The sequence below is a fragment of the Cervus elaphus genome, chromosome 9 (genome assembly GCF_910594005.1).
Source record: "Cervus elaphus chromosome 9, mCerEla1.1, whole genome shotgun sequence".
In the NCBI taxonomy this organism is placed as follows: Eukaryota; Metazoa; Chordata; class Mammalia; order Artiodactyla; family Cervidae; genus Cervus; species Cervus elaphus.
This window is the reverse complement of record NC_057823.1, coordinates 48,649,719-48,759,745: the sequence shown is the minus strand read 5'-3', so window position 1 is coordinate 48,759,745 and position 110,027 is coordinate 48,649,719. Positions and strand designations below refer to the sequence as shown.

At 46.7% G+C, this 110,027-nt stretch overlaps 2 protein-coding genes across 2 annotated transcripts; both read right to left on the bottom strand.

Moving 5' to 3' along the window:
• Positions 1-7,967: 7,967 nt before the first annotated feature.
• On the bottom strand, positions 7,968-72,466 carry LOC122700159. Its single transcript, XM_043912832.1, has 4 exons — positions 72,425-72,466; positions 14,159-14,346; positions 9,410-9,853; positions 7,968-8,685 (listed from the first exon to the last, which is right to left on the bottom strand). Exons 3-4 carry the CDS (start codon positions 9,851-9,853, stop codon positions 8,410-8,412), a joined length of 720 nt encoding a protein of 239 aa, XP_043768767.1. The 5' UTR covers positions 14,159-14,346; positions 72,425-72,466; the 3' UTR covers positions 7,968-8,409.
• On the bottom strand, positions 56,208-57,907 carry LOC122700158 (dnaJ homolog subfamily C member 7-like). The gene has a single exon (XM_043912830.1). It carries the CDS (start codon positions 57,859-57,861, stop codon positions 56,491-56,493), a length of 1,371 nt encoding a protein of 456 aa, XP_043768765.1. The 5' UTR covers positions 57,862-57,907; the 3' UTR covers positions 56,208-56,490.
• Positions 72,467-110,027: the final 37,561 nt, after the last annotated feature.

Below are 110,027 nucleotides of genomic sequence, written 5' to 3'. Positions count from 1 at the left end.
TCCACATCTTTCGCAAGCCCCCAGCTTTCAAAATCTGGTCTATTCCTGAATCACTGAAATAATGTGTGGAAAATACCTAGCCCAGGTGGGCTCCAAATCATCTCTAAATACTGTCCAAATACTGACTAAATAATGTCCAACATGTCCTGAGCACTGAAATCAGGCATCTTCACTGCACCTGGGCTTACTCCTACAGCAGCCCCATGAAATAGGTGTTACCACTATCCCCAGTCCTAGGAAGGTGATTGTATGTCATATAAATTTTACATAGATTTTAATCTTTTAGAAAACTGGTCAAATTAGGAGATGAAAGTTATCACATCTGAGTTACAGGTTTAGCGGTGCGTGGACAGATTTGAGCTTATTCCCAAAGACCTGGCTGCCACAGTGGACCACCCAGGGCAGACCCCACCAGATCTGAAGGTCCGGCAGCGCCCCTGGCTGAGGGCACAGAGTCCCCTGCCGAGAGCACCTGGGCCAGGTAGGAATCTCTAGGGCCCTGGAAACTCTTAGCCTGTCCCTGGCCAGGCCTTCAGGAGGGGTGAGGCTAGCCTGGAAGTTTCCTCTGATTGCTCCCTAGACATGAGGTCTGGGTGGCCAGGTAGCAAGCACACAGTGCCTCTGGAAGTGTGAACCTTGCAGGTCTCAGAAGCTACTGATGCCTCACCCCCAAGGCCGTCTGGACCAGCCCCCACCCCCAGCAGACAAGCAGGCCCAAACCTAGCTCAGCTACCTTGACTGAGACACTTCCCACCAGCCCTAAATGCATACCCCTTTATCTCTACCCACACGCTCCAGACAAGCCCACGGAGCCAGTGCTGCCTTGCCCTGAAGACATGTTCAAGTCAGGGTCTGGGCACAGCCTCACTTTCTCCTCACAGCAGCTGGGAGTAGGCACTGGTGTCACCCCCGGCAATAGGCACCCTTATGTGTGAGCCTGGCTGGTGACAGTACCCAGTGATTTAATCAAACACTAACCTAGGTGTGGCTGTGAAGCGAATTTGTGGATGTGGCAGCCAACTGATTTTAAGTCAGGGAGTTTATCCTTGATAAATGAGCAAACTTCATCCAATCAGCTGAAAGGCTTTAGAGCAACATGGAGGTTTCACTGAGGAAGAAATTCCACATGGGAGATGAGTGGTTCCAGCCTCGCAGACTGCCCTCCAGATTTCACATTGCCCAGCCAGACCCTACCATTAGGTCACAAAGAATCTCCTGCTGGTTCTACTGTGCACACCTGTAAAACAGAGACAGGGTGGCTCATAGAGGGCGTAGGGAGGTTTAAAGAGACCCTGTCTGGTCAGGGGGTCTCATGACCCCAGAGCTGTGAGCTGGGGAGGCATTCTAGGAACAACCCAACAGATTGCTCTTGACCTTTTCCCATACATTTCTCATCCCTCCCACCTTCCTGTCCAGCCCCTTGCCTTGAAATGGCAGCGGGGTGCTCATGTCTCCCTGGGCCTCTGCTAAGCCCCATCAGTCATGGGCCCTCTCTTCCCTGTCCATCCTCAGGCAGGGATGCTTACTGTCATCCCAGCCGTGTCCCACTAGGTGCCCTGGGCCCGGAGACAGCAGGACCCGGATGGCCAAGGTCATGTCAAACTCTGCAGGGACCCAGCTCCCTCCAGGCTCAGGCTCAGCCTGCACTGTCCAGTCTGAAAGGCTGGGGGTGGGGTGTCAGTCATCTCTCATCTCTCTCTCAGTCCCACTCTGGAGGCAGGTCCTGCACCCAGCCAGGCCCCAGCTGGAGGTACATGCTTACTAGAAACATGATCTGGCTATGTGGAGTGAGAGCTCCCTGGAGCCCCCAGTGTCCTGCTAGTTCCCAGCAGGGCATCTGGCCTTAGCACCTGAGGTTGCAGGAAATGGCAAGGGGTAAGGTCTCAGGGAGGGGCCTCTGCTGGGCCTGCCCTTCTCCCCCACACACAGCTATGTCACATCCCCCAGGCCATCATAGCACGACAGCTTCCCAGGGCTCCTTCCTCCAAAGCAAGACAGAGTCTGCTACTGAGGCTTGATCCTAAAAGAGCTGAAACAAGTGAGAGCTACCAGTAGCAACCAACCAAACTGTGCCCCGCCATGCCTGGGACACGTGCCAGGACAGTTATGAGAAATCAAAGGTCTCCAAAGAGTGATTGTTTTGTGAATTCACCTTGGAGCCTGTCCACAGGTGGCAAGCCTGCCAGTTCCCCCAAGCCCACTCTTTCGGAGGACCACCCAGCAGGTGCCGGGGGAGGGGGTGCTGTCATTCCCTCTGTCCCTCAGTTTGGCACCAAACGGGAAGGTCCTGAGTTGGCAGGCAGAGGCCCTGGAGCCCTGGGACAGCCTCCTGAGCCCAGAAAGCGGCTGCTTGAACTGCTAATGAGCTGCAGCAGTGCCAAGGGTGTGAGCTCCTTTCCAGACGGAAGCTCTGTGCTCCATCCCCAAATGTGGGCCACAGATCTGCCCAGGAGGCTCACCACCGAGGGAGGTGGGGAGGACCTGGTTCTCGTGGCAGCTGGGGGCCGGCCAGAGAACCCTAGACCCGGCAAGACCCTGAGCCTAGGGAGGGCTCTGGGCTGCTGCTTGGTCCTGGCATCCCTACAATCGAGCAGTGTTTGTGGTGCTGCCATGCACACTACATCCCACCCTTGGGAGAGAGCAGGTAAAGCAACAGAGGCAAAGAGATGTCAATTCCCTGGGGTGCTGGGGCCAGAAAGATCCCCCAGTTCCTTTCTTCCTCTACTCCTTCCCCAAAGGTAACCCCCAGAACGGCTTCCACGCAGCGGCAGTGAGGATATGCAGATGGGCAGTGCTCTGACAATCAGTGGTGCACATCCCGTTTCTCACTTGTCCTTTCTGGTCGGCATCAGTCTCTGCTCTCAGGAAGGGGATCATTTGCCTGAGATGCCACAGGGGGCGACTGTGAGAACACTGGGCGATCTGTGTGCCAGGTAGAAAGGCTGGGAGCCTCCCGGTTGCACCCTGAGTCTCTCCAGCCTCGGGTCTCTACATCCTCAACACTCCAGGCCAAGCTCAGATCCCCTGCCTGCGCCCACCTACCACCCCTGGGCCAGCTCCTGCTCCTGCCTGACGCCCCGTGGCAAAGACCCTGCTCTCTGTCTATCCCCAGAGCTCATCCCCTGCTCCTCTTTCCATCTGGGGACCCTCAGGGCCCTCATCTGTCTTGTCTCCCACCTGTCTTTCCTACATTCAGCACCTCTGCTCCCCTCTGCTGAGGGACCTTTAACAACTCCCCACAGCCATGGGCGTGGCTGTCTTTCTTCTTTGGGTGTTTGTACCTCCTGCATCGCTCTGTGCCAGCCTCAGATAATGGGAATTCTGGGGTCCCTTTCCTGAGTCTGGTTCTGGTGCCTGATTTTCAAGGTGCTACTGAAGTTCTTCACTTGGGGCAGGATTCCTTACTTTACTTACAGTTCTCTGAGAAAGTCTATTCAGAGCCATGTTACGACTGTATTTGGGTCTAGGGTTCATTCAATTTGATGCTCCAAGTCAAAAATTACAGGTGATTGACTGTGAAGTGAGGGATCAAAGATATTCCAGGAGGCTCGGCTTCCTGGGCTCTGCTTCTGGTGCTGCTGCTCACTGGGGGCACCTTGGGCAGGTCCAGGCCTGAATTTCCCCTCTGCCTTTTGTAGCAAAGTAGAAGTCTGAAATTCTGGACCACGAAGATGCCAGATGTGGATGTCTTAAGACAGGCCAGCAGAGGGCGCTGCTGCACAGCATTTGGGACTCTCGAGAGGCAAGGCTTACCTGTAGCAAGGGGAGGAGGTTCCTGGCCTACTTTCCCTGGTGCTAGGCTGGCAGTCAAAGCCAGTATACACTTGGGCACTGAAACAGCTGCTGACACGGAGGCTCAGGAGGAGTCTGAGGGTGCCAGAGTGGACCAGGGGCCTGATGAGGACTTGCCTGGTTGTCCAGGGGCTAAGACTCCACTCTCTCAATTCAGGGGGTCCAGGTTTGATCCCTGGTCAGGGAACTAGATCCCACACGCTGCAACTAAAGGTCTTGCATGCTGCAACCAAGATCAAAGATCCCGTGTGTCACAACTATGACCTGGTGCAGCTAAGTAATTAAATAAATATTTAAATGTAAAAAACGGAATTTGAGACCAGACTTAAGACCCCACACCTTGAAGAAAGAGTCTGGGTAACAAAATTCAGCTCTGAATCCACCCAAACCCACAACTCTCTGCTCCAGGGTGAGTGTGAACATGGCAAAGAGCTCTTCCTGTTTTTAAGAGAGGGGAGATGTGAAGGACTCCCAGGACATCTCATTTTTGATGTGACTACAAAGAAAAAGACTTCAAAGAACAAAATCTCAAAACCATGTGGATTCGATTTTCTCCAAAATAGAGACCTCCTAAGCGACAAAAGCTTTGCCAAGGGAGAAGGCTGAAGAGAACCAGCCTTAAATGAAGTTCAAGTTCATTTGCAGGGGAGTGGGCAGAAGGGAAGTTGCCCGCTGCCCCATGGTTACATGGTTCTGCTGAAGCCAGGTCTCCTGGCAAAGCAGGCAAGTTCCAGCCCTCTCTCCACTGCAGGAACACTGCCTAAGGGGACCCCCACCTTCTCCCTCCTGCCTACCATCCAGGTGCCTCATAATGACCACTCCTCCCCTAACTTTAGACACATAAAATCACATTGGGCCCCTTTTTTGCCTTGTTGATGCTTTATCCAATGATTAACCTCTGAGTACCTACCAGAAACCCTGATGCTGGGAAAGGCTGAAGGCAGGAGGAGAAGGGGATGACAGAGGATGAGATGGTTGGATGGCATCACGGACTCAATGGACATGAGTTTGAGCAAACTCTGGGAGTTGGTGAAGGACAGGGAAGCCTGGCATGCTGCAGTCTATGGAGTCACAAAGAGTTGGACATGACTGAGTGACTGAACTGAATTGAACCTACCAGAAATTAGGCATAATCTGGGGACTGGGGATACAACCGTTCTCTTAGCACATTCCTCCCAAGTGTAGAGTTAAGGCCACTTCCCTCTGACTCTCCTACCCTAACTCCAGAGCCTGCTCTGGTGAATGAGTCCTTTCTCCCCATGAACCCCCAGAATTTGGCACTATATCTTATGGTAGCCGGTCTCCAAGATGGCTCCCAACGTTTCTGACCACTCACACCCTTGTGAGTTCTCTTTGCACACTGACTTAGAGCTCACCTGTGTGGCCAGCAGAGTATGGCAGAGGTGACGCTATGTGACTTCTAAGGCTCAGCTGTCATAGGCAATCCAGCGTCTGTCTCTGGGATCGATCGCTCTGGGGAAGCCAGTCGCCATGTTGTGAGGCTGCTCCGGTAGCCTTGTGAAGAGGCCCACAAGGTGAGGAGCGGAGGCCTCCTGCCAACAGCCAGCACAGCCAGCACAGATCTGCCAACCATGTGAGGCAGGAAGCCGATCCTCCAGTCCACAGTCAAGCCTTCAAGTGACTGCAGCCCTGGTCAACATCTTACCTGCAGCTTCATGAGAGATCCCAAGCTCAATCACCCAGCCAAGCTGCTCCCAGATTCCTGAACCTTAATGGTGGGAGAAAATACGTGTTTATTGTTATGTTAAGCTACTGAAAATGTTAGTCGCTCAGTGGTGTCTGACTCTTTGCTACCCCATGGACTATAGCCAGCCAGCCGTGCTCCTCTGTTATGGAATTCTCCAGATAAGAATAATAGGGTGGGTAGCCATTTCCTTCTCCAGGAGATCTTCCCCACCCAGGGATCAAACCTAGGTCTCCAGCATTGCAGCAGATTCTTTACCATCTGAGCCACCAGGGAAGCCCACTGAGCAACTAACAAACATATAACATAAACATAACTAAGTTTTGAGATAATATGTTATGTGTACTGTGCTTAGTCGCTCAGTCATGTCTGACTCTTTGCAACCCCATGGACCATTCCCTGCCAGGCTCCTCTCTCCATGGGGATTCTCCAGGCAAGATTACTGGAGTGGGTTGCCATGCCCTCCTCCAGCAGATCTTCCTGACCCAGGGATTGAACCCAGGTCTCCCACATTGCAAGTGGATTCTTTACCATCTGAGCCACTAGGAAAGCCCAATATATCACATGGAAATAGATGTGGATTTTGAGTTCCGTAGAACTTCAGTTAGGTACTGTTAGCAGCCCCATTTGACAGAGGAGGATGTCCAGGTACAGGGGGATTAAATGGCCAGCCAAAGAATGCAGAGCTGGAAAGCATTAGAGCCAGGATCTAAACACTACCTAGCTCTGGAGTCCACGCTCATAACTATTGTGCTTGTATTAAATGTCTGTGCTCAGTCACCAGTCATGTCCAATTATTTTCGATCCTGTGGACTCGTAGCTTTCCAGCTCTGTATTCTTTGGTTGGCCATTTAATCCCCCTGTGTCTGGACCTCCTTCTCTGTAAAATGGGGCTGCTAACAGTACCTAGCTGAAGCAGTACCGAACTCAAAATCAACATGTTATGTGAGGTACAGTGCTCGGCACTGTGGTTGGCACACAGTAAACACTCATCGTAAGTTACCTCTCAGCCTTGTTCAAGCCTCTGTGTTCTCACGAGTGTTCATGCCTGTGTTGACCCAGAGCAGCTCCTGGCTGGTGCTAGCTGGATGGATGAGAAGCAACCTGCTCTTGAAGATAAGCCCTCCCACCCTCCCATCCAGGACCTCTCTGCCCAAGATCCTTCCTACAAACCAGTCCCTCAAGAGAGCTCCCAGTCTTGAAAAGCTCCAGGGTCTCTTCAGCCCCATGAGCAAGTGAGGTCCCGCCTGCTTGCTCAGGAGATAATGGTTTTTGGCGACAGGGCTCCCAGCCCGACATGAGCTCTACGAGCCCCATACACAGGACCAGGGAGTCATCCCCGGGGACCAGCTCAGAAAGCACAGAAGAGGGTGGCCCTGGTTTCTAACACATACCCAGACACACCTCCTAACTATTTGAGGGCAGTGAGGGCTCAAGGATGCCAGCCAGCACAGACCCACCCAGACCCGGCTCTGAGGAACACACAAGGAATCAGGCCAATCCCCTCACACCAAGCCAAGGAGTCTTCCAGCAAAGCCACTAGATTCATCCATCACACTCCCAACCCCAAGTCTCCCAGCCCAAAGGGAAATCGTAGGAAACAACAAAAATGAAACTTTTTTTTTTTTTACAAGAAATTCTTGCATGTACCTGAAGTATGACTGACTGCCTTCTTTCCCGTCCTCCTCAACTTCCCCATCATCAGGAAGAGTGGGGAGCAGGGGCAGGCATCCCCCTGGTCAGGAACAGAAATCAGCCACCGGGTTGCATGGGTCGGAAGAAGGGGGCAGGGAACCAGCACCGCGGGACAGAGTGGCTGTGAACGTGGGACATGACAGGTATGACTGGACGGTTTCAAACAGGGGCCAACGTCCACGTGCAGAGTCCCGGGAGTAGCACACTGCCCTTATCCACCTGCTTCAGCCTCAGGGCCCTCTGCTGTGGTACACGGGGTGAACCTGGAGCTGGGGTACCAGACAATATGTCCACGGGGTCCAAGTAGGCAGGGGCTCGGCAGACATATGCTGCTCCAAAGAGCAAGGAGCTGGAGAAGGAAAGGCAGAGGGACAGTGAGGAGGGCGGGGGGACAGGTCCAGGGCAGCCTGTTGGGCAGTAGCTGACTCTCTCCTGGCTGTGTCAAGGCTCCCCGAGGAGGGTCATGAGGGCAAGTGCTCAAGTGCTCAAGGCCCCAGGTCAGATGGACCTGGGTGTGAATCCCAGCTCTTCTTTCTATGAGCTGTGTGAGCTCAGGCACGTTACTTGACCTCCCTGAGCTTGTTTCTTTAGCTGTAGAACGCAGATGACACCAGTGTCTGCACCTCGGGATTATGGAGATGATCTCTGTGAAGCGCCTAGCATACAGTACATGCTCCATAAATGGAAGCCACAAGTATTACTCCAAAGCATCAAATTAGTGCACCAAGTCCAACCCTGGGAGTGGAATGATTTATTTACAAACCAGTCTCTGATCTCTGCACCTCTCAAGTGTTCAGGCAAACCCTGCTCCCTCCCCTTTGTGGAGGCACTCCTGGGACAGGTGCTCTCCACTGGGCAGGTTTTCCAGCTAGGAGAGAGGAGTGGGAGCAGCCAGCGTGGTGGGGTCACTTCCTGGGGATGTGGCTGCACATGGGATGCAGGCTGAGCTCTCTGCTGCTGACTCAGACCCCGGGGTCAAGCCACCCACTAGTAGGGTGCAGGGTATTCTTTAGAGACCAACAGGAGAGCCTGGGCTTGAGTGCCTCCCTCCAGAAGGGAAAATGAAGACCTGGGGGCTGCGGACCCAGGCCAGCTCCAGTCCCAGGACAAGCTGAGCCCTGGAGCCTTGCCCCCAGTCACTTCCCCTCTTGCGTGCTGATCATCAGGTACTGAGGGCTGTTTGCTGGTGGTTCCTGGCACCACCAGCTCCTGCTTCCTCACAGTGTGGCTGCCCTGGGCCTGAGCAGCTTTCCTGTGGACTCCTCGCCCCAGAGTGGAGAGGTGGGGGGCCCAGGGCTCATGTGCAGCCCCTCCTCGGGGCTTCTGTAGTAAGGCACGAATCCTGAAGCATGAAGCGCCTGGGCCCTGAAGGCAATGTCGCTGGAGAGAGGAGCGTCCAGGCCACTATCACGGGAAGGCCCAGCTGAAACCATCAGGATGGGGCAGTGGGTGGGTGAGTGAGAGTGCCCGGAGGTGAGGTCTGCTGGGCGAGCCTGGGTCAGGGAGAGATAAGACCGTCAGCCAGGCTCCCAGGTTCGGCCTGGCACCCAGGGCTGGCTTGGGCCTCCACTCCACAGTAGCACTAGGGAAAGAAGGGAAAGGCATGTCTGATCTACAGAAGGGAAGCTCTCAGCAGTACAGGTCACCCCCTCCACCCCCAGCCCAGGGCTCCCAACTGGGATTAGAACCCACTCATCCCACTGCCTCCATCTTGCAGGCACAGGATCGGTGCCAGCTTCATGGTGCTGGAAGTGGCTATTAGTGATTCTGTGGGGCATGGGCTTTGGGTCAAATCCCAGGACTGCTCTTGCTAGCAGTGTCTCTGGCCAAGTTGCTTAACTTCTCCAAGTCTCATTCCATAAAATGGGAATAATACCTACCTCATAGGAATCTTATTAGGAAAAATGAAATGAATCATTTGTCTGGGAGCCTAAGAACTAAACAAATAGTAGCTACTACTATTTTCTGTCTTTATAAGGAAACTGAGAATCATGAAGCTTAAAACAATTCCCAGGCTACTTTCCGAGTAAGTGGCCGAGCTAGGATTGAGTGAGGCAATCTGCCTCCAGCCTCTGTGCTCTTAACCAATGACACACTGCTCCAGCTGACCCTGGGGGGGCCTGGCCAAGCCTACTGGGGTCAGGGTTGGGAGGGGTCTGGAGGGCCCCAGGGCACCCAGTGCTGCTCCGCACACCCTCTGTAGTCTCCCTCACTCACAGAGCAGTCGCCGATGATTGTTATCGTGCAGCAGCAGCAGGCCAGCCCCTCTCTCCTGGCGGGAGGGTCACGGGAGCCTGCACATGACCTGCCAGGGAGGGCCAGGCTGGGGAAACTCTCCTCCTTGGAGCGATAGTAAGGGAAGAAGCCGACTGGCAGCTCTAAGTCTTCCTCTCTGACACTCTGGTCTCCTCCTTGGTCCCTGAAGACCTCAGGCTGTGGGGCCAACTCCTCCTCAGCCAGGAGCTGCCCATAGGTGCGGAAGAAGGGCAGGTACTCCAGGGCCACCAGGGGCCCAATGGAGAGGTCAAGGTTGCCGAGGGACTTGCTGCCCCCTGAACTGGTGGCCTGTAGTTGCTGGGATGGGGGCTCTGGGTTGTCCTCCTCCAGGAGCCTTGGAGAGGACAAGACTCTGGGCTCAGCCTTGCAGCTCTCCTGGGACATCTGGGAAGAGAAGGGTGTTCCGTCTGTCATGGCACCCAACTCCCTTAGCCTCTCCAGCTTTCCCTCCCCTGCTCCTGCCAACACCGGAGGCTAGAGGGGTTTTCCAAATGTGGCTCTGCTTGGTTAAAACCCAGGGTGGCTCCCAGCCAGGGTCAGGTTACCCACAAGCCTCAGGGCACCCGGCCTGCCGGCATCTGCAGTCTCACTGCAGAAGTGGCTCCTTCTCCCTCCTGGATACACTAGTCAGCCTTTTGTCCTTCCTCAGTCATAGCAAGTAGGTCCTGCTTCAGAGCCTGTGCCCAAATCTGCTCTTAGACTCTTGGCTCAGAGGAGCCTTCCCGACTCCCACCTCCCCCAGCTGACTCTGGATCACCTTGCCCTTCACTTCAGAACTGAAACACTTTTCTTGATCAGTGATCTGCCTACTCCATGTGTGAGCAGTCTTGTTTCACTCAACTGATACTTTTCCAACAAGTGATGGATCTAACCTGCTGACTTTCAGTGCATCTCATATGCCCCATGGGCTTCCTCAATGGCTCAGTGGTTAAAAATCTGCCTGCAATGCAGGAACCACAGGAGACACAGGTGGGGTTGATCCCTGAGTAGGGAAGATGCCCTGAAGGAGGGCATGGCAACCCACTCCAGTATTCTTGCCTGGAGAATCTCCATGGAGAGAGGAGCCTGGTAGGCTACTGTCCATGGGGTTGCAAAGAGTCCAACTTGACTGAAGAGACTTAGCACACACGCACATGTGCTAAGGAAAGGGGACCCAACAGGCTGCACAGTGGGCTGTGGGACCCCCGCCCCGGTCCTGTTGCCCAGAGTTCTGAGTCTCCCAGGTGCCCGACTCTCCTCTAGAGAAACCTCATCACGTGCACTCCTCCCAGATATCCTGATAACACTGGTTTGTGGTCTGAGTGCCTCCAGGATCACGGTCTGGTTACCCTGCAGGAGCCTGGTCCCCTGGGGGAAGCTCTCATGGCTTTGTTTCAGGCTCACCGCCTGCTGCCCAAGGCCAGTCCATGCTGCCCAGGGGCCGGCAGGGATTGGTGAGTGGCCAGCGGCGACAGGTATGGAGTGAGGGTTGAAGTCTAGTGAGAGGGACAGGGGGTGGGGCTGAGCCTCGGACAAAGCCCGTGCTCACCTATGACCCACCTGAGAGATCCACCTTGGGCTTCCCTCCCATCTTTTCACTGTGATAAAACACACTCAACATGAACTTCACACCATGTAGACCACCTCTAAGGCTGGTGGGACACACTTAACCACCATCATCTCCATCACTCACCTTGTAAAACTGACCCTCTGTCCCCAGTAAACACTGACTCCCCCCTCCTCCCCGCCAGCTCTTGGCCCTCGACTACTTTATATGAATTTGACGACCTTAGGGACCTCAGGGGCTTCCCCAGTGGCTGTGCGGTAAAAAAAAATCCACCTGCAATACAGGAGACTCGAGAGATGTGGGTTCGATCCCTGGCTTGGGAAGACCCCCTGGAGGAGGACATGGCACCCGGCTCCAGTATTCTTGCCTGGAGAATCCCCATGGACAGGGGAGCCTGGCGGGCTACAGTCCACAGGGTCACAAAGAGTAGGATACAATTGAAGCGACTGAGCACACACACAGGGACCTCAGGGAGGTGGAATCTTAATGGTGCTTATTCTCTGGGGACTGGCTCATCTGCTCAAGGTCCATCCCTGTTGGAGCAGGTGGCAGGCTGTCCTTCCTGTTTAAGGCTGAGTCACATGCCATTGCGTGGATGGATCCCATTTTGTTTATCCATTATCCATGAAGGGACACTGGGTTGCTCTACCTCTGGGCTAGTGTGAGTAATGCTAATGAACATGGTGTGCAAATGCCTCCTTGAGACCCACATGCCCTACACTCTGTCCACTCCAGCCATGCAGACCTTCTCTAGGTCCTTCTTACTTGCCAACTATCCTCTTGCCACAGGGCCTTTGCATGTGCTAACGCTCCTGCCTGGATTCTCCCCCTCTCCTTTCCCCTAGTTGACAACTAGCTCCAGCTCCTGGCCTAGGGTCTCTTCCCTAACTCCTGGCTTGGTTGTTTTGCTCTACCATTGACTCCCACCACCCTGGGACTTCTCATTTAGAGCACCCATTCCTCTGCTGTGCAACATTTGTCTGCATAATTACTGGATTAATGCCTTTTATCTCACTGTTTATAAATTCCACCTAGGCAAGGCCCATCTGTCTTCTATATTCTTGGAGTCTACAACAGTCCTGACATACAGTAGATACCAAATAATGAAAGAACAAAAGGAAGGTTGAAGTGAAAGAAAGAGGAAGAAAGAACGCTGAACTGGGCTTGGCCAGGAAAAAAGTCCTTGCCAGACTCAGTGTCACCAGGAGGGAGAAGCCATGTCTTAGGGTTGGGTGGGGTGGAGAATGAGGAATTACTGTCCAGGCCCTGAGGGGACAGAGGTACCCAGAGCACCTGTCAGTGAAAAGCCAGCCCATGTTCCACCTTTGTCAGGATCATGGGTATATAGTGGGGTCCCCATGTGGCTTCTGGGTCACACAGGAGGGACCTAGGTCACACAGGAGGGACCTACTGTGCTCTGGCCCTGGCCTTCTTGATCCTTGATGGGGCCTTGGGCTGGAGTGCCACCTTCTGCCACAGGCCACTTGGTCCATGCTTGCCCCAACTCCTGTGTACAGCTTGAGCACAAGGTCCCCGTCTCAAGCCTTAACCCTTGGTCATTGCCTGCTACCCTGCTGACCATGAGCTCCTGGAGACAGGGGACCAGGCCCTCCTCTGAGTCCCACATGTCCCACTCAAGCCACCTTTGCTGAGTTTCTGCCACTCCCCAGACACCCCACAGGCACTCCCAGAGAGTCCTCTCTCTCTGGGAGTCCTTAGAAGCACATGAGGACAGATTTGCCTTTCCAGCTTTGCTGGGTCAGGAAAACGGGACAGACTAGCAGTGGTGCCGGGGTTTGAACCTGAGTCTGCCCTCCTCTGAAGGCTTTTCACTGTGACTTACATGGTATCAAGAGTTGAACCATGTCCCCTGTAAGATAGGAGGTCCCAACCCCTGGTAGCTGTGAATGAGGCCTTATTTAGAAATTGGCTCTTTGCAAATGGAATCGTTATGATGAGGTCATCCTAGATTAGAGTGGACTCCAAATCCAATGACTGGTGTCCTTATAAGATGAACATTTGGACACAGACACAGGGAGAATGCCACGTGACCACAGAGGCAGAGATTGGAGCAATGCTGACACAAGCCAAGAAATGCCAAGGATCGCCAGCAGCCACCAGAAGCTGGGAGAGGGGCAGGGAACAGATTCTCCTTCTGAGCCCCGAAGGAGGACCCAGCCCACACCTTGATTTTGGCTCCTGACCTTCAAAACTGTGAGAGAATCAGTTTGCACTGTGTGAATCATCCTGTTTGCAGTGACTTATCTCAGCGGCCCTAGGACACTACCTCACACAGGTTGGTTGGATGGCTGGCTATGTGGATGAAGGGCTCTGACACAAGGATGAAGATTGGCAGGGCTCTTCTGGCGAGCAGCTTGTGGGGAGAGGCCCATTGCTGTGACCGCGGGCCCCTCTGTGGGCTGGGCTCACCTAGGCCTTACCCTTCCTGCCATGCGGTGGTGCTGGCCCAGTGTGGACCTCCCAGTGGTGGGCCAACAGCTCTCCCAGACCTCAGTCTTTCCCACCTGGGTCCTGGCTCCGCTCCACAAGCCAGGCTGGACCGAAGGAGGTCAGAGTTGCCTCCACCAGCTCTCCAGGGGGCTCAGCCAAAGGTGACCAGTGCACAATGCTGTTTACACTATCTCCCCCCGGATGCCACCTCCAGCGGCCATTGCAGAGTTAGCAGCAGCCCTGAGTCATGACAAGGTTAAGCTTCATCTTCAAACTCTGGGTGAAAAGACAAAGCCTCCTCGGCAGGTCCCTTCCTCCTGGCCTCCTCTTCCCCCTGGGAAACCTCGCTGCCTAGTAGAGAAGATTCCATCATGAAGTCATAAGGCCTGGTGCCAGGCAAGAAAGCCAGATGGCTCTGTTACCATGGAGACTCCTGCCCAAGCACCCAACACCTGTGATCATCACCTGCCTCTTAATTCAGCTAAATCCAGAGCCTTCCCAGAGACTCAGGGGGACAAAGGTCAGGCAGGCATTTTCCAGAAATCAGATCAGTTCTCCACAACGGGGCCAGTGAATTCACTGGGAGACTTGTGGCCAGAGACTCACAGAGTCCCCCAGGGCCTCCGGCAGAAGGTGAGGAGGGGTCTCAAGCATCTGTTCCGCTGCCTGGGGCCGTCTGCACCTCTCCTTACCTGGGTGCCTCAGGCTCCTCGGGAGTGTAGCCAAGGCCTGGATTTCTGGTCTCCATTTCTCCTCTGTTGTGCTTCCCTGGTCACTAGGGAGCACGAAGTGAGACGGCCGTGCGAGGACTGATTGTGCCGAACGTCTACCCTCTCCCACAGAGCCAGCAGCCCCAGCTTCTCTCCCAGGCCTGGAGCTCCTGCTCAGAGAGAAGAGACGGGCGTTTGTCATCACTCGCCTAGTGGCTTACCCCACTGAGTGATTCCCGCACAGTCCTCTCTACAGACGTGCAAGCTGCAAAGTGCTGCATGACTATTAGACCACTGTACAGATTGGAGACTTGAGCCTGAGCACTAGGACAGCCTGGAGAAGCGGACTTCAGAGTTAGTCTTTAGCCTCAAGGCTCAAGACAGGAGATCCCCAGCCCACCATGGGGTGGAGGTGAGGGGCACAAGGCCTGGGCGTCTCCAGGACACAGGTTTACCCAGTGGGAGATTCCAAGCAAAGTGTGACTCAGTGGACCCCTAGGCCCAGGCAGGGCTCCCCCATCTTTCTGTCAGCTTTTCTCTTTTAATAGACTTAATTCCTGAATCCATATGGAATTTATTTTTTGTAAGTGGTAACAGATAAGGCTCGAATTTTTATATTTTGAATGGCTAGTCAGTTGATTCAACATCATTTATGAATATATCATTTCTCTCTCAACCTGATTTAAAACACCAAAGCATTCTAAATTCTTAACTGTTTCAAACTCAAGTCAGTTTCTTGAAATTATTGTTCTGTCCCTCTCTTTGAATCCCTTGGTACCAATGCCATATTTTTTTATCTCTTCAGTTTGATAATAATTTTAATTCGTGTTATATAGTCATCTTTATGGAGAAGGCAATGGCACCCCACTCCAGTACTCTTGCCTGGAAAATCCCATGGACGGAGGAGCCTGGTAGGCTGCAGTCCATGGGGTCACTGAGAGTCAGACATGACTGAGCGACTTCCCTTTCACTTTTCACTTTAAGGCATTGGAGAAGGAAATGGCAACCAACTCCAGTGTTCTTGCCTGGAGAATCCCAGGGACAGGGGAGTCTGGTGGGCTGCCGTCTATGGGGTCGCACAGAGTCGGACACGACTGAAGTGACTTAGCAGCAGCAGCAACAGTCACCTTTAAAAAAAAATCAATGTTATCAAGGTCTAATTTATACACACTGTAAAGTACATGGTTCACCAAAAATCTAAGATCATGGCAGCTGATCCCATCACTTCATGGCAAATAGGTGGGGAAGCCATGGAAACGGTAACAGATTTTAATTTTTTGGGCTCCAAAATCACTGCAGATGGTGACTGCAGCCATGAAATTTAAAGACACTTTCTCTTTGGAAAAAAGGCTATGACGACCCCAAACTGCATATTAAAAAGCAGAGACATTACTTTGCTGAAAAAGGCCCACATAATCAGAGTTATGGTTTTTCCAGTAGTCATGTATGGATGTGAAAGTTGGACCATAAAGAAGGCTGAGCACTAAAGAATTGATGCTTTCAAATTGTGGTGCTGGAGACGACTCTTGAGAGTCCCTTGGACTGCAAGGAGATCAAACTTGTCAATCCTAAAGAAAATCAACCCTAAATACTCATTGGAAGGACTAATGCTGAAGCTGAAGCTCCAATACTTTGGCCACTGATGCAAAGAGCCGACTCATTGGAAAAGACCTTGATGCTGGGAAAGATTGAGGACAGGAGGAGAAGGGGGAGACAGAGGATGAGATGGTTGGATGGCATCACCGACTCGATGGACATGAGTTTTGAGCAAGCTCTGGGAGATGGAGAAGGACAGGGAAGCCTAGCGTGCTGCAGTCCATGGGGTTGCAAAGAGTCGGACACGACTGAACAATAATAACAAATCTATACACCCATGTGACAACCCCAAAATTAATATACAGAAATACCTCTTTTCAGGTAATCCTCTCTCTACTTCCCAACTCCAAGCAACCACTGATTTGCTTTTCAATGGTAAAGATGCAGTCTAGAATAAATGGAACCACACAGTATGTATTCTTTAATATGTGACCTTAGTTCCACATTTTAAGACTCATTCCGACTGTGGCACAGCTTGCTCCTTCTTATCAGTGAGCAGTAGAGCATTGTATGGCATGACAAGGTGTTTATCCACCAGGAAACACAGGTTCAGTCCCTGGTCTGGAAAGATTCCACATGCTGCAAAGCAACTAAGCTCAACAGTGACACAATTATTGAGCTTGTGCAGGCTCTAGAGCCCAGGAACCACAACCACCTGAAGCCCTCGTGCCCTAGATCTTGGGCTCTGCAACAAAAGAAGCCTGTGCACCACAACGAAAGAGTAGCCCCTGCTCGCCACAACTAGGAAAAAGCCTGCACAGCAATGAAGACCAAGACAGCCAAAAATAAATAAATAAAAACAAATGAATGAAAAAAAAAAAAATAACTTGAGCACATAGTAAGTGCATATTTAAATAAGAAACTGCCAAACTGTTTCCAAAGTGGTTATTCCATTTTTACATTCCCAACAGCAATGTATGAAGGTTCTAGTTGCTTCACACTCTTGTGTGTTGTGTGTGTGTTAGTCGCTCAGTTGTGTTCTACTCTTTGTGAACCCATGGACTATAACAGTAGCCTGCCAGGCTCCTCTGTCCATGGAATTCTCCGGGCAAGAGTACTGGAGTGGGTTGCCGTTCCCTTCTCAAGGGTATCTTCCCGATGCAGAAATCAAACCCAAGTCTCCTGAGTTGCAAGCAGACTCTTGACCGCCTGAGCCACCAGGGAAGCCCATCACACATTCTCACCATCATTTTAAAATGTCGCCATTCTAATCTTGAGAAAGAAGAGTGGAACTGGAGGAATTAACCTGCCTGACTTCAGGATCTACTACAAAGCCACAGTCATCAAGACAGTATAGTACTGGCACAAAGACAGAAATATAGATCAGTGGAACAAAATTGGAAGCCCAGAGATAAATCCACGTACCTATGGACACGTTATCTTGGACAAAGGAGGCAAGAATATACAACAGAAAAAAGACAACCTCTCTAACAAGTGGTGCTGGGAAAACTGGTCAACCACTTGTAAAAGAATGAAACTAGAACACTTTCTAACACCATACACAATAATAAACTCAAAATGGATTAAAGATCTCAATGTAAGACCAGAAACTATAAAACTCCTAGAAGAGAACATAGGCAAAACACTCTCCAACATAAATCACAGCAAGATCCTCTATGACCCACCTCCCAGAATATTGGAAATAAAAGCAAAAATAAACAAATGGGACCTAATGAAACTTAAAAGCTTTTGCACAACAAAGGAAACTATAAGTAAGGTGAAAAGACAGCCCTCAGAATGGGAGAAAATAATAGCAAACAAAGCAACAGACAAAGGATTAATCTCAAAAATATACAAGCAACTCCTGCAGCTCAATTCCAGAAAAATAAATGACCCAATCAAAAAATGGGCCAAAGATCTAAAAAGACATTTCTCCAAAAAAGACATACAGATGGCTAACAAACACATGAAAAGATGCTCAACATCACTCATTATTAGAGAAATGCAAATCAAAACCACAATGAGGTACCATTACACGCCAGTCAGGATGGCCGCTATCCAAAAGTCTACAAGCAATAAATGCTGGAGAGGGTGTGGAGAAAAGGGAACCCTCTTACACTGTTGGTGGGAATGCAAACTAGTACAGCCACTATGGAGAACAGTGTGGAGATTCCTTAAAAAACTGGAAATAGAACTGCCATATGACCCAGCAATCCCACTCCTGGGCATATACACTGAGGAAACCAGATCTGAAAGAGACACATGCACCTCAATGTTCATCACAGCACTGTTTATGATAGCCAAGACATGGAAGCAACCTAGATGCCCATCAATAGACAAATGGATAAGAAAGCTATGGTACATACACACAATGGAATATTAACTCAGCCATTAAAAAGAATACATTTGAATCAGTTCTAATGAGATGGATGAAACTGGAGCCCATTATACAGAGTGAAGTAAGCCAGAAAGATAAAGACCAATACAGTATACTAATGCATATATATGGAATTTAGAAAGATGGTAACGATAACGCTATATGCAAGACAGAAAAAGAGATACAGATGTATAGAACAGACTTTTGGACTCTGGGAGAAGGTGAGGGTGGGATGATCTGAGAGAATAGCATTGAAACATGTATATTATCAAGTGTGAAACAGATCATCAGCCCAGGTTGGATGCATGAGACAAGTATTCAGGGCTGGTGCACTGGGATGACCCGGAGGGATGGGATGGGGAGGGGTGTTCAGGATGGGGAACACATGTAAATCCATGGCTGATTCATGTCAATGTATGGCAAAAACCACTATAATATTGTAAAGTAATTAGCCTCCAACTAATAAAAATAAATGAAAAAAATAAAATAAAATATCCTTCAAATGGCTTGAAAAAAAAATGAAATGTTGCCATTCTAGTGGGTATGTAGTGGTATATCTTTATGGTTTTAATTTGCATAAATGACTAATGGTATTTAGCATCTTTTCATGTACATGGTCTTTTCCTGATGCTGGGAAAGATTGAAGGCAGGAGAAGAGGGTAAGAGAGGATGAAATGGTTGGATGGCATCACTGACTCAATGGACATGAACTTGGGCAAACTCCAGGTGATGGTGAGGGACAGGGAGGTCTGGTGTGCTGCAGTCGACAGGGTTGCAGAGTCAGACACGACCTGGTGACTGAACAACAAACATGTGCATGTTGTCAATTTATGTTATCTTCATTTCTGTCCAAATCATTTGCCAACTCTAACAACTTCTTTGTTATTGTTAAAGTCCTGGTGGGACCTCCCTGGCAGTCCAGTGGTTAGGACATGGGCTTTCAGTGCCAGGGACCCAGATTTGATCCCTGGTCAGGAAATAAAGATCCCACAAGTTCAGCATGGCAAAAAAAAAAAAAAAAAGAAAGAAAAAATTAATATAAACTGCATCTATTCAAAGTGCACAATTTGATAAGTTTTCACTTATATCCACACTTGAGAAACCATCACCACAGTCAGGCTAACAGATACTTTTATCATCCCCCCAAACTTCCCCCTGCACTTCTGTTCTGTCCCTCCCTCAAGTCCAACCCCAGGCAACTGACTTACTCTCTGTCACGATAGATTATTTTTCATATTTTATCCTTTTGGGAATTGGTAGAGCCTCTTGAATATGTCAATTTCTTTCTTTCACCAAATTTGGGAAGCTTTAGGCCAAATATTTGTCAAATATTTTCTTCCCAGCTTGCTTCTCCTCTCCTTCTGGGACTCCAATAACACACATGTTATTTTTTAAAAATACATTTTCCCACAGATCCCTGGAGCTCTGTTCATTTTTTCTAATTTTCTTTTTTCCTCTGTTCCTCAGATTGTGTAATTTCCCTTGATTTCTTCAAGTTTACAGGTTTTTCCTCTGGTCATCACCAATCTGCTATTGAAATCATCCAGTGAATTTTTCAATTTCAGATTTTGAATTTTTCAGTTCTAACATTTCCATCTGGTTCTTTTTTATAGTTTTATTTCTCTGTTGAAGAACTTCTATCCTTTTAATCATTTCCAATATATTTGTAACCTGATGGAACACGGTTATCACATCTCCTTTGAAGTCTTTGATAATTGCAACACATGGGTTACCTTGGTTCATGCCAAGTTGCTTCAGTCATGTCCAACTCTGCAACCCTATGGACTGTAGCCTGCCAGGCTCCTCTGTCCGTGGGCTTCTTCAGGCAAGAATACTGGAGTGGGTTGGCATGCCCTTCTCCAGGGGATCTTCCTGACCCAGGGATTGAACCCAAGTCTCTTATGTCTCCTGCAGTGGCAGGCGGTTTCTCTACCACTAGTGCCACCTGGGTTACCTTGGAACTGGCATCTATTTTCCCTTGAGAACTGGCCACATTTTTCTGGTTCTTTGTATGCTAGGTAATTTTGAAATATCCTGGACATTATGAATATTATGTTGTAGATTTGGGTCCTGTATAGAATCCTCTGGAGACAGTTGATGCTTTTGTTTTAGAAGGCAATTCAGGTTCAAGCTGCAAGTTCCGTCTTACCTTTTGTATGCAGTGATTCAAATCTAAGTTCAGTTTTCTAAGTCTTTGTTGCGTTGCAGTGGTGGTTTGGGTCTGTCCTGAGCTTACATTATTTAGTGAATAGGCTAAAAAGATGGGTCCCTGAAATCATAAAACTCATTTTAAAAAGTTTTTATGTACATGGTTTAAACCTGAGTTTGGTCCCAAAGCCTGGCTGTACTGATTTGGGTCTGTCCCATTCATGTGTAGCCCAGGGGTTAGGTCAAGACTTTTAACACTATATACACTCCTATATATAAAATAGACAACTAGTGAGAACCTGCCGTATAGCACAGGGCATTCTACTCAGTGCTCTCTGGTGACCTAAATGGGAAGGAAATCCAGAAAAGAGGGGCTCCATGTATACATATGACTGATCCACTTTGCTGTACGCAAGAAACTAACACAACATTGTAGAGCAGCTATACTCTAATTAAAATTTTTTTCTAAAAAAAGGACCTCTTTTCTGGTTCTCTCTCCTCCTGGATTTCCTCCACGTTCTCTGTCCTTCCAGGGTCCACCTCCGGCCACTGCTGCTTTTGCTATTGTACTCCTGTAGCTGGCCCTCTATGCAAAGCAGAGAGACAGACAGACACACAGAGAAAACAAAAGAACCTGGTAAAACCATCCCTGCATGGATCACTTGCCCAAGTTTTGACTCTCCTCACAATCTGTTTCTGCTTTTTAGAGTTCTTAGGTAGTTGGTTTTTGTATCTTGTTCAGAATCTTGAATTACAGTCAATGGGAGGAATGAAGTATAGTAAGCTTATGCTATTATGCAGGCACAGGAACCTCCTTTTCAAAATATATATTTTTTGTAAGGTTGTCTGTCTTACTGTTACGTTCTAAGAGCTTTTATACATGCTGGATGCAAGTCTTTTGTCAGAAATAGGAATTGTGAATACTTTCTACCAAGCTGTACCTCACCTTTTCAATTTCTTAACAATGTCTTTCTAGGGGACAGAATTTTTAAATTTGATAAAATACATTTTTCTTTCATTTGTGCTTTTGGTATCCTTAGAAATCTTTGCCCATCCCAAGTCTGTGAGGATATATTTCTGTGTTATCTTCTGGAAGCTCTATAGCTTTACCTTTTATATTAGGTCTATGATTCTTTTGAGTTAATGGATATGATTTGAGATAGGAATCAAGACTTATTTTTCCATTTGGATATTCATTATGCTAACACTGCTGGCTGAAAAGACTTTCCTTTCCCTTATTGAAATACTTTAGCATCTTTGTGAGAATTCAATCATAGATGTGTGGGTCCATACCTCCTGGACTTTCTCTTCTGTTTTGTTGATCCATGCATACCACACTGCCTCAACTACTGTGATCAGAGTTTCTAGCTCCTGGCACTACTCACATTCTGAGCCAGATGATTCTCTGTTGTGGGAATTCTCTTCTGTGCGCTGTAGGATGTTTAACAGCATCTACTCTCTAGATGCCTGCAGCGCCCACCCCCTGAGTTGTGACAACCAAAATGTCCACAGACATTGCCAAGTGTCCCCTGGGAGGGAAATAGTCTTCAGTTATGAACCACTGCTATAAATTTATTATATGCCTTGAAATTAGCTATGGGAGTATATCAGCTTTGGTCTTTTGAAAAAAATATTTTACAGTTTTAAAATATAAAAATAAAACATATTGTATGTTCTTTGCATTTTCATATAAATTTGTTAATTTATAAATATTTCAAGTTATATATCTCTTTTTTAGTTAATAAAATGTACCCTATTGAGTGAACAGATCTACAAATTTTGACAAACACACACCAATATGTAATCATGACCTTAATCAAAATATAGAACTGTTCACCTCCTACACTGTTGGTGGGAATGCAAATTGGTATCACCACTAGGAAGAACAGTATAGAGGTTCCTTAAAAAAACTAAAAATAGTTACCATATGATCCAGCAATCCCACTCCTAGACACATATACAGAGAAAACTATAATTCAAAAAGATACATGCACCCCAATGTTCATTGCAGCATTATTTATAATAACCAAGACATGGGAGCAACCTAAATGCCCATCAACAGATGAATAGATAAAGAAGATATACATACATACACAATTGAATACTACTCAGCCCTGAAAAAGAAGGAAATAATGCCATTTGCAGCAACAAAGATGAACCTAGAGATTATCATACAAGTGAAGTAAGTCAGGCAAAAACAAATATCATATAATATTGCTTATATATGGGATCTAAAAAAGAGAGAGATACAGATGAACTTATTTAGAAGACAGAAATAGACCCACAGACATAGGAAAATCAACTTATGCTTGCCAAAGGGGAAAGGAGGGTGGAGAGGGATAAATTAGGAGTTTGGGGTTAACATATACACTTTACTGTATATAAAATAGATAACCAGCAAGGACCTACTGTATAGCACAGGCAACTATACTCAATATTTTGTAATAATCAATAAGGAAAAAGAATTTAAAAATAGCTATACATGTATATGTATAACTGAGTCATTGTGCTATACACCTGAAACTAGCACAACATTGTAAATCACCTATATGTCAATAAAAAATATAGAGAGAACAGTTTAATCATCCCCCTAAAATCTCTTTTGCTCAGTGGTGTTCAAGTAAACCAACTCTCAAAAACAACACGACCAAGCTCTGATGGGTTCCCTGGTATAAATACTCTCAACCTGGCTGATCTCAAGATGCTAACACGGCACGGCCCAGTGTCAAATAGAAGACATACTTTTCTACACACCAGTCACAGCAGTGGACAGGTACCACTAAGGGTTTTATAGCTCTTAGGTACCACTAAGAGGAGGTACCCAAGTCCTCCTCCTTCTCCGACCCTCACCTCCCCTGCACCAAAGTGGTCATGCCTCTTACCTCTCAGACAGTGCCATGTGGATCCCTACTGTGTGGCTGCCATGTCACCTATGAACTGTTCCTTCTGGGGACCTACTTCTGACCTGTTCCCCAGTCATGCTCACTTAGTCCCTTAAAGCTCTCACCCAGACAACTGCAGCCTCTTTCAGCTGGTCCCAATCTTCAGATACTCCCCTGCCAACCCAACCTGCTCCAGACCTCTCTTTCTAAATTTCTGATTTTATCCTATCACTCCCTTGCTGAAATACCTTGGATGGCTCCCTCTTGCTTAGGACACCAAATCCAAATTCTTCGGGCATTCTAGGCCCTTTACCACCTAGCTCCTCCCTCCACTAACCAAGCGCCCCCTGGGCAACTGAACTTGCGATGCCAACAGACCTGGCATGCCGCCCCCTGTGTCACTCTCACATGGCAGCTCTACTCCCACCCGAGCAAGCCAGCAGCCTTCCTCCAAGAAACCCCCATGGAGACCCCAGAAGCTGTATTAATCTGCTAGGGCTGCCATAATACAATCCCACAGACTGGTGATGTAAATACTTAAATTTATTTTCTCACAGTCCTGGAGGCTAGAAGTCTGAGATCGAGGTACAGGCAGGGTTGATTTCTTTTGAGGCCTTGCTCCTTTGCTTATAGATGGGTCCCTTCTCACTGTGTCATCCCATGCGCATGCCCATGTCCTAGTCTCCTCTTCTTATAAGGACACCAGTCATATGCCTCTACAGGCTTCCCAATGGTAAAGAATCTGCCAATTCAGGAGACACAGGTTCGATCCCTGGGTTGGGAAGATCCCCTGGAGAAGGAATAGCTACCCACTCCAGTATTCTTGCCTGGAGAATTCCATGGACAGAGGAGCCTGGTGGGCTACAGTCCATGGGGTCACAAAGAGTCAGACATGACTGAGCACGCATACACATAAGGACATCAGCCATATTGGATTAGAGCCCCTCCTAATGACCTCGTTTTGCCTTCACTGTCTCTTTAAAGACTCTATGACAAATTCATGTTGGTATATGGCAGAAACCAACACAATATTGTAAAGCAATTATCTTTCAATTAAAAATAAATAAATTTAAATTAAAAAAAAAGACCTTATCTCCAAACTACACTTGAAGGTACTAGATGTTAGGCTGTAACATGTGAATTGGGGGGGATACAACTGGGCTTGTAACAGGTCCTCTTCCCTCTCCTGTTCCCCTTTCTCAGACTGTGCACAGATAGAACGGCCTCCTTCTGCCTCCCCGGATTCCCAGAGCCGCTTCTGTGCTCCCCGTCCCCTGCGGGGCTTTGCCACTGGCCCTCTCTGAGTCTCAGAGTCCTCAGCTGTGAAGTGGGGATAATAGCAGCCTAGGCTTGTGACAAGAATTAATGTAGAGAATAGTCATAAATGATAAGAGTGCCTGGAACACAGTAACCTCCCTACCAGATGACAGTGATAATTACTGTTACCTCTCCCATGGGTCCCCAGGCTCCATGTCCACAACTTCTCAGAGTACCCCAAACCTCTCAGCTCACAAGACCTAGACATGAAGAGTGACCTCTCCCAAAGGGCTGCCAGTGCTCTGAGGACACGAGTCAGGAATCTCTAAAGTGACAGATAGATAGGAAGGAATATTGTATAAAGTATACATATAATCTGACATTAACCTTTGTACTTATTTTGTGTGTGTATTTTAAAATACCACTCATAAAGCCAATCAGCTATTATGGAGATATTCTATTACTTCAACACAAACTTTACGTAAAATGTACTAACCATTACTTTTAAATGAGAAGGAAGAAAAATCGTTATGCCCTACCGTTCCCTCAGAACTCTTTCATGTAACTTTCAGTGGGGAAAATAGGTACTTCCCTTGTTATCCACAAGGGGGAAGACTGATTCCATTTCTTCTGGAAGACACACTTTGGGTCATCATTAAAGATCATTTTAAACTATTATTTCTGATTTTTTTTCTGTGTGACTATTTCTTTCAAAGAAATGAAACTTCTATTCATGCAAGACATCTTTTTTCTTTAAAGCTGACAACTTACAGATGGCCACTGGTTTGAAAACATATTTCAAAATCATTCACACACACTCCCTGCAGTCAATCATTAGTCTAACAAATGCCACATCTAGAATGTAAGAACGCTGCAGTCTTTCCACTAGAAAGTCAAGCAAATTATTTAAATTCACAGGAAAGGAAAAAAAAACCTTTTCTCAACATCAAAGAGAAAACATTCTCTCTTTGAAAATGTAAATCCTTTAAATATATTCAAGAATTTTAACAAGCATCCCAGAAAACTATCCTGTTACTCTTTGAAGCCCATAAAGAATTTTCTGAAAACAGTCACAGGCTACTCTGGGCTGGGGGGAGAGGCTTGTAAGTAACAGTGGAGGTGGAAAGTGGGCCCATGAGTCCCTGTGCACCTTTTTCCAGAAAGGCAGAACCACCTTTAGAGACTCACTGGGCAAATGCAGGGGTGTGGGGGAAATCTAAAAGGAAGGCACAGGATCTGTTTCTCATCTGGTTTACATCTGGGGTTAGAAATAGAACACAGAGCTCTGACCTACAGAGAGAGCCTCAGAGATGTTAAGAGCAGAGAGCTGTGGAGGACTTGGATCTCTCATCTGTCCCCTCTCCTATCCAAGTCTGAGTCGGGGCAGGGGTGGGGGGGTGGGGGGAGCATTCCAAGAGGATAAATGGGGATGGAAGGCAAGCCAGAGGTAAAAAGGGTTGATGCTCAACCCTGTTTCAAGCAAATAAACAAACATTATCTTCAGTTCTGGGAACTGAATCTCCATCTAAGTTCAGGAAAACATAACATTCTAGAGGATAACAGCTATTTACTCAAAAATGTTTTTCCTAAGAAAATAACTGGAAGATATTTTCAGAGATATGGCTTTAAAGTACTTATCACAGTGTAGTTTATAACAGAATAAGTTAAATGAAAAATAAATTTAAAAAAGAAAGTCCCTAAAAATTTGACTAAATATTTGACCTAAACAATGGGAGATCGGTCAGATAAAGGATACTATATACACACAGGTAAATATTATGAATTAGTTTAAAATTATAATATAGAAATGTGTTCATTGCTATGAAAAAAGAGTCATAATATATTAACTGAAAGACAGTTTGGTTATGAAATAGATTATGCAGGATGCATATGTTTTGGTGTACTTGTATATGTAATCATTTCTCTTTTTTGCTAATTTAAAAATTTTAGTCCTACTAAAAATAATACACAAAATATGTGCTAGCTAGAGAAAAGTTATTCATAAAAAAACAACTCAAAATTTCTATCAAAACTCCAACAAGATCATTTATAGATACAGGCAAGATTATCCTAAAATTTACATGGAAAGACAAAGGAACCAGAATAGCTAAAATAATTTTTGAAAAAGAATAAAATGAGAAGAATCACTCTACCTGATTTTAAGATTTACTATGCATTAATACTACAGCAACCAAGATAGTGTGGTATTGGTAGAGATACACACAGATCAACGAAACAGGAAAGAACCCAGAAATAGGCCCACAGGTACATGTCCATGGGGTCGCAAAGAGTCAGACATGACTGAGCGACTAAGCACAGCACATACATGCCCAGCTGATTTCTGACAAAAGTGCAAAAGCAAATCATTAGAGAGGGTAGCCTTTTCAACAAATGGTGATAGAACAATTGGACATCTGTGGGTTACAAAAATGAACCTCAACCTAAGTCTCACATTTTATTTTGAAAATTAACTCAAAGAATATCACAAACATAAATTTAAAACTATAAAACTTTTAGAACAAAATAAGTCTACAAGGCCAAGAAAGATTTCATAGATGTAATGACAAAAATTGTTCCATAAAAGGAACAATTGATAAATTGGACCTCATCAAAATTAAGAACACTTGCTCTGAAAAACACCTTTCTAAGAGAATGAAAAAACAAGCTATAGAGTGGGAGAAAATATTTGCAAGCCGCATATCTGACAAAGGACTATTATCCCCGCAGGTAAACAAATTACAAAATGGACCAGTAAAAAAACCCAAACAATCCAATCAGAAAATGGACAAAAGACAAGAAAAGATATTTCACCAAAAAGGATATGCAGATGGGCAAAACACACATGAAAAGATGTTTAACACCACTATCTGTTAGGAAAATGTACATTTAAATCCCAGAGGGCTTCCTTAGTGGTCCAGTGGTTAAGAATCCAGCCTGTCAGTGCACGGGACGCCAGTTGGATCTCTGGCCTGGGAGGATCCCACTTGCCACAAGGTGGCTAAACCTGTGTGCCACAACTACTAAGCCCGTGCTCTGAAACCCGGTAGCCACAACTACTGAGCCTGCACACCCTAGAACCCGTGTCCTGAAACAAGAGAAGCCACCACAATGAGAAGCCCATGCACCACAACCATAGAGTATCCTCCACTTGCTGCAACTAGAGGAAGTCCAAGCACAGCAAAGACCCAGTGCAGCCACAAATAAATAGATAAATTAAAAAAATTAAAAAACCCACAATGAGATATCACTATGCATCTATAAGAATGATTAAATTAAAAAAAAACAAAACAGTGACAACACCAAATGTTGGAGAAGATATACAGAAACTGAATCACTCATTGCTGGTAAGAAGGTAAAACAGTCACTCAAGAAAACAGTTTCTTAAAAAAAAAAAAAAAAACTGAACATGCACCTATCATAGAATGCAGCAATCTCAAAGATGGGCATTTATCCTAGAGAAATGAAGACTCATGTTAGTAGTTTTATTCAGAGTATCACAAAACAGGTAACAACCCATACATCCTTCAACAGGTGAAAGGTTAAGCAGACAGTGGCCCACCCATAGCATGGATGCTATGCTGAGTTGCTCCAGTCATGTCCGACACTTTGCAATCCCATGGACTGTAGCTCATCAGGCTCCTCTGTCCATGGGATTCTCCAGGCAAGAATACTGGAGTGGGTTGCCATGCCCTTCTCCAGGGATCGAACCCATGTCTCTCACGTCTCCTGCACTGGCAAGCAGGTTCTTTACCACTAACGCCATCTGGTGCTACTCGATGGTAAAAATAAAGCAGCTATTGATTCACACAACAAGGACTCTCCAGAAAATTACACTAAGTTGGTACAGGTACATTCCTAAAGGTACATTCTGGGTGAGCTCATTTACATAACGTTCTTGAAATGACAAATATTTACATAAATGGAGAAGAGTTTACTGGTTGCAAATGGTTAAGGAGGGGTGGAGGGATAGGGAGTGGGTGTGGCTGTAAACAGGCAACGTGAGGGATTCTTATGGGGATTCTTCTGTCTCTATCTTGACAGTCAAGCTCACTATTCTGGATGTGATATTGAACTAGAGTTTTGCAAGACATTACCATTGGAGGAAGCTGGATAAACAGTACGCAGGAGCTCTCTGTACTGTTGCTCACAATTGCATGCGCATCTACAATGATCCTGAAATAAAAGGTTTAATTAGAATAAGTAGATGAGGCTGTTCCCAGAAAATCAGCAGACAGGGGCCTGTGTACTGTGGTCTTCATGAAAGGCCTTGCATCCTGCAGGGGACACAGATCAAGTGTGTTGTCTATACCCAGGAGTGGCAGCCAGAGTCAGGGCCGTGGGAAGGGGGAGGATCCCCTATCAACCCCCTGCCCCATCTGCATCCTCAGGACGGGAGGAGATGGGCTGGCAGGGCCTCTCCTCAGTCAGTGCTGAGCCAGGCCCAGACCTCAGCAGCACAGCCTCAGGGCAGTGCACACCTGGATGGGCCCTGCCCGCAGGCACTGAGATCTGGGAGTCCGTTCACGCCCATCAGTTCAGCTCAGTTCAGTCGCTCAGTCATGGCCGACTCTTTGCAACCCCATGAATCACAGCACGCCAGGCGATGGCCTCCCTGTCCATCACCAACTCCCGGAGTCTACCCAAACCCATGCCCATCGAGTCGGTGATGCCATCCAGCCATCTCATCCTCTGTTGTCCCCTTCTCCTCCTGCCCCAAATCCCTCCCAGCATCAGGGTCTTTTCCAATGAGTCAACTCTTTGCATCAGGTGGCCAAAGTACTGGAGTTTCAGCTTCAGCATCAGTCCTTCCAATGAACATGCAGGACTGATCTCCTTTAGGATGGACTGGTTGGATCTCCTTGCAGTCCAAGGGACTCTCAAGAGTCTTCTCCAATACCACAGTTCAAAAGTATCAATTTTTTGGCCCTCAGCTTTCTTCACAGTCCAACTCTCACATCCATACATGACCACTGGAAAAACCATAGCCTTGACCAGATGGACCTTTGTTGGCAAAGTAATGTCTCTGTTTTTTAATATGCTATCTAGGTTGGTCATAACTTTCCTTCCAAGGAGTAAGTGTCTTTTAATTTCATGGCTGCCATCAGGAACCAGCAAATGAGTAGGCAGGGCCTGGTCAGGGCTATCTCAGAACTAACGGCTGTTGGGCTACAAGTCCTTAACAAGAGCAACTTTCGGCAATTAAATAACCACAAGTGGGCTTTCTGCAAACCTTAGCACTCCACCTAGGAACCAAAAGGTAAACATAACAAGGCTTATTACTCCACAAAATCCGGGAAAAGCTGTTTCGATCTGTTAACGGCCTCCAATGAGGAGTAGCTCTCTGAGATGTACACAAGCCATCAGATTGAGGGAACGGAGAATCTGAAGGGAGCACTGCACCTTGAAGGACTGCTGTCTGCATGCACTAGTGCCTGGCCACATGCTGCTCCCTGGAGTGTGCACACAGGTGACGATGGGAGAGATGTACAGAGACCAAGGAGGAACACAGCCCAGGTGGGTGAGTGAAGAAGGTGAGGCAGGCCAGGAACCCCAGCGGCTCTCTCTCTTTGCTCGAAACAGCACTAATGCTGAACCTAATAAAGCATCTCATCCTGTCATATTGCCCTTCTTTCTGTTTTGGCAATGCCCCCAGCTGTTTCCCACCTTAAGGCCTGAGTGCTCTGCCCCAAGTTCTGAGCTGCTTCTGTTGGGTCTCAGCTCATGTGCCTCTTCCCCAGAAGGGCCGTCCATCCCAGACCACTCGCTCCAAGTTGGTTTCCTGCCCCACCTCCACCCACTGTCCCCATCACTCCTCCCTTCTCCCTCAAATTACTGATCTTCAGAAAGTATCTTGTTTACTAGTTTGTTATCCCCACCAAAGAGGATGTTCCATATGGACAGGAAACTGGTCTTATTCCCCCATTATTCCATTACCTGGCACAGAAAGTCTCCATAAAGACTTGGTGAAAGAACTAGTGAATGAAGCTGTGTCTTCCTGTAGCAGCTTTAATTCTACCCAGGAAAGGCTGTGGTCGTAGTAAAGGTCCCTCTCAGGGGTTTGGCTGCCTATGGAAAACTCAAAAGAGCAAAGAGCCCCGTCTTTTCGGCAATCCCTTTGGTAGGAAGTTTTGTAATGAGTCTGACAAGTCAAGTCAGGGTTGCTTTTCTGAAGTCTCTGAGTCGATGCTGTCTGCCAGCAGGCCGAGTTCAGTGACTGCCTTCTCTCCTGTTCCTGCCCTGCGTGGTTTATGTGACAGTATCAGCATGCTCTAAGAAGAAAGAGGTTAGAGTTTTCTAAGGCTTCTCCTTCACTTTTAGATGGAGTGTGTTGAAATCACTTCCCAGTGAGGAGGACAGGGTCAGGCGACCCAGCTCCTGTGGGGTGGGTGTTGTGCCAATGACCCAACTTTGGGGCAGGCACTTCCCATCTCTTGGCATCTCTGGGCCTTGATTTCTGTAAAGGAAACATGGCCACTGGACTCCCATCTTCAATAGACTCTCCGTTCTGCCCAGGGTTCCTGTGGGGTGGGAAAAGTTCTGCTTTTCCCTCAAGAGAAAAGTTCATTGTAGTAAGTGCACTCTATGGATTGAATGTTTGTGGCCCAAAAATTCATATTTCAAAACCTAACGCCCAAAGAAATACTAGAAGGTGGGGGAGGAGATGAAGTCATGAGGGTGGAGCTCTCAGCGTGGAGTTAGTGCCCTTATAATGGGACCCAGACAGTTCCCTTGCCTTCCTGCTATATGAGGTTTACACAAAGCAGGCCCTCCCCAGACCCTGAATCTGCCAGTGCCATGATCATGGACCTCCCGGCCTCCATTACTGTGAGAAATAAGTTTCTGTTGTTTAGAAGCTACAAGTCTGTGGTATTCTGTTACAGCAGCCAGAAGGACTAAGACAGTAGGCTCCCTGGGCCCAGAAGCCCACCTTGGGAACCCTTAACCAACTGCCCTGGGCGAAAGGCCCTTGTGTGAGGAGCTAGATGGTACAAAGGTTCAGTCACCTTAGAGGCATGCCTCCCAGGGTGGGGTTCTGGGAGCTGGATGAGGCCTCTCACTCCTGAGAGCTACTAGACTTCAGACCAGCCACTCCAGCGTCCTGAGCTTCAGTGTGCTCATCTGTGGCGGAGGATAGACGCAGTAGTAAGTGATGGCGTTAAACAAAATAATGATGAAAAATACAGTGCCTGGCACAGGGTAAATGCTCAACAAATGGCAGCTCTTAGTAAGGTGGTGCTGCTGATGATGATGGAGGAGGAGATGGCGAAGAAGGTAAATTCATACTCAAAAAAGTCACAATCTCCGGTTGTGCTCTTGACAGACAAAGGGGTCTGGGCTGGAGCTTCCTTTGAAAATATAAAATGTATTTATTTACACAGGAGGCATAGAGAACAGCTCCATGCTTGGAACAGTGATGTGCCTTCCCAAAGAAGCATGTTAAGGCCAGATACTTCTAGAATTCAATAACATTGAGAAATTATAGAATAACCCAGATACTTGTTTCCCAGCTAATTTTAGCTGTTATAAGTAATGATGTGATGGCTATTTACAGGGATGGTAAGTGAATTCCAGAGGCCACAATGAAGTGCGCCATTAAAAATGATACCCAGGAAGATTGTAGCAATGTGAGGCCAGGCTTAGCAGAGAAGGGGGAACACAGAATGCAAAACCGTGTTCCAATTACAGCTATTTAGAAAAACATCTGCTTACAGACAAACTCTGGAAGCCAAAATTAAAAACAGTTGATTTGCTTGACTGATGGGATTAGGAGTGATTAAAGCAACATTTTTGTTATAGTTGTTATATTGTGGTTTGTGCCATTTTTTAAGTAAAAAAAAAAGCAGAGGGAAAGGATTGTAAGGGAGTGATTGTTGCTCAGGGGCCCCTGGCGCCCACTAGAGCTGACCCCCTCATTCATTCTCTTCTTTCTCTGATACTGTGTCTTTTCCATTTGCTACCAGTCAAAATGGCTCCAGACCCAACAGGACCTATTGAAGAGGGATTTTTGCAAATTTACAGTAGCTGAAAGCATAGCCAATTGACTGGCCAGTGAAAAAGCATTGCTGGGCTTTGTCATCAAACCTTTTGGCACAATGGGTAATTAAGGAAATATAGGGCAGAGGGAAAGTTTGTGGGGAGCCAGACCGTGACAACAGATGCCTTCAAGGCACCTGTGAATCAAGAAACCCTGAACCCTCAGGTTCAGAGCCCACAAGGGCTGGCCACTTCATCAGCCAGAAGATCATGCAGAAGTCATGCAGGCTTCTTGGAAGAAAAGCATATGTTGTGTAGTGAGCAAAGGGGGCACTTAAAACATCAAGCCCTGTCTGGGGTGACCCCTGTGGTGTGGGCAGCCAGGGTGGAGAGATGCAGGACCTGTAATAATCACTCGCACTTGAACAACAGCAGTGACCGCCCCCCCCCCCATCATTGTCCTGACAGTCGAGGATCTTGCAAGGTGCCCTGGAATGCCAGCTTTGCCCTCGGCTGAGCCACGATGGGGCTCAAGCTCTGGGCTCCTGTGGCCTCTCCCAGGCAGAGTCCATAAACTGCAATGTATCTCTCCAGGGGAGGGAACTGAATTTCTGAACAAACGATTAACTTGCCCAATGTCCAAGGCCACATGTCCTTGTAAATGACACGGTGATGCAAATCCACACCATGTTCCAGACTGCCTGCCCTAATGAATGATGTGGAAGAGCAACCCAGCGCCTGGAAAGAGAAAGGAAATAAAATTCCCTCGGGGCTCACACACCACTGAGGGATCCCTCAGACAGCCGGTTTACAAGGTCAAACTGCCCAGAAGGTACCAACTGCTATTACCAGTATGAGAAGCTTGGGGACAGGCAGCATGGAACTTCAGGTGGCTGGGCCAACAGACAGACCCAGATAGCCCAACACAGTGCTGGCTTCAAGTCGAGCAAACATGAATGAGAAATGTTAGAAATTTAAAAGAGAAACACAGACTCCTGACCCTTGCCCACTCAATTAACATGCTCACACAGAGATTCAGAAGAGAGGAGAATTGATTTTCAACTTTTGCTCTGCTTGGGTCTTCTGAAATTGTTCACAACCAAACCACTTCCCTCCAGCATGGTACCTGGAGCCTGCAGGATGAAGACTGAACTCTGCCCAGGCTAGGAGAAGCCCCACATACCTGGGCTGCAGGCCCTCCCTGCTGGTCCTTTCTGGTTTTCAGCAACATGCCATCACCAGAGCACATCTTATTATAATAATCGGAGAGGAATTCCAGGGCATCACAACTACATCTTCTTTGGGCTGAGTCCAGGTAATTGTCCCAGAGCTTTGGCATCAGTCCAGTCAGTGAGCAAAGCTGTCAGCAGCCTCTGTGGACACACGGTTCTTCTTTTCCACCTCCTCTCCCTTTCTCTGACCCACTCTCCCTTGATGAGTCTCCTCCTCCTGCAGGAATTGTCCCTACTTCTTATTTCTCCTGGCTCTTACACTTGGTTTTGGAGAGCAGAGGTCTGCTCCCATTGTGCAGTGCTCAGACCATCTAGCCGGGAGCTTTCAACTAGCTTTAGCTGTGGAATCCTCTGGACAGCAATCTTAGGTGGGCCCCCTTGTATAATCAGACAGAGGTGGATTGAATCAGACAGAGCTGGCTGAAATGAGAACCGGAGCTCAGAGCCCTCTGGCCAGGTCCCCCTCTGCTACCTGCTCCTAAGAGCACCCCTTCATCAGGGTGGCACCTGCACCCCAGTTATGCTCAAGAATGTGAAGAGGATGTCAGTCAGGGTCAGAGGTGGGGCCAGAACCCAGGCCTCCTGACTCCAGTTGGAGATGTCCACTTCTCCCACCTCCAGGAGAACAAAGCAGCCTTGTTCCATACCTATACCCCCTGCTCCACTCCCCATTTATAAAAAAAAAAACTTTATTTATTAATTAATTTGTTTTTGGTTGTGCTGTCTTTGTTGCTTTTTTGCAGGCTTTCTCTAGTTGCAGCAAATGGAGGCCACTCTTCATTGTTGTGTGCAGGCTCCTCATAGTGGTGGCTTCTCTTGCTACAGAGCACAGGCTCTGGGCGCACAGGCTTCAGAAGTTGCAGCTCACCAGCTGAATTGCTCTGAGGCATGTGGAATCTTCCCAGACCAGGGATCAAACCCAGGTCCTCTGCACTGGCATGCAGATTCCCAAGCACTGGACCACCAGGGAATTCCTTCCACTCCCCACTTCTGTTGGCATGAGTCTAGTGATTCCTAGTGCTGTTTCCCTCTTTTCCCTTCTTGCCCCACCCTGGCATCTCTGTGCAATGGATTGTGGGGCAATCAGGTGAGCAGGATCCACCAAGGTAGTGCCGGAGCTGGGCTGTGCAGGGGCAGATGAACACCTGTACCAAAGGTGTTACAAAATTTCTCTGGGCATCAAACCATCTGAGGAACCTACTGTCACTAAGTACCAGCAACTGGAAATACCGGAGTCACAAGAACATTGATTCCCATTAGAGCCACCTTCCTCCTCTGTAAATGTGTATAAGTGGCAGTCACACAAGTCTCTAGGGCCACAGGAGGAGCCTCGTGGTTCAGGTGGAAGGCCAGTGAAGTCGGCATCGAGGACAGTTCTGCAGTCAACTCTGCGGTTCTCAGCACATGCCGCCCCTCTGGGATCTGGGCTCCTCTCTACTAGGGGGATATAATCCCCACCTTCCTTGCCTCACTGGGGTACAGAGAGGGGCGTGAAGAGGCCGTGCAGAGTGTGACCTGTAGACAGAAAGGAGACGGCCAGGTTGTGTAGAGCTCGGCTCTGGAGTTGGGCACACCTGGGTTTCAGGGTGAGCACGGCCAGTGCTGGGACCCCAGGCAGGCTCCTTCATCTCTGTGAGCCTCATCTGAAGGGGAGCAGAGGACCCACATCTGAGTGGGGCAGTGGGTGCATGTGTGTCTGTGAGGCGCTCAGGACAGGGCCTGGCCCTCGTCACCGAATCCACATCCTCCTTTCACAAAGGGCCTGGGCAGTGATTCCACATCAACCAAGGCTTTCAGATACTTAAAAAGCAACTCGGCTGCGTCCTGGCAACAGAAGGGCACGTGGGCAATGCTAACCCCTTCCATGCATGGATCCAGGCAGCCGTCCACTTCAGTCCATTCTGGACCCAAGAAATGGGTCTGAGTCACCTGGATCCACCTGGAGTGGAGATACTGGGGAAAGACCCCATCTCATATCAAGGAGCTCAGCTGCTAAAATAAGCAGGGGCTGCAGTGACTTCGGGCTACTGCATTTTGCAAGCTCAGCCAGCTTTAAGAATGAAATGGATTACAAGCAGTTTTCAAAACAAATGATTTGCGGGGGAGGGGACTGTTGATCCAACAGATCTATGAGCCCCTTTAGAATCTGGTTCCTTTCTGAATGGGCCACAGCCCCCTCTGCTTTGGGCTAGACAGAGCCTCCTCACCCCTGACCTCCAAGTTGCTGCAGAAATGGTGCATGTCCTGGCCTTGTGAGGAGGGGAGGGGCAGGGTGGGTGCAAGCCACAGAAACAGCTCCAGGCTGCCCAACCCCCTCCCCATTCCTGAGCAGGTCCAGGCAGTTCCCTAACTGAAAGTTCTGAGGGCTCCCAACCTCTGCCTGGCTCCTTCTACGAGTAGCAGCTTGAGCGCCTTCCCCTCCTTCTCCTGTTGCTCCTTTGAAGGTCAATTCCCGGGGGGGACAAGGGAGCATCCCTTCCTGTCACCATCACCTGTCTGCATCTCTCCCCTTGGGGCTTCATGGGCAGGGAGGGAAGCCAGGTTTTCATTCTTCCTGCTTCTCCTACATGTCTGAACAGCTCCCCCCACCCACCAGCAGACACCCCCACCCCCAGAGCACTGGGATGCACACTCCTGCTGCCTCTGGTACATGAGTGGCTCATTTACATGTGGGCTCATTTACACATCTTTAAGTCCGTCAGACAGACTTTGACAGTTGACATGGGGGCTGAGAAAATTCCAAGGAGAAAAACAAATCCTAGATTTAGAAAATGAAAACATAGGCTCTTTAATTTGTTTCATTTCTATTTTCAAAGTTAACTATTTTTTAAATTAAACATTGTATTTTGAAATGATTATAAATTCACATGCAATTTTTAAGAAATACAGAGGGATTCTCTGTGCCTTTCATCCTATTTCCCTCAATGCTGCTGCTGCTGCTGCGAAGTCGCTTCAGTCATGTCTGACTCTGTGCGTGCGACCCCATAGACGGCAGTCAATTCTAACATCTCATAAACCTATAGCACAATATCAGAACCAGAAAAGAGGGGATATGTGTATATGTATGGCTGATTCACTTTGCTGAATAGTAGAAACTAACACAACATTGTAAATATACTCCAATAAAAATTTAAAAGAATCACAACCAGGATACCAACAATCATACAATCTACCGATTGTCATCAGATTTCCCTAGTTTAACTTGTACTTTTGTGTGTGTGTGTTCAGGTCAATACAGTTTTATTACATACATAGGTTCTATACAGTCCCAAAGCCATAGCATCCCTCTCTTTGCCCTTTTATAATCACACCTCACCCTTGGCAACTAATCTGGTTTCCATTTTTAACATTTTATCATCTCCAAAACATAATGTAAATGATATCATACAGTACGTAACCTTTTGAGACTGGCTTTTTTCACCTGGCATAATTCTCCAGAGAGTCATTCAAGTTGTGTGTATCAAGAGTTCTCTCTTGCCAAGTAGCATTCTAAGGCTACCCTGAGAAGGGGGCAGGTGGTGAGCTGCCTGATGCTTGTGACATCCAAGCACAAGCTGCATAGTGACTGCTCGGGGACAGGCTAGAGAATAAGCTTCCTTAGTGAGAGGGATACTCGCCAACAGGACAAAACAGGTTCTTGGAGAACGAGAAGTCTTAGCTACTGTCATGGCTGTGGCCCTCCAAAAGGCCACAGTACACAAACAGATTCATGATGTATCTGTGATACTCAAATTTCATAGGAGGCAGCAGTTATGGGGAGAATATCTAAATAGGCTGAGCAACACTGCACCTGAGGGGATGTCATGCTGGCAGAAGCTTGGGGTAAATGGACACAAGGGCCACTCCTCCTAGTCTGGAGTTTACCACAACCCAAATCCCATGTTTGTAATTTAAGGTTTCAGACCCATGAGTCTATCCCTTATTAACCTTTTACATAGATAAAATCAGGGACTGCCTTTTTATCACAATATCAGGAAAGACTCTTAGCTGGACAAGGTTCCTCTCACAGATGCCTGAAACCTCTTGAAGAGAAAACAAAGTCAACCATCTTCCAAGGTGGCAGTAATGATAAAGAACCTGCTGCCAATGCAGGAGATGCAAAAGACATGCGTTTGATCCCTGGGTTAGGAAGATCCCCTGGAGGAAGGCATGGCAACCCACCCTAGTATTCTTGCCTGGAGAATCCGATGGATAGAGGAGCCTGGAGGGCTACAGTCCATAGGGTCACAAAGAGTTGAACACGACTTGACATAGCACATACCATAAGAGAGGCTTACACTCTACTCCTCAGAAAGCAGCAGACTCATTCACACTAGGGTGTAAAGACACGATAACCAATGAGATCAGAGAGTGGTCCCTGTGGGAAATTTTTTCTTACCCTGGTGGCTCAGATGGTAAAGAATCTGTGTGCAATGCGAGTGACCTGGGTTGAATCCCTGGATTGGGAAGATCCACTGGAGAAGTTAATGGCTATCCACTCCAGTACTCTTGCCTGGAGAATCCCATGGACAGAGGAGCCTGGCAGGCTACAGTCCATGGGGTAGCAAAGGGTCAGACATGACTGAACAGTTTCCCTTTTCTGTGGCTGCTCGGGAGATTCTGGTGGGTGCTTAGGTCAGCAATAAGCTCACTTTCTTTGAAACCCAGACCACCATCTACTCGCAGGCCCTTATAAAGGTGTTCATCAAAACCTCAGCTGTCTATGTCAATGCACCAACCATGTGCATGGCGGGGGCTTGAGCAGCTCTCCCCGAGTTTTCTCAGTGAATGTGCTCAGTCCTGCTTCTCTCCCTGAGGAGGATCCTGAGGGATGCCCTGGAGTAGTGGGCTAGGGAAGACTGAAGGTGACTTTTCCCTGTAGGAAACAGCCTCTATCTTGAGGAAAGGAGGACGGTTTGGTCAAAATGTCTTCTCAGCACTGAACATTGTGTTTCAAAGTGGAAACACACCACCTGGTGACAAGCGGTCCAAGCTGTGTCCACCACAAAGCCTTGGAAAACAGACTCTGGGAAACTGGCACAGTTAACAGTGCTAGGAATTAAAGAATAAATCTTTTCAGGCATCTATGAGACCCAAGTAAATGCCAGGAGATACAAAGAAGGAGTCATGCAGCCCAGGGAAACGGGACTGCACAAGGGCAAGGGCACAAAGCTACGCCCTGGTCAAGTCAGCTCTATAACCCAGGGCCATGGCTTCAGTGGGGCACCGTTTCCTAATTACAGGTACGATTAATCCCAAGTAAGAAAAGGCAGTTTTATCCAAGTTGAAAGTTTTCTTTCAGGAGGCATTAGCACAGAACGGATGGATTAGTAATTTAAGAAATTTGCTTTTTCCTACAAGTGCATTTGTATGCCAACTCTCCCATATCCAAACCTTTCATCCTTCCCCTGGGGCTCTTGAGAGAGTCCTGAGAGGTGAAGTCACCTCCGCCAGCCACAGCCTCCCGACGCCCTCCTGGGCAGCAGCCCACTCAGCAGCTCCGGTGCAGTGTCTGTGCAGTCCGTGAAGGGACGGTGGCTCAGCCTGCATGGTGGAGGGGAGGGGAGAGCTGGGAGGAGTGGGAAGGTGGGAGTGAAAAGGTCACCAAAGCTGACGGGAGCCATCAGTCACTCACCACCGCGGTAGGCTTTTGGGAAGAGCTGTGCCACCCTGGCTGGGGTGGAGACCACTGGGCACACTCCAGGAATCTGAACACAAACTCGACCTGATTCATCCCTGTCATACCGACTCCCACATTCACAGAGAGACGAGACAGACAGAGAACTGCCCATTCTGGGCTAAAAGCCCAGCCCAGAAGAGGAAGCGTTTCAAACACTGGACCAGTAGCCATGTTCTAGTAACTGCACCTCTGCTGTTTCTTTCAGATGTGGTCTGTCTACTTAGCCCCACTCTCTCTGCCCCAGGCCAGCCCTCACCTCCTATTGTCTGCCCCGAGCCTCTGGCCGCCTATCCTCTGCTTCTTCAGTCGGGCCCCCACGATGCCACCCACTTACCTACCTGCAACATGGGTCAGATTCGCACACTCCTTGAAGGGTTCCCTTTGCCTGTGGGAAAGCTCAGACTCTCTGCCCTGCCCCTCAGCATCATTTCTCCAGTGTCATACCCTGGCCCTGACACACACACCCCAGGCCTGAGCCCAGAGCACTGGGCAGAGTGTAGTCTGCAGGTCATCTTGATAGTGTCCAGGGCTGCAGGGACCCCTCCTTCCCCAAGCCATGCTGTCTTCACCTAACTCACTAAACCAAGATGCGGTTACAGGGGTCTTCAACCCAGCAGTGTGTGACCTTGGGCAATCACATCACCTTTTTGTGCTTCTTTTGCTTCATCTTAAAAATGGGGATAATCAGAGGGCCTTCCTATCTCTTTGGCCTGGGGTGGGGATCTGATGACTTGATGCCAGGTGCTGGGAGTAGGAAGTGCTCACAGAGTGCCAAGTCATGGGCCTCCCTGTTGGTATACTGGTTAAGAATCTCCCTGTTAATGCAGGGGATATGGGTTTGATTCCTGGTCTGGGAACATTCCACACACTGTAGAGCAACTAAGCCTGAACACCACAACTACTGAAGCCCATGTGCCTAGAGCCTGTGCTTCGCAATAAGAGAAGACACTGCAGTGAGCAGCCTGTGCACCACGATGAAGAGTAGCCCCTGCTCACCGCAATTAGAAAAAGTCCATGCACAAAGCAATACCCAGCGCAGCCAAAAATAAATAAATAGAAAGAAAGAGGGGCTTCCCTGGTGGCTCAGTGGTAAAGAATCTGCCAGCCAATGCAGGAGACACAGGGTCAAACCCTGGGCCAGGAAGATCCCACATGCGAAAGAGCAACTAAGCCTGTGCACCATAACTGTTGAGCCTGTGCTCTAGAGCCCAAGGGCTGCAACTACTGAGCCCATGTGCTGTAACTACTGAAGTCAGCACGCCTGAGAGCTGTGCTCCGCAAGAGAAGCCACTACAATGAGTAGCCCACACACTGCATCTAGAAAGAAGCCCCCAGTCACCACAACTAGAGAAAAGCCCATGCAGCAACAAAGACCCAGCACAGCCAAAAATAAAAATAAATAAAATTATTTTTAAAAGAAAGAAAGAAATTGAGGGGGAAAAAAGAGTATTAGCTCTCACAAGTGTTTTTAACTTTCCTCGGTGCCTTGGGCAGTCAGGGCACCGAGGATGACGGTGCCCTGTGTGGGGGATGACGATACCCAGCCCCATAGGGGTTGGTCTGCATTTCAAGCCTGAGATCAAGGCAGGCTTCCAGCTGTGGATGAGCTGGAGTGATTACAGGAAGTACAAGGTGAGGGAAATTATGAAGGTTGATATCTACCCTCCTGGCTCGTTCCTTGCCCATGTGCCCCTTTCGTAAGGTCAAGGGCTGGGGCTGGAGGAATCAGTGAAAGGCAAAGCCCTCATCTGCTTCTACCCTTTGCAGTAATTCCCACGGGAAGCTCAGTGCATTCCTGTGGTGCTGGGTTTTCCAACTTCTGCCTGATTACTTACTCTGCTCTCTCTTCAAGGGCCCTGTAAGCAAGTGAATATGTGCCTCTCTGCACCAGGTCACATTTTACCTGCTCCACAAGGATGGCCAGAGCCCAGTACCCTTGAAGGGAAGGGGTGTTCCAGGGTAGATGATTCCAGTTTAACAGATTCACAACTGAGAAATCATTCTCAATAAGCCTTGTCTGTACTCCTCCCTGGAGGGGTGAGGGAGATAAGCAGCTGGAGTTCCTATTCCTAGAACTGCTTCCAGCATGGTTTCCCACAGCTGGCCACCTGGGTACCAAGGGGAGCATCCTGTGAGCACAGGTCTGCGGCAGCCCGCCAGGATGGGGGCCCAGGTAGGCTATGCAGAGTGCCGCAGTATTCTCTGCCCACCCAGCCCCAGAGTAGGAAGGTAGTTCCACAAAGTCTACACAGCTATGACAAGGAAAGAGGTGTGGGGGCAGGGGAGTGAGGACCACACAAACCTCTCTGAAACAGAGCATCAGAAAGTCTCCATCCTTTGGAGATGGGAAGTTAGAAGTCAGTGATAGAATTTCAGTTCTCATGAACTAAACTCGAGCAAGTCTCAACCTATTTGAGCCTTAGTTTCCTCATGTGCAAAATGGAAAAATGGAAAGAATGTCTGCTGTCCAATCCCTCAGGGGTCCATTAATTCATTCATTTGTTCACCTACTAATTAAACTGGGGTCACATGCCAGGCCTAAAGGCAGGCTGCCAGGAGAAACCTCCCAGGTCCCTGGAGCCTCCAGAAATGCATAGTCCAGCTGCTCTGATAACCACAGAAGCTCACATTAGTGAGAAGGCTTAGTAAAAGTGTGAAAATGCCAAACCACCGGCATCACTAACATGAAATGTCTCACATTGAATGTAATCTGCTGAAAAGGGGCAAAATGTCTGTGAAGTCTCACTGCTTCTCAGACTTCCATGTGTGTTAGGGTATCTGGTTAAACTGGAGAGCCTGATTCAGAAGGGCTGGGGTGAGCCTGAGCTTCTGCATTTCTAACAAGCTCTCAGGGCAGCTGCTGCTGGTCTGTGGCCACATTTTGAGTAACAAGGTGTGCGGTTAATACTGAGTGATTACTGTTCACTAAACCCAAAATGTAAATTAGTTTATCCAACCCACTAATCGTAGGATTTAGGGAGAGGAGAACACAGAATGGGTAAGTTTTGAGGGAGTTGCCTGACAATGGGCAAGTTCTAGAATATGCGGCTTCCCTGCATGGTGGCCGCTGAGGATGGTCCATCCATCTATAAGACACAGGGGTGAGGCACAGGGGCATTTGAAGGAAGTGAGGTCTGGGGGAGGGGACAGGTGCACATACTTCCTGGCCTGTGTCCAGGATGCTTTGTGGAAAGGCAGGCCACCTGAGAGGCTAGCATGGATTGATCACAGATCTTGGCTAGCTTCTCCTGGGTACCCTCTTCTCCCTGCAAGAGTGCATGGGGAGGAAGCTGGTCTTATGTGGGTCTCATTTGAAACTGTTTAGATTCAGGGAACAAACTGGCTTAGGCCAGATATTACCTTCAGGACAAAGTATCAACTCAGAGCCTGAGGCAGGAAGCTCTCAAATTTCAAGAGGAGTGGGCTAGGATGGGGAGGTGGCTATTCTCTTCTTCAGGCCCTCTCTAAGTCTTTGTTTCTGTCTGTGTGTTCTCCAAAGCATCTACTGTTAAGGCTGCAGAAGGCGCCCAACGAGGGGGTGGCTATGTACTGAAGTCATAAATTTGTCCTTGAAAGAAGTAGCCCACTCAAACACATGTGCTTTACAGTAAGAACAGAGCTGAGGCACCTGGAAAATTCTCTTCTTCACTTGATGAACTCTTTGCTCCAAAAATAAAGCCATAAACTTGTTCAACAGCTGGAATTTTCCCTCTGAAGAGAGTACCTCATCTGGCAGTTGACTTAAGCAGTTATTTGCAGCCTATAATTTTCACAAAAACAGTAGGGTGTGCCTGGCGGGAGATGTTTTCTACAATCCCATGGAATAAAAGAAACAATGAGAAAACTTTGGAACAAAGGATGCTCTGATTCCATCAGAAAATCGACAGTTCAGGGTCACAGCCAAGAAAGACGTGGAAAGTTTTCAAGCAGACTTGTGAGGAGCTGAGAGCACTGTGAAAAGTACAACCTGCAGGGTGCCTGGGTGGGAAGAGCGGGGAGGGGGTGCTGGGAGCAGGGGGCCAGTAAGGAGGTGGTTGCAACAGCACAGGTAAGAAAGCCCGGGGCCCACAGAGGGGGCAGGAGTGAAAGTTAGGAAGAAGGATCCAGGAGGAAAAGTCTGCAAAGGGAGAACCACCAGGACTTGGCCCTGGATAAACTGTAGAGAAGGAAGATCCAGAGACAACCGCAGTCCTGAGGTACCAGCTCCAGGTGACTGAAGAATACAGGCCAGACAATGAGGAAAGGTCACAAAAGGATGGACAGATTTTAACATGCTGGGAAGAGTTTTACAGGGGTGATAACAATTGGAAGTAGGCTTCATTTGTTGTCTATACGTCTCTGGGTCTATAGGGAGAGAGCCAGTTGAAGTGAATGAAGAGGATTGGTGAGAGGAAGGAGATGCTGGCAACTTTACTTCTCTGGGACACTCTTTCTAGTGTCCTTTAGCACTGAAGATTTCCTCCTTTGCTCCAAACTGCATGAAAACAGCAGTTCACAGGGCATTCCTGAGAATCCACCTGCACGATTAGTTTACACCCACACAGGAGGCCACAGGAACCTGGGAGGCTGACCTGAAGTGGATTGCACGTCTCTCATGGGCTGGGGACACATATAATCTACCAGAGCTGAATATCATCAGCTTTATGCAAGCCTCAGGTCTGCCACCCTTAATTCCCCTCAGGCTGAAGAGCAGGAGAGGACTCAGGATGATGAAAAGGCCTTTTGTGTTTTGTTCTAAACTAACTGACCTGCCTGGCGAGGGAGAAAACATTCATTGGATTCAACCCTGTGCCTTTCACGTTGGGGTTCCTATTTGAATACACCAGTTATTTCCTCTTCCAGATCCTCTTACTGCTGCTACATGTCTAAGATGATGGAGTAACATGGAAGCTCTTCTCAGACCTCAGTTTAGCTGCCTGGACCCTAACTGACCACCTCTTTGAGTGTTTCTCAGGTTTCTCAGAGTCTGCTTTGCCATTGCCATTAGTCAGAGTTGGCTAATGCTAGTTGCTGTAACAGAGTATATCAACTCTCAATGGCTTAACTCAGAAAAGGCCTATTTCTCACTCACAGAAAATCCACAGTGGATATTCCTAGTTGGTGTGCTCTCCTGCACACTGCTTCCTCAAGAGGAAACTCGGGCTCCTTCCACTGTGTGGCTCCACCATCTTTGAGTCTTTTTTACTTCATGGCCAAGCCTCTAAGTGGCATGTAACCATTTACCTTATATTTTATATAAGCATCCCAAAGACAGATCCTAATGTGGCAAATAAAAAAGTCCAGTCAGCTTTACTCACATGATAGGTTAACAGGAAAGAAATGAATACTTCTTCATGTAGAAAAGCTCATTCTGAGGAGAGAATGAAACATTTGAAACTTGCCATTATGGAAACTGTCTATCCTTCTCACCCATAGAAATGAGGATGAGTTGTCAGCTAGTGTCTAAACTCCTAGATAAAGAGCAGCTCCAGAAAGGCCATTTGAACTGCACCTTCCTCCCAGGAATAGCCGTAACTTACCTCTCACTCATTGAGCTGCTCTTCTCTGCAGGTCCTACCCTAGGCACATGACATATGTCACAGCTAACTCCCAGGACAGTCTGCAATGTATTCATGGATATGCCCACTGTACAGAGGAACAGACTGAGCACTTGTGAGGCTGGCTAGCTGGCCCAAGCTCACACATTTGTTACATGACAAAACTGGAATTTGATCCCAGACTGTCTGGCTCCAAGACCCACACTAGCTTCACAACATTAGCCTGCTTTTCTCAGTGATCAAAACAAAACAAAACCAGAACCAGCAAAGGAGACAGCAGCAGCTTTAGAGGCCTCACACCCTTTCATGCGGTCCACGGCAAATGGTAAATATTAGCATGCTGGAGCCATCTCTGCCCTTTGAACATCAGGTCTGCTCTGGGTTCCCAGTGACAATAATTTGAGGCTACAATTCCCACTTCCTGCATTAGCTATGAGTATACACAGATTGCGAAACTGCAAAAAAACCCAGCTGCCCCTTGCAGCAGAAGGTAGCAATTACAACAGACTCTGCTCAAAGCCCTTTGCACTTACCAGCTCCAGCTGAGTCCAGGACAATGTACTTGGGATCTCACAGTAAAGACAGACTTAGCGCCAGTGCCGGGAGCCAGTTCATCCCAGCACATACCAGCCAATTATGCCCTCTTTCTCCCAACTCTGTGGTCAATGTCTTCACACTACGAACTTAAGTTGGCCGTGGCACGAGTATTTACACCACAGAAATTGGTAAATGCCTCAAATCAGGGCTTTTTGTTTAACCCAGAAATCCAGCTGATGGTATTCTTGGAAAAGACGTGTGTTGGGGGAGTGAGCAGCTGTGCATTGAGAATTGGTGGGAAATAACAGTAAAAATAACAGCAGCCAACATGAACTAAGCACTTACAGTGTTCCTGGCACTGTGCTGAGCTCTCAAGTATTATCATACATAACCCATAGGAACCATAGGATGTAAGTATTATTTTTATCGCCATTGAAAAAGGAAAAAACTAAAGTTCAGAAAAGGCTAAGTATACAGTAAGCCAAGATTCAAGCTGAGGATTTACAACAAATAACCCTGCCTTTTAACCGCCACGCTTGACCTCTCAGCATAGCACTGTCTCTCAAATATGGTCTGAGGACCCCTGCTTCAAAAGCACTGAGGCTGGTTTACTAAAATGCAGATCCAGGGCCTTACCCCTTATATACTGACATGGAACCTCTGGGGCAGGTGGCCCAGAACTCTGGATTTTTATTGAGCTCTCTGGCAACTCTCCTGTTCACTAACATTTGCAAACAAGGACTGATGGATTAAGATTTGGCCTCCAGTTAGGATCTTCCCAGATTGCTAAATCATGTTCAACTCTTTGTGACCCCACAGATTACAGCACTCCAGGCTCCCCTGTCCTTCACTGTCTCCCGGAGTTTGCTCAGATTCGTGTCCATTGAGTTGGTGATGCTATCTAACCATAGCTTCCCACAACATTTAGTGCTGGCCAGAGAGCTGGTCTTGGCTTGGGCGGGGCTGGAGCCCCGAGCCCAGAGCTGGGGGATCCAGACTGATGCCAGATCCTTCCCTAGAAGCAGGTGAGTCCTTGTGCTGGGCAGCCTCCGTGGGCAGTAGGACAAGGACAATGCTGGCAGCTGGTGTGGAGTTGGGTGCTGGGGCACGCAAGGAGCTGACTGTCATTGCAAAGAACTATTGGTCGAGATCTCAATGTACAAGTTTTCAGTATCTGGAGCAAAGCTGCTATGTGTTATTTTCTTCTCAAAATGAAGTTTTGTACCTTTAGTAATAATAAAATCACTTTGGCAGGACAATCATGCAACCTAAATGAAAACACTATCCAGTGACATGGCATTTTACCAACTTTAGCTAGAGAAAGTGTCATCTTCACAGGTATTGATTATATCTTCCTCTCTACTTTTGCAGATGTTGCAAGTTTCTGTAATAAAAGATTAAAAAACAAAAAAGAAAATGCCTGGACATAATCTATATTCCTTCCCATAGTCCCTGCTGCCTGGGAGACAAGAAGGTCTGAGTCCCAGTGGTATGGAGCCAACAGGAAAAGGATGTCCCAGCCCAAGTCCTAGCTGCCCAGGACCCACCCTCCTTGCTAGAGTTCAGCCCCAGGTACCTAGGCCTCAAGCTCCTGCATCCATCCATCCATCACTCAACCCTTATTTATTATCCTCCACTATGAAGCCTGTTCTGTGCCAGGTGCTGCATCCAGCAACCAACAGGACAGGCCTGGTGCTCTGTCCCCGTGACCTCACAGGCAGGGAAACAGACAACACACAGGTGGACAAGCACTTGAGATCCTTTCAGACTGAGAAGGGTTATGAGACAATAAAATAGGACCACGGGAAAGACAGGAATGGAGAGGCTGCTCTAGCTAAGGGAACCATGGGAGGAATCTCTGAAGAGGTGACATGGGAGTATGGACCACGAGGGTACCTCACTATAGGGAAGCAGTGAACCATGAGGGTACCTCAGGGAAGTGCTCCAGGCAGAGGGAACAGCAAGTGCAAAGGCCCTGAGGCAGGCATGTGCTTGGGAGTAAATGAGAAATAACAAGGAAGCTGAAGTGGCTAAAGTGAAGCAAGCAGGAGAGCTGAGATCAGCAGGTGGGCCAGGCAGCAATCATGTGGGACCTCGCAAGCCTGGTGGGGGGCTTGGATTTTACTCCAAGTGGAACGCCATGAACACTCTGGTTTGCAGTGAGGAGAAGAGACCTTAGTGGGTAAGAGTGGTGGCTGGTGAATCAGCTTAGATATCACTGCAGTTTCTGAGGCAGCAGGTGAAAACCGCTTGGACTAGTGCGGCAGCCGAGGAGAGGGAGAGAGGAGGTCAGACTCCAGCTGCTTTTGGAGATAGAGGGCTTGCTGATGGGTTGAGGGGAGGGGAGGGGAAGAGCAGAATCAAGGATAACTCCTGGGGTGGGGGTCTGAGCAACTGGGTGAAGACAGAGGCTGAGCACTGAGAACAGAAAATGTGGGTGACAAGCCACCGAGCAAAAGCAGAAGCCTGGTGATGGGGGAGAAAAAGCAGCCAGCAAGTGAGCAGTAGGAATGCAACACGATGCCAGCGACAGGGGAGCAGAAGCCAAGCCTTGTAGGGGCTCTTCTTTGGGCAGCAGAGCTGACCAATCAGAGGCGATCAGCGCCGCCCCCTCCCCCCACCAGGACCCTTCCTAAGTAGCCCCTAGGCTGTGAGCACAGAGTGTCCGAACACTGGGGGCCTGCCCAACAGGACATGAATAAAGGGAGTCACCATGGCCAGTCTCACACTCCGCCGGAGGGGCCCCACCCCAAAGGGCACACACCATGCACTCACACCCATACCTCCCACACGCGCCATGTTCTCTTTCTGCGTCCCTCTGTCTACGTGTTCAAACAGCAGCTGTTGTTGAATCCATCACACATTTTCCTTCTCCCATGAAGCCTTTCCTGATCACTGAAGTCAAAAAAGAGCTGCTGTGTTTGCTCATCCCTGCCCCGCGGTGTCCCCTCAGCTCTTTCAGGACACTTGGCATGGCCTGCCTGATGTGCCTGGGGAAATGAGACAGCCACACATCAGCAGCTTGAGGGAGGGACTGAGCCCCTTCCGCCTTCATCCTCCTGGGAGCTCGTCCTCCTTCACGGCTTACCCTAAGTGGCCCCTTCTGGATGTCCATGCAGTTCTAGGGGCCCCTTCTCCAGTGCTCCCACTGCATCCAGCACTTGCTTCCCCGAGAGCACTGGACTAGCTGCCCTGGCATTGTCTGTGCTTGTCTATCTCCTCACAAACCAGGAGCCTCTCCATGCAGAAGAGCAATAATGGCTGATGGTTGGTAAATACTATGCATTGATTACGTGCTAGGCTGTGCACTAAGTGCCTTTTATGCTCCCATCCATCCTTTGAAATGGGTAATACTGTTAACTCAGATTCCACATGGGGAGGCTGAGGCTGGGAGAATCTAAGAGTCTCATCTTTCTTCATACATTGGGCAGCAGGACCTGGGATTTGAATGGAGGTTGTCTGAGAGATCCTGCTCTGGCTCCCTGGTACCTCCCACAACCAATCCCAGGGAAGAGGGTCTGAATCACCTTCAGAGCCTTAGCACTCGGCACAAATCACCAGAGGCCAGGAGCCCCAGAACATGTGTCTTCCGCCAGGCTGCTCTGACCTATCTTGAGGAAGTAGCCAGGAGACAGGCCATATTTACTCAGGTGCCAGGTGTAACAGGTGGTGGTGGCGGTGGCAGGAGAGGGGGATCTGGCCTCAGAGGTTGGACAACTTCTCACAGACAGGAAGCTCTCTTTGAAAAGAAAGGGCTGGGCTGATGGCCAGATGGGCAGCCAGAATGAGACAGCTGAGTTCAAAGAGAGTGTTTCAGGGTGACTGACTCCTGAGAACAAAGCAGGCGGTGGCCGCACAGATTCATCTGTGTTCCAGCCAGGCCAGTACACCCTCAAGAGCAGCCTCTGCCAGGCTGCCAGGGGTTAGGATGTGAGACTTTGCCCCGGGGATCAGTCACCCATCAGGGGTTATTGACATCCTGATGCCCTGGGAAGACCTAGCTTCATCTCCAGGGAGTGAAAGCCCAGGGATATTCCCTCTGTTTCCTTGTTTGTAAAATGGAAAGACTAATACCTGAAGGAGTTAATGGAAGAATTAAATGAGATAATTCTCAAAAGCTCTTTACATAGGTCCTGGAGCACAGTAAATACAAAACAAAATACTAGCTAATTTTGATCCAACTTGACCTTTACATGTGCCCCTTAAAGTAACTGGCCAAACAGTACTGACCCTAAAGTCAGAAGTCTTCAGTTCATGAATACAGCCAAATGACTAACCATACATCTCTGGGCCTCTGTTTTCTCTTCTTTAAAATGGGGATGTTGCCACCATCCTGCTCGATATTTGACAAGGATCTGCATTGCTCATGTACAAGGAAGATCTTTGGAAAGCCCAGAGCCTGGGGGAAGGCTAATTATAAATTGTCTTGTCCCTTAGCTAGCTAATCCAGAATCTGCTCCAGTAAGGGACGGGCCCGAGGTTGGGGATTGGATGTAACTGAGAAGCTGAGCTGGTTAAGAAGACAACCTTGTTTTTGCCGATTTGCCACTACAAGGCACATGCAGAGACTGTGCTCCACAGCACATCCTCACACCCTGGAGCAGTACACAGACCCACCACTAAAACCTTCACCTTCTTCATGACTTCAAGCCAGGTCCCAAACAGATGTGACAGCTGGAACGCTAACTGAACAGTGCCAATTGAAACAGTTATTCGCTGCATCTCAGGATGGAAATGTTTGCAACAGTGTGAGCCTGCTGTAGAAACCCAACACTGAGCTTATCATTGTGTACAGATTACTGGAAAGGTGCTCACTCATGGGTGCTGGTGATTCTGCCACCACTTCCTTTCAGATCTGGGGGGCGGGGGGACACTTACAGGGAGAGGATGTTCAAGGGCATGGCAGTGGGGATGAGGAGGCCTCCAAAGAACAGCAAAGACATCCCCTCAGTCAGATGCTGCGCTGGGTGCTTAGGACACAGAGGTGACCGTGACCATCCCCTCCTGATGGAGCCCACAGTCTGTCACAGAGCACGTCACAGTGTGGGGTCAGCAGCCATCAGGAGGATGCCCAGGGTGCTTGGGGACAGTAGAGCAGGTGGATGCAGTGGACCGAAGAGTCAGGGAAGTTAACTAGGCAGGCAGGGAAGAGTGTGGGCAGCGATGTCAGGCATATTACTTGATCTTGTTCTAAAAACACCCCCCTGTTACAGCACAGGGGGGGCTGGGGTAGACACAGCTCCATGTAGACCGAGCAAGTGTGTGGCTCATCCTTGGCCTTGGTATCTACAGCCAGAGAGGCTGAGAAACTGCTGTTCTCACCTTTGTCTGAACCAAAGGGAGTCCTGGCTGGGCTGCCTTGTGCTTTTGTCACTAAGACATTCTTGGCTCAGAGATCGAGGTGCTCAAAAGCATCCCTGAGTAGTGATTGGAAGTTTCCAGGTTTGCCTTGGGGAAATTCCTCCAGATCTCAGACTTCTTGTCTTTTTACACTCTGAACGAAACAATACAAGCCCGCACATCTGCCTCTGCTATTTTTGCCTGTGGGTCCCTGTCTGATATAAAATATTACCATCTTGTTCATTGCTCACTGTGAATGGCATTTTCATAGCCATTTCTATAGTAATTAAATTTCTTGAGGGTTTTTTTTTTCCAGTGCTGATGAGTGTGGTGAAGGGCTGTCAGGAGTGATGAAAAAGCACAGGCAGGTTTGATCAAGAAGGCATTTTTCCCTGCATGTAGCCAGAAAGGAGACCTGTTCGACATTTAATAGTATTTCTCAAAGTATGCTCCTTGGAGCCCCACCTTCACACCAGCTAAAAGGTGTTTTGTGAGAAAGGCATCCCAAGATCAAGTTTGTTTGGGAAATAATAGATTTAAATAATAGATTTAAAAATGCTGATGACAGGTTTCCTGGCTTTGAGGTTTCTTAGACTCTTTCATATGCAGATGGGCACTAAAATCTCCAGGAGAGAAGACAGCACCTGTAGGCATGACCCAGATTCTCCCCACTCTAAGAATAAGATCCTCTGTTGGTTTCCTAGAGCTGCAAACCAAAGTTACAAACTGGATGACTTAACACAACAAAAACTGATCTCTCACTAAGATCATGGCAACTGGTCCCATCACCTTATGGCAAATAGATAAGGAAACAATTGAAACAGTGACAGATTTTATTTTCTTGGGCTCCAAAATCACTGCAGACAGTGACTGCAGCCATCAAATTTAAAGATGCTTGCTCCTTGGAAGAAAAGCTATGACGAACCTAGACAGCATATTAAAAATCAGTTATATCACTTTGCTAACAAAAGTCTGTCTAGTCAAAGCTATGGTTTTTCCAGTAGTCATGTATGGATATGAGAGTTGGACCATAAAGAAGGCTGAGTGCTGAAGAATTGATGCTTTTGAACTGTGGTGCTGAAGAAGACTCTTGACAGTCCCTTGGACAGCAAGGAGATCAACAAGTAAATCCTAAAGGAAATCAACCCTGAAAGTTCACTGGAAGGATGAGGCTGAAGCTCCAATACTTTGGCCACAGGATGAGAAGAGCTGACTTATTGGAAAAGAGCCTGATGCTGTGAAAGACTGACAGGAGGAGAAGGGGGCAACAGAGGATGAGTGTTTGGATGGCATCATCAACTCAATGGACATGAATTTAAGCAAACTCTAGGAGATACTAAAGGACAGGGAAGCCTGCTGTGCTGCAGTCCATGGGGTCGCAAAGAGTTGGATGTGACTTAGCGACTGAACAACAGCACAGTGCTGGAGGCAAGTTAGTAAAGGTGGTATCTTCAGACTTATCTTTCTCACCTGCATGTCAAAGTCCTAACATCCATCTCATAGGACGGTTGTGACGGTTAAAGAGATAAATAAGCAGGAGAGTGACATGGTCAGATTAGTTTTTTGGAAGAAAACAGTCACCCTGGTTTCTGTGTGGAAGATGAGCTGGCAGGGTCCAGGTCTTGATCATGCCGGGCCCCGTTTTGGGTGCATCCCAGGAAACACCCCATACAGTATATCTGTTCATGATAACACATGTGTGTGAGGAATGCCCAGATCTCGACTCTGTGAGGTTCTGCTCAGAGAACAGGGAGTCAGCGCTGTCTTTCTGAACCACCATCAGTCAGCTCAGACACCACCATGGGACATGAACCAAGCTACTAAAAGTTTGGGGCACATTTTCTCCTCTAAATGTGGGAGTGATACACAAGTGTCCCTTACAACATGACATGAGGACTGAGTGACAAAATGCACAGCAAAGAGCTTTGATATGCATGTAGGGCTCAAGACACGATGGTGGTAGGGGTTATGCTCCTCAAATACTGCCTCCAGAAGGCTACCAAGTCGCCCCCTCAGGCTATTCGGCTTACTGTGGTCCCAGGGAGGATATCAGAGGCAATTATTAGAAAAAAATCTCATAAGATGAGAAAGTGCTAAACTCAGCCTGTGATCCCCAGTAAAGTCATCCTTAGCTGTGTGCTGAAGCTTCTGACTGCCAGTGATGGGTGCAGGGAGAACAAGATGGCACACAGCCTGGGCAGAGCGGACCGGGGGAGGCAGCAGGGGATAGGTCATTAGGGCATCTTGAGGGGCCGATGGTCCGAATTCTGAGGCAGGTGGGCATCACCGCCACTGCTGCAGGGCTGGCAGCCGGGAGCACACTGTGAATGGGGAGAGCTGCGGGTCTCCAGATGACTCCATGCAGATGGAAGGGAAGGGGGCTCATCGCCAGACCTGTAGGCATGACAGGACCCAGCAGTGCTGCCTGTCGATTGCAAGGCAGGAAAGCGAGCTCCCTAAGGCTCCAGCTCCCTTGTGATTTATGGGGGGCAGAATGTCTCAACCTGCACCCAACCTGGGTTTAGAAACCGAGAGCAAGGGGAGGCCTGGTCCCCATGTGCACAGTGGCATCCACTGCATTGCTGCTGGCAGAGAGTCCTGCAGAGCCCCCAAGACGGGGAGCCCAGGGTGTGCACACAGAGCCCAAAGGGACTTAAGAATTCCCTTCTCTCTCTCTCTGACAGGGTGCCTGTGCTTTGACCTACTTCTGCAGACAGTGCCTGTGAAGATAATAGGGCACCTGCACATCAAGGGAAGAATTTCCAACCAGAGTCCCCTCTGGAACCAGGGCAGAGCCTTGGGAGGCAACAGGAAAGAAACCCTAAGGCTGGACTCACAAGCCATCTGTGCAGAGGAGTTGGGCCAGCAAACACCCAGAAGGACCAGATGCTGGCCTGCAGGGACCCCTCCAGACTGTGACTTCTGAGCTGGCACCCCTCTGGTTCAGGGCTTCTCCTCAGCCCCAGCACAGTGCCTGATGTTTAGCACAAGTTCACTCAATAATTGACAAGGCCTGAAATTCACATTTTTAGTCCAATACCATTTTCTATAAGTCATGTGAAAAATGTTAATGGAGGTTCAGAGATAACAAAATAAGAGACAATCAGGGTGAATAAGTCCTCAGACCAGGGAATTTAGGTTCTGTTTCCCTAGTGGCTTGGATGTTAAAGAATCTGCATGCAGTGCAGATTCCTGGGTTCCATCCTTGGGTTGATGAGATCCCCTGGAAAAGGGAATGGCTACCCACTCCAGTATTCTTGCCTAGAGAATTCCATGGACAGAGTAGGAGCCTGGTGGGCTACAGTCCATGGGGTTGCAAAGAGTCGGACATGACTGAGTGACTAACACTTTCGCTTTTCACTTTTTTCTCCCACTTAATGAGCTCTGCAACCTTACAGATAAGAAGGTTGCCCGTGATGGGTCCTACCTCTCCAGGTAGTTGTGATCACTGATGAGTCCATGAAGAGGTGGTCTTTCACAATCCTGCACAGAGTATATGTTCAATAAATGTGGGTTCTTGATATTTTTTAATTGAGACATAAACCATATAAAATTTTGTATAAAATACATAGATCTTAAGTATTCCACTTGATTGAGTTTTGACAATATAAACCTATATAGATACTGTATAAATCTGCCTAGCTATCATCTGAGTCAAGGTCTAGACATGAAGCATTTCCAATCACCCCTGAAAGTTCCCTCATAACCCTTTCCAGTTGATCTCTGTCTCCCTGCTCACAGAGGCAACTGTTTTCTGATTTCCATCATTGTAGATGAGCTTTGTCTATTCTAGTACTTCATATAAAGGGAAGCATACAGTATGTTCCCTGGACTCATTTTTCTGTATCTGTTTTTTGTTGTTGTTGTTGTTGAGGATAATGTTTTTGAAGCTCATCCATATTGTTGTAGGTGTCAGCATTTTGCTGTTGTTTTTTTTTGGGGGGGGTGCATCCTGAATATTCATTGGAAGGACTGATGCTGAAGCTGAAGCTCCAATACTTTGGCCACCTGATGCAAAGAACTGACTCACTGGAAAAGACTTTAATGCTGAGAAAGATTGAGGACAGCAGGAGAAGGGGGAAAGAGAGGATGAGAAGGTTGGTGGTATCACTGACTCAATGGACATGAGTTTTAGCCTGCTCCAGGAGATAATGAAGGACAGGGAAGTCTGGCATGCTGCAGTCCACAGGGTCACAAAGAATCAGACACAACTTAGCAACTGAACAGCAACAATAACATTGGTGCATAGTATTCCATTGTATGCCCTGGAGGAGAAAATGGCTATTCACTCCAGTATTCTTGCTGGGATAATCCCATAGACAGAGAAGCCTGGCGCGCTACAGTCCATGGGGTTGTAAAGAGTTGGACAGGACTGCATCAACTGAGCAGGCATGCATACATTCCATTGTATGAATGTATCACTTGTGAAAAAAATCTATTCTTCTACTGATGAACATTTGGTTTGTTTCCAATTCAGGGCTATTATAAATAAGTCTGCTCAGTCATGTCCGACTCTTTGCAACCCCATGGACTGTAGCCCACCAGGCTCCTCCGTCCATGGGATTCTCCAGGCAAGAATACTGGAGTGGGTTGCCATTTCCTTCTCCCTTATAAATAAGTCTATCATAATTATCATATTATGATATAATATCATAAAATATATTTCTTGTACAAATATGTTTTCATTTCTCTTGAGTAAATAGGAGTGAAATCACTGGTCATAGAATAGATATATTGTTGGAGGGTGGAGGGAATGAAAATTGTCCACAGAACTAAGAACGTATCTTGAGACCAAAAAACAAGGCAGACAGTTCCATACAGTGTATAGATCAGGTTACTTACTATAGGGTAGCATGCCCACAGGGTGGGACCAGGCAGAAACAATCCGGAAGTATTCGCAGAGGTATTCCACACTGCCAAGGGGCCATTAGGACAACTTTATAGTTAACCTAGGGTATGGAGGTCTGTACCTGAAAACAGTAAGTACATTCTTATGTCAGGATTTATGAATGGGTAAGTAGCCTCGTGGGCACTGGGAATGTCAGGGAAGGTCTTCATCGTTGTTTGGTGACTAACAGAGCAGAGAGGCCACCTAGACCCAATGATTGCTAAACAATATCTATTAACCACAAAGTCTTCAATGACAGAGAAGAGATTTACTGCACAATACAGTCCTGGGTAGGATCAGTGGAAGGACAGGAGGAAGCAAACAGGCTCAAGATGGTGACAGTTATGCTAACAGACATACATTTATGTTTATAGGAAACTGCTAAATCATTTACCAAAGGGACTGTCTCATTTTAGATTCTCACCAGTATGGCATGAGCGGTCCATTTGCTCCATACCCTCACTAGCATTTGGAGTAATCAGCCCTTTTGAAATTTTAACCACTGTATTAGGTGAGATATAATATCTCAATGTGATTTTAATTTAGATTTTCCTGATGACTAATGATGTTGACTATCTTTTCATGTGTTTAGTGGCCATTTGCATGTCTTAATTTGTAAATTTCTGTTCTCATTTTTCTTTTTTTTTTTTTTTTTTTTTTTTTTTTTTTTTTTTTTTTTTTTTTTTTCTTTTTTAATAAAGTTAAACAGTAAAACAAAAATTCACAAGCTGCCCTGTCCGCCCCCCCGCCTCCCTCCCCTCCCCGCAGTCTTCGGCGCTGGCTCCCTTTCCTTCACCCCACTCACACAGACACAGGGTATCCAACTGAGAAAACGAAACTGCTCTAAGGACGTGGAGACGTGATGAAGGGAGGAGGTGAATTGTGTCCACATTCGAGGTTAAACTGAGCAAGTCTGCATTTTCTGGATTCCGGGTGGTGTCCTTTCATTAGCCAAACTGAAAAAAGAAATTCCCTGGACCAGAAGCTTCAAAGCTGAAGCCCCCAGGACCACCAAAGAATGCCTTGAAGATATTGTTTGCATCAAAATCACCCATATTCATGCCCTCTTCATCAAGGTCTTGTCCACTGTCATAGCGAGTCTTTTTCTTGGGATCAGAGAGAATGGTAAAAGCTTCTCCGACTTCCTTGAACTTTTTCTCCTCCTCCTTCTGAACTTCGGCACTGGCTCCACTGTGCCGATCTGGATGGTGCATCAAGGCCCGCTTCCGGTAGGCTTTCTTGATCTCGTCCTCAGAGGCATTCTTGTCTACACCAAGAATCTTGTAGTAATCTTTCCTCTTACTCTTCTTCAGTTCTAACTGTGCATTTTTAAGGAGCTGTTTGTGTTCTTTTGTTTTCTCCGTCTGATATACTTTTTCATAGTCCCGTACTGCTTCTTCATACTGTTCTGTGTCCAAGTAACACTGAGCTCTTCTCAAGTAGGCTTTTATATACGTGTCATCGAGCTTCACTGCATTTGTGCAGTCTTCTATTGCATCATCTAGTTTCCTAAGCTTGGAATTAACCGTACCCCGATTACAGTAGAGTTTAGCATTTGTTTTTATATTGTTGGGGTCTATCCCCAGGGCTTCTGTGTACAGTTCATATGCTAGCTTGTAATTTCCTTCTTTAAATGCTTTATTCCCATCTTCTTTCTTTGCTTTAAGTGCTTTGGCATTTCTGCAAGCAACGCAGGCCTTCTCATGGTCAGGAGCCATCCTGAGAGCCTGTACAAAAAACTGAACCGCCTTCTCAATACAATCTTCATAATAAAGGCAAAGACCTCGTACATACAGAGCATCAGCATTGGTGGAATCCATTCGTAAAATGTCACTGGCCACAGACTGTGCTTCTGGGTAACGACCCAGCATTGCTAGACATTCTGCTTTGAGGATTTTGAAGCGATGGCAGGCAGGGGCGTATTCTAGGGCACGGTCCATGCAAAAAACCACCTTCCGAAAATCCCGCTTCTCAAAATCCGTTTCTGCTATTTTCTCATATTCTATGACTGCATTCGCATTCTTGAACCGGACAAAACTGTCATCCAACCTCACTGACTGCTGTGCATCCACGAGAGCTTCCCGGAACTTTCCAAGCATCATCAAGGTGGCGGCTCGATTCCCATAATAGCTAGCATTTTTAGGACACATATCTATGGCTTTTGTATAATAGTTATAAGCTTCATTGTAATCTTTCTTGGCATAGTAGGCATTTCCTTGTTCCTTGAAAGACTCTGCTTCTCTCTTCGTCTCCTCATCGTCTAGCAGCTCTGGCTCGGTCGCCGCCATTACCACATCGCACTCCGCGGCAGCCGCCATCTTACCGCCGGGACCAGAGAGCCGGGTGGGAGGTCGGCGGTGAAGAGCACTTCCGGTCGGAGCCTGTTCTCATTTTTAAAATTGGCTTGTCTTTCTGTTTTGCTCTGTGGAAGTTCTTGACATTCTAAATATAATTCCTTTATCAGCTATGTGTATTTCATATATTTTCCCTTCTGTGGCTTACCTATCTCCATTTCCTTAATGGTGTCTTTTGAAGATGAAAACACAGAAACTTAGTCTTGACAACTAATTCATTATTCTTTCCCTGTATGGTTAGTACTTTTTGTATCTTGTCTAAAAAATCTTTGCTTACTCCAAGGCTGTGAAGATAATCTCCTCTTTTTCTTTTCTAGAAGATTTTTTATTCTAGGTTTTACAGTTAGGTTTATGATCCATCTCAAATTGTCATTTTTTAAAATTGTAGTATTGACTACAGCCATAAACACTAAGGAAATTCTCAGATTCTTTAGAAGATCAGATGTAAGCCACAGGTGGAAAAGATATTGATAATATCAGTTCTAAGAAAAAGCCTTTAATAAAGTCATGGCTGACTGACCACAGGCCACACATGGCTGGCTATGAACCACCAATCAGATAAACAGCTATGTTGACTTCCCCATGTTCACCCAGGGGGCACTGAGCTTCCAATTACTAACTCAAACAACCGCAGCATGACCTTACAGTGGCCCTGGGACCCGGGGCAGGCTGAAGCCTAGGTACCCAGTATGAGCACCAGGAGATGGCACTTAGGACACCAGGTGAGCCCCGCCTCATTAAGGTGGCTCTCAGAAGCCTCCCTGCACCGACAACTAGGAACACGGCATGCTTTAGAAAGTTCCTCACGGCTGGATACAGACACTCCCGAAGATGGCAAGACCCCCAAGCAGCAGAGCCCTCCATACCTCCCAGCACAGCCTAGACAGTTAGGGAAGCAGGTACAAGGGCAGAGTGATGTGGGAGCCTGGATCAGGGGCAATGGGAGGTCATGAAAGCATGGGTTCCTCATGTAGCAAGGAGGAAAGGACCTCAAAGGTTGTGCTCTTAGGAACAAACACCTACAGCCCTGCCTTTGAGAGCCTGCTCCTGGAAAGTCCCCTGGCAGCTAGGGCCTATGAGATGGGTCTGATCACTTCAAGGATACACCAGGGCTGGCCTTCTCTTGGGCCATGGGAGAAAGCTACTGGGGTATTCTTAGATAGCAGTGCTGCCATAACCTCAGTGCCCTGCTGTCTCTGCTGGCTCATACATCTGGTCTACCCTCCCATTATGTCAGACCGGACAGTCTTATCATGGTGCTGGCATATGGGATGAGGGGGTGCAGCTAGGACTCAAGGAAAGGCAGGGTCCAGGCTCTGGCAAAGGAGGTTTTCCAGCTGCCCATACTGTACTGATGAAACTTCTTCAAAGAAAGGAAGGGATGTGCCAAGGTCACACAGCTGGTGAGCGATGGTACAGGGATTTGAGTCTGATCAGTCTGACTCCAGAATCATGTTATATCCTGAGGAAACCAATAGATCGGGGCTTCTGATTGCTCCTTGGTCTCCTGAGCAGCCTGGGGCAGGGCAGGTACTTCAGCAAAATACGCAGCCGGTTGGGCTCTAGATGACCACTGTTTGTGGGCATTCACCTAAAATCACGACCCACCAAGCCCAAGAAGCCTGGCCCTTAGAGGCCAAGCTGAGTCAGCACTGCAGAGAGGGCAGCCTGTGTGTCGCCTCCTTCTCAAGGAGTGAAGCATTACCTGAGGCAACCTGTGACACTCAGGGTTAACCCAGAACTTCGAGTTTTAAAAAAAGCAAAGCTCTTTTCCTCTGGGTCTCCTTAAAAGAGACTCATTTCAGCATCATTTCTAACTCAAATAATTTTGAATGTCAATTGTGTGTCTTTAATGAGCCCAGAAATTTTCATAATTATCCTTTTTTTTTTCCAAAGCCATAATTATAGGTTTGAGTATATGCTACAGACAAGAAATTTAAATAGTGCTTTTTACATGCTTAGGAATTCTGCTTCTTTCTCCTTTCAAAAAAAAAAAAAATTAAAGATGGCTTCCAATCATCTTTCCATTATTTTTCTTTCTTCTTGAGGTCACCACTGGGAGATGAGACTCTAACTGTCTAGTCCCTCATCCCCACATGTCCCAGTGCCATCTGCTCTTGCAGGACACAGTGGCTTCTCCCATGCTGGCTCGGGGGCTGGGGGGAAGTCCACTACACACTGGGACCAGCCCCACACCCCTCAGCACAATGACTGCCTGGAGGCAGGAAGGGCTGTTTACAGCTGTTCTCCAGTATGGAAGGCCCAGGCCAGCTCTGAGTGAACCTGGAGATCTCCCACAGGTGTGCAGGGGACTGCCACTCCAAAGGTCAAAACAGGATGGTGTGGCAGACATTCCCCAGATGGGTTTCCTTCTGTGTGAAAACCTGCTGCTCCCAGAGGTACCCCAAGGCCTGCCCTTGTTCCACAGCTTGGGTTTGAATTGGCATGCAGGTGGAGGGGCTGAGAGGCAATAGCACAGGAGGCTGGGGAGAGTATTCATTCATTCATTCATTCATTCAGTATTCACTGAGCATCCCTGTCCTGGAATTCACTGCCAACCACATCTCTCTCTTTGCCTACTCTATACCTAGCACAAAATTTGGAACAGGAGATCCAAGAAAAGTAAGAATCAGATCCTCCTCACTCAGAGCTCCTGTACATCCTGACAGCATCACCAAATTTGGCGTGACTCAAGGCCCTACCTTGGGCTTCCCAGGTGGTGCTAGTGGTAAGGAACATGCCTGCCAAGGCAGAATTCTGACATAAGAGACATGGGTTCGATCCCTGGGTCGAGATGATCCCCTGGAGGAGGGTGTGGCAACCCACTCCAGTATTCTTGCCTGGAGAATCCCATGGACAGAGGAGCCTGGCGGGCTATAGTCCATGGGATCACAAAGAGTCGGACACGACTGAAGCGACTTAGCACACATGCACGCATGGCCATACCTTGTCCTCAGCAGGAGTGGAAAGGACACTCTGCCCCACTCATCTTTGACTAATCTCCTGTGAGCCAAATCAGTCTGCTCCCGACCTAGTGGCCTTGCTAGTCTGTATTCCCCTACTGCTCCATGGCATTCCCAGATATTTCCACACTGAGCTTATGCCAGGCACTTTCCAGGCATGCACTGGATTCTTTGCTCTTCAGAATTGCCCTTGGGCAGCGATACCACTGTTACACCCACCCATTTCATGGTGTTGTAACTGAGGCTCAGCAAGGTCACCCTTGCAGGGGACACAGGGCTCTCATCCATGCAGCTCTTCTCTAGATTTGCTTCAAGTCACAGCAGGTTAGAGAGCCAAGATTTGTTTCCTCCTGGGTTAGGATCAGCCATCTCCATTAAGAAGGGAGAGATTCTACTCTTGTTAAGTCTTCAGAATTTTCTCTCTTCCCCAAAGACTAAGGCCAACCTCCCTTGTGTCCCAGAGCTGCTGGGAATTTGTTTACTTCTAAACCCAAAAGCCCATGTTCTGGGAAGAAGGTTGGGGCGGGAGCAAAAACATGTGGCTGGATTCAGAGAGAGGCTCCCAGGGCGTCTGTCCTGCGGCCAGGCTCCAAGAGGAAACATAGCCGCCTCCCGGACAGGCATCGGGAGGAAGATGCCAGCACAGCTGCCCCGGGGTGTGGGGCCGGCCAGACAGAGGCCCCTGCGGTGGAAGGCAGCTGTCTGTGAGAATCCGGCAAGGCCTGAAGGGAAAGAAGTCACCCGGGCTCCTGCACGGGAAGTCTTCCCGGCTTCAGGAAGGCCAGGCTGCTTCACTCCAGCCCAGCACCCTGCAAAGCCAACTGGGAGAACCCAGGGAAAAAGTAACTGTTTGCTCCTAGGAGACTTAGCAAAGGTTCTTTGCCTGTTGAATTCTTATTGCGAACACAGTCTGTGCTGGGTGCCAGGTCTTGCTCTCAGAGATCTTTTATTCTCAGAGAGAAAATGACAATAAGCAAGAAAAAAGTTGTTAAACATGACAGGTTCAAAGAGTGATGAGTGCTGGGAAGAAGGAGAGCAGGAAGGAAGGTTTCCAACGTGGACTGGGGGCTCAGGGACGCCTCTCTGTGGAGGGGACCACTGAGCTAGCCCATGAGTGACAAAAAGCAGCCGGCCCTGAGAGTACCGGGGAGGAGAGGTCCAGGCAGAGGCACCAGCTAGCTCTTGAGAAGCAAGAAGCTGCAAGTGTGGAGGCTGAAGGGTGAGTGGTAGGTGGGGGGTCCACGGTCAGCCATTCTGGCTGCCAATGAAAGTGTTATCCACTCAGTCGTGTCCGACTCTTTGAGACGCTATGCACGTAGCCCGCCAGGTTCCTCTGTCCATGGGATTCTCCAGGCAAGAATACTGGAATAGATAGCAATTCCCTTCTCCATGGGATCTTGACCCAGAGATTGAACCCGGGTCTCCTATATTGCAGGCAGATTCTTTACCATCTGAGCCACCAGGGAAGCTTCCAGGTGGATAATGAATTTTTAGAGAGCAAAAGTCAAAGCAGGGAGTTGATAGAATGCTCATTTTAATATTATTGTCTGCAGCCATTTCTAGGAGCCGTGTCACATCCCTAAATATCTATGTAGTGTCCTAACTGGGGAGCTGGTTTCATCTTCATATACCTCAAGGTGAATTTTGTTTGACCCTCTGCAGCCCTCCCTCCATGGAGTCCAAGGCTAGGACTGGGTCTCTGAATGTCTGTGTGGGCGGACACATCTGTGTAGCTGGTGGTTCAATAAAAAGGAGTGAATGCAGCACACCGACTGCCCAGGGGACCGGTGCGTTTCATCCAGGAGCCAAGAGTCTCCTTCAAAGCCTCTTTCTGTCTCCGCTCTGGCCCCCCACGGTCCTGCCCGCTGTTGTGGCTGCCTGGCTTCCTGTGGGATGCTCTGCCCAAGAACAGACACCCTGCAGGGCTGCCAAGGTGAGCGGGTGGCCTGGAGCTCACCAGTCACACCCTCCTCATGGCCTTTCAAGCACATCTCCTAAAGCATTTGGAGAAGAAATGCTCTTTCTCCAGAATGTTCCATCCCACTGGCCCCAGAAGCCCCAGAAGCCTGTGGGACAAAGGATCCAGGGGGCTTATCTGGGTGCTGAGGAGGCTATCTCCTTATATGTACTCTACACCCCGAGTTGGAGCAAGGCACGGGGGAAGGGGACGCTGCTGGCCTCCCTCAGGCTATGAATGGAGTTGCACCCCAACAGCCCTGGCTTCCTGTTCTCCCAGCCCTCTCCTGTCTCACCCAGCAGGCGCTCCATGGGTGCCACACAGCCGGGGTGGTGGCAGTGTCTCACTGGAGTCTCCATTCCACTCAACCGACAGTGGCTGCTTTGAGAATGGTACAAACAGGGCTTCAGACCATGCTTTGGTTCAAGAGGAAACAGTGAAGCGCTAGATTATAGATGTCTGCCCCGAGCATAGCAGAAGGCTGTGGAGGTACATGTGCCTGTGCCCAGTCATGCCGGACTCTTTATGACCCCATGGACTGTAGCCCACCAGGCTCCTCTGTCCATAGGATTCTCCAGGAGAAAATATTGCAGTGGGTATTTCCTCTTCTAGGGGCTCTTCCTGACCCATGGACTGAACCCACTTCTCTTGCATCTCCTGCACTGGCAGGCAGACTTTTTACCACTGTGCCCCCTGGGAAGCCCCATGTGGGGGGTACACACGCCCTTTATATGCAGACACGGTCACAGGTCAGCAAGTTTAGAGATGTCAGAAAGAGACTGAGCATACAACTGCATGCTTTGTAGCTGAGCATTTTGAAGCTGCTGCGTCACCTGGCACAACTAGTCCCAATGTTCCAATCAGCTCCTGTCCATGTGGGGCTCACAGGAGAGTCCCTACCAAGGAGATGTCTGTAGCACCATCTGGGCCTCATCTGTTTCTTTCCTTGACTTGACTCAAAATTCCCTAGTTATATGGTAACTAAAATAGCCCAGAATCCTCATGGGCAGGCATTCTCCACAGTAGACTATACAGCCTTCTGATCCTTGCCAATATACCCAGCTAAATGGTATGGATTTTAATCAAATAGAAATTTAAAGAAACTTTAACATTAAACAAACTATGAACATTTCAAATTATTAAAGATCTACTCACAAATCAAATGAGGAAATAGTACATTAAAAGAAGGAACCAATGAAAACATGCCAAAGATGTACACTTCTAAAACTTAAGGTGACTTACTTGGTTTGAGCTTCTAATTTGATCTTAGCTCGCATTAAGGTTTATTTTCAAAAGAAGACAATGTAAAGGTATATAGAGGAACTCTCTGCTTTGGGTCTTCCATTCTAATCCAAATCTTGAAGACAGGCCAGATCAGATCTAGCTCCACTGGAAAACAAATATGCATCTCTGAGTTGAGTGGCAGGTTTAATTAGCAGTCACATTCCATTTTAATTGCCAGATTATTAGCAGAGATAGCATCTCCGTGAGTGACTGCATTGCATGCAAATTTGGACTAAGATACTCTGCTATGTCACTTTTTCCAAGGAAATTAAAACAGGCAGACAGGGCTGGCTCCTCTCTGCTCTCAGAGGTGGCTGGTGGCAGTGGCTCTTTCCCCATAGCTTCTCCTCTGGGGCACTTTTTCATGCAAATAACCCTCTGAAAGGACACAGTAGGATAGACACTAAAACACTAAAAAACCTCCTTTATAAACCCATCTGAGATTGCCTATTTCTCTACCTGCTTGACAGACTATCCAAAACAGGTTTAATCAGAAAACCACAAAACCATTCTCAGGCCAGTGCATGTCACTCTTCATGGAGCACTGGCTCTCCTTGTTGGCTGCTCTTAAGTGGGACTCACTTCTGGACAAATAACTAATATGAGTTACTGTCCGTCTCTTTTCAAAAGATACATTAGCTTGAATAACACCATGTGAGTAGGTCTTGGGTAGGACGCAGGGATCTTCTGAGCCCTCTGGGTTGCTAAAACAGTCACACTGAGGAGGATGGCAGGTAATACACAGACTCTACAGCTGGATGGAAATCTTGTCCAGCCCCCTGCCCTCTGCCCAGAGCTCACCTGCCTACTCTCAGCTAACCTTCACAGCACCTCTGGTGGTGGGAACTCAGTGATTCCCATTTGATTGCCCTTGAGGTAGAGGTATGAAATCTACATCCAATATCTTTGGTTTTATCATTTTGCAAAATAGTTGGGCAGAAAATGCCAAGCTAGATGAATTACAAGCTCAAATCAAGATTTCTGGGAGAAATATCAACCTCAGATATGCAGATGATACCACTCTAATGGCAGAAAATGAAAATGAACTAAAGAATCTATTGATGAGGGTGAATGAGGAGAGTGAAAAAAAAGCTGGCTTAAAACTTAATATTCAAAAAACAGATCATGGCATCTGGTCCCATCACTTCACAGCAAATAGAAGGGGAAAAAGTGGAAGCAGTGATGGATTTTATTTTCTTGGGCTCCAAAACCACATGGGACGGTGACTGCAGCCACAAAACTAAAAGACACTTGCTCCTTGCAAGAAAAGCTATGACAAACCTATACAGAATACTAAAAAGCAGAGACATCACTTTGCTGACAAAGGTCTGTATAGTCAAAGCTATGGATTTTCTAGCAGTCATTTATGGATGTGAGAATTGGACCATAAAGAAAACTGAGTGCTGAAGAATTGATGCTTTTGAACAGTGGTGTTGGAGAAGACTCTTGAGAGTCCCTTGAAGAGCAAGGAGATCAAACCAGTCAATCCTAAAGGAAATCAACCTTGAATATTCATTGCAAGGACTGCTGCTGAAGCTGAAGCTCTAATACTTTGGCCACCTGATGCGAAGAGCTGACTCATTTGTAAAGACCCTGATGCTGGGAAAGACTGAAAGCAAAAGAAGAGGGTGGCAGAGGATGAGATGGTTAGATAGCATCATTGACTCAATGGACATGAATTTGAGCAAACTCCAGGACATAGCAAAGGACACAGGAGCCTGGTGTGTTTCAGTCCATGAGGTCACAGAGAGTCGGACATGACTTATCCACGAAACAACAACATCAAGTACTCTTGAGAGAAGATCAGCATCATTTACAAGGTGAGCAATTTGGTCACCAAGTTTATCTGTTTTTTTCCAGTTTTAGCATTGACCAAAATTCTCTGTCCAGAGTGCCCCTCAGTCCTGGGTAAAGCAGGGTGGTTGGTCAGCCTGTTTCTAAATGCCCAAGTAGCACACACAAGGCACCTGAACAGTGTTCTGCACCTCCAGGGAAGCTACTGGAACACCGCTGAGCTTCCTAGAGACCCAACTTGCTCATACTCCCCCCTCCCGCTGCAGCCGGACAGAGAACCAGACCCAGCAGGCCGGCATCCCTGCCTTTTATCACCCTGCCCCCAGCAAGGATCCCTCCTCCTCAGGCACTGCTGTTTAAGAGCTGGAGCCTCTGAGTAACAGGAATATCTGTGAGTAAAATTTATGATTTGTGTTTCCACTGGAGTCAACCTTTTAACCCCGGGAGCGCTTAATTGCCTTTTCCAGGTTTGGCTTTAATAACCAGCCTGACTCTTGCCAATTCTGGCTGAATTGAGAAGCACTGAGTGTGTGACTGGAGATGGAAAGCTCATTATACTTGATACTTGATACAGCTTGTGCCAGATCCTTAATTCACTAGGTTCATGCATTGTGGCATCTTTTCCTAAATGACAGTCAGAAATTCCCTTCATAGGTAAAGATTTCCAAACTCAGGGAGTATCCTCAAAGCTGAATTTTTATGAGAATGCCTTCCCATAAGACACACTTAGAGGGAACTCCTGATCATAAATTACGGGCTGGCTTTGGAATTCTTGGTCTCTTGGTCTCTCCCAGAGGAGCTCAGTTTTTCTGTCGGGGCCTCCAAGGCCCCACACTCCACCTTCCAAAGTAAGCACAGAGCAAGGTGCCGACATCTGGTTCCTGTTTCCGAATTCAAAATTGATCTGCTGGGTGATTCTTGGCAAGTCACTTAACCTCTCTGAGCTTAAGTTTCCCTAATCCTGGCTCACCAGACACCTCTCATGGGGAGGGGGCTGGTGGCCAGTTAATGAGCAGGTGTTTGGGGTGAAGGGGGTGGTACGGATTCAGCCTATGGCACACCAGAAGCAAATCCCCAGGAAAAGAGCAGACAGGTAGGGGTCAGGAGACAGAAGGGGTGGAGAATCATAGCAGAGCAGTAGCTAAATCTCGAAACACACAAGTGGCTTAAAGCAAGGAAGAAGTTATTTCTAGAATCATCTGTATTTTATTTCAAGACAATCAAATCTGCTTGCACAATTTTAGACCAAGTCTCACTGACTCTTTAAGTCACCTCTGGAGCACACTTGTCTCCACAGTTTTCTCCAGTTCACGTTGGCTCATGCTGGCTTTGTCCTTTCCTGAAGGTTCCACAGCTCTGGGGGACTCCCGTTCCTCCTTGTCTCCAAGTATTCATATACTGATACCCCCATGTGTCACAAACTTGACAAACCTTATCACATTCAATTTTCTCTTATATCACCTGAAATCTGGTGTTATCATCTCCATTTTGCAGATAAGGAAACTGAGGCACAAGGAGGTTTAGCAACTTCTAGAGTAACCAGTTCATTCTGGCTTGTCCAGGTATTTTTCTGGTCTTTTCTGGAGAAGGCACTGAATGTCCCTTCTCCGGGGAAACCCCTCACTTCCAGGCAAACAGAGATAGCTGGTCACCCAGTTTCAATGCAAATGCCAGGCTGGCGCAAATGACTACTCCTTGCTCTTCTTCCTATCTACCCTCAGTCCAAGTCCCCAACAGACACAGACTCCCCAAGAACAGTAGCCAGATGTTAGATCTTTTCTGTTTAAGAGAATCCAGAATAGAGTGGGACTGGGTTAATATTTGCCAATGTGAATAAAATCATGCCTTCACTCTCATGCAAGAAGATCAGTTTTCCTCTAGTGACATAACTGGGCTCTACTTAGAAGCTATTTTGGGGAAATGCTTTTCACTATTCAGGATTACAGAGAGCAGATACTTTGGAGCTCATCTCTTCTCTCTTCTCACGTACAGGTAGATGAGTTAGCACTATGGAGTCTCAGGATCTTCAGATTTCTAAGTAAGAGCCACCTCCTGTCCTTAGTCTGTGTGGATTCAATGTGCTAATGCATACAACAGAACTGCAAAAAGGCACCTCTGTCAGCACAGGACTCTGTGATGTCAGGTTTAAGCTCTCACATTCACCTCTCAAGGCCCTTTCTTTTAGATACTTGTTCAATAATGTAGGAACATGGTCATCAGATGATAGCACTGCCCCACTTGGGAAAAACCACATGAGCATAAACCTCGGTTAACCAGTTCTCTAATTCCCTCCTATAACCAAGTACTTCAGAGGAAGGGTCTATCATATGTGGAGGCACAATAGTTACCTTAGGTTTCAGGGATTACGATTACAAAGGTGCCTGTAGATTCTGTCCTAAGACTAGAGTAGGGCGAGAAGGAACTGAGGACAGATCTAGGAGGCTCTGGGGCATCTGGTTCCATCACTTCATGGCAAATAGATGGAGAAACAGTGGAAACAGTGGCAGACTTTATTTTGGGGGGCTCCAAAATCACTGCAGATCACAGCCATCAAATTAAAAGACGCTTGCTCCTTGGAAGAAAAGCTATGATCAAGCTAACATGCATATTAAAAAGCAGGCATTACTTTGCCAACAAAGGTCCATCTAGTCAAGGCTGTGGTTTTTCCAGTAGTCATGTATGGATGTGAGAGTTGGACTATAAAGAAAGTTGAGCGCCAAAGAACAGATGCTTTGGAAATGTGGTGTTGGAGAAGACTCTTGAGAGTCCCTTGGACTGCAAGGAGATCCAACCAGTCCATCCTAAAGGAAATCAGTCCTGAATATTCATTGGAAGGACTGATGCTAAAGCTGAAACTCCAATACTTTGGCCACCTGATGCGAAGAGCTGACTCATTTGAAAAGACCCTGATGTTGGGAAAGATTGAAGGCAGGAAGAGAAGGGGACGACAGTGGATGAGATGGTTGGATGGTATCACCGACTCAGTGTGCATGAGTTTGAGTAGACTCCAGGAGTTGGTGATAGACAGGGAGGCCTGATGTGTTGCAGTCCATGGGGTCGCAAAGAGTCAGACATGACTGAGTGACTAAACTGAACTGGAATGCCCAACTCCTTGCTGTCAGGGGCCAGAGGATTAGCATTTGGCTCCTCTTCTTGACTTAATGCAGAGCACTTATCAGAGCCAGCAAAGCATCATGAGTTAGGGGAACAGACTCTGCAGTTGGACAAATTTACTAGCTATATGACTTTGATCTTATATATTAATTCCTCTGGGTCTCAGTTTCCTCATCTGTAAGTTAGAGTTAATAACAGATCTCATAAGATTGTTGTAAGGATCCACTGAGAAATGTGTACAAAGTGTTGAAACACAGTAAGCATTCAGAGAGTGATAGATGTTACTATAATCTGATCATATGGGTAGCCAAGGTCCCATCAACTCCGCTGACACTGACCTCTCATGAGGATTGAGCCCGGCTCAGGAAGGGGCAGCTAGTGGTGGAAACATCCACCCACAGTCCCACTTACCCCCACCTCCCTGCACCAGTGACAGACACAACTCTTGCTCAATAAACGCATGCTCGCCCGCTGACAAGGGCAGACTGCTTCCCCAACAAATCTTATTGCATGGATAAGTGTTTGCTTTTGCTGCAGAGTGCTGGCATTTTAGCCTTTGTTTTCAGCATGTTTACAATGAACCTGAATTTTAGAATCAATATTGACTGGCTAACAATCTCCATGTTCCCTCATGGAATCAGTTATTGAGCAATTTCTTTCCATTGTTATTATTTTCCAAAGCTGAAACAGACTGTTCCATGGCACGCTGCTTCAGTGTTGCTGAGCCTCTTTACAGACATCCCCATAGCCCTAACTAAACACCATGAACACCATGGTTGCTAAGTCATAATCTCCTGCAGGAATGTCTGTAACATCTAGAGATAGAGACCAGACCCCTAGTAAGGTCAACCTTTCAACTCAAAGAAGAAGTTATCAGGAATCCCACATATAGGACACACTCAGGACAAAGGAAGACACAAGAAGCACAGACCATGAAATGGGGGAGAAGTACCATTAATAAAAGCAGAACAGTTATAGGCCAAGCTGCCCTGCATACCATGATAGTCCCTAAAAACATTACTGAAGCCAAAAACCCAGGAAAACAATGTCTGTTTATTATGACTACCCCAAGTCTTCATGAAATTGGTAACTTGTGTCAAAGGTGATCTGTTTACTGAGAATGAAACATACCTTTATAAAAAGTGACATAAAAAATAACACTTGTCCTAAATTGACTTGAAGGAAATTACGAGAGAAGGATTTTTAAAACACTTGGAATAACAGTAGTGTTAGAAAATAAAATGCATACTTAAATACCAAACCTCAGTTATATAGAGACCTCACTCATATACAACACCATGTTCCTCAAGTTGGTAATAAATGAAATATTTTCCATGTATAAATTTTGCAATTCTAAGTGCTACCATAAAATCTTTGAAGATAATCTTTTGGTAGATTATGACTGGCTTTTATAGCAAAACATATTTAGCAATTTTTGAAGTGTCTAGGTGGTAAAGTGTTCATGTTCTCACTCAATCTGTAGGTAAACCTGGACGAGAAAACAAGGTTCTTTACTGTCAGTCACTCTTCCCAGTTCCCTGAGGGCTCTCTACTGACAGACATTCAGATTCACACACTTTGGGTTTGGAGAGCCTGGTAGGCAAAGCCGATCAGTTACGCTTTCTTAGTGGATTTTTTTTTTTTTCTTAAAGGTATCACAGCTTGGGTTCTGCTGGGAAGAGGTTGTTCTTGTCAGATTCCTACTGCTCTGTAGAAACCCTTTCTCTTCCTTTGAAAGTCAGTGGACAAACTAGTGGTGGGGCAGAAGAAGAAGGAAGAATGTCCATGGCTTTCCCTTTCAGTGTTTTTGGAATTTGTATTATGAACATGTGTTGTCTATTGACAAAATAAAACGTAGCCACGCCTTTAAGGAAGTGAAGGCAGAAGATGATTGGGAAAGCCTCACAGGTCTCTTCCAGATGTCAGATAATTGCGAGCAGTCAGCAAGAAATTGCAGCCAGACTGACATCCTAGGTCACCACACTGAAACCAGAGAGTTCAAGGTCCCCCTCCCCCCCACCCGCCGCTGGCCACGGCCAGCTGACACTACAGGGAGGATGTCACTTCTTTTCCATTTCAAAATCCTTGGAGACATCCTGGAACCAAACCAGGCTGTGCAGAAGAGATGACTCCCGCAGGGCATCCCTACTGTGTGCTCCACAGGGCTAGCTGCAAAGCACAGGCATCACCAAGGAGCCCTGGGCCTTTCTTTGGTGCTCTCCCGAATTCTCAGGATGGAGGACTGAAAAGTACAGGGTAGTATGTGTTCTCTGGTCAGAAGCAGTTTGATGATGACAGGGCTGACCTTCCTACCAGGCCCATTTCTGGGAAGACATGGAACTCCCGGCCTCGCCCTGTCTTGGCATTGCTGACCACCCAGCTCTCTGACACATACTTGGGTGGGGGGGGGACTGCTTTTCCAGATGCTCCTTCCAAATGGAACTTCTGCCTCCACAACTAGCCACACCCTTGCTTTTAGAAATTTCTTCCTCATCCCATTTTTGAATATAGAACTGAAACATTCCAAGGAAGATCAGAGGTGAAGTTCTCAAGAACTGCTAAGTCAGCTAGAATGCCAGTTGGCAGAAGGGGAGACTGGGAGTGGAAGTACCTCCCAGCCCATGCAGATCCTGGGGGACCAGTAAACATATGGTGCCAACAATTCTGGTTCTAAGCACATCATAAATGGCTTGACTTTCCTCCATGTACCAGCTCTCTCCTCATTTTCAAACGTTTCTGAACCCCTGCTCTCCCTCCACCCATTCCTTGGCCAACACTGATTAAACACAAAGTATTTTCTCCATTTTCATTCTGTTGGCAACAGTCTGCATTTGCAGGAGGCATGGTCTGGAAAACGGAGGGTTGAAATTAACACTGCAGGTAGATGCAGTGTTAACAGTAGAAAGCCATATGGTCAATCCTTCGAAGGCTTTTCCAATGGGATTGCAGATCTTTGAAATGGCCACAGCCCTCCAGTGATATGAATCCCTTCTACCTTCTCCCATTGAGCCATCGAACGACTTCTAAGGAGAAGACCTGGTAGATGATGATTAGTAGTAACCATAATAACAATCTAGATATGTTGTCTCTCCCCAGTGAAATTCTGGTAGTATAACACTTCAAAAATTATAAAAAGACTTGTTCAGTCACTAAGTCATGTCTGACTCTTTGCAACACCATGGACTGTAGCCTGCCAGGCTCCTCTGTCCATGGGATTTCCCAAGCAAGAATATTGAGTTGCCATTTCCTTCTCCAGGGGATCTTTCCAACCCAGGGATTGGATCCGTGTCTCCAGCATTGCAGGCTGCTTTACTGCTGAGCCACTCAGGAAGCCATAAAAGACTACACCAGTGTAAAGTATTGTTTTCACCTCCTAGACTGGATAAATACCTGTTCATTTTTTAGAGACACTTACCTGGCCATTTGGTGAACTTGGGTTATATTTGCAACTGGTCCCACCTCTGATCGCTCAAGGATTGATAGCTGGAAGTGTATCTCAGTAGCCCTTCCTCCTCTTGTTTGTCTTACCCCGAATGAATGTGATTGGTGTATATCCTGCAAGAATGCCCTGTACACAAAGCATTTTATGAATCCACTGATTCTCCCCAGTACTTCAAGTAAAGATACCTATGTATATCTATGTCTATGTGTGTGTCAGTCACTCAGCCGTGTCCAACTCTTTGCAACCACATGGACTATAACTCACCAAGCTCCTCTCTGTCCATGGAATTCTCCAGAATACTGGAGTGGGTTGCCATTTTCTCCTCCAGGGGATCTTTCCAACCCAGGGATAGAACCTGGGTCTCCTGCAGTACAGACAGTTTCTTTACCATCTGAGCCACCAGGTAATTCTTTACCATCTGAGCCACCACGTATGTCCATAACCATAAACATTTATATAGAAAGTGTGCAAGTTATACACTTTAAATATGTGTGATTTATTGTGTATCAGTTCTATCAATAAGGGAACAAATAATAATAACTTCTGTAAGAAATATGAAAAGAGAACTGATGAAGTCAGGTGTCCACTCCCAGAACACCTGGCCAGGCTCTGCCTGCCTAACCTCACAGCCCCGTGTACCTCCACACCCCCTGGGCCATCTGGGCTTGCGGGCCAGCAGCTGGAGTTGTGCCTTGACACCCAAGAACCCGACAGGTAAGCCGAGACTGCGGCTCGCACAGCAGTGGTCACACAGCCCCACTCTTCGGTGAGGAGACCCTCTTCCTGCCATTTAACCTGCTCGGTGATGGACTAACGGTAAGAAATAAGTACAAGAGCAGGCCCGTGGGGTGTCCCGGTGCTGATGACAGCTGCACAAAAACCTGCTGTGTTTATGAGAAATTCAACGTGGTCAGCTCCTCGCCTGCTCACTTCAGGCCCAAAGCCCACATTACCTCCTTTTGTAAGTTTTAATATCCCTCGGAAACGCTTTCCCTTTACATTCTCCATCTCTTCCCTGGAACATCTCCAGAGGGGTCTGTGATTGGGTTGCATACAAGTTTCCAAGCTTGCAACTTCCTTTCGGTCATAAATCACCTCTTACACACTCACTTTTTCCTCCTCATTGTTCCTCAGTATTAATAGCCCCAAATCCCAGGAGCATTTGAGAACTGTTCCAATTTTGGTTTGAAAATCAATTTGGAAGCTAGTGGTTGGCTTTACTCAGACTTCCAATCCTTCTGAGAAAGAAGGTTAGCTCCAACAAACTGGCCAAACCTAGGATGGGGGCCTAGCCTGATGAACGTCACCATTTTTAAAGTCTTGTTTGTTTTCTCTTGAAACGTTAGATACCTTGGCCTCAGTGTTTTTCATTCATCTCTGTCTATAAAATTAAAATGTTAATTCTAGAGAGTGAAAAAAAAAACCTAATACCTTCTCTGTGAGATCTGGTAGACAATTTAAAAAATGTATAGTTCATTTCAGGATAGGTCAATTTCCATTATGAAAGCAGAAGAATAAATATGAAATCCAGTTGTGTTTGTTAAAAGACTCTTATACTATTCTCAACTTGGGGGGAGTATCATTCTAAATAAGCTCCGCTTCCTTCATGGGCTACTGACTTTCTTCAGGGAAGGTAAGCACCTGTCAGATCTCATCAAAAGCTGAAGGGGTAGGGCACCCCACCAGAGGGGAGCAGGGATCTTCTGCCAGTTAAAGGGTCTGCCCCCCAACATCAGACAGCTGAAATTCACGTTCAGGAATAAAGGAAACAGAACACTGGTTGGATTTCCTTGGGAAGACAAAAGAGAAACACATTGATTTAAGCAGTCTGCACCCCGAATCAGAGTGGGAAACGAAACTGACAATGCTCAGTCCTCAACACTGACACCGAGCAAGGAGAGACTCAGTCAAAGGCAGAGCAGTCAGCAAGCAGGCCTTCTCAAGGGGGGCGGCAAGGGTGCAGTGACCGTCACTATCTCAACTTCAGAGCTGGGCCTGCTTCAACACATTGTTGATTTGCAAGCTTGACCCCTAGCTTGAAAGGCATTCCTTTCCCTTTCTTTAGCTCCTTTAGCCTTTTTCCTGCCCCCAATACTAGAGTCAGGTTTTTCATCTTTCCCCATGTGCTGGTTAGTGGCTAGCCTGTGGGCACCCACTTCACATGCCCCCTAACTGACCCCCAGGCCACAGGCTCCCACCTCTCAGCCAAGGGTGGGGCTCAGGTAAAGCAGGGATGAATGGTTTATTTAGGAGTGCCTCCCTAAAACTCCCTTTCAGAGACATCATCAACATTTCAAGAGGCTGATAAAGTCTCCCGCATCTGGGGAGGGAGGTTATTAATCTATTCATTAGTATGAGACAATGACTCTTTTGAACCTGATATGTCTAATTGTGGAAGAGAACAAAGCCTCACAATGACAGATGGAGACAAGCGAGGAGCATCTGTCCCCATGACGTCAGGACTGCTTCCAGGGTCACAAAGCACTGGAGTGCTCCCTCCTGCCTCCACCAAGTAGGATCCTGGTTGGGCAAAAGTGAGGATAATAAGAAGCGAACATTTACTAAATCCTTGCTAAGTCCCACAGACCATTCAAAGCCTTGTGCAGGCATTATCTGACCTAATTCTCACAACAACAGTAAAAATAATTCAGTATTTTTATCTCCATCTTATAAAGGAGGGAAACGAGGCTCAAAAGCACTAAGGGACTTGCCTAGAGTGATTCAGCCAGTAAACAGTGGAGCAGGACTCTATCCTGGCCCCTGGCTCCCAAGCCCGTGCTCCTTTCCGCTGCTCGTGTCCGCGTCTGGAAATGACTATTCAGGAACTGCAGAGGAGCTCACACAGTGTGTCCTTAGCGCCGTGTTCCCCAAAGAAGGTCCAGACATGTGGTGGGTGAGATGGAATCCAGCCAACTGGAACCCAAAAAGGCCAACCTGGTTGACATTACTGTGCATGCGTGATATGTTGCTTCAGTTGTGTCTTACTCTCTGTGACCCTATAGCCCGCCAGGCTCCTCTGTCCATGGGATTCTCCAGGCAAGAATACTGGAGTGAGTTGCCATGCCCTTCTACAGGGAATCTTCCTGACCCAGGGATCAAACCTGTGTCTCTTATGTCTCCTTCATTGGCAGGCAGGTTCTTCACCACTGAGCCACCTGGAAAGTCCCAACATTACCCAGGCTGACACTCAAATCCAGGCCCATTGCCCTGAAATCCAGCAGGGCTTGAAAACTTTGCCTACAAAGGTATAGATGAAAAATGCTGTCTTACATATCAGTAAACAAAGGACCAGCAGCCACTGCAGACACCCCTAACTGTGTACTCCGAGGGACTCAGAAAAGGAAAGAACAGGGTAGCAGCCCTAGACAGCTGATGTACATATCAGAGGAATGATGGCAATGATCTCAGACTCTTGCATCTCCTCATATGGATAAAAACACTAAATTCATTAACTTGAGATGTTTGGTTTTCTTTAACCATAATCTTTTGATGTTCCAACTACCTGGGTTTTGTGGCAGAACTCCTATACATCCAGGCTCTTTCCTTACCTCTTTGGTAAGAGTTGAGAGGCTGTCTTCTGGGCTAAAGTCCTCAGTTTTGTGCATCAAATAAAACATAATTCTCAACTTTTAGGTTGTGCTTGTTTTTCTTTTTTTTTCTTTTTCAGTCAACAAACACTTCTACACCGGTTTATTAACAAACTCCCAGAACTTTGAATTGCCAGGACATCATTCTGATCATTGAGAGAAAGTCTCCAAAGTACCCATGCCTGTTGACTGGTAAGAAGTTGCTGGGCTTACTACACTCACCCTTGTGGAGTCTGGAAACCACTAATCCTGAAGAAGAGTTAGTGGTATGGGTCAAGCACACCACGCAGCCTCCCCAGCACAGGTTGGGGAGGACTTGCATTGCCATCCTTCACCCCGGACCTCCAGGACCTACAGATTAAGACAGGCCTAGAGGAGATCACACATCTTGATGCCTGGGGCTATCTGCTGAGAAACCTGAGCCTGCTCTGCCAGCAGCCAGAGGACCTGAGAGGGAATGCCCTTAGAAGTGGCCCTCAACTAATAACAACTGGTAGCACAGTAACGAGTTCCAACTTCCCCACCAATGAAGTAGGACAGCTCTGAGGTGGGTGCGCACTGTCTCAGCAAGTGCCCTAGTGGGACTGACATCCAGTCGCCCACAGGAGGAACTTCTCGATTATGTACCGTGACTTGGTGGCCTTCCCTGCCCTGCCCTTCCCTCTGTCTCATATGATGACTCCCAACCAGTCCTCCTCCTCAGACAACCATCTTGCCTTTTTGCATTTCTTTTTCTTGGTGATGGTCTTGATCACTGCCTCCTGTACAATGTCATGAACCTCTGTCCGTAGTTCTTCAGGCACTCTATCAGATATAATCCCTTGAATCTATTTGTCACTTCCACTGTATAATCATAAGGGATTTGATTTAGGTCATACCTGAGTATTACAGTGGTTTTCCCTGCTTTCTTCAATTTAAGTCTGAATTTGGCAATAAGGAGTTCGTGATCTGAGCCACAGTCAGCTCCCGGTCTAGTTTTTGCTGACTCTACAGAGCTTCTCCATCTTTGGCTGCAAAGAATATAATCAATCTGATTTCGGTGCTGACCATCTGGTGATGTCCATGTGTAGAGTCTTCACTTGTGTTGTTGGAAGAGGGTGTTTGTTATGATCAGTGTGTTCTCTTGGCAGAACTCTGTTAGCCTTTGCCCTGCTTCATTTTGTACTCTAAGGCCAAATTTGCCTGTTACTCCAGGTATCTCTTGACTTCCTACTTTTGCATTCCAGTCCCCTCTAATGAAAAGGACCTCTTTTTGGGGTGTTAGTTCTAGAAGGTCTTGTAAGTCTTTATAGAACGGTTCAACTTCAACTTCTTCAGCATTACTGCTTGGGGCATAGATTTGGATTACTGTGATACTGAATGGTTTACCTTGGAAATGAACAGAGATCATTCTGTCATTTTTGAGATTGTAGACTCTTTTGTTGACTATGAGGGTTACTCCATTTCCTCTAAAGGATTCTTCCCCACAGTAGTAGATATAATGGTCATAAAGTATAAAGTAGCTGAGAAAAGAAGAGAAGTGAAAGGCAAAGGAGAAAAGGAAATATATACCCAACAGAATGCAGAGTTCCAAAGAATAGCAAGGAGAGATTAGAAAGCCTTCCTCAGTGATCAGTGCAAAGAAATAGAGGAAAATAGAATGGGAAAGACTAGAGATCTCTTCAAGAAAATTGGAGATACCAAGGGAACATTTCTTGCAAAGATGGGCACAATAAAGGACAGAAACAGTACGGACCTAACAGAAGCAGAAGATATTAAGAAGAGGTGGCAGGAATACACAGAAGAACTATACAAAAAATATCTTCATGACCCAGATAAACATGATGGTGTGACCACTCACCTAGAGCCAGACATCCTGGAATGAGAAGTCAAGTGGGCCTTAGGAAGCATCACTACAAACAAAGCTAGTGGAGGTGATGAAATTCCAGTTAAGCTATTTCAAATACTAAAAGATGATGCTGTGAAAGTACCACACTCAATATGCCAGCAAATTTGGAAAACTCAGCAGTGGCCACAGGACTGGAAAAGGTCAGTTTTCATTCCAATCCCAAAGAAAGGCAATGCCAAAGAATGTTCAAACTACTGCACAATTGCACTCATCACATAGGCTAGCAAAGCAATGCTCAAAATTCTCCAAGCCAGGCTTCAAAAGCATGTGAACCATGAACTTCCAGATGTTCAAGCTGGATTTAGAAAAGCCAGAGGAACTAGAGATCAACATCTGCTGGATCATCAAAAAGGCAAGAGAGTTCCAGAAAAACATCTACTTTCACTTTATTGACTATGCCAAAGCCTTTGACTGTGTGGATCACAATAAACTGGAAAATTCTGAAAGAGATGGGAATACCAAACCACCTTACCTGCCTCCTGAGAAATCTGTATGCAGGTCAGAAAGCAGCAGTTAAAACTGGACATGGAACGACAGACTAGTTCCAAATCAGGAAAGGAGTACGTCAAGGCTGTATATTGTCATCCTACTTATTTAACTTATAAGCAGAGTACATCATTCGAAATGCCAGGCTGAATGAAGCACAAGCTTTAATCAAGATTGCCGAGAGAAATATCAATAATCTCAGATACGCAGATGACACCACCCTTATGGCAGAAAGTGAAGAAGAACTAAAGAGCCTCTTGATGAATGTGAAAGAGGAGAGTGAAAACGTAGGCTTAAAACTCAACATTCAGAAAACTAAGATCATGGCATCCAGTCCCATCACTTCATGGCAATTAGATAGGGAAACAATGGAAACAGTGACAGACTATTTTTTGGGGGGCTCCAAAATCACTGTAGATGGTGACTGCAGCCATGAAATTAAAAGACACTGGCTCCTTGCAAGAAAAGCTATGATGAACCTAGACAGCATATTAAAAGCAGAGACATTACTTTACCAACAAAGGTCCATCTAGTCAAAGCTATGGTTTTTCCAGTAGTCATGTATGGATATGAGAGTTGGATGATAAAGAAAGCTAAGCACCAAAGACCTGATGCTTTTGAACTGTGGTGTTGGAGAAGACTCTTGAGAGTCCCTTAGACTGCAAGGAGATCAAACCAGTCAATCCTAAAGGAAATCAACCCTGAATATCCATTGGAAGGACTGATGCTGAAGCTGAAACTCTAATACTCTGGCCATCTGATGCAAAGAACTGACTCATTTGAAAAGACCCTGATGCTGAGAAAGACTGAAGGCAGGAGGAGAAGGGGATGACAGAGGATGAGATGGCTGGATGGAATCACCGACTCTATGGACATGAGTTTGAGCAAGCTCCAGGAGTTGGTGATGGAAAGGGAAGCCTGGCATGCTGCATTCCATGGGGTCACAGAGAGTCGGACACAACTGAGCGACTGAACTGAACTGAACTGAACTGAACCGGTCCTCCTGAGATCCTCTCCCAATAAGCTGGTTTTTAGTTTGTTTGTTTCTTAAATTGCTAAGTCATGTCCAATTATTTGCAACCCCATGGACTTGAAGCTCACCAGGCTCCTTTGTTCATGGGATTTCCCAGGCAAGAATACTGGAGTGGGTTGCCATTTCCTTCTCCAGGGGATCTTCCTGACCCTGGGATTGAACCCACATCTCCTAATTTAGCAGGTGGATTCTTTACCACTGAACCACTAGGGAAGCCCTTCCAATAAACTACTTGTGCCCAAGTCCTCGTTTCAGGGTCTACTTTTGGGAGAACCCAATCCAGCCCCTATCCACAAGTGTCCGCCCCCATCCAACCCCCAAAGAATCTCCTTTAGGCCTCTCTTTATAGGATGCACCACTGATGTTGAGTGCTTAGGCGATGGAGAAGTTGGGCCTGAATTTGGATCTTGGCAAGGTTCCTTGCAGGTTGCGTGATCCTGGGCACATTAGCCAACCTCTCACATCTTCAGTTTTCTCAGAGGTATATGATGGCAAGGACACCGACATGACAGAACAGGTAGGCTATGTGTACTGGATAGGAACCGAACACTGTGCTCAGCTCACGCGAAGCACTCACCAAAAAGGAGCTGCCGTTATCATCAGTATCATGACTACGACTATCACTGTTTCCTTTTATATTAGAATAAGCCAAGCACCTGTCTTTCCTTCATCAGCAGCTGTGACTTCCTTGAGGTCATAGACCATGAATGAAATCGTGATGAAATTACCTCTACTTCATCACAAAGTTGATGACCATTACATACCTGTTGCATGAAATTGCTTCATTTAATCTTTGCATTAACTATTCCTGGGTGAAAGCAAGGAAGGGTGATAATCACCCTGAGTTTCAGGCTCAGGGAACAAGGGCCCTAAAGTGCTTCCTATCCCACGGACTTTTTCAGTCCTTGTTTGCTGCCCTGCATGAGCCCATGGGCTGGAGGAGGCAGTTACAAGATACTTCTGGGTTATGATTTCATCTCCATACATTAAAAAAGTTGGAGTCAGTCTCAAAAGACAGAAAGAGCCACCAAGAATGTATCTGTGTTCATACAAGTCCATGTTCCTCTGTGCTAGGCCCATAGCAAGTGTGTGATTAATGCTTGCCAACTGAGTGAAATTATCTGAATGTGGCCAGTAGCACCACGTGGCTGCTAAGCAGACTCACATCACCAACAACCAGATGCAGTCAGAGTCTGACTTGACTGATTTTTTGAAAAAGATCTTTCAGAAATTAGAAGGTGACAGCTTGTCACTACTTTGGTAACTTTGTCTTCCTAGATATATTTTGTAGATGTCAGCTTACAGTTAAGTTTTCTGGGTGTATAAATAGCTCCTATTCAGTTTTCAAACCATAGATCTTGAAGCTTCTCAATTTACAGACTTGAGTCTTGATGATCTGGATATTATGAGAAAATCTCTGGCCCCTTGTTAGCACCATATTGATTAGCTGAGATTTAAAACACCTGATTAGGAATCCTCTCCACCACACTCATGACTGCTTGTGAGGTGTTAAGACATCCTGGAGCATGGATGAAGTCGTTTCTTGGCCTTGAACCACTCCATCCATTGACTCTTCCACTGGCTGTTACAACCTGCACGGAGGCCAGAACTGGGTCTTCTCACCCCAGTGATTTAAAAATAGATTCTGTCTTAGGAAAGAGCTGTCACAAAGCCCATACCCTTAATCTGCAAGAAAGTCTAGGGCCATCCCTAAGCCTCGTCAGAATCTACAGACTTAGAATTGCCCATAAAACAGTTCTAACCTCTGGCTGCACACCAGCATCAGCTAGGAGTCTGGGACCCACTCTGACTAATTAGATCAGAATCTCTGAGCCTAAGACACAGTATGGGGATTAATGAATTCCCAGGTGCCTGTCAAGTGCAGCCAGACAGAGTTGAAACCCACTGCTATGAAGAAAGGATACAAATTCAACCTATTTCCTAGAAATGAGTAGATTAGAAACAGCAGATTATAAGAGGAGAGAAGGGTTGGTAAGAGTAGGTATACCAGGTATATCAGGCTTCCCTAGTGGCTCAGCGATAAAGAATCTGCCTGCAATGCAGGAGACACAGGAGAAGTGGATTTGATTCCTGGGTTGAGAAGATCCCCTGGAAGAGGGCATGGAAGTCCACTACAGTATTCTTGCCTGGAGAATTCCATGGACAGAGGAGCCTGGAGGACTACAGTCCACAGGGTCGCTAAGAGTCGGACACGCCTGAAACGACTGAGCATGCATGCACGCACGCACCAGATATATCAAGAAGTGACAATGAGAAAAGAGAGGAGGATGAAAGAAACCAAAAAGAATTTTTAAAATATCTTTGTCTTGGGCCATTAGATTCAGGGGAGCCACACTCTTCTCTGTGCTCCGCAGCAGGTGGGACACAACTTGGCAGAGCACTTGCCATATTGAATAATGTCCATGTTCTTCATACAAATTTTAGATCATCAGCTTCTTGATGGAAGGAAGCAGGTGGCATTCATCTTTATGCCTCTGATGCCTGGCATCATGCCAGGACAAACGAGAAGATAATGAAATGTTTGCAGAGGGAGTGAAAGGATGAACGAACAGGAAGGGAAGGACTTCCTCCCTCATGGAAGTCCCTGAGGACATTACTGTTATGCAAAAGACAATGAAAGTGCTTTGTTAACTGGACAGGACTTCACAATAATAGGGGTCTTTATGACCCTAAGGTGTTCATTCGAAGATGTTTATTTGGTACTCACTGTGTGTGCTTTGGGGAGAACACAGAGTGGAAGATGCACAGGATGCGGATACATGGAGACAAAGGCCCGGGGGCTTAGAAGGAAAAGCATGGGACATGTTTCAAAACCCATGAGACTAGCTAAAGCTCAGGTATATATGATGGGCTTTAAGGCTGAATCAAGGAAGAAGTAAAATGCTATTCCACATGGTCCTTTTAAGGAGCCAGGCAAGACGCAGCACCCATCAGAAAGATTTCTCCCCCAACAATGATGCTTTTTCAAAATCTACTCACAGGGATAATATTCTATTTTCTGAGAAATCCACTCATGGTAAATCTTACTCCCATAATCCTGGATGAGCAAGGCACTTTAACAACTATTAATGCTTACCAAGCAAATGTCTTCCTCCCTTCACTGTGATCCCCATACTCTGCACCCTTGGTCCTCTAAAATCAGCAAGGTATGGAGAGGCGAACATTTTCTTTTCCTAATCAGCAGCACCTACAATTCCAGGTCCCTCACAAATCTCTGGTGCCTCTTGAAAAATGAAGCTCTTGACCCTAAACTACCCCTCTCTGATTTCCTGAATGGCAGCATTCTATTATAAATCAAAGTTTTTCTGAACCTTCCCAGAGACATGGTGCTCTGTATTAAGGGTCCTGGTTTTCAGCCATGGCTGTAAGTTGGTCCCTGCTTCCAGAAGTTCCCCAAGACTACAGGAAAACATCTGAGGAGCAGAGGGATCTAGGCCAGGAGTGACTGGAATTGTATTTCAATCCTCACTTCCAACCTGCTGAGTACTTCCTGAACATAAGCTCTTTATGTGAAAGATATCTAAAGACAGGTAATCACTGGGGTATTTTACTGAAAAATCACACCACTATTTCCTGGTCTAAAATGCACAGATTACTGAAAATACCCCTTGAATAAATGGAGAAGCTTTCCTCTCAGTGGGTCAGTGCACTTAAATGGAGTCTTGCCAGATCCCTGGGGTCTCTTTCTCCCACTATATGGATGGGACACTGAGATGGAAGAGGTATGAGAGCTAGCCAGAGTCCCAGTGAAATAGTGGCAGAGCAGATCAAAGATCTTTATGTTACCAACTAAAAAACTGCATTTGTCATCTACCTCTACAAGGATGAAGTCACTAGCCACTGCAGCAGCTGACCTTCAACACAACCTGAAAAGAGTTCAGGATGGAGATCAGGAATAAGGCACTCTGTACTCTGGCAAAAACTGGCAGAATAGACCTTCAGATAGTTACATATTTTAAAAGAAGACTTTATGAGCCCAAATTATTGCATCTTCTCATACCTAGAAAAGCATTAAGATCATTAATGGGGCATCTGCTCCTTGTGACTGGCTGCAACCCTCTGCCTAAATGACTACACATGCTCCCTTCACTAAAATCATTTGTAATACTGACCTTCCCCTGACCTCTTCAGAGCAGTTCCTCAGAGCTTTCTGAAATGCTGTCTCCCAGGCTATAGTCCTCATTTCGCCCTAAATAAAACTTAACTCGCAACTCTCATATGGTGCTTTTTTTTTCAGTCAACAGTGTCCTGGATATCCCACGGGAGGACCTCATGTCACCTACAGTCCACCACTGTCACCAGTTCATGGTACATGATGACTGTTATGTACCCAAGAAGCCCAGTCACATAGCTGGAGTTTCACCAGGCAGTGACTAGATCTAAAGGGGGTTTAAGGCATCCTGTACCTTCAAGGAGTATCCACATCAGAGATGGAGAGAAAAGTACCCAAATAACAACACTACACAGCAGGATTTGTCAAAGGCCCATAAGAGGGTCAAAGTGTAGACCGTGTAGGAGAGAGAGACCTCACATTCCATCATACTGGGAACATAGAGGTCTAGTGGAAGGAAGCTCAGAAATCTTGGAGGTGAGATTTGAGGATGGATCAGACTTTTTAAAAAGAATAATAAACAGTGTTTAAGAAAATTTGATATAAAAAAGTCATTCATAATCCCACAGCCCACTGAAGAGAGTATTCATTCTAGATGGGTCCACACTCACCACTGTAAAAAAAAGGAATGTCACTTGTTATATGATTCTATAAGGATTACATCATTAGCCATGCTATCACTGACCTAAAAAAGGAAGCAGGGCAAAAGCTAACAGAGTTTTGTCAAGAGAATGCACTGGTCATAGCAAACACCCTTTTCCAATAACACAAGAGAAGACTCTATACATGAACATCACCAGATGGTCAATACCGAAATCAGATCAACTGTATTATTTGCAGCCAAAGGTGGAGAAGCTCTATATAGTCAGCAAAAACAAGACTTGGAGCTGACTCTGGCTCAGATAATGAGCTCCTTATTGCAAAATTCAGTCTTAAATTGAAGAAAGTAAGGAAAACTGCTAGGCCATTCAGGTATGACCTAAAACAAATCCCTTATGATTATACAGTGGAAATGATGAACAGAATCAAGGAATTAGACCTGGTAGACAGAGCCTGAAGAACTATGGACAGAGGATCATAACATTGTACAGGAGGCTGTAACCAAAACCATCTCAAGGAAAAACAAATACAAGAAGCCAAAGTGGTTATTTGAGGAGGACTTACAAATAGCTGAGAAAAGAAAAGACACAAAATGCAAAGGAGAAAGGGAAAGACACACCCAACAGAAAGCAGAGTTCCAGAGAATAGCAAGGAGAGATAAGAAAGCCTTCCTCTGTTAACAATGCAACGAAATAGAGGAAAGCAATAGAATGGGAAAGACTAGAGGTCTCTTCAAGAAGACTGGAGATATCATAGGAAAATTTCATACAAAGATGGGCACAATAAAGGACAGAAACAGCAAAGACCTAACAGAAGCAGAGGAGATTAAGAAAGGTGGCAAGAATATATAGAAGAAGTACACAAAAAAGGTCTTAATGACTTGGATAACCACAGTGGTGTGGTCACTCACCTCGAGCGAGACATCCTGCAGTGTGAGGTCAAATGGGCCTTAGGAAGCACCACTGTGAACAAAGCTAGTGGAGGTGATAGAATTCAAGTTGAGCTAATTAAAATCCTAAAAGATGATGCTGTTAAAGTGCTGCACTTAATATGCCAGCAAATTTGGAAAACTCAGCAGTGGCCACAGGACTGAAAAAGGTCAGTTTTCATTCCAATCCCAAAGAAAAGCAATGCCAAAGACTGTTTAAACTACCATATAATTGCGTTCATTTCACATGCTAGCAAGGTAATAATCAAAAGCCTTAAAGCTAGGCTTCAACAGTACATGAACCAAGAACTTTCAGATGTACAAGCTGGATTTAGAAAAGACAGAGAAACCAGAGATCAAATTGATCCAATGGATCATAGAGAAAGCAAGGGAATTCCAGAAAAACACCTACTTCTGCTTCATTGACTACGATAAAGACTTTGATTGTGTGGATGATAACAAACTGTGGGAAACCCTTAAAGAGATGGGAATACCAGACTACTACCTGTCTCCTGAGAAACTTGTGTGCAGGTCAAGAAGCAACAGTTAGAATCAGACGTGGAACAATGAACTGGTTCCAAATTGGGAAAGGAGTACATCAAGGCTGTATATTGTCACTCTGCTTACTTAACTTATATGCAGAGTGAATCATGTGAAATGCCAGGCTGAATGAAGCACAAGCTGGAATCAAGATTGCCAGGAGAAATATCAACAACCTCAAATATGCAGATGATACCATTCTAATGGTAAAAAGTAAAAAGGAACTAAACAGTCTCTTGATGAGAGTGAAAGAAGACAGTGAAAAAGTTGGCTTGAAACAACATTCAAAAAACTAAGATCATGGCATCTGGTCCCATCACTTCATGGCAAATAGAAGAGGAAAAAGTGGAAACAGTGACAGATTTTACTTTTGGGGCTCCAAAATCATTGCAGATGGTGACTGCAACCACAAAATTAAAACATGCTTGCTTCTTGGAAGGAAAGCTATCACAAACCTAGACAGCATATTTAAAAAGCAGAGACATCACTCTGCCAACAAAGGTCTGCATATCAAAGCTATGGTTTTTCCAGTAGTCATGTACAAATGTGAGAGTTGGACCATAAAGAAGGCTGAGCGCTGAAGAATTGATACTTTCAAATCGTGGTGCTGGAGTCCCTTGGACTGCAAGGAGATCAAACCAGTCAATCCCCAGGGAAATTAACCCTGACTATTCATTGGACGGTCCGATGCTGAAGCTAAAGCTCCAATACTTTGGCTACCTGATGCTAATAGCCAACTTATTGGAAAAGACCCTGATGCTGGGAAAGATTGAGGGCAAGAGGAGAAGGGGGTAAGAGAGAATGAGATGTTTGGATGACATCACTGGCACAATCATGAGTTTGAGAAAACTCCAAGTGATAGTGAAGGACAGGGAAGCCTAGCACGCTGCAGTCCATGGGGTTGCAAAGAGTTGGACATGATTTAGTGACTAAACAGCAACATGGACATACAGTACAGTCTCAAAGGAATTTGGGACAAAGAATAGGATAAGACACTCTGTGCTTAGGGAAAACAGGGAAACAGACCCTTAGATATTTATGAACCCAGATTCTTCCATCTTCTCATACCTAGATAAGCAATGATATCATTAGCTGAGATATCTGCTCCTTGTGACGAGTAGATGTATGCCCAAATGCACATACCCGTTTAGCAAAAATTACGTTTATAACCTCAGAGCTCTCTGAGAGGCTGTCTTCCAAAATGTGGTTCTCAATAAGACACTAAATAAAACTCAACTCACAGCTCTTATGCTGTGCTTTTTTCCAGTCAACATGGCTGTGGAAGGAAAATAAAAATGAAGTTTCAATTGCTAAGATAGCTCCCTGAAATGGAGCCAGGAGGCCATTAAAGAGGTGTGATATAGTCATATCTCAACCTGGATAGAATCTGACCTTTTGACTACTTATTGTACTAACAAAGGCATCAAGAAGATAAAGAAACTTATCAGACCCTTATTCTAATTCATGACAATTACCCACTTATCAGACCCCTACCCTAAAACAAACTTGTAATTCCTTAAGAACAAATATCTCCTGATTTGTGTCAGGGTTCATCACAACTCTCCCTGGGCAACTAGAGCAACTGTGTGGCTCTTTGTCTTTATAAGGTCCTGACACTTTCCCTGTGTTGAATCACTCTTTCAGTTTCACTAGAATCTATGTCTCCTAAAATGCAATTCTGAAGACCCCAAATAAAGCTTTTTATTCTCTGCAGTCTTGAGATTATGATTTGATGCCACTGGGATTCAGATATATTTGGGCATAAATGGAGAGCCATGGGACAGGCCACCAGGACTGTGCCCTGGCCAGCATCTTGGGAGAGCATCATGCATGACACACTGCATAAGTGACGAAGCCAAGGTGGCAGAATAATGGGTCTGTCGTAGTATCTGTCCCTTGGGCTGAGTCCCAGCCCAGCCTCCAATGGGTTCCTCTCTAAGCAGTAAAGAGCAGTTTCATTAAGATCCCAGAGCTATAGTTCCACAGAGAATGCAGAGACAGGGTTGCTATGAGGGTTCCCACAGATGCAGGGCTCCTTCAAGGCTTCAAGGATGAGTGTGTCTGGTGAGGGATACGCGGTGCCTGGCAGGTACCTCATGTATGGGCATCAGCCAGCCTGACAGGTGTTTGAGACGAGGGGTAGATTTCATGGGAGAGGAAATTCATCTATCATGGGATTCTTTTGTGAAGCCACTGGAAATTAACTACTCCCAGGAATTTCTGGGGCCAGAAACCTACAGTAACAGGTGGAAGTGAGAGACAGCCAAATGCAGGTTGGTTATACACGAAGTCACTACATTTTTAATCCCTAACAAGAGGAGCCTGAGGAAACACAACTTAGATCACTATGTTCATCTTTGCATATTCTATGCCAATCTTCATTGACCTACACATACAACAATCACAGTGTATACTTTTCTAAAATTTGTTTTTTGGAATTTATCACTAAAGTACAAATTAGGGGTTGGGAGACATGGGCGAGGGCTTTCCATGCAGATTAAACAATATGAACTCTCGATTACTGGTTCTTGTGCATGCATGCATGCTAAATCGCTTCAGTCATGTCCAACTCTTTGTGAGTCCATGTACTGTAGTCCACTAGCCTATGCTGTCTATGGGATTCTCTAGGCAAGAATACTGGAGTGGGTTGCCATGCCCCTCTCCAGGGGATCTTCCCAACCCAGGGATTGAACTGGCATCTCCTGCAGCTCTTGCCTTGCAGGTGGACTCGTTACCACTGAGCCAGTGGGGAGGCCCCACTGGTTCTAGTAGAGGCAGTTTTGCCTCCCAGGGAACATTAGTCAGTGTCTGGAGACTTAAAAAAAAAAAAGCCTCACTATATTTAATTGCCACGTAATGACAGTGAGTATTATTCACAAATAGGCAGAAGCATATAATGGACTTTATTTCTGTTTTTTTCAATTTTCTTTTTGTTTTTTGTTTTATATATTTTCTTTTCCCTGTACTTTCATATTGTTGCATCACAGTTTCATATTTTTGCATCATTATTTTTAGATTTCAATGTGAAATCTATTATGAGGCATTTTTCTCTCTTTTCCTACACATACATACCTACCCATAACACCACACACATATACATATATGATACATATACATAGAAGTTGTGTCCAACTCTTTTGCTTTATCACTAAGCCACATGTATGGGGCTTCCCTGTTGGCTTAGTGGTAGAAAACTTGCCTGCCAATGCAGGAGATGCAGGTCTGATCCTTGGGTCAGGAAGATCACCTGGCGAAGGAAATGCCAACCCACTCCAGTATTGTTGCCTGGAGAATCCCAAGGACATAAGGGCTTGGCAGGCTATGGTTCATGGGGTCACAAAAGAGTTGGACAAAAATTATCAACTAAAAAACAACAATTTTATATATATGTGTGTGTATGCATCATATGCATATAATATATAATATGATACAAATATAGGAATGTAGGAATGGGATGTGGGGTGAGCAAAGATTCCCTCATTTGGTTTCTGATATACAGTGGCAGTTCTATTGTGAGAGTGGTCATAATGCACACATTCCATTTCACCCTTACAGAGGTCTGCCGAACTCTACTACACACTTGGGAGCATTAGAACAGCTTCAGGCAACTCTGATTTACTTATCTAATTCCTTGTTTACCATAAGAAGTAAAACGAAGACTTGATCCTGAAGAGCTTGTCATTCCAAAATATAGAGAATTAATATCTTTGAAACCATACATTTATCACCATGGTTGCTTTGATGTTTTTCTCCATGAATTTTTTTACTATGTCCTGGTTTTACATAGTTGAAATCATAGCATACAAATAATGTTTACGTATTTCTCATATAAGGCGGCTTTATGAATTTCACTCTAATTTGATCACTGGCTTCTACCTTTTTACTATTATATGGGTAGTGTTTATATGACTCTGACAATTACTTATGTATAAGTTGGAGGAAAGAAATGTACATTTCTATAAAATTATGTAAGTGTTTGAGCCTAAAATGGAATCTTTATTTCAAAATATTCAACCTTTAGACTTTTTCATTTTTATAAAAATAATTATAAGAAGGATCTAAAACATTCTCCTTGGTCCAATGTACCTCATGGAAAGTTTAATGTATTTTGAATGTAATGAAAGTTTTAGTATGATGAATACTGTAACCTTTGGAGACATTTTTAATCATCATGCCTGGGGAGGTGATGCTACTGGGTACCGGCCAGATATGCTGTTAAACATCCTGTAATACACAGGAGAGCCCCTCACCACAAAGAACAATCTATATGAAAATGTCAATAGTGCCAGGGTTGAAAAATCTTGCTCTGCAGAGACCAGGAAGTACATGATTACTTGAGCAATTGTAAGCTGTCCAATTTGACCTAAATGTAGAATACAAGCTAGAAAATCAGCAGAGAAAAATCAAGAAGTTAGGAGAAACTCCAGAGAGCCCAGATTTCATTAAGTGGGCAGTGGGGGAGTCATGGGAAAGAGATTGAAAAAAGATGGAGGACCCAAGGGTGGACTCTTGAGGTCTTTGGCTCAAGGGACTACTCAATGCCATTTATTTTTATTTATTTATTTTTTTACTCAATGCCATTTACTTAGACAGGACTCCCAGCAGAAGCTTTAGAGAGAAATGCATTCAGGGGTAGACACAGCGAGCATTTGTGGGAACAGAGTGCCAGGTGGCACTGCTGCCAGCAAGGGCCCAGGGAAGAGCGCCTGCCTGGGAGCCGGCTGGCTGGAAATGCTCTGAAGCTGCCCCAGTGGGTGCTGTCAGGAGGAACTGCATGAACAGAGAAGGACTTGGAGGACACCCAGACCAGGACACTTCAAGGGCAGAGGGGAAGAGTGGTCCTGGGGCTGGGAGAGGAACTGGCAAAAATAGTGCCACAGAGGCCAAGGGTGCAGTGAGGCCTAAGGACAGGCTGAGGCAGGTCAGAAGCTGCAGGGTGGCACAGAGTAGGAGAGCTGGGGAGTGTCACCGTGCCCTCTGCGGGGACAGTTGGGATTTGAACCTGGATCTGTTGGCCCCAGGCCAAGGGCTTCCCACTGGCCAAGCCACACTGCCTCACGACCACATGGATCTATGAACAGCCCTCTTGTTGGACACAGATAGGCTGGCTGGAGCTGCACAGTCACAGGCTCGGAATGACGATAAACAGTGACCAGAGCAGAGAGTCTGGTGTCACATGGAAGCTCTCTTCCAACATGAGCTGTTGGCCCTCTGGGGGCCATAGCACTGGCTTCTGCAGCCATCTTTATGTAAAACCAGTAAATACTGCTCACCTCCTCCCAAGCCACCTCATGTTGCCTTTGCCTCCTCATGGGTGCATCAAGCTGGTGGCCACCAAGCTTGGTGGTTGCTAGAAACCCAATTTCATGAGCTGCAGATGGCAAATAAGCATCCGACAGGAGGGAGGCTCAGCATTTCTAGTCACTAGAGAAAGGCAATTTTAGCACAAGACGCTATCTTTCTCCATCAGGCTGATAGGCATGAAGAAGCTAGGGACACCCTATAATAGCAGGGATGTGTCGAGTGAATATACACACACTGAGAGTGTACTTATGTGATATTTGTATTTCTACAACCATGTTGGGTCACTTGTGAGATGTAATGCCAGGAAGATGGCATTCCAACTTGCCTTGGAAAGAAAAGTCCCAACCTGCTCATCTTCCCTGAGGCTGCCAGCTCAGGACTGGTAACTGTGGCCACCTGAGGCACAGAGACTCCATAAAGACACTTGATAAGGCCGCTCCCAGGCACAGCTATCATTCCCACTATTATCCTTGATGTATGAAGGCCAAGTCAACCGTTGGTAGGGCTTCCCTGGTGGTTCAGTGGTAAAGAGACCACCTGTCAATGTAGGAGACACAGATTAGATCCCTGGTCAGGAAGATCCCCTGGAGAAAAAAATGGCAAACCACTCCAGTATTCTTGCTTGGAGAATTCCATGGGCAGAAGAGCCTGGTGGGCTACAGTCCATGGGGTCGCAAAGAGTTAGACACAACTGAGCAACCAAGACTTCAACGCTCAAGGAGCACTGTCTTCAATAATAGGATCTATTAACTTAGTTAATCCTCAGCAATCTCTGGGTCCTATTATTATGATCCTTAATTTGCATATGAAGTTTAAGTAACTTGTCTTAGACCACTAGCCTACTAATTCCTTTATGATTCCACCTGCAGAGCCCGTATTACCAGTCACTACAGTACAGCGCTGCCCATGTAAAGAGCGTGGAGAACAGCTGTTTTATATTTCTATCTAGCTAGTGGCAGACAGCTTAGGATCCTAGTGAAGAATAAAGCCAACTTCACCAAGATTAGCCTGATATTTTTTTTAAAAAATGTCTTTCAAAATTACAGAACTGGAGAAGACTAGTGGTTGCCAGGGATAAAAGATGGAGCTGGGTGGGCATGGAGGGTAAGAGTCATTGTGGTGAGGGAACTGTTCCATAGTTCGACTGTATGATCATCAGTATCTTGACTGTGATATTTTACTATGGTTTTACAAGATGTTATCATTGTGGTAAACTGTGTTAAGTGTGCAGAGGATCTCTCTGTATTATTTCTCACAACTGCATATGAATCTCAAAAAGTTTTTAATTTGAAAAAAAAAAAAGAAGGCTTATCTATCCCCTGGAGGAGGAAATAGCAACCTACTCCAGTATTCTTGCCTGAAAAAAATCCCATGAACAGAAGAGTCTGGTGGGCTACAGTCCAAACAGTCTCAAAGAGTCAAACACGACTGAGTGCCTTTACCATACCATCTCTATAGCTAAAATGTTCAAGCTTAGGACCCTGCTGAGTAAGCCAAAGTTAAATCTTATGCATGTGGATCAGAAGTGTGTTCCAATTAAAATATGCACAATTAAATGTCTGGGGAGTGAGGGGAGGCAACCAATATAAGTGCAACTATATACCAAAACTGTTTGTGCTTTAACACGCAGTTCTCCTTAGTTCCAGAATCTCAGCTGGCAACACACACACACACACCTCCCCCCAAACACACACGTGTGCATGCTCCCACAAACACAGACTGTGAGTCATTTAGAAGGAAATAATCTCATAAAACAGTATAATGGCAAAGGACAAAACATGAGGGCCCTAAGGTGGGAAAACCATTCCCAGCTTGCAGAGGGATGAGAAGAGCCTCTTGGCTCAAGCTGACTTTTAAGAGGCCAAACCAGAATCTTGTTCTCCACAGAATATCCTAGGAAGGGAATTATCTAGTTGTCAGATCAGTGCAGATAGAGATACTGCAATTAACAGTCTGCAGAAGCAAAACACAAGGCCACTGGGGAACTCCAAAGCTCCTGCATACATGTGTGTGTATACACATGCATGAGCGTGTGATACATGTTGTATATTGCATACTTCTGACTAGTTGCTTCAGTCACCCACATTAGGTGTTTTTGTAAAAGGTTAGAAGGTTCTAAAGTGAAGAGAGGGCTTCCTTGGAGGTTGGTTCATCAGGCTAATCCATTTCTCCAGCTGGCTGTTGCCCGAGGCAGCCTGCTTACAACAGAAGCCGCTTGGTAGGTGTTGCTGACACTCCTTCCAAGAGTGTAGAATAGACACATAGCTGCAGCTCTTCATTCAGATCACAGTGGGGCCTGGTGAGCCACAGGAAACTCTGCAAAATGAGGATGCAGGCAGCCCATCTGGAGACTGCCACCTCTCAGTCATTCTGCACACCAGTCTGTGATGGATGTTTCCTGTGCTGACCACTGCAGGAAGCCAGTACCTGGACCAGAGCAGACATACCAACACAGACACCCACCTGTGAGGCATGAGGAAGCCAACATGTGGTTCTCACACTGGGTGGCATCTCAATCGGCCTCTCCACCCCTCGGCACACAGGGGAGCACTACTCAGCCATACTTAGGGATTGTGGTGTCTATGAACTGGAGCCAGGGGCCAGTGTCAGCTTTTCTTCTTTCTGCTCCTTCTCTTTCTATTTATATGTCTCATTTCTCTTCAGATCTCATTGGAAGATGTGAGTTAGCTACAGATTTTATTAATTCCGTCTCCTTCACTGGAAAGATCCAGAAGACTGGTCAATATGCTCCTGATGAGATCTACCACAGCCACTGTCTAGGCTTAACAAGGAAAATGAACTTCACCCCGATGACCTGACTCCAGTCCTCCATGAACACATGCCACCAGCAGGAGGCTCTGGGCAGCCTCTGCCCCAAGTACTATCCTGGCCCCAGAGCACACCACTTCCCCAAGTGGTTCTGATCCTCCCAGCACAGGACCTCCTGCCTCATGTCCCTGGTCTTTGGTTGACTAACAGGGATTTCAGTATGGTTTGTTCATCACTTTTCTCAACACACAGACCCTGGTACACAGCATGTAGTTAAGAGCTGAGTCTCAGTCCTGCTTCTCTTACATGTAGCTTCACTCTTTAACCATAACTTTATGGCCCATTGGCCACTCCAGAGAAATTCCTTTCTCTCTAGAGCCCAAGGACCTCATCTCTTCTCAGCCTGTGCCCTCCCTATGTTCATCCCAGTTCATGGAGCAGGAGCAGACAGGCAGCCCAGGACTAAATGCACGCAAACAGAAGCTAGTCTAAAACCTGTTTCCCTCCGAAGTCAAGACGAGGGTCAAGTTGCTGAAGACCAGTAAGGGGGGTCAGACTGAAGCCCTAAAACCGAGGATGACTGAGGGATCATGAGTGAGACAGTCAAGGCTGAGACTTTCTGGAAAGAGCACCAAGAAGAGAAAGACCAAAACTCAGAGCAACACATCCAGTACCCATGTAGCCCCAGGCTAAGTGAAATAATATCTCAACACTATAAAGGACAAGGAAACTGATTGATGGTTTTCTTTATCTCATGGCTCATGCCCTGATTATTGCATCCATGTGCCATAAAAATATGAAAAAGTTCACATTTCACAAACATTTGACTTTTATAAGTCTTCCATCTCTCACAGAGAGCCCTGCTCTATCAGAATTCTGAGAAATATCTCTGATCAAACTGGAGACTCAGTTTGGGCTCTACAGTGGAAGAGTAAACTGAAAGGAAAATCCATGCATTTGGATGGCTCCAAACTTTAACCAGCCCTGGTCACCTACTCATATGATGGAGCTTTGCTTAGAACCAAATAGTGATAGAAATAAACACAAGGTTGGTCAATAGAAGAAAAGTGGCTGCTCTCAGCATCACCTTTGCAACACTATGTCCCTGAAAAGGACATCCACCACCAAAACAAGTCCAAATATCCACTGAGGACAGCGTATGCTGGACCATTCTGGAGGATGAAGTGTGGACATGCATACGAGGGACCAATAAGTTGCTGACCCTAAGACAGAGGGTGTTTTATTTTCCTAGAGTTGCTGTAACAAACTAGGTGGCTAAAAACAGCAGAAATGTCTTTTCTCACTGTTCTAGAGACTAGAAGTCTGAGATCAAGGTGTCAGCAGGACCATGCTCCCTCTGAAACCTGTCAGGAATCCCTCCCTGCCTGCTCTGGTGGTTTGCTGTAATGACCATCTTTAGAGCTCCTTGGCTTGCAGCTGTATGACTCCAGTCTCTGTTCCTGCCTTTGTCACAACGTGGCTTTCTCCCTGTGTGTCACTATGTCTCCTCTTCTTGTAAGGATGTCAGGTTAGGGGCCCATTCTATTCCAGTGTAACCTCATCTTAATTGAACTAATTATATCTGCAATGACACTATTTCCAAGACAGATCACATTCTGAGGACTGGACTCCAACATACCTATTTCAAGTATGACACAACCCACAACAGAAGAGGGATGGTCCTTAGAACTAGAAGATGGTGGCCCAGGGGTTCCGTGACCGGCAAGGTTGGATATCCTGGAAGCATGGAGGGAATATGGCAGACCTTCCAGGTTTGTGGGGAGGCAGGACACAGGACTCAATGCTCTCAGCCTTAGTAACAACCCGGTGCCCAAGTTGGGCACAGAAGTCACCGTGCTGCCCATCCTGGAATTTGCGGACTTTGACAAGGTGACTAGAGAACGCTATGGACCAGCACACCTTCCCTGAGGTCATCAGCCAGCGCAGTCTTGAAAGCTTTCACAGCCCAGGAGAGGGACAGTCAGAGTAGGATTCCCAACATGACCAAGATCAAATCCCACAACATCAGACTTTGCCCCTGAAGTCAAGATTATTTTGACTTAGAAAAAATTAATGTAAACATGGTTCTGAAACTCAAATAAAGTGAGGGTTGCAAATTTATAGACTATAAACATACTCCCTCATCTACAAGCCACACTCAACTCCATGCACTGCACCCAGGATACAGAAGACATGAGTCAATGTGGCAAACAGGGTCAAAAATGACAGAAAAAGGCCAAATGTGGATGTCAGTGGGGAATAATGATGAACCTGAAAAAACTAGTGTTGGTCCAAGTCCCCTCCCCTTTAAATCCTCACAGAAAAGAATATTAATAAAATAAAACTCCAAATCCAATCCCGGAGCAATAACAGAACACCCATGCCAAACTTCACAGCCGTGGGAAGGATGTATGTAGCTGAGCAATCTGTGGACAGCATTTCTCGGCTGAAAGTCTTGAAAGCTTGGCGTGCTTAGACCAAAATGTTCTGGAAACCAAGTCCTGTGGAAAATGCAAACTTTATGAATCACACATGTAGCCACAAAGCCCGCTCTGCAGCTCTGAGTGAAAAGATCTGTACAGACATCTGTCCCCACATGGAGGACCACCAGGGCTGATGCAGGGTGTACCATGGGTCCCTGAGAAAATAGGAAACCCACTTAGCTTCACAGGATTTTCTTGGCAAACTCCGGAAAACACAAGTGGGGGTCTGAGCTGGAATTAATCATGATAGACAAAGGGGCCACTTCCCTTTGCCTGAGAGGATGTGCCTGGAGAAGGAGCACCCACAGGGTGAAATGTATCTTTTCCCAGCTACTTGCCCCCTTTGTTCCTCCCTTTTCCCATCTGTGAGACAGGATCATAATAGTACTTATCTCAAGGGGCAACTGTGAAGGTGATATGAGTTAATATATGTGATGTTCTTAGAAAGTGTCTGACACATTGGGATAGCCAACATAAGTCCTCACCTGCAGCAACCACTCCAGCAAAGCCGAGGTTTCAGAATCTCTCCCCAAAGTTGCATCTCTTCCAGCACTCTTCCTAAATTTTCATTTTTACTTTATAGATCTCAGATTCCCTTCCCACTTAGTCTCCCAACAACCTATTCTCAGTCTGGAGAGCTTCCCACTCACTGTCACAGGATCTAAGGACAGGAAAGGCCCTCCTCAGTCCCTCAGCTTCCGCCTCTGCCCCAAGGCAGAGCTCTGTTCACACCGACTCCGACAGATGGTTGTCGTTTCCAGACAGGAAATATTTATCGAGCATCCTCCCTGGGCCAAACCCTGTGCTCAGCACTGCTAGGAATACATGTAAGAGTGGGGCAGGCTGGGCTCCCACAATCTATGTGGAAGAAGTGGAAACTCACACAGGATTGAAAGCTTCAGTCTTGAGGCAGAATGTCTTCTTTTCTGGGAAACCTCAGTTTTTGCTCTTATGGCCTTCAACTGCTTAGACAGGGCCCACCCACACATCTTTATGACATTAAAGGATATTCTCTTTTACTTAAAGTCAACTGACTGGAGATTTTAACCACATCTGGATGACTGTCTGATTAAGTAACTGGCCTCTGCAGCATAGCCAAGTTGACAGAGAAAATTAACCATCACATGCAAGTTCATTTGTCTTTACTCTTCCCCACTTAACATCCAGACACTGGCCAATAGGCTCTTCTGGCTGCAGCACACTCACAGGAACCAGGAACTCAGGAAGTCAACCTCTGAGGCTGAGTGCTAGAGAAAGTGCACTCTTCAGGAGTCTAGCAAGTGAGATGTACAGAACCAGAAAGAGGAAATCTCTTCCTCCTCCATGTCCCTTCCGGGTTCACTACTGATCAGACTTAACATTATGCCAGTGGGCCAAGAAGAAACATTTGCAGAGCCCACCTCCATTCTGACAGAGCTGGCAAAGAAGGGTTGAGAGCCCAAAAGCAATAGATTTTCTCCTTGCGCAGTTCACTCCTTCAGCTACTCCGTTTCCACAAGCGCACTTCAGCACATGTTGGAACTTCTGTGTAACAAGGAAACAGTGCTTCATTTCCATCTCCTAAAATATAGCTATCCTCCTTCCAAGTGAAGAATTTCTCAGACTATCCCAAAATGAAGAGACACACACTCTTAACGGTCATTGCATCTATCACTGTAGCCATATTAATTGCTCCTGGATCCATCACAGACCTACTGAATAATCTGCTATCTAAAGACTAAACTGTATAGTTAACCTCAACAACTTGTACAGAAAATAAAAATGGAAAGGGGAGGGAAGTCAGCTAGGCATATACAAATAAACATATTAAGTAAAATAAATAACAGAAAGTATGCAAATCTAGTATAGTTCTCTTTTCTGAAACTGGTTTTGAAGTCATAACTAATATGCATGGCTCCTTCATCCACTAACCTTTCTGTGCTTCCCTCATGCTCAGTCAGGACCTTAGCTGGGTGGGGTTCTTTATCTGATGGAGTGACTGAAACCTTAATTCCTAAAGAGCCTGAGTCCTCAGTCACCCTGCCTGTGTTTGGTTGCTGTAGTTTCTGGTTAACTTCTACTAATGGGCATGCAAGTACTAAGAGGTGCCCTAGAAAATCCCTTAGGTTCCAGAAATAGTCTTCCTTTCCTCCAATGTGTAGCTGCAATCCAGTTACCCTCTCATAATAAGGATCAACCAGTAGAATTAACTCCTTTTTGAGTCAGTGGCATAAGAAGCCCAATCAAATTGCCAGCATCCTCTAGATCATCAAAAAAGCAAGAGAGTTACAGAAAAACATCTACTTTCGCTTTATTGACTAAGCCAAAGCCTTTGACTGTGTGGATCACAACAAACTGTGGAAAATTCTTCAAGAGATGGGAATACCAGACCACCTGACCTGCCTCCTGAGAAATCTGTATGCAGGTCAAGAAGCAACAGTTAGAACTGGAAATGGAAAAAAAAAAAGAAAGAAAGAAGAGAACTGGACATGGAACAACAGACTGGTTCCAAATTGGGAAAAGAGTACCTCAAGGCTGTATATTGTCACCCTGCTTATTTAACTTATATACAGAGTACATCATGAGAAATACTGGACTGGATGAAGTACAAGCTGGAATCAAGATTGCCGAGAGAAATATCAATAACCCCAGATACCCAGATGACACCACCCTTATGGCAGAAAGTGAAGAAGAACTAAAGAGCCTCTTGATGAAAGGGAAAGAGGAGAGTGAAAAAGTTGACTTAAAACTCAACATTCAGAAAACTAAGATCATGGCATCCAGTCCCATCACTTCATGGCAAATAGATGGGGAAACAATGGAAACAGTGAGAGACTGTATTTTCTTGGGCTCCAAAATCACTGTAGATGGTGACTGCAGCCATGAAATTAAAAGATGCTTGCTCCTTGCAAGAAAACTATAACAAATCTAGACAGCATATTAAAAAACAGAGACATTACTTTACCAACAAAGGTCCGTCTAGTCAAAGCTATGGATTTTTCAGTAGTCACATATGGATGTGAGAGTTGGACTATAAAGAAAACTGAGTGCCGAAGAACTGATGCTTTTGAACTGTGGTGTTGGAGAAGACTCTTGAGAGTCCCTTGGACTGCAAGTAGATCAGACCAGTTGATCCTAAAGGAAATCAGTCCTGAATATTCATTGGAAGGACTGATGCTGAAGCTGAAACTCCAATACTTTGGCCACCTGATGCAAAGAACCAACTCATTGGAAGGGACCCTGATGCTGGGAAAGATTGAGGGTGGGAGGAAAGGGGGATGGCAGAGGATGAGATGGTTGGATGGCATCACCAACATGATGGACATAAGTTTGAGGAGGCTCCAGGTGTTGAATATGGACAGGGAGGCCTGGTGTGCTGCAGTCCATGGGGTAGGGAAGAATCGGACATGACTGAGCGACTGAACTGACTGACTGAAGAAGTCCAAAATGGCAAACTTTTGCCTTTCAATTTAATGGAATCACAGTTGCAGCCCCTATTTGAAGTGTTTTCTACTAGGGAACTAAAACCTACAAACCAGCAAAGCTGAAGGATACTTGAGTAGGAAGCAAAAATCCTATGCATGAATTATTGGGTCTAATATTAATAGTAAAGGATGCAAGTCCCATTTCTACCTGTTGACTCCTGGACTCATGTATTCTGGCTATGGGGAGATAATACCACATTATGGTCTTTGATTCAAAGCATATAGTATGTCCTGTAAGGCAGGACCCCATCCTTTCAGGGTATTGTCTTGCAAAAGGTACTGCAACTGAGACTTCAGTCAGTCATTTCACCTTCCAATTAGCCCAGCCACTCCCAGTTAATTGGGTACATAGTGTGAAAAATGTGTGTTAGACACTCATTTGTGTCTGACTCTTCATGAGTCAGCCCACCAGGCTCCTCTGTCCATGGAATTCTCCAGGCAATTCTCTAGGTAGCCATTCCCTTCTCCAGGGGATCTTCCCAACCCAGGGATCGAATCCAGTCTCCCACATTGAAGGCAGATTCTTTACCATCTAAGCCACCAGGGAAGCTGGGATATATAGTAAGACCAATTAATTCCATGGGATTGATATTAGCCCATTGCTACACTTCCTTTGCTGAGAAATGGGTTACTTGATGAGAAGCAAGGCTATGGAGAATGCCATGAAGGTGGATAAGGCATGCTGTGAGCCACAGATGATGGTGCTGCAGACATATTATATGCAGAGAAAGCCTAGAAAATGGGTTTATTCCAATGATGACAAATATCAGCTACCTTCATGATAGAAGAGGTCCAATGTAATCAACCTGCCACCTGGAGGCTGGCTAATTGCCCCAAGGGATGGTGTCATATCAGGGTGTCAGTGCTGTCTTCTGCTTTAGGTAGACTAGGCACCTAGCCACAGTATTACCCACACAGTCACTGCAATGGGAAGTCCATGCTGCTTGCTAAGCCCCTGAATAGCCTCCATCCCTGCCCCCATGGCTCCTTTATTCATGGGTGCATTGAATGAGCACTGGAGTGGCTGGGAAAGAGGCTGGCTGATGTCTCCAGAGCACTTTGTCATTCTGTCTATCTGATTACTAACCTTCTCCACCATGGATTCCCTTTGGGCATTCACATGGGACACAAATATCTTCATAGTCTGTGCCTTTCCTGAGTAAGGTCTAGCCATGTTCCCCTTCTCCAGACTTTCTTGTCTCTAATCTCCCAATCATGTTCCTTCCAAGTCCCTGACCATCCAGTCAAATCTTTAGTAACTGTCCATAAATCTATACAGATTCACACTTCTGGCCATCTCTCATTTCAAACTAGTGGACAACCAAGTGTACTGCTCAAAGTTCCTCCCATAGAGTCCAATCAGGACATGGAAACCACACAATAATTCAAATAAAATATTAATACAAAAAACTATTAATAGGGGAGCAATGGGGACCTGGCCAAGAAGAGTTGGAGAGTCTGATACAGGGTAAGAATAGCAGGTACAGGGAGCAGCCACAATTCCTGGGCTTCCCAGGTGGTACAGTGGTAAAGAATCTGCTTGCCAATGCAGGAGATGCAAGAGAGGAGCCTGGCAGGCTACAGTCCATAGGGTCACAAAGAGTCAGATACGACTGAGCATGCACACACACACACACACACACACACACACACACACACACACAATGCCTACAGCTGAGATAGTGCCCTAGTGCCCAAGGAAGAATCCCATACCAAAAACTGGGATCCAAACCTCAGAGAGGGCACAGTCATGGCTCATTAGATGGCAGAAAAGTCACTAGATACCTACTGGTGGGACTTACCAGGACTCTGCCCTCTGGGATGTCAGAAGAAAGTGTCCACACGGAAATGTCACAGCTCAGAATTCACTATGAATTCATCTGAGGAAGCCATTCACAAGGGGGTGATCTTGCTGGTAGCATTCCTCTGGGAAACTGCCAGAGAAGATGTAGGGGGAAGCTGCTAGACACTGGGCATCACAGGAGCTCAAGAAGCTACTTCTTCAGGAGCCACGCACTAGAGAAAAAGGTCCTCTGTGGGAATCTGGCACAGCAGAAGCCACTGCTCTTAAGACCTGAGTCCTGGAGAAAGCATGTTCCACAGGAGCCTGGGAAAATGAGGCCCCCAGGAATCAGGAAGAGAAAACCCTTTCTTTCTCCAGTGTCCCTCCAATGTCCTCTACTGACAAGGCTGAGCATCATGCTACTGGCAAAGGAAAAACACTTAGCAAAACCCACCTCCATTATCACAGGGCAAGCAAATATGGATGAGTTTGGAGCTGAATGGCAATACATCGACAACTGGGCTGGGGAGAGAGTGCTAGTAGACGGGGCCAGAGAGGAGGTCAGGGAGAAGACCAAGACACAACAGTACACTATTCTATGTATAAACTGGGAAGATAAATACAGCTCTTCATTAGGAGACAGGGCTAGAGTAATGAGGAGAGGCTGTCTGTGGGAGGCAGAATTTGAGCTTCCTCCACCCCAATAATATGACAAGCTCAACTCAAGGGTAGGGGTTGGATGTGTGTTCTGAGTTCAGTTCAACTCTAAGCAAATTCCCCTTAAATGTAACTCCTGTGGATCTGAACCTGGAATTGGGACACTGAACTGAGCACCTTCCTTTATTTCTCCAGAATCTGGCTAATGGTAAGTGCCTAATAATAATCAGTTTCTTTGAAAGAGAGAATATTCCAGCTCCACATCATCAGTATATGACCGTGCTTTACCCCCAGGGTTATCCTTTGCCCTGGAGTCCTTCTTCTCTGAGGCAGCAGTTCCCCAGTGATGCCAGGTGGTTCCTCAGAAATCAGTGTGTCTGGAGGCTCCTTCACGGGAAGGAAGCATCCTCCTCAATCATGCTGGCCAAAGTTCTGGCCTCCTGGATGTTGGCAAAGTCTCTCCATCCTCATGACTAAGCCTGCAGTCCTGATGATGGAAAAGGGAAGGGGAGGGGCTGTCCTTGACCTATCTTGATGCTGGTTCACAATTTCGGTCTCTCTGACCTTTGCTCTTTGTAAGCCAGACTTTTACAAAGAGAAATGGAGAAGCAAACGGCCCCTGTAGGGTCCCCAGGACTTTAAGTTAAGGAAAAGAGTGGTCACTGCACTGTCAGTCTTGCAATATCTCCAAGCTATAGCTTGATTTCATAAACATCTCAGTTCAGGACTCACTAAGTGAAATGGTCTTGGACAGAGGACATTCCAAGAGATCCACAGCCTTCTCCAAATTGATTAGCTGGGGACCTTCTCCAAACTTCTTAAGACCCTATATGAACTGCTCATCATTGCTCTCTTCCTTCCTTTTCCCCTTGCCTCTCTGTTTGGTTTGCCCCTCACCACCTCCAAATACCTCTAATCAAGTGCATGCTGAGTCCCTGCCCAGATGGCCATTATTCTCAGCTCAACTTCAAGAGCAGGTGCTGGGGCTCTGCCCCTAGGAGCTCACCATCCCATCGAGAAGAGCAGAGTCCCACCCCTAGAAAACCAGTTGATGAAAGTCTATAGTCCTGCTTCTCAAACTGTATGGAACATAGGAATCACTTCCGACCTTTTAAAAATGCATATCCTAATTTAGAAGGTTTGGGGAAGGCCCAGAGAACCTACATTTCTAACAACTCCAAGTGATGCCAAAATGGCCAAACCATGGAACCACACTTTGAGTAGCAGGGGTCTATGGTGTGTGGCTTAGGCAGCCAAGTGCAACTCTAAAACTCACAGGAACAGAGGACACAGCCTTCAGCAAGTTCTAAAAAGCTGAACAAAGCTTCACTGAGTTGTTGGCACCAGGGCTGAATCTTAAAGACCAGGAGGTTTTGGAGGATGAGAGGCATACGTCAAGGGGTGCACTCATGGTCTGCAGAGGAGGCAGCACTTTCATCTTCTCATTTCTTCCTGTTACAACCACCGCTCTCTCAGGCCCTGCCTTCTGACTCATCTACACTCTCCGACAGGCCCTCCTTCCAGGAGCTGGATCAAGTACATGCTGTGTGTCACAATCAAGTTCCTCTTCCCACTCTGGTTCCTCTGACTGGGGAGAGCAGGAAAAGGACACAGGAGGAACTTCTGCCTACTCTCTCCTCAAACAATGATGGGCCAGCTGGAACAGTGGGGCTCCAGGAAAAGTAAGTGCAAAGATCTGAGGGGAAATATGAGTAAAACTGTGAGACAAGGACAAAAAAATGAGAATGGCAGCTGATAATGACTGGCAGGGGAAGTGGGTGGAGGCGGGAAAGCCTCCGTGAATTCACTCTGTGTTTGACTGAGACCCTCGGGAGCCCTGACTTGTAGCTTCTTAGTCAAAAGTCTGACATTTAGTTGCGTGGACGTGCTTAGTCCAGTGGGCAAGGCTTGTCCACTCCTAAGATGCTGACGGGTGCACACAAATAGTCCTTTTTTTCATGCTTCCCACACAACCATCCTGCTCTAAAGCCACCCCCACTCAGGACACACAGACAAGCAAAAACCCTACATGTGCATCTCCAATGCCTGCCTCTTCCCATTCATTCAAAATTCCCTCTCAGCCCAGCCCTTTCCGACTTCAGAGCCTCAGCCTGTGCAGTTGTATCTGCTGGGGGCTCACTGCCCAACTCAGACATGGTGTCTGAATCTGCCCTCCATTATCATCAGGTCCCCCCTCTGCCACTGTCACCATCAGGTCCCCCCTCTGCCACTGTCACCACTTCCTATCTGTGGTTCGCCCGTTTATGCCCTTTCTCTCCTGCCAGGCTCCAGCCACCATCAAGTCAGCACCAGGACTATACCCAGGACCTACTGAACACTCAACAAACACTCCATGAAGGGAAGAATGAAGAGCTATCAACTCAAGTCCCTCTCTCAAGGGGTTTCCCAGCCAACTGACTCCAAGTAGATCACTTACAATAGCTTTTTGTTTTAATTTGTGTTGTTAGCCACAGAACTCTTTCTCTGTCCTAAAGCACTCTTACCTCAGAGCCCTGAAGGCCTTCTAGCCAGAGGTTTCTGTGGATGCTGTGCTTGCCAGATCCTCCCCAACCACGCCTCCCCCCCCAACCGGGGAGAGGGCTAGTCACAGGCCAGAGTTTGGCCATTGACTCTGCCCTATTTTCCCATAAATTGATTAGCTGGGGACCTTATTGCCCAGCTGTTTAGCTCTGACAAGAATTCAAAGCTGGCAACAGGAAGTCCAGGGGATGATCCTCAAGGGGAGTTGGGAGATCAGGGCTGCAGATTTCACCCCTTGCTCCTGGGACAGAGCTGGAAAGCCTCCGAAACAGCTGGTGGCAGGGAAGGCGGTGTCCAGGCTGACTTGTACCAGCTCTGCGTGGCCATAGCGCAGTCCTCCAGGCCCCCAGGCCACGGTCCCTGAAAGACCACCCTGCACCTCTTCCTGCCTCCCTGTGTTCTTCCCTCAGTCCTCCACCAAGGGCCAGCAGAAAGGGCCTTCCCAAGGACTGTTTACATTCTTGCCATTTTTGCCTGTGTTTAGACTTACTAAAAAACGCATCTTAAACATTTACAAGCAATCATAGGCCCTTATGGATTTCAAATAAACTTTCCTATAAAGCAGTCAACTTCAGAGTCTCCATTCCCCCAAGATTCATAAACCCTCAGAGCTGGTAGGCCCTTAAAGACCCCGGGTTCTTGTTTCGTGGATGGAGAACCTGAGGCCCTGAGAGAGGCAGGGACCCACCCAAGCTCGCAGGGCCCTCGGTGGTATAGTTAGGGCTGGAGTGCAGCCTCCACAGGCCTAGGATTCCCATTTCACATGCAAAACATCGGAGCCCATCAGCACTCTGCCTCCGGGCATGTGGTTCTCGTTGTTAAGAGAACAAACTGATTTGAGGTTTCAAAATATTAATGCGCTAGGATTGGGAGAAGGAATGTGTGTTAAGTGCACATTCTTGGTTGTCGGCCACCCTCCAGCACCAGGCTGGCTGGTTGCCCAAAGTGAGTGCCTTGGGACTCAGGGTGTCAGGCGTCTGTAGCACAACTCCAAGACACAGGCCCCCAGGCTGCTCAGCCAGCCATGCGGCCTCACGTTAAAGTGCCAGGCCTGAGAGGCTGCCCCGAGTACAGTCTCTGAAAGAAGATGACCGCTCCAGTCGGAGCAAGGGCTAAGGGCCTTCATGTCATGCTCCAGCAGTATCTGCACTGCTCTGGGGCAGGGGCTGGGCACCACCCACCCTTTATACGCACCCCAGTGGGTCCAGGGATGGAGATCCCTACTGAGACATCTCATCTCAGACTGGAAACCATCTCTCAGAGCCCCCAGAAACCTCCACGAGACCTGGAGCCAGAGAGGAAGGGTCTAGCACGAGGCTGGAAGACGCCACACAGGCCCTAAGCCCTCTGGGCCAACTCCTTCCTCTCTCCAGCTCCACAGGCCCTGACAGGAAAATGAGCAAAGCTCTTTCTAAACCTCTATGGTAGGACTTCCTAGCAGGGCTCTGAGGGCTGGAACCTATGCTCCAAGGAGTCAGGTTTCAACAAAAGCCGTGGGCTGTTCCCATCATGGGGCCTGTTCTGCAGAGTAGATTTGACCTTGCACTGGCTTAGGGTGGGAGAGAGGGTCAAGGAGGGCTTGGGATCCTTAGGAAGCCTGAAGGTGATCCCTTCCCAGCCATGGGCTCAATGCCAAAACTTTGTGGGCCCACCTCCTCCTGTGCCCTAAAGTCCAGGAGGACCCCTCTGCACAGGCCCTGGGCTCTGTCCTCCATAAGGCTGGGAGGTTGAAGATTGGAGGAGTTCTGAGGACTGCCACTCTGGGTCCTGCTGGTCTCCCCAAAGCAAAGATTTAGGCAAGACGTTTTTACAGCAAAGTCATGGATCACATTCCCAACTCTGTACTCAAGCCCTGAGCTTGACTGCTAAGTCTGTACACTGTTCCACTCTTCAGGGGTCTGCAGACTTTTTAATAGAAGTCTAATAAAAACAAGTCTAAATGTGATTTAATGCCCTGGGATGAATCGTGGAACAGTAACAGGATGCTGCTAGAAAAACTAATAAAAGACAAATAAAATCTTGAGTTTATTTAACAGTAATGTATCAAAGTTGGTTCTTAGTCTTGACAAATGTACCACAGTTATGTAAGATGTCAACATTAGGGGAAACTGGGTGAGGCATCTACGAGAACTCTCTGTACTATAATATCTTTGCAACATCTCTGAAACTAAGATTATTTCAAAATAAAACATTTAAGAAAGTAACCATTGAGCATGCAGTTACTATGTGTCAGTCATGGGGCTAAGTACTTCCCCTGCATTATCTCATTTAATCCTCCAACAAACTTTGAATATGTGTCTGCTAAGTTGCTTCAGTTGTGTCCAACTCTTTTGCGACCCTGTGTACTGTGGAGCCTGCCAGGCTCCTCTGGCCATGGGATTTTCCACGCAAGAATACTGGAGTGGGTTGCCATGTCCTCTTCCAGGGGATCCCTTCAACCCAAGGATCAGACCCACACCTCTTATGTCTCCTGCATTGGCAGGCGGGTTCTTTGCTGCTAGTGCCACCTGGGAAGCCCACCCCCTGAACCTTTATGGAGCTGCAATTATAACCTCCACTTTACAGCAGAGGAAATTGAGGCCAGAGCTGCAGACACCCCAAGTGTAGGCAGGCAGCAGGTGGTGGCTGAGAAGTTACCAGCACTTGGAGGAGCAAGACCAGGCAGCCATCTGTATGTAGCACTGTTGGATTAACTTGCTACGTGGAAATCTGAGTCCAAGCAAAAGTGAGTGATTTGCCATAAGGCCTCTGAAACTCAGGGGGTCTTCTGAACTCCCTCAAGAGCCTGCCTGAGAGCGCCCTCTCCCCTGTGAAGCATCTGCTGGGAGGAGCCACTGCCCCTCCCTGAAGTGAGCAAATCCTTCCAGTGGGAAATTAAATTCCTTCCTATTCGCTCCTCAAGGGCCTTGGAACATAGTCCTCAGAAACTCACCAAGGGAAAAGTCTTTCTTCCTTCTATTTACAAGATTTTTTTTCAAGTCTCAAAACACTTCCTAGGGCTCTTTTTCACACACAGAAAGCTTGGAGCTGTTACCAAGTCTCTGGTTAGGCACAAGGCTCTGCCCTTGTCCACCAGTGTGCTTGACAGCCCTTGTCTGCGGTCCCCCTCCTTGGCCCTCAGTGTCACTGCCGAGAATTGCTGCTGGGGCCATGAGGTGAAGGAGTGGAGAAGTTCTCGTTCTCTCTCCCTAACCAGCCTGGGCAGAGAGCAGGTGACAATCTCAGAGTTCTCTCTCTTTAGCACCTACGCTCTACCAGGGGCTGGAAACATGAATTCTTAGTAGCTACCAGTCAAAGATGAGCTACTGAGAAATGGAAAGACCCACAGCAGACAGAAGGGGGTTTCCATGTGGGGCTTGGTGGTCTCGGGACTAAATTTCATTTATGAGCCAGGGAGATCAGGCTGGCCTGTCTTTCTCAAAAACACTTCTCTAATTAGAGTTTTGATCACTGACAGACTTGGCAGAACTCAGGGCAATTGTGCAAAGGCCATTCAGGATGAACCAGAACTCAATGCATGGTTTGGGCTCTGCTCTTAGTGGCTGAATCAACCTCATTAGGAAAAGTTCCCCTCTTCGTCCTCAAGGTTTTAACCACTTCCTAGTGGTGACTCCAGCAATCAAGGCCACAGCTGAGATGCCGATGGTCGCTTGGGGGTATTTCAGGCTCAGTGAATAATTATGTGAACAAAATAACACAAAGTGGTTGCCAACAGCTATTAGACCTGTGAAAAATAACAATGGAAAACTCAACTGACTGTCTATCAAAGGGCCCTTACGGAAAAGAAGAAACCAGCTGTGGCTAAACATCTGTAAACTTGAAACACAACTTGAAAGAGGCAAACAACCAAAGGAAAACTGTCCACAAGTCTTTACCTGCAGAGTTATAATCAAGGCTCCTGTATGCCATTTAATTGGCCAATTTGGTTTCATTCCAAGCTGGTGTGCATCCGAGCAGTGCAGAGACAGCCTTGCAGAGTCTTTGGCTGTTTAGAATGGTGACGGATGGTACAGCAAGCTACCCCCATTGCCTCCAAATACAAGTTATTCCCCCAGAGGCCTCACTCTGGTGAGTGCCTTCCCTCTGTGTATTTCCAACCCTTTCTGTCAACAGTGATGTCAGTGGAGAGTCCTATTAGAAGGTACCTCCCTGCAGGTGAAATCAGTGCTAAGTGACAGCCTCATTGTTAACTCACACCAGGGAAGGTGGCCTCCCAGGAATGAAGATGGGCAGGAAAACAGTCTTCCTGTCATCCTCTGGTCTCTTGGGAAATGCCCTATATGCTACACAAAGAGCATGGCTTTGGAATCACACACACCTGGGACTGACTTGTGGCTCCATTATTCATTAGCTGGGTGACCTTGAGCAGATGACTTAACCTCTCTGAGCTTTCGTTTCTTCATCTGCTTTGCAGGGCTGTGGTAAAGACTAAAGATATTAAACATAAAACCTCTAGCATGGCAGCAGCAATGCACATACACAGAACAAATGCTAGCTCTCTCATGAATATTAGCAGATGGCATTGCCCAGTGAGGCTAGCCCCCTGTGTACCTGGACTTCATCAGGTGTCTCCACCAACCTGAAATCTACACTCGGATGAGATACAGCACTGCCCTAAATCTTCACAGCTCTCACTGTCTGCTTCACAGAGTCAGACCTCCCAAATATCAGCTGTGTCTTCCACCACCTTCTCTCACAAACATCAGGTTCCCACCATGCCAGACATCTCCTGAACACACCTTGCTTAACACCTTTCCTAAGACTGGTCTTTTGCCCGGGTTTTTTTTTTCTCTCCATCTGCACTTGAAATTCCATTTGTCTTCCAGTCTGTCTTATGAGTGATCTTCTCTGAAGAGCCTTCCTAATCTTTATCAGAACAACCACTTTGCCCTCCATCAAGTTTTACGTGCACTATCCATTGCTTATCATAAGAGCTAGATTAAGATATGTCTTTTCTCTGATATCAGTCCTCTGGCTTTAGTAAAGAAAGTGGGCTTTTCCATTCAGTGGTAGGGAGACTTAGTCAAGTTATCTATCTCTCTAAGCCTCAGTTTCCTCATCCGTAAAATGGGATGAAAACCACAGTGCCACAAATGAACCTATCTGCAAAACAGAAACAGACTTACAGACATAGAGAACAGACTTATAGTTGCCAAGAGGGAGAGGAGAGGAAGAGGGATGGACTGGGAGTTTGGGTCTAGTAGTTGCAAACTATCACATTTAGAATGCATAGACAATAAGGTCCTACTGTGTAGCACATGGAAACTACATCAAATCTGGGATAAACCATAATGGAAAAGAATATGGGAAGAGAACGTATATACATGTATAACTGAGTCACTCTGCTCTACAGCAGAAATTAGCATAACATTTTAAGTCAA

What these genes read in the sequence shown, in the direction of transcription:
- LOC122700159 (XM_043912832.1), bottom strand. Translation starts at nt 9,853, where the DNA reads ATGTCCCAGGAGAGCTGCAAGGCTGAGCCCAGAGTCTTGTCCTCTCCA. An exon ending in CAATCATCGGCGACTGCTCT is followed by an intron (nt 8,686 to 9,409) that starts GTGAGTGAGGGA and finishes TCCCTGACCCAG; the next exon opens with GCTCGCCCAGCAGACCTCAC.
- LOC122700158 (XM_043912830.1), bottom strand. Translation starts at nt 57,861, where the DNA reads ATGGCGGCTGCCGCGGAGTGCGATGTGGTAATGGCGGCGACCGAGCCA.